A 144,179-nucleotide genomic window follows, 5' to 3' on the forward strand; every position below is an offset into this window, starting at 1 on the left:
AATATGGAATTTCAATCTTTATTCTAGTTTCTCAGCATAAAAATAATAATAAAAAGTTTTACTTCAAATTAGAATTCTTCTAAGATACATTGTTTGATTTTGCCGTATATTTTGGTTCAAAATACAGAGAAACTTGCGAAGGCAAATTGAGATTGATTAGTTTGAAAAGTCATGAAAGAGATAAGCTAAGTAAAATAATATACTTATACAATTGATGATATAGTCTTATAAATCAAGCAGGACATATTATCTATATCTTCTTTGTCTACAAGGTAAACGATTTAGCTGAAGAGTATATCGTGTTCACTACGACACTGGTTGATGGTGCATTGGTCTTACCGTAAGAAATTTGAAAACGATATATCTTGTGGCACGTAAGCTTTACCTTTATATTCTTTTTTGAAGATAGTTCGTATAACTTCAAAATAATCATTCTTTATTAACCAAGTATCATGAATAATTTTCATAAATAATCATTAAATTATCTTCTTTTTTTTCCCTCTCTAGTACTTAACTTTGTATTCGACTTTTCTAACACAAAAATCACAATTTTTTCGTCAATATAACAAAAAAGTCACAATAGCTAAAAATATAACCTTCTGATGCATTGATACATATTTTTTTTGGCTGATTTAAATTGCTATATCAACACTTTCCACATTTTAATTTATTTTTTAATCTAATGAATTTTGAAAAATAGAATATTCAACTATGATATTAAGATCCCAATTTTGGTCTTTGAGTCAGTGGGCGGCCCCTAGGAATTTTGGTACATGACAATAACCGAAATAAATAAGCTATCGAAAATAGAATAATCATCCAAGTTGTGAAATAAATAAATTGCAAATATCCCTTTCCATTGTAGAAACTGGAAAACATTCCAGTGGGTTCCCTTCTTCTAAGGTAAAGATGGACTGGAAAAACAAAACTAATAGAAGACCAATAATGACTTTTGACAAATTCACGTACAAGTTCTCCTTGAGAAGGCAAATGCAACTATCTCCCCCAATTAAATCCAATTATATTAGAGCGGATTCAAAATTAATTTTTATTTTATTAAAGACCTCCCTTGACATTTTGTTTTGTTTCATTGACCTTTCTCTCTCACATTTGCAATATTACAGCTACATCTGATCTTAATTTAACTATTTTGTAATAATTATTTTATTTTATTTATTACAAATGAAAAAAATAATATATCTGGATTTTTATATCCTCGCTAAAATCATGCTCTTTTAATTAATTATTATTTTATTAATATTACCTTCAAAAAGTTTTTTATTTTTTAGGAATATTAAAGTGGAATACCATGGGCGGTTAACCATTACTCGCGAACGTAGGTTGTTGTACCTTCCTGGCAGAGTGCATCAAACTCAATAAAACGGAGATATTCGTAATATTATAAAATGTAATAACCCTGAAGGTCATTTTTTTGGAATTTTGTAAAATGATTATTTTACCCTCCCTTTAGATGGCTCGAGTCGTTTCTAATTGTTACCGGGTGTTGATTTTTAGAAAATCCCATAAAAAGTTAAGTCCTTGGAAATTTTGAGTTTCATAAGCTTTAAGTATTAAAAAGTGGTATTTGGGGTCAATTGGAGCTACGGGTCTCGGAATGGAATTCCGTCGATTCCAGCAGCTCCAAAATGTCGAAATAGGCTTAGGAGACTTTACGAAATCAGTTTTGGAGTTGTAACGAAGATTTGAGGCCTTGAGTTGAGAATTTGAGGAACTTTAAGCCAAGGTTTGACTTTGTTCAACTTTTGGAGTTCCGATGCTCGGAATGGAATTCCGACGACTCCGTTGAATTCGGAAGATGGTTTTTGGTCTAGAAGAAGTGTTGGTTGAATTTTTAGAGGTTCCGAGTCCGTTTTGGTATTTTGAAGGCTTAAGTTGGTTTAGTTGCGACTTTTCGAGTTTTGGGTCAACGAAATCTCGAATTTAAATTCTGATAGTTTCATCAGCTTCGGAATGACCAAATTAGGCTAGTAGCACTGTTGGAATGACTATCGAGGCAATCGATACGAGTTTGGGGCCATTTGGCGCTTTTGACTTTGAAACTTAGTCTATGGTTGACTTTGGTCAACATTCTTGGAAGATGCGCTGAATAAAAATTCTGACAGCGCGGTTAGTTTCGGAATGTTGATTTTGGTCTGGAATGACCCTTCATTCGCTTTTCAAGGCTTCCAGACTAATATCGAAGCCCGTTGTAGAATATGGCTTAAAATGGCTCTTGGTTGTGGGATCCACTTTTTATTAAAAAAATCTCGTATGGAAATTCTGAATGCACCATTGAGTTCGGAACGTCGATTTTAGTGGGGTAGCATATCTGGTTTATTTTTATCGAATTTCGAACGAATCTCGAGTACCTTGTCGGAGATTTTGGAAAAACCCAAAATCAACAGCAGCATAGCAGCAGCAGTAGCAAGACATTTTTGGGTTTGGTCTCAACTTTCAAACTCCATAACTTGAGTTCTAGAGCTCCATTTTGGGTGATTCGAAGCCCAGTGTATTCGGGAAGTTCATGGCTACGCATTGGAGTTCTTGGGGACTGTTGGGTACTCTTCGTTTGAGGTAAATTCGCGATATAACAGCTGCCCTTTCTATTTTCGGAATTAATTTTTAAAAAAATTTGAGAATTTATTTCTTGATCTATATAAACCCGATTTTGACGATTCAAGGGTTTAAATTCAAGAGTTTTTCGTGGGGAATCTGTTGGGGAGATTGGAATCGCGAGGGGAGGCTTTGTTTGAGATAAAACTTCAAATTTAGCCTCTGGTTGTTACATTTCTGAGTTAGAATATTGTTAATCTTTGAGGGGTTGGTTCTTATTTGTTTGGACTCTAATTTGGGTGATTTCAGAGGGTATCTTGTGTGTAATTTTAAGGAGAACATCGTGGAGGTGTAGGAACCTTCTTTTGGCACATCGTTCGAGGTAATAAATCGATATTTAGCTGCTGATTTAGTATTTTTCAGAATCAAATTTTGTTGAATTTTGGAAGAGTGTATCTTGATCAATATAACTCCGTTTTGAGTGATTCTTGAGGCTAGATTGTGGGGGTTTTCGCAAGGAATATCATGGTATAATTTGTTTTGATTGGAAGAGTTTCGTTTTTGAGAAATTGATGCGTAAAAAGGCTGCCTTGTTTGTTTTCTTAGTTTGAAAATGTGGGAATTGATTGTTTGACCGTCTTGCGTTATTTTTTCACCCCGAATTGTGTTATAAATCTGATTTTTGAACTTGGGGTAACATTTAGAACCTGTTTTGGGGGTCAAATCCGAAATTCTGGATGCGGGTCCTACATTTCCCTTTTTAGACTCCAAAATTGGTCTGTCTCCAAAAATTATGAAATTAGTGTCTAAACGACCATATTGACGTCGTGGTTCTATTTTTGATAGCTTGAAAACATTCTGATGTAGTTCGGAAGGAAAAAGCTCCGGCAAAGTAATTTGGAGCCCGCGTGTTTAGCCTACAGGTAGACTACGCTTTTACCTTTCTTTAGATTGAGCTGGAATGTGTGAAACCATGTTGAAATTGTTGGAATTTGGGTTGGGTAGTTTGATTGTATATCTTAGGTGTTAGAAACCATGCTTTAGGCTTATTATCGGGTTTTCGGATATTTAGAAGCATGTGTATCTTGTCGTTATTTGTTAGTATTATAAGGAGAGTTGAATGGGCATGTTGTTGATACTGTGGGGTATGTTGGTCTTAGTATATGATGTAAACTTGCTTTAAATGTTCCGGCGTTGCTCCGGTGGACTTAGATCCTTGTAGAATAGTGTAGCGGGCTAGTGCCTGGTAGTTTGGCCTTAGTTAGGCGTTACCCTTGCTCTTAAAAATATCTTCATCCATAAATCGATACAATCGTGACTTTCGTGATGCGTCGGCAATATTAGATTTCATGATCGTTGACTTTGGTTCCGATTCCAGCTTTGGCGGCATATCGATTGACTCATTTGGGAAAAGATTTTTTTTGATACTGTTGTATTCTAGTTGGGGAGTAGAATGTTTGGCATCATGGGATAAATTATCTGTGAGCATCCGGGTATCAAGTTCCGGCCTCCATTCTGAATTATCGGGGAGCATCCGGGTACTCAGCCCCGGCCTCTACCGACTTACTAGTATGACGAGCATTCGGGTACTCAGTCTCGGTCTCTATCATAATAATGTATTACAGCGAGCATTCGAGTACCCAGTCCCGGCCTCGACCGCACTTATGTATTATGGCAAGCATCCGGGTACCCAGTCCCAGCCTTGGCCACTTTGAACATTCGGGTGAGCATCTAGGTCCCAGTCTCGGCCTCTACCCCTAAGTCACCACTAGATCGATTGACTCTTAGAGATTCTGGGTTTGGAAATGATATAGTACTTCGGCTCCTAACATCGCAGATTCTTGGTTCCTAGCCTTGGTAGTTGTAGCTATTCTGTGTACTCGGCGGGCTTATGGGGGTCATCCGGGTTTTTATTTAACTTGCGCACGAGTGTCCCGGCTGGTCTTATGGGGGCCCAGTTGGGTATAGTTAGTTGTAGTTCTCATAGGTAGTACTCTTTCCCCTTTTGATGCTTATGTTGACTCCTATTTAGGCTATTCTCCTATTTTATATTGTTTTTACCTTTTCTGCTCAATCGGCCTATGATGTCTATTGGGTACCTGTTGTCTTGGTACTCATACTACACTTTGCATCTACTTTCGTGATGCAGGATCGAGCACCAGCTATCGCCATGGATAAATCGAGCCTGTTGCAGTCAACTTCGGAGACTAGGGTGAGTACTTGGCGTTTTTGGATCATTCCTGTCTCCTTCAGCATGGATGGCCCGTCTTTTGCCTTCTGAGACTAGCCAGTTGTTATATATATTTTCGGTCCACTTTCGGAACTTGTACTCGTATTTTATTTTGTAGCAGCTCTGTACTTGTGACTTTCAGGTTTTGGGAGGGATTTTTAGTTGTTTAAAACATGTTTTGGTTTACTTTCGCTTATTCATTCTGTTTACTTTTATAATTCGATACTCTTATTTAGTTTCTGCCCTCAAACCCATTACTTGAAGTTTTGGGTTGACGGGTTGACTTACCTACTAGAGGGTTATAGTAGGTGCCATCATGACCTAAGGAATTGAATCGTGACATAAAAGCATAATGTATAGATATACTCTTTAACTTGGATTTGGCTGATATTTATGTCTTTCAACTTTGAATTTGTACAAATAGACATTTAAACTTGTATAAAATTGAGCAAGTAGACACACGTGTCTTATGCGACATAATACACGTAGGACACCACGTAGGACACAAAACTACCATGTACGTAGGATGAATGTCTCTATTTGATCAAGTTTTAAATAGTAAAGTGTCTACTTGTGCATTAGTACTGAAGATAAAGATTATAGTTGTCAAATGAATCCAAGTTAATAATCATACTTATGTATACCTATTATAAATATGAATTTCATATCTATTCGTACATATTATTATAATTTTAATATTTTTTTAATAAATTTATATTCCGTATTAAACGTAAATGAACCCATACTGAAATATTGGATCCGCCCCTGATTATACTCCTCTCCATGTGTGTCATGCGTGATGCTGTCACTAATTCTTTTTGCTTTCCATTTTTTTAATTTATAAAGATGGTGTTTCATATATCTGTTATCCCTCCCCAATATAGATTAAATGAGAACAAATTATTTTTATTCTTTTTTGTTATGTTTGAAATTTGAATTATGATCTCTAAAACTTACGTCCACCCTTTATAGACACCACTAAATCAACAGTTGATTCTTGCTTCCATGGAATTACCAACCCTATAATAATGATTAACATCTTTCTCAGCCGCCTCAATGTCAAACAAACATGCGCATTTATATATTCCGTATATTTTTATTTGTTCAGTATTGATTTGACATATTTCTTAGCATCTGTTTGGATGGTTGTTAAGTATTGTTTCATAATGTATTGTATTATATTATGTTGTATTGTATCGTATTGTATTGTTCTAATGAATACAACATTTGGATAGATTGTATCGTTTTCCATCATTACATAATGTCACACATCAACAATTTGAATGATAAACGTATAAGAAAATTAGGTTACGAGTTAGAGCTACATTGAAATTATAGGATAAATGATAAAATATAATTAATAAATAATAAGTAAAGATAAAATGAGAAGAAAATATTAAAGGTAACGACGCGATCACACCAAATCGGTTGTTACATAAAATGAGTTCTTTTCGCCGTTACCTAAAAATGGATTTAAAAGATACGATACAATAAAATTTAAGTAACATTCAAAACAAATATTGTATCTAAACTAACATTACAATACAATACGACGGGTAACAACCATCCAAACAAGATGTGAGAAATATTCTCTCCATTTCAAAATAAGTGAAATGTTGAGACAATGCACATTCAAGAAAAATGTTTGGAACATAAATTGAATACTACTTTTCACTTTTGTTCTTTTAGTTATTCTCAAACTATTCTTGAAAATATAAATAATTCAAAGTAAAATTATAAATATGAACAAGTAACTCTCTTAAAATTATCACATAGAAAATGTAAATAAGGGACAAAAATGGAATAAATTTTTAATAACTTTTTGGAAATTTGAACAATTTACTTATTTTGAACATAAAAAAAAGGCCCAATAATTTACTTATTTTGAAATAGAGGGAGTAACAAATAAAATGATTGAAAAAAATACATTGAGATATGATTATAAATAATAATAAGGAATTAGGAACCAAGTGAGTATAACAAACAAATAAAATTGAACGAAATAAGTACCTATTAAAAAAAGAAAAAGAAGTAGAAAAAGACACGTCCACAAATCATTGTCATTCTTAAATTCCCACTTGCTAAATTATAGTATTCATACTTTATTATCTTTGTCCATTTAGTTTGAACCAACTAGGATGTTTTTTTTAATTTAATTCTTGAATCAATTTAGATGTTTGACTTATGTTTCTGAATCTGAAATAAAAAATGAAACTGTACATTATAAAGCAGCCCCATTACTTCTTTTCCTTCATCTACTTTCAACATTTATAATATACCAAATTCTTGAAACCATGAAAAGTTTGAAATTTTATTATATTTTTCCCTTTTTCATTTTCTCATTTCTTGTATTGTCTTTCCCTTTGATAACAGCATCAAGAATTCTGTTTAGAGGTGATTCTTTTTCAGTTAAAGATGATTCACATTTCATTACTTCTCCACAAAAAACATTCACTTGTGGTTTTTATCCCATAGGAAGTACTACTAATGCTTACTATTTTGGCATTTGGTTCACAAACTCAAGAGACAAAACTGTTGTTTGGAATGCTAAACAAGATAGGCCTGTTAATCTCAAAGGATCAAAGTTGACATTAAGAAAGAATGGAGCTTTGGTTATAACAGATGTTGATGACACAATTGTTTGGCAAACAAACACAACCTCATTTGATATTGAGAAGGCAGAGGTTCTTGAAACAGGTAACTTAGTATTGAAGAATCCAAAAGGTGATGTTTTGTGGCAGAGTTTTGATTTACCTACTGATACTTTATTGCCTTATCAATTTTTTACAAAGAATCATAGATTGGTTCCTCCTTTGAGGAAAGGGAGTTTATCACCTGGATACTTTAGTTTGTACTTTGATAGTGATAATGTTTTGAGGATGATCTATGATGGTCCTCTAGTTTCGAGTATATACTGGCCTAATCCCGATAGACTCGTGTATGGGAATGGTAGAACTAGTCAAAATAGTAGTAGATTTGCTTATTTTGATGGAATGGGTAGATTTTTCTCAAGTGATATGCTGCAATTCAATGTTTCTGATATGGGGTTTGGGATATTAAGAAGGTTGACTATAGACACTGATGGGAATTTGAGAATGTATAGTTTGGATAGCTCGACGGGGTTGTGGACGATTTCGTGGCAAGCTATTGCACAAGCTTGTATTGTGCATGGAATATGTGGAAGATTTTCGATATGTACTTATGTGACAGAGCCTAAATGTACATGTCCTCCTGGATATAAGATGGTTAATGGAAGTGATTGGAGTAGAGGTTGTAGGCCAATGTTTAGCTCAAGGATTTTGGAGTCTAAACAACATGTCAAGTTTGTTGAGATTCCTAATGTTGATTATTGGGGTTTTGATCTCAATGCCACTACACCTTTGTCATTTGAATCTTGTAGGACATTATGTTTGGATGATCCACGTTGTCGTGCATTTGTTTATAGGCTAACTGGTGAGGGATCATGCTATACTAAAGGCATCCTTTTTAATGGATACAGGTCTCCTGGTTTTCCTGGAAGTGTATTCATGAAACTCCCTAAGAATCTGAGTGCATCAGAATCAGGTGTTTTGATGCTTGAAGGTACTGATGCAAAATGTGGATCGAGTCCGGAAAACGTTCTTTTTGGTTCTCCATCTATGTATGTATTGGATTTTAAGAAGGTGAAGTGGATTTATCTTTACTTGTTTTGTTCCACCCTTGGTGGAATAGAGATTCTATTCTTCGTGTTAGGCTGGTGGGCGTTGTTTAGCAAACATGGGATTCCTGCTTCCATTGAGGACGGATATAGAATGGTGTCATCGACTCAGTTCAGGAGGTTTACGTATACTGAACTTAAGAATGCAACAAAAAACTTCAATGTTGAGCTAGGAAGAGGAGGTTCAGGAGCTGTTTACAAAGGAGTTTTAGCAGATGGAAGGGCGGTAGCAGTCAAGAAACTTGCAAATGAGTTTCAAGAAGAATTTTGGGCAGAGATGACTACCATAGGAAGAATCAACCATATGCATTTGGTCAGGATGTGGGGATTTTGTTCTGAAGGTAGACGTCAGCTTTTGGTTTATGAATACGTCGAGAACTCATCACTTGATAGACATCTTTCCAGGGCTGATATTCTCAGATGGAAACAAAGGTTTGCAGTGGCATTAGGGACAGCAAAAGGCCTTGCATATCTTCATCATGAATGCCTTGAATGGGTGATTCATTGTGATGTGAAGCCTGAAAATATACTTCTCGATGGTGAACTCGAGCCCAAGATTGCAGATTTTGGACTTGCAAAGCTCTCCCAAAGAGGCGGCCCTGGTTCAGATTTCACAAAGATTCGCGGTACTAAAGGCTATATGGCTCCAGAATGGGCTTTGAACCAACCTATAACAGCAAAAGTTGATGTTTATGCCTTTGGGATTGTAATACTAGAGATGGTCAAGGGAAGTAGGCTGTCAAGTTGGGTGGTGGATGATAGTGAATGTGATCACGAACAAGATTCACAGCTCGTAAAGTTTGTCAGTATGGTGAAGAGGAAGATTCAAAGTGACGAAGACTCTTGGGTGGAGAAAATTGTTGATCCAAGATTAGAAGGCAAATTTATCAAGAACCAGGCAGTCACACTGATTGAAATAGGCCTTTCTTGTGTTGAGCAAGACAGAAATAAAAGGCCTACAATGGCCTCAGTGGTCCAAACATTGCTGGATTGTGAAGATGAAACAACACAACCAACATAGGAAGTTCCCTTTCTAAATGTAAAGAGAGATTGGAATATGTGAAAGGAAATTGAATAAACCATTTTGTTTTTTCATCTTTGACTAATATTAGTATTTTTCTTCTACTGAAAAATCACTAGCAAACTCTATAATTCTCTTAATGTCCGCGCATTAACTTCTGCAATCTTGATCATATACTAGCTAATTCTGTGATGGAAATCTGTCATCTTTTACAAATATTGAACTCATGATAACATGGAGATTGTAAAATTATTAACTAAAAGACTCAGAATATACATATAGAAGTAGTAAAAACAAGTACTACTATAACACTAAGTGCAGCTGTGGTGGTTTTGATTCTTAGTACTCTATTTACTGAAATCTCAACTAAACAACAACAAGTGGGGTCTGGGGAGGGTAAGACGATGTACGCAGCCTTACCTCTGCTTTGGGGTAGAGAGGTTGTTTCCGACTGACACTCGGCAACCCTCCTCCTTTATTCGGCCTTGGGACCAACAATGTGAAATCTCAACTAAACATTCTAAATTATTGATGTCCCATGTTTTCCTCTTCTGTAACATTGGAGTATTAATAATTAGCCATAATCACAAACCAAATAATATATACTCTTTCATACCCTTTCCTTTCATTCTGCATCTTTTCTTTCTTTTATCCATGTAGCCGGAAAAATAATGGGAATCTTGGAGTAATGGTAAAGAGTATCTATAGATCACGAGTTCAAGTTGTGGAAACAAACATTAACCCTTACATTGAGGTTCTGCCCTTCCCCAGACTTTGCTAGCACGAGATGCTTTGTGCACAGCTACATCAGATAACTCATCAATTGGCAAAGCACATTTAGTCTCATGTGGTTTTATTCTATTTTCTTACATAGGAAATTTGCCTTCTTGTCACATTAAATTCAGGCATAATTTAGTTGATTTAATATCATAAAAAGTAATTTTGTATCATAATAGCACTGTCAATAATCTATGTATGAAATAAAATATAGTAATTAAATAAAAAAATTGGACTTACTCAGAATGTAGCAGAAAAGGTAGATGATAAAATTAAGCATCTGCTGAATGAATAATGATATGCATATTTATATAGTAGTCTTCAAAGTTTATTGATAAAATCTTCTCATATTCTGTAACTATGTGATTGTCTTCTTTCAAATTCTTATTAATTGGAACAAATATGTTTCAACTTCTACATTAAGTTCACGGAAGGATAAAAAACGATTGTGGATGAGAAGGAACTAAGAGGTGTAATTAAAAAAAAAATTAAAAAAAAAATAAATATATATATATATATATACATAACACTTAATTTTTTTAATGCACAGCATATTAATTACATAGAATTGCTTCATCTTAAATATTAATCAAAATCAATAATTGACTAAAAACAATAATCAGAACTTTTTAAAAAATGAGTTGAAATTTTTTAATTAACTTGAAAAAAAGAAGCAAAGAAGGAACCTACCATTAGAAACATCAAACCATAAGATGAAGCATGATATGTTTTTACTTTGTAGTTTGTATATTGATAAATTTTTATTTCTAAAAGGTGAAAACGAAGAGAAAGCATAAAAAATAGGGCTAAAATTAAAAAATATTTTGAGTTTGAGTTCTTTAACTTTTTAAAATTTAAAAGTTGAATTTTGTATTTTTTAGTATTAGTTTAAAGACTTGTTTAGCAATTTTAATTTTAATTAGGAGCGATTTATCGGGCTTACGCCTCAAAATAAAAATTCGCCCAACACTAAGCATACACCCAAACTAATGGAGCTTATACCTCATAATATCTTTTTATCGTTTTGGTGTGTTTTTACTACGGCTCGCCTAAGGTACTAATAAATTGATGATATGTAATCACATGTAAGACAATTTTACTATTTGCAACTAAATAAAACAATTATAATACTTTCTTAAACGATTTCTTTGTGGAAAATATAATAGTAAATGTTCCCAGACCATCCTAGATTGAGTCTTTTTCTGTTGTTTTATTTCCGCCAGAAAGAAAAAATGCACAAAAGGCGTATTTTCAACGCACGAAGATGTCTTTCTCTAATATATCATGTTCTTTTTAAACCTCTTGCATTTTTATATTTCGTATGATAATTATGACACAAACTTTAAAAATATTCCGTTGGAGAATATTTATATTTTCATCTTAATTTTGATTCCGAGAGAGAGTTCAACATTCGTTGAAACACAACAATTTTAGAAGTCTTGTATTGACAAGTGTACTAAGTTATTATTTTAGGAAATTATGTAAATGTACTCTTCAATCAATTAGTTTATATATATATATATATATAATTGAAAAGAGTGAAAGTCGCAGATTAGAGTAGAAGGTTAGTAGGAGTAGAAGACTAATAGTGATAGAATGATGTCTTGCCCTATGATGATTTAAGTTTGGTCGTAAGTCTGGGAGTGCCATCATAGTTGTGTGGTTACGCCTCTCGATTATCACATTACTTTGTTATTGTTACTGTTCTTGTTTTGTACAATTTGCATCGCTTCTCGTTTTTGCCATTATAATATTTTAACTGATTTTTCTGTCTTATTTGGGGTTGATACTTTTGAGCCGGAGGTCTTCCAGAAATAACTTCTCTGTCTCCATGAAATGGTGGTAAGGTCTGTGTATATTCTACCTCCCTAGACTCCACCTGTGGAATTTTACTGATTATGTTGTTGTTGTTGTATATATAATTGAAGTGTTAATTTGGCTACATATATATGTGTATGATATTATATGTATATTTAGTATAAAATATATACTATTTATAGAATATATATACATATATTATGAAGTAGATAATCGAATGATAACCCCTAAAGGGTCGTTTGGTGTGATGGATAAGAGAAAATAGTCATGGGATAAAATTTTAGTGTCTCTTAATCCTTTGTTTGGTTACATAGGATGGACTAACTTATTCTAGGATTAATAAATAGTGTTGGGATGAGTTATCCCTCCCCCAGGGTGGAATAACAATACCAGGATAACTTATCGGATAATATAATTGAAATGACAAAAATACCCCTTAAATTCTTTTTATTATCACTTTTCACATCAGATTTTTGTCCAGTTTTTTCTTATTTAGTGCGGTTCTTGTTCAGTTTTCGCTGTTTTAGTGCAATTTTTGTCCAGATTTTGCTATTTAAGTGTAGTTTTTACTGTTTTGTTAAGTTAGGCTGTTTTGATGCATTTTTTGTCAATTTTTTACTATTGTTTTGATGCAGTGTCCGATGAGTTTTGATCCAATTTTTTATGATAGTTTTGATCCAATTTTTTCCTTGCACATAGTCAACACACAATCTTGAGAACACAAAAATAATTAAGCTAAATAAGATGGAGATTTTGTTTAAAAGAGTGAAGAACAAAAGCTCTATAAAATAATGTGTAGAAATTAAATAAGATAAAAGGCTATTTTTGTAAACAAATAATTTTTCTTAAAAAGGAGGCAATGCTTATTATTTTTAATACAATAATCCACACAATCAATAAGAAATAATATCAGGATAACTAATCTTAAAATAAATAATCTCAACATAACTAATTTCATCATAACTTGTGTTTGAACCAAACACCCTTAAGTGTCAAAGTTGTTGATGAGCCTAATCTAGAAAAAAGAATATCAAAAAATATAGGGCATGTCCTTCTAAAATTCTAACACATTGATGAAAATATTATTAATTTGCTTATTCATTACGTAATCTTTTTGTTTATTCATTACGTGATATAGTGATATGTATATGAGGCAAAAAATATTCAAAATCTGACTGATTAATTTAACAAAACTAAAGCTTGAGTTTTTTGTTATAATTCTCTTACTTTTTGTTTGTTTCGTAATATTTATGAAACTTTATAAGAGGGTTCTTAACAAATTGATTTTTTTCTTTGAGAATAGTTTAGGAATAATCAAAAGGATAAAAGTGAAAGTAGCACAAATTTTGTATTATCGAATAAGCACAGATAAGATTATTAATTTTATAAACAAAATCTGAAATTGCAAGCAAAATTTTAGAGTTCTTGAGAAGCAAACAATAATACCAAAAATATTTTGAATATACAAATTAATAAATCAAATACTTATAATTTTTTTTTGTAATCTTACTTGTTCAAGAGAAAAAAAATTCAACATCCCTTTGAAAGAGAAGAGGCAGACACTGATAATTGAGAGGGAGAGAGTGAGAAGGCAAGCATATATAGAGAGAAAAAGATAACGATGTTTGAACTTTACGGGAAAATAGATTAACACTTTAAAAATAGTCTGAATATAAATAATACTCTCTCATAGATCTGACCGAATCAGATGTTTTCAAACTCATTAAGTGATTTTTTTTTAAAAAATAAATACATTTAATGATCTAATATTTGAACCATTCAAATTCAAACATCGATTAAATAGAAACAAATGAGACTTGGGCATGATATTGTATCTTATTTTGAATATATCTTTCCTAAAATTCTATTATTTATAAGTGAACAAGGGGAGGAAGAATTCTCACACTAATTGCTTGTATAAACAATAATATGAGTTGTACCATATATAGTATATGTTTGCATGTACATGTTTTCTATGTTCAATAAAAAATAAGAAGGAGTTTTTTTTGATCCACCTTAAAGTCACTCAAATAAAAATCTCATTTTTTATTCTATGCTTTAAATAAAGGCAATTTAAGGGGACACTCTTTTTGTCAATCATTCAATGGAAAAATCTAATTTTTATATGTTTCTCTGATTCTCTCATGCCCACCTACTCCCACGCCACCTGGCCACCCCACTCCACCCCCTACACACTCTTGGCAAATTCCTACTAGGTAAACTGTGGCGAAAATAAGTAGAGCTTACCCTAGCTTACTCTCACAATCATCATCAAATCTTGAAGTAACCTACTTCTCTTTTTTGCTGCATTTTTGTTCTTTAGATTCCATTCTTTCATTTCTAGGCTTTATTTGGGAAATCCCAGATTATTTGTCGACTTTTCTTGAATTAATTTGAGCAAAAACTTTGTGGGGTTGGTAGAAATGGCTGGTTGTTCATCAGGTATCAGGTTATGTCAGTTTACATCTCTGAAAAATGAAATCTTTATCATGGAGTCCATTAAAGACACCAACTTTACGTTTGTTAAGAGCCAAGATTTTGTGGGTATGGGGAAAATCGGTTATTTGGTTTGTCAGAACAACCACAAGTCAAGAATTTTGGTTAAGAGTTCATTGAATCCTGAGGGTAAATCAACATCTAGTGTTAGAGTAGAAACAGTACTCAAAGAGAATGATGCTTATTCTGTAGGGAAAGATGTTAGTCTTCTTGATGCTGACAATGTTGGTGATGGGGAAGGAGTTTTAGCTGATGGGAATGGTGGAAATGGGAAATACCCTGGTGGTGGTGGCGGAGGAGGAGGAGGAGGAGGCGGTGGAGGGGACAATGGAGAAGGTGATGAGGAAGAAGAGGAATTTGGGCCATTACTGAAGTTTGAGGATGTGATGAGAGAGGCAGAGGCTCGTGGGGCTACACTCCCTGCTGATATGATAGAGGCTGCAAAGAGTGTTGGGATCAGAAAGCTACTTCTGCTTAGATATTTGGACTTGCAGGTAAAATTTGATTAGGTGAAAATGATTAACCTGTTTACAAAATGGTTTATTGAACATGTGCATTTTGATTGGCAATTCATGTTTTCGTGAATGTAGGGGTCAGCTTGGCTCGGCGCTGCAATGAGGTCATGTGCTATGCTGCGTAACAGAATGTTGGCTGATCCATCATTTCTTTTCAAAGTTGGAACTGAGGTTTGTGTTGAGCTTGATTTTGATAATTCTGTTCCGTATATAACTCATTGAGCTGTAGAACAGTAGAAATAGTTGCTCTGTGAGCTACTTCTATGAGTGTGCGTCTTGTTGCGTCTGTGATTCTGTTTGCATAACTTACGGCTTGGAGCAATTAGTAATTCTAGTTGTATAACCATGCTAAACTTGCATTACACATGGTGAATTGCTGTGGACGTTGAAATCACTTGTAAGGTTGTGCACCTTACCTACTGTTCGTGGTAATTTTTGTTTCGTCTTGATATTTATACTTGATATGCTTTTCAACTTCGAATTCATGGGTTCCGTTGGTTCTGTGATGTAGATAGTCATTGACACTACTTGTGCAACAGTAGCGGAAGTTCAAAAGAGGGGCAAAGATTTTTGGGCGGAATTTGAATTGTATGCTGCAGATATGTTGGTTGGCGTTGCTGTCAATGTAGCTCTAGTTGGGTTGCTAGCACCATATGCTCGAATTGGGCAACCGTCTGCATCTCAAGGGTTTGTTGGTCGGTTTCAGAGAGCATATGGAGCACTTCCAAGCAGGTTTTGACTTATGCAAGCCCTGTGATATTATTGCATTTAATTTGAGCACTATTTAGAAGATTTTCACTTCAATTACTCATCTGCTGCAGCGTTTTTGAAGCTGAAAGGCCAGGGTGTAGATTTACATTGAATCAGAGAATTGCTGCTTATTTTTACAAGGTAAAACTTTCATAATTGAATTATATGCTATAAATGGATTGCAGTATCTCTGTTTACATATGCCATTCTCTCTCCTGTTCGTAATAGTTCTTTTCATAAATGCATTCTATTGTGTAACTTACAGTTCTTCATATTTCTTTAGGGCATTCTATATGGATTTGTCGGGTTTGGATGTGGTATCATTGGCCAAGGAATTGCAAATATGATAATGACTGCCAAGCGGTATGTTTCTCTCTGATTTCACTAATACTACTATCATGGCTTTTATTTTTATTGTAGTGGTTGGTTTTGCTGGTTTAGTTTACATAGATGCTGCTTGAAGATGTTATAAATTTCTGACTTACTCCTTCCCAGATTTGAACTTGGGATTCATTCGGAACCAATGATCATACTTATGGAGATCGATAAACCAGAATTCTTCATTTCGAGACCCGAACCCCATTATGTTGCCCTGTTTTAAATTAGTATTCTACTTCTCCAGTTAGATATGTATATTTGAGTGTCACGATACATGGGCGGACTCACGTGGAACCCTATGGGTGCTCAGCACCCATTGCTTTTGACGCTGAACTTTTATTTTATTTGAACAACTAATACGACACAACAATTATTATTAAGTCAGCACCCATCAACAGAATAGTCTGGTGGGTGCTTTGGTTTGGAAGTGCAACAGGGAGCTCCTTAGTTCTAGTGGTTGCAGCATTGAATCCTTTCTCTTGACCATTTCGACACTAATCCCCTCAAGGTTTTGATTCCTCTCCTTTAACTTTATTCACTTCATTTTAACTTTTCTACTTTCCATTTTATTCTTTCTCAAATTTCGTGACCCATTCTTCTCCAAAAATGAATTGGTCTTTTTCCTTTTCTTCTTTTCTTTTAATGCTTTTTTCTTTAATTTCTTTCCCTCCAAACCCCATCAAACCAAAACAAACAAAAGTCCATCTTCTCCAATTGTAGAAATTCATGCATGGTTTAAACCTTTTTGTAATTAAACATAAACATTCAATCTAAAGCTAATAATTTTGCGCTGAAGTTATGTTCAATCATGCATTCATTGACTTGGTGTAAACACCCGATGCATGTAAGTTTTTCCTTATACTATTTATTGTGTATTCAGAATATGAAAATTGCGAATGATAATTGTGAATAAATTGTCCTTTTTAAACTATAATATAAATCATAGTATATTTGTTAAATATTTTAACATTAAGTTTTAATTAGTTGTGCACTTATACTTTGTGGCAGTAGCAAGTGTAGCTAAAGAGAGTGGAGCACTCATTACTTCAAAATCCTAGATCTGCCACTGTCAAGATGTTAAATTTTTTGTTTCCTTCCCATAGATATTAGATTTTTCATTGTTCTTTTTAATAAACTAGTTCTAATGCTTAATATCAGTGTTGTGAAGGGCGACCGCCTTGTCGCCAATGGCAAGAGGCGAGGTGAGGCGACCCTTCATCACCTATTAGCTATGTGACGATCTTCAAAAGGCGACGCCATGGCGACAATGACGACAAAGGCGTCGCCTTTTATATTTTCTTATAAAAAAGGCAACCAATTTAGGGTTTTAAAAGTTAAAAGGTAATTTTAGGATTTTCTTTCCAAATTTGCACAGTTGCACTATTAGAGTGCGACTGCGACTCCAATCAATTAACTCGACTAGACTTCTTCGGCGACCAGCTAGACTTTTCCGGCGACTCCAAAGTCCAACCAATACGTATTTCTTCTTTTCTTCTTCTAATTTCTTCTTCTTGTGTTTCTTTTTCCTTCTTCTTCTTTAGACTTCTAGTTATTTCTACCTCTGTTTTTTCCTCATTGGTTTGACTTCTGTTTTTTTTACTCATTCAAGTTTTAGACTTTTAGTATATACGATCTATTTTCAGTTTTTTGAATGAAATAGTTGCTAATATGTTATTGCTATTGAGATTTTGATTATTTATATATGCAATTAAATATTTTAATTTTTTGGCATTAATTGGCGCCGCACTTTAAAAAGGCGAGCGCCTCGCTGATGTCCTCGCTTTGTAGCGAGGCAGACTCTTGTTGACTTTCGCCGTCCAAAACACTGCTTGATATATTAGGATTAAGGAACTAACTTTAGGAATCAAACCATTGCGTTTCTTTTCTCACTTGTTCTTTGCTAATCCGGCTGAATGGCTATCTTGCCATTCTCTGGTTTTATTTGTTAAAATAAGAGTTGTAGATGTGTAAGAGACAGTGGTTATACAATTTGGTGGAGGTCAATGAAAAATGCCTCGATGATGTTTATAGGGGAGGGGACAGGAGCAAGGTGATGGTGCGTAGATTCAAAATGGAATAGAGGTGCTCGTTTATATTTTGTCACAGAGAAGGATAGGACACCTGGTTCCTAAGCAAAGGGAGGCTGGGTGAAGATGCATAAAAGGGTAACATTACAACTTCTAATTTCAGTTGAATATAAAAACTAAAGAGCAGCATCACAAAGCTATTTTGTTTGTACATTTCCAACCTTTAAATTTTTGAAAGAGTAGAGATCCGTAGCTCTTTGGCAGTTATCAATTATGTTAACATCCATCAAATTTAGAAGCTCAGGTTTGTCAAACCTTAGTCGTGATAGGGCCCAGCTCCAGTGGTAGGAAGTTTTGAAATTTAGAGGTTTTAAGGTTGCATTAAGATCGGATAAGGGAGGTAGTAGTGCTGGAGCACTTTGAAAGTGATAGAGGCCCCAGGGAGGAAAATCAAGAACATAAGGTTTTCCTACTTTCTACTTAGCAAAAAGAAAAAGAAATGTCTAATTTCAAATTTAAGAACATCGAGTAGGGATACATTCACAAGGCATAATCAAACTGTTACAAGAAGGAGATGTTGGGACAAGAGTTTTATTAAAGTATTAAGAGGTTTTATTTGATTAAACTTTTGCTTCATAGCTAAGCTTGTGTCTGAATAAAGAGAAGTTGCATTTGACTTGGGAAAGATGAAAGATCTGTAAACAGGGAGGTATGGGGAAGCGCTGACAACTGCTAAGAGGACAAAGGAAAGAACAAGGCTTTCCTCAGATAAGATAGGCAAGTAGCTGGATATGGCTTTAGAGCCATTGAAGCAAGCTCATGTTTCTTTGATATGGCAGAAGGAATTTAATCAACTGTAAATCTGGTTGGGCCTGAAAAATGCTGGAGTTCAAACTGAAGGATTTGAGAGCAATTCTTTTGCACTTATAGACAGGTACATGTGTAAATATGAGTCTCGATGGTCATGAGGCCCATGCATGACCGAAGGAAACCTACTGTCAATGATGATATACATAATTCAAACATGGATATAAGGGAATCTAACTGATGACTATGGTTTCATGGAAGAGACAAAAGCCTACATCTGCCTCCACGTGCCCTTGCAAATTTAGGATGTTTCTAAGAAGGTTAGTGAAATTATCCCAGTAAGAATATTTGCAAAGGAGAGAGTTTTAAGGTTTGATGGCAAGGAGGAGGAAGGAAGAAGATTGTCGGGGTACCAATACCGTGTGACTATCAAAAGAAGACTGGGTGTGAAAACAAAACCTTTCAACCATTATGTGAAAGATGATTGCTTAAAGAGGTAGTAAGGCTATACAATTGAATAGATAGGAGTTCAAAAGAGGGGCATGAAGCATCATCTCCTTGGGCTTTCCTTTAAAGAAGGTGGAATTTAATAGTGGAGAGTGGTGAGTTTGTGTACCCTCAATTTGCAACTTTGCTAAACTACCATTTGGATGATGGTGCAAATGTCAACTTTAATTGATTAAAAAAGTAAACTATTGCACCCAAGGTGTAGCCTAGTGGTCATCGAAGTGTGGGTGGAGAACCATGAGGTCTCAAGTTCGACACCCAGCAGAGGCAAAAATACAACATACATGATTTTTTCCATCAGACCATCGGTGGAGGAATAGTGAAGGTCTGTGCAATCATTTCAAAATTTATTGGATGTAAATTCATAAAATGATTCGAATTATATTAAATTCAAGATATATTAGTCCAAGAACCTGGTACAGGAAGCCTACTCTCTCGGGTAGATAGGGTCCATCACATGCCTCAAATTTAAATATTGTTGTGTCCTAGTGGGTATGCCATAATTTATAGATAATAAAATTCACGTCGAGAAAATAATAATCAAGATCGGAAAATATCGCAACAATCATCCTCATAATGTCGAAAAACCACTTGAATTTTAACAAGAAGCCAGAGAAAGCTTGTGGATCAAACACCGCAAATTTCTCTGCAAGTTCTAGAGCAAGCTCAAAGGCCCTTGAATTCAAGATAAAAAACCCATGAATTTATATTCGAAAAGAAGAATCAGAGGATTCATAGAGATTGTTATGATATTTTTCGGTCTTGATTATTATTTTCTTGACGCGAATTTTATTGTCTACAACGTGCAAGCTGGCCAAGACACTGCTATCATTTTAAAAAAAGGTAAACCAGAAAGAATTGGCTATAATAACATTCAGTATCCTCTTGATCAAAAAGAAAAACAACATTCAGTATCTTAAACTAGGTCTTCAGTTTCAACTGTTGTCTCACTTCTAATGGTTTTAAAGCAATTCTTGATATATATTAATGATAAAATTATATTTCATCTAGTCTTCGTATGGTGTCTTGTTTACTGATTCCGATGGAAAAATGCATTCCGACAAGACAAAGAATAAGGGCAAGTCAGGTTTGCGGATATTAACTGAATTATGAGCCTTGTGCATATTATGGGTTAATCATAGCACCTAAATAGGTATATCTATTATACTTCTTTTATCTGATACGTCTCTCGTCAGCTATTTCTTAACTGGTACATATTAAGCTAAGTACCTTGCCCTGATAATTTTTGATGGTTTTCTCAGAAACCATATCCTTGTCTAACCCTCTCCTGATTCATCAGAAGCGTTGTACCTCTCCCAGTATCAAAATCTTTATGTTACATTACTTAATTCGTGATGTCCAAAGTCTGCCTGATCAGTTGCTTATCCAGAAAACAAGGAAAACATCCCGAAACAAGACAAATATGTTAGATTGGTCAGTTAGTACTAGCCTAGTGTGGTTTGATGTTCTCCTGAGTTATATCATAACTATAAAAGGATCAGCAGATTAGACTGACTGACGATATTACATGGAAAATACATGAATATTGAAAGTAGAACCTTGAAAGCTATGATCTTAAGGAACATTTGTTCAGCACAACTTTCTTCTATCAATCTACTATGTTCCCCTTTTCATGTTTGTACCCCAGAGGTTGAGGGAAGTCCAATGCAGATTTTCTTTCCTGCTGCTAATAGTTTGTGTAGCATGACAATTTGATGCATGAGTCTGTTTATGCTCTTGTTGTTGATCAAAGTGGATATTATACTTCATTTAATGTGTTTGTGTTGTCCCTTTCTTACTAACATGTTTGTTCATCAGGAGCGTCAAGAAATCAGAGGACGATGTTCCTGTTCCACCTCTTGTAAAGAGTGCATTACTTTGGGGTACGCCATTTCTTCATTCCTATATGTTCCTGCTTTTAATAATAAAGTTCGTCAAGCAAATGATTTCCAAACCCTTATCTACCAGCTACATTATGTATGCTGCATGCTTTATATTTTCTCATACCTGTTTATCTCTTTCCAGCTCTTCCTGTATATGATCATTGAATTGTCTTGTTGAAAATTCTCAACTGTTATCGTACTTGTTACATTGAAATGCTGAACTATTTCCACCGAGACCATCTTCTGGTTATTTAACGATTCCCTGCATCATATAACATTTTTTCCACAAAATGATATCATAGTATAGAATGTGCAATATTTGTTTGTGGGATCTTTCGTTATTTGCTCTATGGTCTTGTCCCCATTATAGAGCATTCGTAAATGAAAGCTCAATTATGTCACCGAGCATTCAAAGGTGAGAGTGATGAAGCAATCAAGAAATTGATATCACATGTTTCTTTTCAAAATTGACCAAATTAACTTTCCCTTGTATCTGGTAAAGGGTGAAGAAACTTTTGGACTTGAACTTTTAGATTGTACATGTATCTTCTCAATCAAGTAAAATGCATATTCTACTCTAGTGTTTCTTGAATCATGCTGTGTTTTAGCTTTCTTTGATGCATCGTCACTGCAAGCTGCGCTTTTTTCTACGACCTCCATCTTGCCTGCCTGCCAGCTTTGATTTGGTTTCCGGATATGTTATGTGTAGGTGTTTTCCTTGGAGTTTCTTCAAACACCAGGTTACAGATCGTGACCGGATTAGAACGTCTGGTGGAATCTTCTCCAATGGGAAAGCAGTTTCCACCTGTTGCAATGGCATTCACAGTTGGTGTACGATTTGCCAACAATGTATATGCTGGAATGCAGTTTGTGGACTGGGCGAGGTGGAGCGGTGTGCAGTAACTTCTCGGGGGGGGGGGGGGGGGGGGAGGCATCAGTGGTTCTTCACTCGAAATCAAGACCTTAGAGTTAGAGATGGAGGTGACTTATCACTAAGCCAACTAGTTTTGTCACTTGTTTTGTGTTCTAGTTCAATAATTCCATCTTTGTTGTATTCCAGTTGATGATTTGAGTTTTGGTTACACCAATAACAAAAGAAACACGTTTGCCCCTATAGATATGTGATGGGTAAGCTAGAGACATGTCATGAGTTTGAACCGTGCAATGGATTAAAAAGCGGGCATCTAAGTGGGAAAGGATAGAAAGACGGGCCTATTATTGTTGAGTTTCGAATCATAAAGGATTCAGATTGCATTAGAATTTGGATCGTTTTTTCTCCTCTTCTTTTTCATGGGATTTTATGAAATTGAAATAAAGCAGAAAATAGCCCTATTTAAAAAGACCTTTCAAACTAGTCATTCAACCTTTTCATGGGAATTAGTAATACTCATGTCTCATTACCTAGTAGTGGAAAAATATTTTGGAATGTACAATAATAATATATTCAGTGTAATTTTTATAAGTGGGGTTTGAAGATGATGCGTATGTGGCTAGGGGTGGACATGGTACAGTAGATACTAAATACTATATCGAAATTGAAATTTTTGATATCGTGATTTCGATATTATGGTATTTGCTATGTATTTTTTAATTATGGTATTTGCTATGCATTTTTAAAAAGTTTGGTTTTCGGTACTAGTTAAAAATTTAGTTCCATATAAAATTCATGTATATTATTATAATGCTACAAATATATAAAATAGTATTAGTATAAATTAATCATTGTTGTAACTTTGATTATACCTTGATTGAAATAATCTCTTTAGATGAGTGATTATGAAGGAAGTTGTTTGCACTTTTTTTTTAATTGAATATTTCTACAGGTAAGGTGTAAGTATGATATAATATGAAAAATCGATGTTATAATTATGTTTATATGAGTATATGTAAACTGAAGTCGGTCAAATTATGATTATCGATTTATCGTACCATATAATATCAAAATCAAACTTTAAAATATCAAATTAATCTATATATAATTAAAAGGAAGAAAATTCAGTCTAGAATTATGCCAAGTGACAACATAGGATAAAGATATGTTTTGTTTAAAATTATTTGAATCATGTGTCAGCACCACAAAAATAATTAGATTAGTTATTTGCCAAAAAGTAAAAAAATACTTACCGTGAAATTTTCAGGACAAATTCAACACCCAAAAAGATAGGCACTACAAAAAATATACTACTTCGACAACATATTCACAAATACCACAAAAATAGGAACCACCAACACACATTTAGATAGAAATACTCTTATGGCATATCACTAATTCAAATTCAAATTCTTTTGAAAAATAATTTATGTACATATTATTAAAAATAGAAAGCAAAAACTGACTCATTAAGCCACTTCACATTTTTAGGATCAAGCATCAAAAAATTATGAACATAATGTTTTTGGACTTCTTTTTTCAATTTAGAATTTTTATTTGAATTTATCCTAATAAATTTAGCTAATCCAAACAGGCATTTATGGAATCTATCTTTTTTTTTTCTCCTCAAGCATCTAAACGAAAACAAATAGGCCTGAAGATACGAAAATATGCTTTTTCACCTTAATTTACAAGTAAGTGATTATTGCATTGTTGTATGTGTATTACGTATATTTATTTATTGAACTGAACTGAAAATTTTAAAATTGGGTGTAATTTTGTGGATAGTTCCTTTGTTAGTGCTTCAGTGTCTAAGTAGAATCAAGATGAAGACAAGTTGCAGTCTATTAGAATTTGGAATATATGAACTTTATTTTCACAGTCTACAGTTTTAGCATTTTTATTTTATGACATATGTATCAATGAACTTAATTTTTTACAGATGATATATTATCAAAAACAGAAAAACACTTTTGTACTTGAAGAAAATTATAATTTTCCTTCTTATCTTACTATATAAGATCATTTACCAAGAACTTTTAGCAACATAAAGATTATATTTTCTTTTCTCACCTTTATTAACTATTAAATCATAAAATTCTCTTGATAAACACATGAAAATCAATTTTGCATGATACTCTATGTTGTGCTCTTGATGAAGAGGATGGAACAAGGGTGTTAATATTGTTTGTATTATTGTAGGTATACCTGAAAAGCAATTATATAATATCAAAATCAAAACATTATATTAGAAGCAAAAAATAAGCACACAAGGTACCTGCATTGAATGTTATTTTGACATAAAAATGTTTTAAGCAAAATTTGAATAGTTTTTTTTTCTTTTTCACTGTAAATTAAGTCATTTAATATTCTCCATGATGTGTGGTTGGAATATATTAAATCTTTGGTTTGAGTTTCTCCTTTGATTTTTTTTTTTTTACAATTTTTGCTAAAGTTATAAATATGAATTACGGTTAGTTAACATTTGTGTACAAACTGAAATTGTTATAAAAGAATAGTTAGATGCATCAATCAGTCCATAAATAACATCCATATTACTATTTTCTAAATTTGTTTGTGCGAGTTTGCATTACAAGAAAAAAAATTGTGTATAAAAATAAGTAACTTGACATTTTTAGGATGTTGAAATGGAACATTAATTTCAATTTATTTTGAAAGAGAAAAATATTTAAATAAAGATTAAAAAAGAAAAAGAAACTAACCTTACTCACACAACCTGTACGACCCCATTCCCTATTCCCCTACTTCCTCGCCAAGCGCTCACCTTATACGTCGAAAAGAAAAATGCTTATATCATTTGAATTTGTTTGTTTCTAATTCAAATTGAAACGGTGGTTAGTGGTATTTTAATTATTCTTCATAATCAACTATTTACTATATTATTCCACTCCTTTCCCCTTCTTTTTTTATTGCTTATTTTTGAACTAAGATTATTGTTTTCTGGAAGTAAAGAAAGAATTTATATTAATAAAACTAAGTCGCAGGGGGTAAACACTTATTTCTTATAAAATTATTGGTCATTTTGTTGTTGACGTGATGGATAATTTTTGACTGGCTCATTAGAAGTTTTCATCCCAACATTTGGAAATTCATCCACTAATCAATTAAAGGAATATTTTATTTTCTTTGAATTCATGTGATATATTCATAACATGGTAAAAACCACATAATTGTAAATATCTTTAATTTGATAATAATAATTGGATATATCAATGAGAGGTATTTGATTTTTCATCTTTGGTAAATATGGGAATAGATTACTTCAATTATAAAACTAGACAATAAAAATAAAATAAACTACTTTTAGCAAAATATATATCATTTTAGCATAACTTTTTTTAAAATTTAAATATCATATTCGTAATTTGGTATTTAATTGGTTCAAATATTTATGATGTGCAGATAGTTGTATTAGGTTGATATCCATATCTCTAAAATTGTTGATTAATTTCTATTGTCAAATTTCATTAACTGAGTGCAATGCTAAGACTTTAGTTATTATTTTTAAATTCAATATTTACAGATTTGTATTAAAAACAAGAATAAATATTTTTAAGTACTTTCGTAAAGCCAATTTCTTTTTTAAAAAGTCATTAAATTTTGATATATATATATATATATATAACTCAAATTATAATCTACTGATTTCAAATAAAATCATTCAATATTTTAGAGAAAATATGAAAATTATTCAAGGATAAGTGCTCAAGATAATTGTGCCAAAATTTAGTTATTAATAATAATTTATATAAATTAAAAACACACGTTCACAAATTAGTTTCAAGACCTATTTTTGTGAAGCTATATTTTCACAAAATACTCTTAGAAGTTAGTTGTGTGTATAAATAATACTGTTAAAATTTAGGAATTATGAAGTTATGTACCTGTAAAACACATGTGTTTAAATACAAATTAGTTACAAAGACTATTTTTGTGAAATCATATTTTCTACAAAATACTCCTAAGAGATAACTGCACAAAATTCAAATTTCAAAACTAATAAACTTTTAGGAGGTAAGTTATATATATATATATATATATATATATATATATATATATATATATATATATATATATATATATATATATATATATATATATATTAAAGAAGCACCATAGTAAACAAATCATAATTAGTTATGATGAGCACATTTTTAATTTTATGAAGAAAAACAAAAAGGAAAGGGATAAAATAAGAAAAATAAAATGGGAGAAAAAGATATCACGAATAATTAATTTCGTAACGATAGGAGTTTCCATAATATTTTTTTATCTATGTTTTTTTCATTTTTTCGGAGTTGTAGAGGTTTTTAAATTTAAAGATACATTTCTAAAAAGATTTATTATTTTAACCAAACATCTAAATAAAAATTTTAAATTTTAATTCAGTACTTAGAATTGTGAAGATGGTTATAACTTCTCCACTTTATCTTAATTATACATTTTAAAAAATACCCCCCAAAAGATGGTCATTTGATGATTTTATTTATAATATTTTTTATTCAATTTTTATTATTATTAGGTATATTATATTACAAAATAAAATAATAGTTAGGTATTTGTTGATTTAATATGATCTAACATGTTTAAATAAATAAAATCACAATTATAATTTAAAATTAATTTGATAATGTCCGCACATCGCACGAAGTACAATACTAATTTAATATAATAATAATATAGTATTTTTAAAAATTAAAATTATGAAACCAAACTTTTGAATGTGAGTTAGTGTCAAAATTCTAAAGCGTGATGAATACTGATGAAAACGCTTTTTCTTGTGATAATTCACCTTTGGATGTAATTTTGTGGCTAATATTCATACATTTGATTAGTAAAAATAGTTATATATACATAAAGGAGGAAATTTTCAAAACAACAATATTTTAGTATATATGTAACGATCTGAACCGTCGTTAATTATGATTAAACAGAAATCGCAAGAAATTTACTTGATTGGGTCCTACCATTCCATCAGAGCGGGATGGTCCCGCCTCAGCGGCGCCGTCAGAGCGGAAATATGACCGTCAGAGTGGGAGGTCGTGGGATAGAACTTAAAATGCGAATTTCTTATTTCCCCCCAGTTCTTCTAAGTGGAAGTTAGAGGCGAGAGTTTCTGCAAAACCCTCCAAAAAAGCTGCTCCTAACTTGTGGAGAAGAGGGGAGGGAATCTTAGCATTCGGAAGGCTTCAACGGTGATTCAATCCGGTCTTGCCCGTAGGACAACTGAAACCAACGAATTCAACAACATTATCTCCCCACAATTGCTTGGCGCCCAGGTAGGTTAGGCTTCCCTTTTATGAGTAGTAAATCTATACCTATTGTGTAGTATAGAAGAAAACTTAATGAGAAATCGTATAATTAAACTATGGTCATGGATCACGAGCAGAGATTCGATTGTGTTAGGGTCTAATTTAAATGTGACCTGGTAAAAATGAGTTGTAATGATTTGGGAAGTGTATTGGGTGTGGTATTTTTGCATAGAAACAATTATTTTATAATGGGCATAGTATTGTGTACAGGAATAAAAAAAATTAAGTAGAGATTGATGATAAAACCTAAGGGTTTGGTAGTGTGGGTGTTGGTTTGGTTCCCGAAGTTGTCTTAATGCGTGTAATTGTATTTTTATGACATGCCTAAATGTGTACCGATAGGATAAACAAGTTAGTATTTATATAAATAATTATTTGTTGGCTTGTTTGTGATGAACCTGTTCTGTTGATATAATGTGATCTATTGTTGAAATTTTGTGGTTGGTTTGTATAACTAGATTGGGTGTCACATTCCGACACATATATAGATCAGGTGTCATGTTCCGACACATATTTGGATCGAGTTTCACATTCCGATATGATTCTTGAATCAGGTGTCACATTTCGACACAAATATAATTGCATTGGGTCCCCTGAGAGAGCCAAGTATGTGTATGTGTGAATGGTCCAATGAGAGAACCTAATGATATCTATGATTCCATGTAATATAAGGTTAATGGCAAGTGCACCATGAATTAAGGACCTATAAACGAAGTCTTGAGTTGAGGTGTTGGTTATAAAGAAGTGTGAGCTTGAACAACTTATTGGTGGGTAAGAGTATGGGTTGTACTGGGTCTTGATGTGATATATGTGTTATAAACACATTCTGTACTTATAGGCTTAGAGGTTGAGGTTCTTGTTGACCGGGAGTCTTATCATTGAAACTTCAACAAGTAGTTAAGGTAGTAGTAGTGGTTATCTAAAATCGAATTGAGTAGAAAGTGTGGATGTGGGAGGATTAGGACCTATGTCGTGAGACAGTTGGTCTAAGACCATTAGTTAGGTGGAATCATTGAGTGACTAAGGTTGCTAGGTGAAGACTGTTAGTTGATTGAGTAATTGTAAGGTAGGGATCATAACCCACAGGTCTTAAGTTGTAATTACGGTGGTAGTGGAGCTCTGAAGTTTGGAGTGGTAAACACCTTAGGTGGGAGTAAGGAGTGTACTTATTTGGCTGGGGTAGATAAAGTGACAAAGTTAATTATTATGATATCTCTTATTTTTCTGTTCATATATTATGCGGTGGGTATCAAATTGAACGATGATGCCTACTAGTTGTCACGACCCAAATTCGGGTGTGATGGCACTCATCTCAACCCACCGAGATAAGTCAGCCTAATAACCAACGGAAAGTAAATGCGGAAGTAATTGAGATAAAACAAGGTTTAACTTAGTCAAAAATAAATAAATAATCTCAAAATCCCCCAAGACTGGTTGTCACGTGTACAAGCCACTAATACATTATCGAAGTGCGAAAGAGAATACAGTCACAATGTCTTTGTCTCTAGAATAGGACTAAAACATAATAAAAGAGTAAGAGGTGTCCGCTAGATGGATGTAACAGCTACCTCAACACTCAGAATTGATAACCTCGACTGTAGTGGAAAACAGTAGAAGATCAAGCAGATCCGGGCTCATAACCTACACAAGTGTGGAAGCAAGGGGTGAGTACCAAACAACACGGTACTCAGCAAGTGGATAGCTAAAACTAAGCAAAGCTTAATAGATACAAGTACTCCTGTCCTCCCAAACGAACCTCCTTAACTACAACCTGCATAAAATCAGTCCAACTCTACACTTGTACAATAACAACAGTAATACAGTCCACAAATACTCATCAATAGTCTCGTCAATAAATCATACCAAGTCAAGTTCAGCATACAGAGCAATATGGGGGTAAACACAAAGTCACAAATATCAGAAAGGTGCAATGCAGTGCAATGAAATGATGCATGTCTGTCCTATCGGTACACATCCGCTGAATCACAGTCCGGAACCCATGGGGGACATTTCTGTCCATGTAACCTGCCACGGAGCGTGTGGCCCATCCCCTTAATATATATATCTTGCCACAGAGCTTGTGGCCCGACCCCTTTATTTCATAATATCTGCCACGGAGCGTGTGGCCCGACCCCTTTTATTTCGTATCATTTTCAGTCTCACATAATATGTCAGAACCAATGCAATCAATTCATGTTCATATAATTCACGATAATAATATGACAACAATAATAATATTGCATATCTCACATCAACATAGTCATTTCACATATCCAAAATAAACCCATAATCACAACATATCAATTCCACCAATACATATCATTAGATCACCATTTTATACCCCTCATCTCCATTTTTAAGGTTAATCATACAGTCAATAACCCAGTCCAGTTCTCATTACTCTCTAGTATATATGACACGGAAATACAAGCATCTATAAGCTTAAACTGAGGTTTAGAAATTCACTTGCCTTAATTAATCAAGCAATTACACCGGTACTTGAGCCTTCCTTTTTCGTTGGGTCTCCAAATCAATGTAATCTAGTCAAATAAATAACCACAATAAGATTTCGAATATAACAACACCCATATTATTATATGTCTAGCCTAGATCCAAAACCTACCCAAATCTATAATCAAATTCTTAATGTTGACGTCAAATAACATGTCAACTCTCATATTTCCAAATTTTAAGCCTAGGGTTAGGTTCTAATTTCCCTAATATCATAAATTTAATATAATTCATAAAATATAATATACCTAATATTTAATTATCTATTTTAATATATCAAAATTCAGGAACTAACTCATTCTATGTCATTGAAATTAAATCTGAAATTTTCTTTCCGATTATGTTCACTCATGATAAAATAAACTCACATGTCAAATTTCAGCTAAAACGGATCGTTATTCGACCCCCAAATCAAGATTTTATATGAAGAACCCTAGGGTCATATTTTCTTATTTCAACATTGTTTCTCCACCAATATACCCTAAAAATATATTCATAATCACATGAAAATTTAATGGAAAGGATGAGAATAATTACCTTGACGTTTTGGAATGAAAATCCCTATTTTTCTCTTCTCCTTTATTTTTCTTTTCCCCTTTCTTTTCTTTCTTCCTCCATATTTTTTTTTCTTGTTTCTGCGGGTTTTTTTTTTCTTGTTTGCCGCCGCACATCTGATGGCTTAATGCCATCAGATTGTGTGTATATATATATATATATATATATATTTTTTTTTATTATTATTATTATTATTTATTCCCTTCTTTTTCTTTTCTAAATTAATTATGTACTAAAATGACAAATCCTACTAACCTAATTTATTAAATATAAGAAAAGTGGTATAAGTATTAAATAAATTAATACTTTAGCCCATCAATTAAATTAATTATTTAAAATCACCCATCAATTAATTAAATGAAGTTATCGAATAGTCTAAAATTTACAATTTAAATGTACGGAATGAGTCTTTTATGAAGGAAAGAAGACTCGTTCTCAAAATGACCTAACGGGTCATTACACTAGTACGTATTGTTTATACTGATACTACTCTTGTTATGTCACTTGGCATAGTTTGGTTGTCTCTTAGGTGAAGATGATCCTCCAACAGCTTTTATTTTTCCTTCCTCTTGGTGGAAGTTGGGTCATTAATCTTTTAGTTTATTTCTACTCTTAGCAGCTCTTGTACCTGTTTTAGACTAGTATCCATGGGGGATTTTATATGTTATTCTTATACAAGTGTATTACTTCAGATTTTTATAAACTTTTGGCTTAATTACTCAGGTTGTTGGTTTAAATTTCACAATATTTTTATATAAGGGGTTAAGGATTCTCCTACTTAGGTCATATAGAGTGCTCGCACGGCCCGGTGGGTTGGGTCGTGGCAATATAATAGGACTCTCTAACTACATTTTAATATTTATTAAAAATGACAATAATTTGACTTGTTATTTCAACACTTTTTGTATTTTTTTATTTTTTACTTAATAGAATACAAATAATTAAAAACAGATTGGAGAAAATTATTGAAGAGTATCTTTCAAATATGGTAAATGCTAATTATGTTACTTATTATGAGGTCCAAATAGGCGAATTCAATTATCAATTTTTTCTCTTCCTCCATTGAGGAGCTTCGATCTTCTTCCCCATCCTCCATTAACGATCTTCAATTCTTGTGTAAATGCAATTCGTTTGTTAAAATTTGTGGCTACAAAAAGGAGATCGATCCGGAAAACACAACAAGCATACTTATAGAAAATGAATATAACTTGAGAGATGGTCTGATGATAAAAAATTGAACCATAGTTCAGAAAAGATGAAAAAAATGAAATGAAATACAAAGCAGGTTGAATGGAATACAGATCTACTAGCCTATAAATATTCAGGAAGGATACAAAAATGCAATGAAATATAAATCAGGTAGAATGAAATACAGATCTACTTGTCTATAAATATTCATAAAGGATACAAAAATATAATGAAATACAAATCATGTATAATGAAATACAGATCTACTTGTCTATAAATATTCAGAAATGATACAAAAATGCAATAAAATGCAATTTGCATGAAAAATATACAATACTAAATGATAAATACAAAATAAATAATAAATAAAGAATTTCATTTTCGGTTAAACTATAAATGTAATTAAAGGATACAATTACTATTAACAAAAATACATATTTAAAAGACATCAAATTACTACAACTAATTAGATGACATACATTGAGATTGAATACATTCTAATATTGTAGATAAAATTTTAAATATAAATGGCATACATCTGGATATAATACACATTAATATGAATACAACTATAATAAGCCTATATATTGGAATGAATACTGTTTGTTAAAGGATACAATAATCCTAAAATCTACAGATATAATAATAATAGTAATGAATACAAATATTAGTAAGAAAATACTAAATATAAAAAGAGATTTAGCAGGATGCAAATAATGAGAAATGGTAGATAATACAAGTCAATAAAAATCTACCATGATATATGATGAATATTTTGTTATCTAAATCAGTGAAATTCTATTGGGGAGAGATTTGGAGAATTTTTTTAAAAATAATATAGAAGAAGGAAGAGAGATAAGTAGAAAATGAAAAAAAATTAGAGAGAGAATAGGAAATGGGGGAAAGAAACGTGACCATTAAGAGAGTGGGTCACTTTACAATTAATTTTATTTTTTTAATTAAAAACGTGTGTATAACAAGTTGAGAAAAATTAGGAACTAAATTGGGATACTATTAATTTGCTATAGAACTATAATATAGTTATTATTGATAATTTTTTCAAACTGTAGTCCTTTTTCGAAATAAGTTGAGAATTTTGACTAGTTCACTAATTTTTCCTACATAAAATGACCATTAAGTAGTTATACTCCCTTCATTTCATTTTGTGTTTTAATTTGATTGAACACATACTTTAAAAAGAAAATAAGGAGAAATTTGGATTTTGTGATATTAAACTGAAGTGTGTATAATATATTCAAAATATCTTTTGAATCTTTTGATTTTAAACATGTCAAGTGGACACTAAAAATTGAAGAGGGAAACTTGTTTGAAAACGAAATGAACACTTTCGAAACTTGAGGTCTTAACTATGCCATAACATTTTTGTAATTATTAAATTTTTTGTATTTGTGGTCTTAACCATTCCAAAATGTTTGTATGACTATAAAAACTTTTCATTAAGAATAAAAAAAAAGTTTAAAATACACTATTTTTAATTATAAAAATGTTTCATACTTTTTAAAATCTACTAATAATGAACTCACATAAATTGAAATAAAATCATATTTGAGCCTTGACTAATTTAAATTAATGTTGCATAAAAAATATAAAAAGTGAATCATTCCCTGCTATATTTTTTTCTTTTATATATAGAACTCTAATCCCAAACTTATAATAAAAAACAAAATGATCTTTTTCATCCTATCAAACTTTTACAAATATAGAAATCACCAATACTTGTCCATTCTTTAAATTTTAAAAAGGAAATTCAAAGTTCAAATTCTTATTTTGGAAGTGTTTGGAATATAATGATTTCCCATACAAAATAGCAATTCTTTTTTCAAAACAAAATTCTATGTCCAAATAATATACTAGTAAGTTTTTCTACTTCAACCAAATAACGTCCATATATATACTAACTACTAATAAATATACTAAAGACATAATCTCCGTTTTAATTTGTTTGTTCTATTTTTATTTTTAATCTATTTTTTAAATAATATTTTTTTTAATTTTAACTTTTCACACAACATATTTAAGATCATAACATAAAAAATAATTTGATACATTCTATATTCTTTTTAGTTTACGATCACAAAATTAATTACGAGCCACTTCCCAAGAAATTCCATTATAATATTCCATTCCTCCCAACCCCTACCAATGAAAACATCTTTCATCTTTATGCTCTGCTGCACTGGCCAAATGGCCTAAGTTCAAGACAAAAGAAATTCCAATTACCAATTCTTCAAAAATCTATTCGTATTGAATATTTATATTAAAAAATTAAGATATATTACTATAGTCAAATGATAGGATGAAGTAAATACATATTAGTTAATTATAATTAAGTATAAAAATATACATTCAAACACACAATATACATATATTGATTTAATAGAAATATTCAATGATACGAATAAATTTTCACCAAAACTTTATTAATTTCCCTCCACTGTTTGGTCTTTGTGACCTGCTAAGACTCGACAAACTCTATTTTAATTTTTAATTTTTTTAATTGAAGTAGAATAAACATTTGCTAATAAAAGAAATATTATTAGAAAAAAAATGTGTTCAAAAAGAGAATAAATAGTATATTTATTTGAAAAAGGATATTTAAAATATTTCTTATTTTATTATAATTATTTTTTATCGTTATTTGAATAAAAATTAATGATGGATTTATTATGATCTTATATATATGGCATATAGTATATGTTAAAACTTAGAGTACATGAAATTATTCTATTTTAATTGATAAAATGAGATTACGAAGAATAAAATAATTTTCTACATTTTATTACTTAAAGTGGTTTAAAAAGAAATAAAATAAGAATAGAGTTCCTTAAAAGTAATATTTTTATAAGGAACAAGATTTGTTTTTTTTAAAAAAAAAATTTATTCGGAAAAGGGCATTTTGACTCATTTTATAATAATATGGGCATTTTTGACCCATTAAATAACAATAAGGACATTTTTGAACCAAACTATAAACGAAATGCATTTTTATTCATTTCAAATAGTTTAAAGACATTTTTGACCCTTTTCTCTAATATAGATATTCAATGATACGAATAAATTTTTACCAAAACTTTATTAATTTCCCTCAATTATTTGGTCTTTGTGACCTGCTAAGACTCGACAAACTGCATCTACTCTCATCTAAGATCCTTATGACATCATACTAATCAGAGGTGAGCCTATGATTTAAAGATTACGAGGACATTATTAAAAGGAGATCCTATTAGTCGAAGCGATGTCAAGTGACACACTACTTCATCAAAAAAATCTTTGATAAACACATATAATATCCCTTTGATAATGGATAAATATAAATTAAACGAACTTAATTAACACAATTTAATATATCGTTTCATGGTCCTGGAACTCATTTCACAATTGTGGTTCCTAGTTCAAAACTTGGTGCATACATTTATTTACCCTTCTTTTTTTTTAGGTTCCATCGATTCGATCGATTTTTCATACTCTTTTACACCTTTAATATATCCTATCTTGCGAACGTAGAAAAATTATTTTAAAAACCTAGCATTTTCCTTGATAACATAATTTGTGATGTGTGGACATATGAGTTCATTGGTTTGTACACGACCTTGAATTCTTGTCCAATAGACTAATCCATTATCCAAAAATGAGAAACTTGATGACATCCCTTTTTGTACCACCTCAGCATTTCACCTCTTAACTTTTATTAAAGGGAGTGTAAAAGATTCCTCCTTTCATCTGAAAAAGAATAGAAATGCAGCAGCAGCATAGAGTCTGCCTTAAAAGGGAAACAATTTCTAGTAGAATTCAATCAGAATCCAGCTGTATTTCCCCTTTTCTTTGAACCATCCTTGACCAGACCAAAATATAATTATTCTTATCGGAATCAGAATTTTTATTTTAAAAATTCAAAATATGAATAAATAAATATACAAGAAGAAGTTAAAAGGATTCGATATTTATTGTTTATATATATAAAACCCTTTTGATGCCCTCTCTCGTTCTACTAAAACTTCCAGGGTCGTTTGATAAAGCTGGATAAAATGAGATATTTCATGAATAATTCTGAGATAAGATTTACATTATGTTTAGTTGATGGTATAAATTATTTATATGAGATAATATATTGTCAATCAAACGCAATATAATTTTTTTTTCATATTTTTAATCATAAAATATCTCATCTTATTCTATCCAACTTGAGATTATTTTATTTCATTTCTCAGGTGATGTTCTAGAAATTATAATCCTATAATAATAATCCCATAATAATTTAGTCGGCATATCAAAAGCCCTTGAAATTATTATTCCCTTCGTGTCAATCTGTTTGTCTTACCCTTTTTATCCCTTTTTAAGAAAAAAACATAATTTTTTATAATTCTTTAATTTTAATTTTACATATGATATATCAAAGATCATAAAGTAAAAGATATTTTAATACGTTCTACTTGTCGAAATGATGGAGTACTTTGGTCAAAGGTCAAAACCTGCATTTTTCTTAACAATCTGGAATCCTTTCAGTTCTATCTCTGTCCACATAAAAATATGGTCTTTTGCATTCTCTGCTCTTTATTCCTATTAAAATAGTAGTAAAAACAGAGCACGCATTTTCACTATCAACAAAACTTAATTCATGCTTTTCCGCAACAAAACACATTCATTTAAATCTACTTTTATTACTTAATTGTGATTAATTTCATATAAAATATCATCAAAAACAATAATTTAATAACTTCATTTAAGTAAAAACACTTAATATTCTATTACTTACAATACCGTAGGATGAATGAAATTTCCCACTTGATTTGGAGCGCAAGTTTATCTTTATCCGAGATATCTATTTTTATTATAATATTTTAATTGTATCGTATGTTGTTGTTGTAAGATCTGCGTATATTCTATCATTTTCAGACTATCTACTTGTGGAATTTCACTGGATATGTTGTTATTGGTGTTGTTGTTGTAACTTTATTGATAGTAATAGCGTGCAATAACAAAAAATTTATATTCATTTATCTTTCAAAAGTATATTTATGCACTTGTTCAGGATCATGATTTAAATAAAAATAGATCGATTTTGTTGGAAAATTTATGTTATAATGATAAATTTAATTTCTTTATTGTGAAATGTTTAATTACACGAATATGTCAATATAATCATTTTCTTATTTCTACTAGTGATTCTAACAAAAATCCACTCTATGTGACATACATATCAAGATAAAGAATAGAAAAGGCCCTTAAATTTATTTGTGACCTTTAAGGAGCCATATAAGATGAAAATCTAACGTACGGTTCTGTAATAACGAGGGGTACAGTAATGCTATCATCGATTATGATTATATTAAGTTTTAAATTACATAATTAAAAATAATGAATCATTAGCAACTATAACAATGCAGGTTCAATTCCCGCTACCCGCTCTATTTGTTCCTTTTATTGATTCAACGCAATCCTCACCAATAGCGAAAATTTAAAACATCCATCTGCCCTTTTAAAGCAATACAAGTTTAAATTAATCAAGCTAATTAGTTTCGAAAATAACGGCTACATCTGTTCCCGGTCTTTCCATTTTCCCTCTCTCTGTTTTTTTTGTCATAACTATTTCTTAATACAGTATAAATATACTGCTCTACACTGCAATACCCATTCAAAAAAAAATAAAAAAATCCAATTTCTTCTTCATCTTCTCCTTCTCTGCAATTCTTGAAAACCCCTTTCTGCAATTCTCAATCCAAAAAAAATAAAAAAAATGCCGAAAATCGACGCCCTCCGTCGATTTCTCCTCCCCTGTTTCAACTCAACACCCACATCCCCAGCACCGCCAGTGCCGCTCACAATCTCCACCAAAAAACGCCTGAGCACCTCCCTACGCGACGATCTCGACGACCCAAAACAAGATAAGAAAACAGAAGAAGATCAAGAAGATTCATACCCAACAACCCCAATCAGCACTACAAACAGCACCACCACCGCCGCCTCCGCCTCCGCCGCCGCCGCTTTACTCTCTGCTCCGCCGCGTTCTTCCAAAACAATGGTAATCGGAACAATCTTCGGCCAACGCCGCGGTGGACATGTATGGTTCTGCGTACAACACGATCGTCTCAACACGAAACCTTCACTTCTTCTAGAACTTTCCATTCCTACAACAACCCTTATTCAAGAAATGCGATGTGGATTAGTCCGAATTGCCCTTGAATCATCGGATTCGGAGCTTAATCGTTGCCCGCTCCATTCAATTCCAATGTGGACTCTGTTCTGTAATGGGCGTAAAATCGGGTTTGCGGTTCGGAGACGGGCGACCCAGCAGACCCGAATTATGTTGAAGACGATGCAGTCAATGACAGTCGGGGCGGGTGTAATCCCGTCGGGTTTGGTTTCAGGTACCGAATCTGAAGAAGTGTTGTATATGAGAGCTAACTATGAGTGTATTATTGGTGGTGCGGATTCGGAGTCTTTTCATTTGATTAACCCGGATGAGGGTCCGGGTCAAGAATTCAGTATCTTTTTACTTCGATCCAACTGAGGGCGTAGCGTAAATTGCATACGACTGACTTTGCGGAATCAAATGAAATTTCCAAGAAATTAGAAAATTTTTGAGTTTTCTGAATTTCTTGATATTATTTTTTGTTTTTGGTCAAAAGAGGTTCAAGTTCCAATCTTTGATGATTTTTTTTCAACAGCTTTTTGTAAAGAAAGCTAATTTTTTAATTATTCCTCTTTAGCTTCTTTTTTTTCAAGATTAGCTTAATCTTAGTTTAGGCCATTTTTTTAGCACTTTTTGGTGCATGAGAATCTTTAGCACAAGAAATGTATGAAAAAAGAAGTATTTTTCCTTCTTTTTTGTTGGAAGTTTTGGCATATAGGATATTATATTCTTCTGTATTATGTTTAATTACAATATGATAGAAGAAATGAGTTCCTTCTTTTGCTACTTCTTGTTCTTTTTTATTATGTTATTTGTTGAATATTATTGCAAGATAATTTATAAGTATTAATCAATATAGTATGGATTCCTCAATTTTTGTTGTGAAAGATTATTTAATATACTTCAGTGATGATTGATATCTTAAATTATTTTTAGATTTGGGATGTTGGGAATAATTTAAATAATAGCATATTTATGGTATCTTTAAAGTAGAAAGGTGAGGTTAGAATTTGAAAGAGGCTATGCTAGGACAAATCTGCAAGGATCCCCTCCACCATGGTCTACATATATAGGGTATCGACCTTCGATCGAGTTAAAATTTTCACTAAAAGTAAAAGTTTAAGTTCCGAGCCAAATCAAAAAAATTTAGTAAAGAGATTGTGAGATATTTATTTTCTTAAACTTCACACCACAAATAAAAAGTGTAGATGATTCTTTTGACTAGATTCCCATCTAGGACAAAAATGAATTTGCTCAAAAGAATCAGTCTAGATTGCTTGTAGACTAGAGTACCTTTAAACATGAGAATGCACATAGTTATAGAGAAGACTATTATGAAAGTATGCTTCTCCAAGTAGAGTTCGTTTTGAAATAAGAACGCTATTGGAATTTTTTACTACTCTCTTCATTATTATTTTTATGAATTTTTTTTGCACTTCTATCAGAATGACCTACTTTCGTATTAACTCATTATTTGTTGATTTTTTTTTCAACTCCAAGTATATGAAATAAAGGAATTTAGCTTGACAAAGTGACTTATCCGAATGGAACAATAACGTCTTAAAGCTAAGCGTATCAGGATTAATAGTGAAGATCAGAGTGTAGACATCGAAATTTTGTAAGATTTCATAAGACAAGTTTAATTTAAGTTAGGATTTTTAGAGGCTGCTTTACCTAAATCTTAGTTCATGCCTACATCACTAAATCAAAAATGATCTTTAGTGACAATTAATTAACTGCAATAGCTTAATTGCCGTTAAATATGTACTTTTAAAGGTAATTAACACTTTTTGTAAATGTTCCTAAAGTTTATCGCGACATTGAATCCAATGACAATTAACTAGTTCCAGTAAAGGATTTAACATTCTTTGTTAATGTGCATATTTATTGCCGCTAAAATTATTTTTGTTGTAGTGTATAAGGGTAATGTTGTCCCTTAAAGAGCCATTTTGAATATTTCATAAACTCATGGAATATTCATAAAGACATCAAGATATGATCACTCTTCTTGACAATCAAATACTTCAAGAAGATTCAAATTAAACTTCTTACAAGGAGATCAAATAAATATCAAGGAGGTCCAAATCAACATACCTTCGAGAATTACGCTACTAACACCCCTTGAATAATTGAGAAAGTCGGAAAAAAAATCAATGAAATAAAAATATCTGTATCCATATTATTTTACCAAAAATTAATTGCAAACTAGGAACATCTCAAAGCATGGAGGTTTTTCTTTAGACCTGAAGACGGGGGAATCTAAAAATGAGCTTTTCTTGCTATTAAGTGGCTGCCTTCCATATGTGTCACTTCCCTGTTTGATTAACTTGACATATGTACTGTACTGGTCCCTTCTTGTGGTGCCACTTTTTATCTTATAAAACCATTCCAAGTTTTGAGTGCTCTTTTTAACTATTCTACCTCATCTTCAAATATATAGTTGACCACTTCCATGTACAACTCACAATTACTCAATTATTAGCTTTAGAACATAGCTAACATACTTGCAACTTTCAACTCATTTCATAATATAAATCAAAGTACAGTTATGAATTATAGCTATATGTGAAGTTGTTTATAAAGAAGCACTTTTTCTTGCTTTTAAAGAGGTGAGAAGATTCTCTCTTTGTGTTGTCATCGTCATTTAGTTTTAGCTTCACCTTTGAATAATTTTTTGGATCAAATTTATATTATACTTCTGATATTCAACTTCAAAAAAATTTCGAGCAATATTTTAATTCCGAATAAATGCTGTTTTTTCATGAACATATACTTTCACACTTGTTGAGCGTCCAATAAATTTCAAGCTTTCACCTCAATTTTTCACCACCGGAAATTAAAAAAATACTAGCATTATCTTCAATCATCATCCTTAGCCACAATATTATCCCCACCAATCACCAAAGTTGTCATTGTCATCGCTAGTCATTATTTACAATCATTACCACAACAATCACTATCAGACATGCCTATATGTATCGTCAATCAATCTTATCAAATCAGTCATCATCAATCCATCATTATTAGCTATTACTATCATCCATCGCAATTATCAGTTGTTACTACTCATCACCATCATATCATTAGTCATCACGGCTACCCACCACTACATAATTATCTTAGAATATTTAGTTGATAGAGTACTAGATTAATTAACACTTTTTGAATTTTAGATTAAATTTTAAGTTAATACAATACGTTCCAATATTGAAAAAATAAAATGTCTTATTTCATATATATATATATATATATATATATATATAATATTTTAATATTTAAATATGTATTCAAATTTTAATGTCTCAATCTTAATACATATTTTAATTCTAATAAAAACAAATGGGCTTCCATAAGCACTTTTATAAACCTTAGCTTAGAGTTATAATAAATACAAGTTGTAAATAAATGGGATCTCATAATTTTTAAGCTTTAGAGGCATCTTGGGGGAATCGCATTTTTCAGAAAACAGAAATTTTTCCATTTTGATTTGATGAAGAATAGTACAAGGACTTAAAGTTTAAACAAATCTATAATTTTTTTTTTCGAATTAATTAAGCACTTGGGAAAAGTTTTATATATATATCTAAATAATCTAAGGATATATAAAGCAAAGCATCCAAATATGCATCACCGAAAGGATCGTAAGAATCAATAATATCTGGTTCTTAGTGTTAAAGTGGACAGAAAGAGTATGCCAAGTTAGAAGCTTTATATTACCGTTTAAAAGTCATTCAATTTTATTGTGTTAATTTTTTTCAGGGTCATTATTTTTAAAAATATTATTTTTAATATTTATTTAATGATCTGATAACTATAATTTTTTAGAAAAAATATTTTAAAATTAGTATTTAAGTATTGGGTTCTCAATCTAATTTTTTGTTCTTTAATTTATTTTTGTTTTTCTTGTTATTCTAATCGAATTTAACAAAGTGTTGTCTTGACTATGAATATATGTTATGGGATATACTCAAATTATTATGGGATATACTCAAATTGTTAAATTCATGTTTTCTACAACTGATTGACATCATCTTATTTTAGCACGCTCTCTCTCTAGTTATTTTCGTTGACTGAAGTAATAATGTATTGTTTTGAATATGATTATTTTAGATATGTTATCAGAATATTTTTAAATAGTCAAATTCGTGTTTTATTTAACTGATTGATATTATCTTATACTACTATTTTTCTTAAATTAGGTTTCATAATATTTGAAAGGTTTTAAAAGCGGTTTCACAAATCTTGAATTATTTTTTATAAACACTAATTATTCTTGATTAATCACATTAAAAATTTAAAATGAACGATTAAATTCTTCTAGTTAAATGATATTAAAATTTAAAGGCATCTTGTAAAGTCAACTCATTGAACATGACGGATCAAGAATTGAATCGTGTTTATGATAGATTGAATTTTAAATAAATTTAAATCTTGACTTACATTTTAGAATAATTTTTCTAGAAATTTAAAATTGCTACTAGGTAAAATAAGCATAAAGGCTAACTTAGAAAAAATAAGCAACTTTTGAAAAATAAATAAATTGACTATAATAATTAATTATCCAAAACTAAATAACCAACTAAGCTTTTAATTCTGACATTATTCAAAGAAACTTCATGGAGTCGCGTTCCATGAGCAACGTAATAAATAAACAAGAAGATAAATTAAATGTGGAGAGTAGAGAAAAAGAAGTCTGATTAATATGGCTCTCTTTGCAAATTATCATCTTAATTAGGACAACAACAAATAAGTTCAGATCATAGCCCCAAAATTTTGAAAAATATAAAATGTCTTAGAGTCCATTTGGAAGTTGTTTATAAGTTGTTTTCAGTTTTTCTTAGTGTTTGACTGATCAATTTAAAGTCATTTTGGGCTTAAAATAAGCTTCCAAAAATAATTGAATTTGTTTAACTTAACTTATCTAAAACAACTTATAACTTAAAAAAATAAGTTGACTTATCCCAACTTATTTACTTTTTAGCTTATAAGCTGCTTAAAATAAGTTGTGTCAAATACCGACAGCAGCTCTCGATGAAGCAATTGTAGCAGCTCTCGCGACCCCTACTCTAATCAAAAGACTAAAGGCCCCTACTGAAGATAGGTCGCCAAACTACGTGATTCGAAACACTTCTTTTTACACTATTTCGGAAACCCAAGGCTATTTGCAATGCCGCATCAAAGATCCCCTTCCATCGGACTTCTCATTAAAAAAAATGAAACTCTATCCCATCCTGCCTGATGCTGTCATTACGCTACCAGATCTTCGATCTCTATGCAAGATTAGAGCTCACAACTAAACTCCTTTCGTAGCCACGTAAACAAAAAGAAGGCAAGCTATCTCATGAATTTGCTGGAAATGTCAATGCCGCATCACCATCTTTCTGAACACCTGACCTCTTGACTCAAAGTCTTGAGCCACGTAAATCAACCCGAAAGATGAATTGAGTTGGAGGGACTTTAGCAGGCACTTATTCTCAAAGTTTTAAAACACTCGCCTATTAACATCAAAGTCTTGAAAAATCCAAAAATGGCTCTCCAGCAACGGAACACTTCTATAGTTCAATCATTGTTATCCCTAGTTATCAACCAATGTTATCCAATTCAATCATTATTATCTCCAATTAATTTCTCTATTCTTATAAAAGTTCAATCACTTAACCAACTATCATAGACATCTTGTATATACGTTGATGATGGATTATGGACAAATATATTATAAATTGATTTCTGTCAATTGTCAACAGATATGTTTTCTCCTTACTAAATTATTTGTCAACAATCGACCACTTAATATATATAGGCTAGACTACTATTTGACTAAAAAAACAATTAATTATAATAAGGGACTTAACACTATTTAAACATATAACCCTTTATTATATCATATGAGAGCCCCCTAATCAATTTGACACATGATCTTATGAGTTTGAGAACAAAGTAATGGTCCTCAAAGCTTAAACTTAAATATTTTCATCATATTATCATGTTGTTTTACCCCCCCCCCCCCAAAAAAAAAACATGGTCCTCAAAGCACTATTATTTGGCTAAAAAATAATTAATAAAATTATAATAAGGGACTTAACATTAGCTACACATGAAATTAATTCTTTATTATATCATTTACAGGAGTTCCCATCAATTAGACACATGATCTAATGAGTTTAAGAACAAGTAATGGTCCTCAAAGAACTACTCTTTGTTCTAAATTAAACACAATAAATTAATTAATTAAAATATAATAAGGGACTAAGCACTATTTAAATATGAAAACAATACTTTATTATATTATACGAGAGCCCACATCAAGTAGTCACATGATTCAACGAGTTTGAGAACAAGTAATGATTGTACAAAGCACTTGGACAAGTTATGCGTTGATAACCATTACTAGTACATAACTAAGTAGATTTTTTTTTTAATCAATTAATCAATCTTCAGGTAATAATGTCTCAAAAATTAGTATTCCTTAATGTAATAACATGTAACCAATTACTTGTGATTACCATATAAGGAGTGATCCTTATAGTACTATTATTGAAGTCTTGGTAAGTCGAGTAACCAGACCTTAGATAATACTTTCTCTATTCCATTTTAACTGAATTTCTAAGATAATGCACGCATATTAAGAATAACATTTAAGGATAAAATTTGAAGCATATTTTCCTCTATTACCTATGATTAAATGTGAAATCATAAATACAAATAGTCTCTTATTGGAGTATAACTTTGTAAGTAGTGTAGTTTAACTCCTAGAAAATTATAAAACTTCATTAATACAAAGGATAAGCATGGAAAAACATTCAAACATTTCTCTTGAATTTTGAACAATTCAACTATTTTGAACAATGAAAAAAGCTCTAGAAATTCAGTTAATATGGAATAGAGGGAGCAATAACTAGTAGATAATCAAGTGAATAGTTAAACGATGTAGAAGATGATCCGTACACCATCAATACAAAAAAAAAGTCAAATAAAAATATGCAATATCGTTTGAAAAAAATGATTTTCTTGAGACTAGGGGTCTATCAGAAACAATATTGTTACCTTACAAAGCTAGAGCTATTAAGATCTGCTTATACTCATCTTTTCCATACCCCACTAATTATGAGACTATATTGAATACGTTGTTGTGTTGTCGAAAGTTTTTAATACATGAGTTGTAGCAATATAATCCCACATGCAACACAACATTTTAGTGATGAAAATTAAGATTTGTGAACTGTTAGTGAGGTAAAAGATAATCTGCATCCCAAGGACTAGAACCAGTAAACTAGAAACTCATGTTCTAAACCTCAGGATGCAGATTACCATTAGCCTAACACAGTATTAATAATAATCATGATACTCAAAATAAAGAGGAATTTAAGAAAGAAAGTAAAGAGAGAAAATAGCTAAGCTAGTTTCTTGTGAGAAGTGTTGATGAACAAATTAATGCTGAGAAGCAATAATTTATAGTGCCTCAATAAAGTTGACATATAATAAAATTATATCAAATATGGGGTTGGTATAATAATACAAAAATATACTCTTATATGATAAGGTGCTGTCACCAAGAAGGCTGGAATATATATATCATTTTGTGTTGTTGATTCTCTTTCATTTAAAGCCAATGATAAGATGGGAACCTTTCTTTCCTCAGACAATCATGTCTCTTCCTCATTGACTAGCTTTAGAGACGGAAAAATTAATAGTGTTATGAAATAATAATAAAATATCAAAGACAATAAGCCATATAATCAAAGAAGTTTCACTTCAAAGTGATGTATAAATAAATTGAATTAACTTTGTATTTATTAAAATTGACAAGCTAGATAAACTAATGTAGCAACTTAGTAGGTAAAAATTTGGTAAATTTTGACTTAATATAACAACTTGGTAGGTGAAAGTTTGGTAAACTTTGATATCTTGACAAGAAGTGATGTCATGAATGACATCAAGAGCAAGAATTTATTCATATAAATAGCTAGCTCTTGATTCATTTGAAACATACATCTCATCACATCTCTCACTTGTCTTCTCATATTCTAAGGCATTTGCAAAATACATTAGAAGAGTAGAGAATTGCTAGAACAATTCTTTTAGATGTATTTAGGATCTCTCCCCTTTCTTTGTTAATATAAAGATAGTTTTTCTCTGGTGGACGTAGGATCATTCTGATCCGAATCACGTTAAATATTGTTGTTCTTCGTTGTTCTTTATATTTTCACATTTCTGCTAACAATTAGTATCAGAGCCAAGGTTCTATCTGAGTACGCTTTGTGGTTGCAGTACAGTCTAAACTTTCACATCAGAAAAAAATTACTTTGGTTTTCTGTATTTCCAAATACTTTGTAGTAGAAGAGGAAGAACAAGTAAAAATGAGTTTCATGAAGTTTGAAATTGATAGATTTAGTGGGCGCAACAACTTCAATATCTAGAAAATCCAGCTGATGGCCTTACTGCAGAGGGAAGGTTCAATTTATGTTATTGATGGAAAGTACCTCGATACCACACCGACTTTTGACAAGGCAAAGATTGAAGAAGATGCATTGAGTGTAATCCAACTGTCTCTTGCACCTAATGTGCTTTGTGAAGTGAGTAGAAGTACCGAGGAGACGGCCAAACAATTATGGGATAGGCTGAAAGGCCTTTACTAGAATCGTTAGTTCGGTTACAACAAGGATGTTGTTACAACGGTTCTTCACACATTTAAGATAGTGTCAGGTACTTTGTTACAAGATCATCTAGATGCATTCAACAAACTTGTGATAGACTTATAGATTGACGGAATTAAGAAGGATGAGGAGACGATTGCATATGCTTTGCTATTTTCATTGACTTCAAAATATCATGATATTGAAAATTCAATGATGTATAGCAAGACGCCTATCACTCTTGAGTAAGTGCGGCAAACACTTAACTCTTGTGATATGCGGAGGTATTTTGAAGGAGACAAAAATGATGAAGCTAGTGGGCTCTTTGTGAGAGGGCGTACTAACCAACAGAGAAGGAGAAAATCAAAGCACAGATCAAAGTCTCGTATGAACAAGAAGAATGCAGAGTGTTGGGGCTGTCACACGAAGGGACACTTTGAACGAGATTGTCCTATGTCAAAGTCCAAAGAAAAAGCGAGTGCATCCATTGTTGAGCAGGTACATGATTTTGATGATGAATATATACTAACAACATCATGCAATAGTGGAGTCTATAATAAAAAATGGGTGTTAGACTCTGATTGTACTCTGCATATGGCATTCCGAAAAGATTGATTCAGTATCTATGAGACAAGTGGAGGAACTGTAGTAATATGAAATAATGCAACTAGTAAAATAGTTGGCATTGGTTCAATTCGAGTTCACTGTCATGATGGAATCATGAGGACTATTACAAAAGTCTGTCATGTTTCTGATCTAAAGAAGAATTTGATTTTCCTAAGTACTCTAGATAAACAAGGTTACAAGTACATGAGTGAAGGAGGTACAATGAAGGTGGCTAAAGGTTCTTTAGTCATGTTAAAGGCCAAGCTGGAGGATGGCCTCTACACACTAGTAGAAAGCACCATTATTGGCTCTATTAATGCATCTGCAGTGCAGTTATCTGATGATGACAAGGTAAGATTATGACACATGAGACTGGGCTATATGAGCGCACGAGGACTAGAGATGTTGAGAAAACACAACCTTTTGAATAGTGAGAAGATCATCATACTTGAATTTTGTGAGCATTGTGTCTCACGGTAGCAGAAGAAGGTAAGTTTCAGTACTGGCTATCATAAGACGAGAGGGGTGCTAGACTAAATCCATTCAGATTTATGGAGTCCCTCTCAGCTTCCATCGAAGGAAGAAAAGAGGTATTTTCTCACATTCATTGATGATTTTTCACGAAAGATTTGGATGCGTTTCTTGAAGGCAATGGAAGATTTTGGTTGAAAATTAAATAGAGAGAAAAATCAAGTACCTTCGCACATACAATGGCTTGGAGTTTTGCAGTAAAAAGTTCAATAATTTCTGCAAGGTTCATGAAATCGCAAGATATAAGACGGTCAGACACACACCATATCAGAATGAAATTGGCGAGAGAATGAACAGAACTCTCCTTGAGAAGGCTTGTTGTATGCTCTTACAAGCCAAAATGTCCAAAGTATTTTGGGCTGAATCAGTTCACACTATTTCTCATATTGTCAATCGATCTCCAGCGTCAGTGATTGAATTTAAGACTCTAAATGAAGTATGATCAGGTGAACCTTCTAAATATTCATACCTATGAATATTTGAGTGTCCAGCTTATTATCATGTTAATGAAGAAAATCTTGAACCAAGGCTAAAAATGCCATATTTATAGGGTAGGATATGTAGATGGAGTAAAAGGGTACAAACTTTGGTGTTTGTCTTTACTCAAATTTGTAGTTAATAGAGATGCTACCTTTGATGAATCCTCTATACTTGATCCTCGTAAAATTTCTGTGGAGTTATCAAGAAACAAGAACAACGAGCTAGAGCAGGTGGAGCTTACCAAGGAAAAGGACCAAGAGACTCAAGTTGATGAGTCAAAAGATGCAGATCTTGAAGAACATATTGTCAATGAACCATACACAATTGCAAAAGAAAGAGACGAAAGGTAGATATAGAAATCGGAACGTCTTATAGAGAAAGCAAATTTGATTGCATACGCGTTCGTAGCTGCAGAAAAAGACATTAAAGACCTCGAGCCCTCTTCGTATGTTAAAATAACTTCTTGAAAAGATGTTGCACAATGACAGTTAGCCATGATGGAAGAGATGGAGTCTCTTCACAAAAATGAGACATAGATCTTAGTTGAAAGGCTAAAGGGGAAGAAGATAGTTGGATGCAAATAGATCTACACAAAGAAAGAAGGTATTCCAGAAGTGGAAGATGCTAGGTTCAAGGTGAGATTGGATACAAAGGGTTTTAGTCAGAAGGAGGAAATTGACTATAATGAGATCTTCTCTCCAGTCGTGAAACATAGCTCATTTCGCGTGCTACTAGCGTTGGTTGCACAATTTTATTTGGAGCTTTAACAGCTTGATGTCAAAACTACTTTCTTACACGGTGATTTTGAAGAGACAATCTATATGGATCATCCAGAATATTTCCTAGCTGAGGGAAAAGAAGATCATGTATGCCAACTGAAGAAGTCTTTGTATGGTTTGAAGCAATCCCCTAGACAATGATACAAAAGGTTTGATGCATTCATACCTACATATGGATTCTTGAAGAATGCATTTGATAGCTGTGTGTATCATAAGAAAATATCTAGTAACTCTATGATTTATTCACTGTTGTATGTTGATGATATATTTATTGTTGCTAACAACATCACAGAGATAAATATTTTGAAGAAACTGCTGAGCAAAAAATTTGACATGAAGGATTTGGGAGCTGTAAAGAAAATTCTTGGAATGGAGATTTCAAAAGATGATGGTGTTGTACATCTTTCTCAGAAGAGGTACATCGAAAAGGTTCTTGAGAGGTTCAACATGCAGATGAGGATGAGGTGGAGCATATGTCAAAAGTTCCTCATTTAAAGCTTTTAAAGTTACAAGTGCCACAGTCTGAGGATGAGGTGGAGCATATGTCAAAAGTTCATTTGGCTAGCTGTTGACACCCAATTTTGACCCTCCACAGCGCAAATTAGCTATTCAGTTTCTTTAAATTTTGAACATTTTTTGAAATAATTAGCTTTTATAAAAATTAAATATTTTCATGTTATTCCTAACTATTTTTGTCTTTTTATATAATTTTAGGATAATATACATACTTTTTATATAACTATATCTTTAATTACTACTTATGTGATTATTCAAAAATCATCTAAAAAAACTATATTTTTAACTAAATATTATGTTAATTAGGTTAATTTAATTATAGTTTTATATTTTCAGATTAATTGGTTTATGACTAAAAAAATTGAAAAATGCACTTCTCCCACATCAAAAATCCATGAAGAATTTGAGGTTTTTGGAGCCTATATAAAGGCTCGTATTCTCATTAAGAAGAGAGAAAGAGGAGGGAGGTTTTTTTACCACCACAAAGTTAGAAATTTTCTTTACTTGGCTAGAAATTTGGACTCTTGTCCCTAGCCTAAAAGTTATGAAAATTTCTAGCTTTAAATCTATATTTTTCTCTAACGAGGAGAATAGGAGATTGAAATCGAAATTTAGGCTAAGAACAGAGTTCTTATAACGTCGAATTCACGAAGGTTTCAGTCTAAATTTTTAATTTTTTCTTTTGTGTATTGGAGCTTCGTCAAGCTCTTGGGTAGTGGTGAAGTCGTCTTCAGCTCATCGTCTTCAGTTTCGATGCCCGATAAAAGGTAAAATGTTTTCTTGACTTTATTTTATTTAATGTATAATTATTTCATGTCTTTATTTAGTTGATTCCTAAATCTTGGTTTTAGTTAGCATGTGTTAGAACTAATTAGGATTAATAGTTGATTCGTAATCTTGTTTTTAGTTATCATATTACTTAGATTTTGTATTCATTATAAATGCATACTATGTCTTTCTTTAGTTTTAAAAATAATAATAATAATATAAAAAAAAATAAAAAAATTTAAGTAGTAATTTGTTTTATAAGTGATAATGCTTAAGTGTTTTTTATCTTATTTTAGAATCATGTCTTCACTTCACTTGTCCTCTTTTGCTCACTGCTAACGGAACATGTCATTTGATTATGATGCCTAATTTGTTTGATGTTCTCTATTCCGAATGGAGTAGTAATTGTTTAAGATTAGTAATGATTAAACCCTAATGTGATTACTTTGAATGGTCTTAGTTGGTATGTTTAAAAATTAGTATTAGATTCTTAGGTTTTGGTTGATATTAATACTGGTTGTTTGGTTGCCTACTGTTGATATTAAGTTTTGATATGTGTTCATTTCTATTTTAATAATTTTCTATGTTGAGTTAATGAGTTGTTACTTGTGTATTTCATTTGATTGTGTTGCATGTGAACACTGTTGGAGTCCATTGGATTAAACTCTTCTTTGGATATTTTGGATTGTTTGAAACCCAAATCCTTTATCGAGTCATCCTTGATCTCATTCGGGTGGAAAGAAAAGCTGATATAGGTGTAAGGGAAGTTGATTTATAAATTGCTGGAGTTGAAAATAGTATTGTATACACTGATATATAGTGTATATACAGTTTGATATACTAATATATAGTATATATACAGAGATATACAATCATGATATACCTAAATAAAATGGATCAAAAGCCCAAAATACAGGTGGCCCAACATCTTAGTCCAAGTGTACAGAAACTAAGTGTTGAGCCCGATTTTCAGATTTGTTTATATTGTTATTCTATTTATTTGGGTTGTAATAATTTAATTTATTTACGTTTATCTATACTTGCCTAGATGTTAATTTTAGTTTGGTTTAACTTAATTGAACTACCCCAAGAGAAATCATTTTTTTGTTAATTTACTCTTAAAAAATAATTTTGTTCAAGTGTTTTTCTTTTACTTAGGCATTTTAACAAATAAAATTCTTTCAAATTATTTTAAAGGTTTCAAGATGATTTCTTGTTCAAATGATTTTAGTTGACTTTATTATTTATAAAAGTTAGTCAAATAATTTTCAAATCATCGGATAATCGCGCGTTAGCAGCCACTTTGAGTGCTAACACCTTCTCAAAGTAGAAATAAGAACCTCTTATCCATTTTCTCTAATTTTAAGACTTAAATCTGTTAGGATTTTTAAAATTAAGGTTTCTTGATTTTTCTTAAAAATTAAGTGGCGACTCTTTTCTAAACTTGATTTTTTCTCTTAAAAAGTTGAAATTAATTTTAAACTGTGTATTTTCGACATAAAACTAGTGCAGTTGGTAACATTATGTATGCTATGGTGTGCACACATCCAAATATTGCTCAATCTATAAGTGTGGCAAGCAGGTACATGATCAATTTAGGAAAAAGACATTGGAAAGTTGTCAAGTGGATACTGGCATAACTCAAAGGAGCTTCTGATGTTGGCCTAACCTTTCAGAAAAGTGAAGGTATTTCAATTCTCGGTTATGTGGATTTTCACTCTACAAGGGATTTTGATAGAAGAAGGTCCACAACTAGATACATCTTTACTCTCATTGGCAGTGCCGTTAGTTGGAAATCGACTTTACAGTCGATTGTCGTTTTGGCAATGAAAGAAGCTATCTGGTTGAAAGCTTTGGTGGCAAAATTCAGTTTGGTTCAAGTGGAATCAACTCTAAGATGTGATAGTCAAAGTGCTATTCATTTGATTAAAAATCAAAGATTTCATGAGCGCACCAAACATATTGATGTCAGATTTCATTTCATTCGAGATGCCGTTGAAGATGAAGCTATCAAAGTCGAGAAGGTTATCACATACGATCACGTTGCAGACATATTGACAAAGATAGTCCCACTTGCCAAGTTTGCACATTGCAAGAACTTGGCGAGAGTATGCATCAACTAATGCAACTCTGGGAGAACAACTGCTTGGTGGAGCTAGTGTGTTCAACATAGTTTTGATTCTTCTTGTTTCTTACAACGGGATTGCCAAGTAAACTTAGAAGTTTTGGCCGGAATTGTTCATACGCATGCTCAAAACACAAATCATGGTGGAGATTGAAAGAGTTGAGGTTGAAGACAAAATCAAAAGTTGTTAAGAGAAAGTTGAAAATGGAGAATCTTGCCAAGGTGGAGATTTGTTAAAATTGACAAGATTCTAGATAAATTAATGTAGCAACTTGGTAGGTAAAAGTTTGGTAAACTTTGACTTAATATAACAACTTGGTAGGTGAAAGTTAAATGAAAGTTTGGTAAACTTTGACAAATCTTGACAAGAATGTGATGTCATGGATGACATCAAGAGCAAGAATTTATTCCTATAAATAGGTAGCTCTTGATTCATTTGAAACACACCTCTTATCACATCTCTCACTTGTCTTCTCATATTCTAAGGTATTTGCAAAATATATTAGAAGAGTAGAGAATTGATAAAACAATTCTTTTAGATGTATTTGAGATCTCTCCCATTTTGTTTGTTAATATAAAGGCAGTTGTTCTCTCGTGGACATAGGATCATTCTGATCCAAACCACGTTAAATATTATTCTTCTTCCTTGTTCTTTATATTTTCACATTTCTGTTAACACTATTTATAACAAAATAAAAATAAAACGCATTGTTGAAAGCATTTTCAAGAAGAAGCTGCTTACTTGAACTACTTGCTTGAGTTACTTGTAAGTTTCCTACTTCATCGCAAGCATGAAGAAATTATTGCAAAGCTTTTCAGAAAGTTATTTGTTTGATTGCAAGCCTATTCAGAGAATTGTGTATGAATATCTACGATACGATATATTTATTAACATAAAAGATCATATTACAAAATTGTCACCTTAAAATACTTATAACTAATCAATAATACAATTACTTCTAGCTTACTATTTTTAAAAAAAATATAAAAAAACACTAGTCAATTAAATTTTGAGAACATGTGACCATCTTGAATTCATCTCCACCTGGACTGCTCACACTAATCTCAAACTCGAATAAAGAAAGATAGTTGTCAGGGGCAGAGTGAGGATACTAATTCTAAGTTCGGCAGAATTTAATAATCTTGACGTAAATTTTATATTTGTGTAAAAATTTATTTAATATGTATCAATACTCTATTCAAAACTTGATAAGCAAAAGAATATTATGGCTTTAGAATTTATAAACTAAATTTTTTGACTCCGCCTCTAATTATTGAGACGTGCTCACCTAGACACGCATGACAGACTAGGATCTAATTGGAGTGACATGAACCATACTGATTATACTTCAACTTGATTGAATTGTTTTTGTAGCATCTTGAATTCAAGAGGGATGTACATGTGGAGTCTTTTTGGATGAATATTACTGTGAAAGAGAATATAATGAGATGCATTTTATCTGATGAATTTTATCATATTCTTATTTGCTGGTGTATAAGTCACACATATTACACTGTCCTTAATTAGCTTATTATAAGTAGGAAAATGTCACGACGATAATAATATATTTAGTGTTATGTGGGATTTGAGGAGAGCAAAATGTATGCAAATTTTATCATTATCTTGTGAAGGTAAAAATGTTGCTTTCGAAAGACCCTCAGCCAACAAATTCAGGTACAAAGAAGAAGGAGACATTGAAGAAAATATAGCAGGTAACAAGGAAACAATGCAAAGCTTACCAGAAAAGAGCAAAAACAACAACAAAATAGTGTGATCATCGAAACACGTACGATAAGCAACATACTAAGATAAATTATTGAAAACAATACTAAACAATGATAAATAAAAAAAACAAGAGCTATAATAATATAAGTAGTACAATGGCAAACACCAACCACCCTAAGCAAGCCAACACTACCTTGACTACTAACTTTCTATCCTAATACGTGTCCTTTCACATCTTCCTATCTAAGGTCATGCCTCTATAATTGAAGTTGCGTCATATCCTGTCCTCAATACTTTTTTGGTCTACCTCTGCCTCTCCTCGTACCCTCTAAACCAACTTCTTGCACCTCTTCATTACTACATCAACACATCTCTTTTTCACATATCTAGATTAAATTATCTCAATTTCACTTTCCTCAACTTATCTACCACAGAAGTCACTCCTACTTAGGGTCTATTTAAGTTGCATCATCTTTAATTTTCCATTTCTTTTTTGCAAGTTATATTCTGTTTAAGGATATGAAGTGCAAGTGTCGACATGTGTCGTTACATTTGATATTAATGGTTAGAAATTTGACTCTTTTTATAAAGAAAAAGAAGAATATACAACAACGGAATAAAGCTCTTCTGAGGTCCTTTCAGTCCATTTTAACAGGCAGCCCGGTGCACTTAAACTTTCGCTATGCGTAAGGTCCGGATTAATAAGATATCAACTAAATGGATAAGTATATTATTATTATTTATTTATTCAATCTTAATTTAATATTTTTTTCCATTCATATTACATAAAGTTTTTAATTTGGACGCATTTTTTAAAGAAATTTACTTACCCTTATATTTTCACTAAATTACTCTTTTAATTAAATGGAAGGAGTGCCTAATGCCTTATTTAATATGATTTCTAGGTACTTAAAATTAAAACCCATGTTCCAAATATGGATGGAAAAAAAACACCTCATCGAGAAATGAAAAGACATTACCACAAATTAAGTAAATGCCTCAGTTATACATCACATAAAAAATTAACGAATATTTATTTTTTATCAACCTTTTCAATTTATTTTTTGTGTTCTTTTCTTATTGAAGAGAGTTGTATCAATCATGAGCTTAGTTGAACTCTGCTTCTTCACTGATCAGCCGTGAAGAAGCTAGAGATGAAGATGATGAAAAAGATGAAGAAGAGAGGCGTTAGAGAGAAGGAGAAGATTTTATTTTTAGGGCTAATCTGTGAAAATGCCCATTGTGTTAACAGTACATAGTTGCTATGTATATATAGCTAATTACATTGACTTAACTGACTAACAAATTAGTTAGTTCTAACTATGTAACTAACTAAAATGACCATACTGCCCTTATTTCTAACTGATTTTTCTAACTCCTTTAACAACTTCCTTTACATCTCAACACTCCCCTTCAAGCTAGGAGGTGCAAAAATATTCAAAGCTCCTAGCTTGGATAGAAGGTGCTCATGTTGACCTCTAGACAATCCCTTTGTCAATATATCAGCTGGTTGTTCTTGGGTTGGTAAGTAGTCAACTTTGATCATGCCTTGTTGTAGTCTTTCTCTAATGAAATGACAATCTATCTCTATATGTTTTGTTCTTTCGTGATAAACTGGATTGGCTGCAATTTGAATTGCAGCTTTGCTATCACTATAGACCTTCACTGGTACCTTCATATCAGCCTCAACCTCCTTCAACATTCCCAGCAGCCACACAAGTTCTGAAACAGTAGATGCCATGCTTCTATATTAAGCTTCAACTGAACTTCTAGACACTGTAGTTTGTTTCTTGGCTTTCCAAGATATTAGTGATTTTCCCATCTTGATCAAGTATCCTGTGACTAATTTCCTGGTGAGTGCGCATGCTGCCCAGTCTGCATCACAGAAAGCTATAATTTGGTTGTCTGATTGACTGGATAGTAGTATACCTTATCCAGGTTATCTCTTCAAATATTTGACTACTCTTAGGGCTGCCTCCATATGGGACTTCTTTGGCTGGTTTAGAAACTGACTTAATATCTGAGTACTGAAGGCTATATCTGGCCTTGTCATGTTGAGATACAGAAGTTTACCTATGAGTTTTTGATAGGCTGCCTGATCTATTAGAGGATCATGTAGCTCTTCTTGCTTTGAGTTCACATGGTCATCATAGAGCTTTGATGTGAGCTTAATGTTGGCATCCATTGGTGTTGCTGCTGGCTTAACTGTAGTTATTCCTACTTCTGCTATCATATCAAGAGTGTACTTCCTCTGATGCATGAGTATTCCTGTTGTGGATCTTGCAAATTCAATTCCCCGAAAGTATTTGAGCTCCCCTAAGTCTTTCATCTTGAATGCACTTTATAGAGCTTTATTTGTCTCTTCTATCAGCTTTAGGCTGCTGCCAATGACTAACATGTCATCTACATATACAAGTACAATGACAATACCTTCTGCTGACTTGTTAATGAATAGGGAATAATCATATTGGCTTTATTTGAACTTGAGAGAAATAAGAGCCTCAGTAAGTTTGTGATTCCACTGCCTTGGAGCTTGTTTGAGTCCATAAAGGGACTTTGTTAGTCTACATATATTCTCCCCTTGATTGACAAATCCTTGAGGCAGCTGCATATATATTTCATCCTCTAGGTCTCCATGTAGAAAAGCATTGAAGACATCCATCTGATGGATGTGCCAGTTCTTGGAAGCTGCCATGGCAAGAACAACCATGACAGTCACCATCTTCATAACAGGAGAAAATATTTCTTTGTAATCAATCCCTTCTTGTTGGCTGTATCCTTTTGCTACTAGCCTGGCTTTGAACCTCTCTATTTCACATGTGGATTTGTATTTAACCTTGTAGATCCATCTGCAACCAATAGGTTTCTTCCCTGCAGGTAAAGAAGTAACTTCCCACGTATTGTTGTTTTCTAAGGCCTGGATCTCTGTCTGCATAGCTTCAACCCATCTTGGGTCTTTGACTGCTTCAGCATAGCTGGTAGGTTCTATCACAGAGGATGTAGCTGCAATAAAGCACTGATGAGAAGGTGACAGATGAGAGTAGCTTACATAGTTGGATAGAGGATATTGAACATCCTGTTTAACATTCAGAGAGACAAAATCCTTCAGCCATATGAGAGGATGTTTGGACCTAGCAGATCTTCTAGTAAGAGGTGGCCCAGACACATCAGTATCACTTGTAATAGGGTGTGGTTGTGTAGACACACACTCTTGTTCACCAGCATCTGGATGCCCATATGTAGCCTCTTCAGAAAGTACAGATGGAGCAGTACCTGGTATTATGAATGGGGATAGTTGAACTTGTGGAACTATCTCACCTAGACCTTGTAGGTTATCTACAAACAGTTGCTGGGTGGCTGGACCATCAGCCTTGGCAAATGGAAATATGGCTTCTCTAAACTGAACATCCCCGCTGACAAAGAATGAGTTATTGTGCAAGTCAAACAGGATATAGCCTTTTTGCACTTCAGAGTACCCCATGTGCACAGCTGACTTTGATCTGGGCATGAGTTTGTCATGTTCAGTGAGATTCTTGGCTAGAGCTAGGCAACCAATGGTTCTTAAATGAGATAAACCTTGTTTTTTGCCATACAATCTTTCATAGGGAGATTGGAACTGAAGCACACTGTTAGGAAGTCTATTGATCAGGTAAGCAGCTGCTAGGACACAATGACCCCAAAATCTGATAGGTATTTTTGCTTGAAACCCGAGGGCTCTGGTTACTTCTAGTAGATGTCTGTGTTTCCTCTCAGCCACTCCATTTTGTTGAGGAGTGTATGGACAAGACCTTTGATGGATAATACCTAGTGTTTTGAACATATTATCACATACTGAATTCACAAATTCAGTACCATTATCAGACCTTAAGACCTTGACCACCTTGTCAAACTGATTCTTAGTATACTGCAAGAACATGTTAAGAGACACACACACATCTGATTTGTGTTTAAGTAAGAATAGCCAAGTCATTCTTGAAAATTCATCAACTATTGTAAGAAAGTACTTGTTGCCATAAAATATTGTTGTATTATAAGGTCCCCAAAGATCAACATGTATCAAATCAAAGTAGCTATTGCTTTTGATGATACTAGAAGGGAATACAGGTCTAGTTTGTTTTGCAAATGAACACACTTAGCATTCAGACACCTTACACACACTAACTTTATTGATATTGAACATCTTGGCCAGTACAGCTGAAGACACATGTCTTAGCCTTTTATGCCATAGCTCTATATCTGATTCCTTGTCTGTGGAAGAACCAACATCAACAGAGTATGCAGATTCCTTAGCCTTACTTGCATCACTTTGAGTGAATGGGTTCCATAGCAGATACAGACCCCCCTCTTCTCTACCAACTTCCTTCACCTTCCCAGTGTAGAGTTCTTGAAAAACACAGAAATCAGGGAAGAAGGAGACAGAGCAGCCCAATTCCTTGGTTATTTTACTGACAGACATCAAGTTATACTTGAATTCTGGAATATGGAACATATTAGTAATCAAACTTTTAGATGGTAGACTACAAGAATCAATATGAGTTACTTTAGTGATACCACCATTTGGTAAGCACACATCCTTAGGAGTGTTAAGTTGAAGGACAGATTCCGTTAGTAGCATCTGTAGTTTAGACACCATATGGTTTATTGCCCCTGTATCCACTATCCACACATCACTAGTTTCAGTTACACATAGAGCCTTACCTGCATTGTTTGCCTTATTGCAATCAGGTGCATTGGCTCTTGAACCAGACTGTTGATTCATCATCATAAGAATTTGTTCATACTGATCTTTTGTAAATGTACAACCCTGAAGTAGTTGTTTGATCTCTCTCTCAGCTGCCTTGTTAGAATTAGTGGTTGGTGATTTGTCTGCAGTATGCTGTACTGTGCTATTCCTACTCCACAAAGCTTCATCAGTCACATTTGTGTTCAAGCCATAAGAGAAGTTAGTCTGACCTGACTGCTGAGATTGATTTGTAAGGCTATTGGTGTCTGCATAGACCATGTTTGCACTCTGAGCCTTTCTTTTTGACTTGAAATCTGGAGGATACCCCACTACCTTGTAGCAGGATTCTTTGGTGTGGCCCCTACACTTACAAAAATCACAGATTAAAGATGTATTTTTCTTGAACCTATTGCTCATACCTGAACTGTTTCCAATTCTCGAGTACATAGCCACTGACTCAGAAGTTGATGCATATAGTCCCAAATTGTTGATTCTTGTAACCACAACCTTTTGACTCTCATCTCCTACTATCATAGCATACGCTTGATTGATAGTAGGTAAGGGATCTATCATGAGGATTTGACTTCTAGCTTGATGATATGTGTCATTTAGTCCCATTAGAAATTGATACAACTTTTGTCTATTCATGTGGACTACAAAACCTCTGGACTTCTCACAATTGCAGCAAGGTGAGGGCACTAACACTTCAAACTCATCCCACAACGCTTTCAGCCTTATTTAATATGCTGATACAAAGGTTGTTCCTTGTTGTAAGGTAGCTATTTCTTTGTGTAGGCTATAAGTTCTTGATCCATCAACTCTATCGAACCTTTCTTGCAGGTCAGTCCACACACTCGAAGCATTCGATGCAAACGCAATTCTACTCAACAAACTCTTCGAGACTGAATTCAGAAGCCATGACAACACAATTGCATTTGCTCTTTCCCATTGGCACCACAGTTCTTCACCATACATTTCTTTCCTGCACATTCTATCCACAAGCCCTAATTTGTTTCTACCTAACAATGCTAATTTGATTGACCGATTCCACAAGGTGTAGTTTTCAATACCTTGCAACTGGAACGAGATGATGCTTATACCACTCACATCTGTGGGGCTAAGAAATAGGGGATGATTATAGTCAATACCTTGTCCATTGTTACCTACCGAGCTTGCTGAACTTGGTATACCCACTCGTTGAGTTGAATCTGTGGCTTCACCTGTCATTTCTTCAACCTTTTTTGAGCTCTTTGTTTTGGAAGTTAGTGTTGGTTGCAGTTTTAGCTTTGACGAAGCTCAGATTTGCAAACTACAAGCTAACAACTTTAACTGATTCTTTGACTCTGATCTTCGAGTCTTTGACTCAGCTGTGTTAACTCTTTCAGTGACCAACGCTCTGATACCATGAGCTTAGTTGAGCTCTGCTTCTTCACTGATCAGCCATGAAGAAGCTAGAGATGAAGATGATGAAGAAGATGAAGAAGAGAGGCGTTAGAGAGAAGGAGAAGATTTTATTTTTAGGGCTAATCTGTGAAAATGCCCATTGTGTTAACAGTACATAGTTGCTATGTATATATAGCTAATTACATTGACTTAACTAACTAACAAATTAGTTAGTTCTAACTATGTAACTAACTAAAATGACCATACTGCCCTTATTTCTAACTGATTTTTTTAACTCCTTTAACAACTTCCTTTACATCTCAACAAATCATGTCAATGAAAATGGGATTTGATACCCCTTTTGGAAACATAAGATGTTTTACAAATATTGAATAACAAAATAGTAACGTCGATGATAAAAGGAATAAAAATTAAAGGGACGAAGGAGTTCTTATTTTACTCGAATATTTATATTAAATTATATTAAGTTATCATGATTAAATAACATGTCGTTACATATACATGTCTTCTATTTTTCTAAATCATCCACTAATAGATGGCTGAATTTATTAATCAGGCTTATTTATTTTAGACATAAATATTTTGCCTCACGCCACCACCTTTTAAAACATTAAACCTAATGGGTCAAAATTAATTCCCACTTTCCATAAGCAATGTTCTTGAAATTAAACTAATTCAGAATAAAAGAGAAATATGAGAATGTAAAACCAGAGAGCTTGTTTAAATTTTTTATTTTTGATTAGTTAAAATGGTTTTTCAAAATATCTTTTAAGAAAATGAATTTATAAATATAAATAAGGAAAACAAGTTTTAACATTTCAAGTTCATTATTTTCTCTCCACTCATCTACTTATGCCCCCAACCTTCACTTCTTCACCATCCCACTCTCGGTGACTGAACCCTCGCCAACTCAGAACCCTCGCCATCCCCATTCCACCCTATGGTGTTTTGCTAAATTATATACTCCATAAATGTTCTTGAGAATTTTACTTTGTTTTATTTAATTGGTAAGTGGATGTCTGACTATGAAAATAAAAGAGTATTCACTTTATATGAAATTTTTTATGTTGGAATTGAAGTTGTGTTTGGTCATATTATTTCACTACTAAAAATCTATCAAAAAGCGACGCAAAAAAGAGACGGACTGCGTCGCTTTTTTTGTCAAAGTTGACGGAAAAGCGACGCACTCACTATCGTCGCTTTTTTTCTCGAAGCTTTTGAAGGAGCGACAGACAGGGTCGTAAAAAGTGACGGACTGTGTCACTCCTAAATTTTTTAATTAAAAAATATATATAAAAAGAAATGATGGACTCTGTCATTTTATTTTTTTAAAAAAAGAAATTATTTAATTCAAAGCGACGGACAGGTTCCTTTAGTCCGTCGCTTTTCTGGTTTTTTAAAGATATTTTCCAGAAAAGCGACGGACAGGGTCCTTTTGTCCGTCGCTTTTCTGGAAAAATAAAAAAACAAAAAACCAGAAAAGCGACGGACTAAAGGACCCTGTCCGTCGCTTTTCTGGAAAATATTTTTAAAAAACCAGAAAAGCGACGGACTAAAGGAACCTGTCCGTCGCTTTTTCTGCAACACTTTTGATAGCAGAAACCTGTAGTTTCTACAGCCCAACTGTAATCAAAATTCAATTCAATTGTATTCAATTCAGCACATTCAAATACAATTAACAACAAACAAAATTCGCAAAATACATAATAACAAACATAATTAAACACTTAAAATGAATAAAATCATAATTTAGAACGATTTAAAGTGTTTCAAAGTTAACAAAAAATATTCAAAATGTTCATAAACAAACATAGGGAACCCTAAGGACTATTTGCTATATATTCATCACTATCGTCGGAATCATCCGGAGTGGACGCTCTTGAATAACGGAGTGGAGGCTGACGGGCGAGGTTGAGCACTTGTTCTTTAATTTTCTCAACTTGTTCATTCATACTTTTTTGATCATCGATCTTTCTTTTCTCTGATTCTGCCAATGCGTGTGTAAGTTCTGCAATTTTCTGAGACATTGCAGCTATCTGAACCCCGTCAATGGTCTCGGCTCGATGCGATGATCCAATACCTTCTAAAACTAATTGGAGTCGTCGTACATTATTCCTAGAGCCCATTCCATCTATTCGGCCCTTGTGGCTGCCTCCAACAACTTTTTTTGTCCAAATTTGAGTGAACTGTCCAGGCGTTAGCTGAACCGAATCTCCCATCTCACGTACGTGCCGCTCATAATCTTGTTGCATATTAGAAAATAAAAGTTATAATCAAACTATATATATATATATATATATATATATATATATATATATATATATATATATATATATATATATATTAAAAATAAAACTTAGAAACAAAACACATTATACTATATCTTAAATAACTTACATAGGCTCATTCGGCTTTTTCCTCCACCCACTCATCCGGATCCAACTCATTAGTCTTTTTCTTCACATTAGTCTTTTTAAAGACTTCATAGCGATAGAGAGCGCGTCCCAATTCTTTTTTCTATAAAGAAAAAATACAATTAATGAAATAATATTTTGTGAAATAATTTATTTCAGAAAATGAATTTAAACTTAATTCATATATTAGTTAAATTCAAGTTATGATTAATTCAAGTTATAATTAATTAATTCATATAATAATTAAGATCAACTTATAATTAATTCAACTTATAATTATTAAGTTCAAATTCTATTTAATTCAAGTTCTAATTAATTAATTTATATAATAATTAAGTTCAACTTATAATTAAGTTCAAATTATAAATAATTCAAGTTCTAATTAATTCATGTCAGATGTTCTAAGTTAAATAAGAACAAAATTACATGTTTCAAGTATATACAAATTAATGTTCTAAAATAGGAGTATTCAAGTATCTAATTAAAGTTCAAGTTCATAACAACATAAAGTTCTAATTAATTAGTTTTAAAGTCTAAGTTCTAGTTACTTCTAAAGCTTAAAGAATTCAAACATATACAAACCTAAAAATTTCAAAGTTCCACTTCCAAAATTCCTAAAGTTTAAGTTCATGACTATGAATATGGTCTAACTCTAATTAGCTTAATTTGTTCATAAGTACTACAATTCAACAAGATTTCAAAAGTCAACAAAATTTCAAGTTCAAAGTTTTAAGTTCAAGTTTCAAAATTCAAGTTCTAAGGTCAAGTTCCATATTATATTCAAGTATCCTAAAATTCAAGCATCTAAATCCTAATTAGTTCCAAAGTCTAAAGTTCACAATTTATAAAAACCAAAAAAATATTCTAAGTTCAAAAATCCTAAAGTCCAAGTTCATAACTTGAATATCTTTCAAACATCAAAAATCATTCAACTCAATGTTTTTCTAACTTGAATATCTTCCAAACATAAAAAATCCTAAATTCTAATTTCTAATTAGTTCATGTTCTAACCGTAATTTTATCTTCAAAAACACTTCAAGTCCAACTAACACAATACCCAATTCACAATCTAATTAAAAAAAAACCACAATTCAAACTAAGGCCCTAAAATTTTCATTCACATTCTCACTTCAAGAACTAAGCAACTTAACATAACATTTGAATATCAACAACACTTTAATTCCAACTCCAAAAAATATATGTAATTCACAATTTAATTCAAAAAATAAATCCCAACTCAAACAAAAGACCTAAAATCTAATTTTTAACATTCACCAATTCAAAATCACATATACAAATTAACTATGTTAATAACATACATTAAACAAATTAAATTAAATAAATTAACTAACAAATCAACAAATTAATATTTGTTTTCAAAATTAAAACCCTAAAACTAACTAACCTTATTAACAATACAGAGAGAGAGAGAGAGAGGTTAACAGTGGGGAGGGGCGGCGGCAACAACGGCGATGGGGGAGGGCGTGGCGGCGGCAGCAGCGACCGGCGGCGAAGGGGTGGGGGTGAAATTTTTAGAGAGAAGGGGGAGGGTTTAGAGAGAGAGAGAGAGAGAGAGACAAAAATGAGAAAAAAATCGGGTCTCTATTTTGAAATATTTCAGATGGAGCGACGAACAATATCGCTCTGTCCGTCGCTTTTTTAAAATATTTGACCGCCTTTGACCAAATAAGCGATGGACTTAGAGACGTTGTTCGTCGCTTATTTAAAAAAAATGATAAATAAAATACGACGGAAGGAGACGCAATATTTAAATTATATTTAATTATTTTCAATTAAAAGCGACGGACTCCGTCGTTATGTTTATTTTATAATTAATTTTTAAATATATTTAAAAAAATCCACCAAAAATAGCGACGGACATATAGTCTCTGTCCGTCGCTATTTATAAAAAAAATTAAATTATTTTTACAACAAAAAAAATGGACTGCGTCTCAAATGTCGTCGCCTTTTTGAGCGACGCAGTCCGTCACTATTAATTTCGTCGTTTTTTATCAGTTTTTTAGTAGTGTTTGCAAAGAATATTATAAGTTGGAAGTACTTTTTCTAAGCATGGTTTATACCCATACTTTTTCAAAACTAACTAAAGACACTCAACTTGACTAATTTATTTGAAACATACAATAAAATCTGCTCTAAAAAAGCAATATCTCAAAATAAATAGTCACACAATATTATAATTAGATCTCATACATGAGCTACTACATATTATTATAAATATTTTCTGATTTTATTTGAATTTTTTGAAGATTGAATTGTGTTTGATTATAGTTTTAGCAATACCCTTTTGGAAAAAAAATGGGGTGGGAGAGGGGAGTTGAATGTGTGGAACTATAATAACATATAAGAAAATAAATAATATAAATACTTTTCATTTTAATAAATAAAAATGATGATCGATAATTTTTTCTTCTTTCAATTTTTTTACATTAGGTATGAGTTTTTATTTCTAAACATGATATCGCGTACCTTTTCTTACATAACTATTTAAAATTTCCTTTACATTAGTAATAATGAATTTATTTTGCTAACTCTAAAAATATATAATAAAAGAAATCTAAATCAATTATATCTTGATACATTATATCACTTATTATAACTTTAAGACATCCCAAGTTTTTGTAATTTCAATTGAGGGTCAATATAATAGATTTGTAAGGAACCAGTGGAAGACATATTTAATCAAAAATTAATGCTCGTATTTAAACTTTATATAAAACATAAAATCAATATTACATAAAAGTTATCATTTAAAATAGTCAAATTAATTTCATAATCACTAATATAAGTTTTTACTCAAATTTTTATAATTAATTAAGAACATTTGTCCTGAACTTTAAATGGAGGGCAAAATTATCCAATTTTGAGTAGTTCTGTGCCAAAAATTGCCATTGTTCCTTGTTTTGAGACAACCACTAGTAAGATTAATATTTTTGAGCTATTTTGATAGTCGACGGGACATTTCAAAGCCAAAAATGTAATAGTAAATATATTTTTTAGCGAGAACGTAAATGGAAGATAAAATTGACTCATTTTGAATAGATCAAAGGTATATTTGATTTTTTTTATCTATTTATTTTTTTAACTTAATTACCAAATACTTAAAAATAAATAAGAAAATCACTTATTTTTTTTAAAAAAAATATATCATGACTTTCTCACTTTTGTTATTTTTTGTTTTCATCTTGTTTTCGATATGGTTGTCCCTATCTGACCTTTTATCTTGTTTTCATCTCTTGAGCCGAGGGTCTTTCGGAAACAGTCGCCCTACCTTTCAAGGTATGGGTTAGGTCTGCGGACACTCTACCCTCCCCAAACCCCATATGGTGGGACTATACTGGGTTTGTTGTTGTTGTTGTTTTAAAAAATATATATATATTCTAAGAAAATATTTTTCACGACACCCTGAATTTATTCTTGTTAAACCAGGTGCCGTATGATCATTGTTTCCACCCAACTTGTAAAAAAAATATATTTTCTAAGAAAATATTTTTCACGACACTGTGAATCTATTTTTGTAAAACCAGGTGCCATATGATAATTGTTTCCACTTCAACAAGGCCTTCTTCTTATTGAACACTTTAACCTTAAGAAATTTATACATATTTGACATAAAATGACAATCAGTTCAAAAATAAAAATGCATGTAACTCAAACACAAATACATAATAGATGTACAAATAGAAATGATGACACGGGATGATATCCATTTTTTAAAAATTCTATTAAATAATTCAAAAAAAATAAAATAATAACTTATTTTTTTAATTAACCCCCCCCCCCCTCTTCTTCTGCTTCTTCTTTGTCAGTTCTATTTCTCCTTCCATCGGCGTCGTCAGCAGCGCCAGCACCGGCGCCACCAATAAACCATCGCACCTACCCCTGTCTTCTTGTCCATCTAATTTTACCCCTTTCACTGGCGTCGGAATACACCATTGCCGCTCACTTAACCTACATACTCATTTTGTCACGCTCTGAGAGGGTATCTTAGGTGTGGCCGGTACTCAGAAGCCATTGCTGGCTCCCAAGCGAACCACTTGGCTTGATCACACATTCATTGATTCAGTGGAAGACTTAGTTTAAGAGAAAAATAAAATTTAGTGGGCTAACTCAATCATCAATCTCCATCATTCAAATCAAAAACATAGTTTGAAAGAAAACTAATCAAGAGTTAGAGATATCAAAATAAATTCATCACTATCTAGTCTATGAAGCCTCTATCTCGACTACCTAAATGGTGCCAATGACAAGTTCATGGCTACCTAAAAAAACTACTCATAAGCAATGGAAAGAATGAATATGATTACTTCGAAGGCAATGAGTTCTTACCACTATCAGGAAAGAAATAGATCTTCAACGAAGCACCTGTTGATGATATCTAACACCCGTCCCTACATCATAAAATGATGCAGGCCCAAATGGACGTCAGTGCATGTATGTACGAGTATGTAATATGGCAGAATGAAATAACAATACATCAAAGGAACTCAAGATAGAATGAAACTCACCCAACTCAGTATGATATGCAAGTATAAAATATAACAATATTTTAAGAAGGACTCAGTAATATGCAACTTGTTCAAAACATGACATATACTTTCATGCACAATCTGGGAGTCTCTCTTAACCGACAAAAATCCCACCACTTATAAGTAGGTGATGCACAACGAACTGACGTCATTGCCACATCCGTCCAATACTTTATAAGTAGGTGATGCACAACGAACCGACGTCGTTTCCACATCCGTCCAATACTTTCCAAGGTAAAGGACAAATCTACCAATCTAGATCCACCAATCAATCAAGTCCTATCTTTTCAGGACAATCAAATAGGGAAACATTAGACTTTAATGATCCAATCCTCTCCTACCTGACTACGTAGTTATTAAGTTTTACCCTCGCTCAATTCGATGCTCGATACTACTCCCAAACCTCAAAATGCTCATGCAACTTCAAAAAAATTAGTTCAATCAAAACTTTTGACTAGTCTCATTGGACTCCTATCGAAACTCAATCCCATCTCAATTATTATGCTCTTTCAAATCAACTCAATCAAATCCACTCATTGAGATTAAAAACTCAACTCTTTTAAATCACTTTAAAACATGTAATTTCAACTCAAAATAATGTATAGCAAAATCACAATCAAAACGGTTAAAATTCTTAAAGATTCTTTCAATTCAACTCAGGCTCGACTCATACTCAAATCATCAAGTTCTTTCAGAAATATATTTTTTAAAATCAATCACAAGTCATTAAAACTTTATCTCAAAACCATTATTTATGCTCAAGATATCCATGCTCAAAATAATGAAAAAATTAACTTATGTGAAAACTCAAACTCTTGTACAATCAATGCTCAAAATCAAATATAATCTTCAATTAGGGTTCATGTGAATGAATACATGAACATGCATCCAAAACAATTACTCAATCCATAAACAACATCAATGCGTATTTTAAATATGTACAAGGAACCCAAAAGACAATAGATAACTCAAGAATTCAATTCAAGGAACTCAAACACTCCAACTCAACTCAACTCGAATCAATAAAGATGAAGGGGCACGTGGACGAACTCGGTCCAACGTTGTGTTAGCCTTACATACCTGAATCTTAGGAGTTATTGGATAAAAGTATTGGGTTTGGAACCTTGTAGCTTGAAGTTGAGAAACCAATCTATGGATTTGTGAATGAGATCTTGAACTTGGACTCTTTAGATTTCCCAATATTGGAGAAATTCCTTTCTTGAAGTTCTTGATCTTTGGGAGAAGGAGAATTTGGGATTTTGAGAGTATCTCTACGTATAAGAATATTATTAGGTTGAAAGATTGAGAAAAATCACCTTTTAATAAATTCCGCCGGCAAATTCGACGAGCTGGAGGTCTCTCCGCCGACCTATTTGATGAGTTGCTAAATGGTGTTTTAGCTCTCCCAATCCAACAGTTTTTGAAGGATTTTGGGCACTATTCGGTGAGCTAGGTCGTGGTTCTCCGAACTATTCGGCGAGTCACCAAATTGGCTGGTGAGCTAGCCAAATTGTCCTGTCCGGACATGCTTCAGTAAAACGATCATAACGTTTTACTCCAAACTCCAAAAAATGCAATCTTGATATATTTGAAAAGAAGACTCAAAGACATGTAATTTGATAGGTCATAGGCCACCCAATTCATTATATTCTAAGAGATGTGGTCGTTTGACGTTGACCCTTATACGAACTCATGCAAAAACTTAACCGATAGAAATTCTTTGGACTTGGTTGGTGTTAGGGATCCCTTATGACCCTAAATCACATCTAATACCCTTCAAATACTTAGGAATTTATACTAACTCATAAATAAAATTATAAGTCATTCAGAGAGGTGTCACAATTTTGAGTGAAGAAGGGGACAGAGAGATTGTGTTGGGAGATTTGGAACATATAGGGAGGCGTCATGATTTTTGGTGTTACAGGAGTATTACGGTCGAAGAGGTTAAGGGTGTTGTGTGTAGGATGCGCTGGGGAAGAGCGATCAGACCTGGCGAGATTCCTGGAGAATCTTGGAAGAGCATGAGCTTGGTAGGTTTGGAGTGGCTGACTAGGTTATTTAATATCATCTTTAAGATGGCAATGATGCCTGAAGAATGGAGGTCGAGCGTAATGATCACTCTATACAAAAACAAGGGGGATATCCTGAGCTGCAACAACTATAGAGGTATCAAGTTTCTAAGCCATAATATGAAAGTGTGGGAAAGAGTGGTGGAGATGAGGGTGAGGAGAGGCGTGTCTATTTCAGAGAACTAGTTTGGATTTATACCGGGACGCTCAACTACAGAAGCCATCCATCTTATGAGGAGACTGGTGGAGCAGTATAGGGAGAGGAAGAGGGACTTGCATATGGTATTCATTGACCTAAAAAAGGCTTATGATAAAGTTCCACAAGAGATACTATGAAGATGTTTGAAGGCTAAAGGTGTACCTATGGCGTACATTAGGGTGATCAACGACATGTATGAGGGTGACAAAACTTGGGTAAGGACAGTAGGAAGGGACTAAGAGCACTTCCCAATTGTGATGAAGTTGCATCAAGGATCAGCTCTGAGTCCGTTTTTATTTGCCTTGGTGATGAATGTATTGACACGACAAATTCAAGGTGAGTTGCCATGATGTATGCTTTTCGCGGATGACATAGTCCCAATCGATGAGACTCGTAGCGGAGTTAACGCTAAGCTGGAGGATTGGAGACATACCTTGGAGTCTAAAGGGTTTAAGCTGAGTAGGACCAAGACAGAGTACTTAGAGTGCGAGTTCAGTGAGACACCTTAGAAGGTTGGCGCGGAAATTAGGCTTGGTGACCAGGACATCCAAAAGAAAAGTAGTTTCAAATACCTTGGGTCTATCATGTAAGGTAATGGGGAGATTGATGATGAAATTGAAGCTCGCTTCCGGTGTGCTATGTGACAAGAAGATGCCACCACAACTTAAGGGTACGCTCTACAAAGTGGTGGTTAGACCGGCTATGTTATATGGGGTGGAGTGTTGGCTAGTGAAAGTCTCTCACATTCAAAAAATGAAAGTTGCTGAGATGAGAATGTTGAGATGGATGTGTGGGCATACTAGGAGATACAGGATTAGAAATGAGGCTATTCGGGACAAGGTAGGAGTGACCTCGGTGGAAGACAAGATGCAGAAAATGCGATTGAGATGGTTTGGGCATGTGAAGAGGAGAGATACAGATGCCCAGTGAAGAGGTGTGAGAGGTTGGCCATGGATGGTTTCAAAAGAGGTAGGGGTAGGCCGAAGAAATATTGGGGAGAGGTGATTAGATAGGACATGACGCAGTTACATCTTACCAAGGACATGACCTTAGATAGGAGGGTGTGGAGGACCCATATTAGGATAGAAGGCTAGTACATAGTCTCGTTATTCTTCCGTATTAGTAGGCGCATTAGTGCACTGTAATTTCTTGTGCTTTGATTTCTATTATTATCTATTACTTTCTGTACTTCGATTACTTTATTTTATCTGTGTCGCTTTTTTTATTTTCTTTTCTATATCGTTTTGAACTTTTTAGACTTATCTGACCTCTTTTTATGCTTCTATTGAGCCCAGGATCTTTCGAAAACAGCCGTCTTACCTTGGTAGGAGTAAGGTATGTGTACATTTTACCCTCTCAGACCCCACGTTGTGGGATTTCACTGGGTTGTTATTGTTGTTGTATTCAGTTCGAGTCTACACACATATGAAGAATGGTTCGTGTGTTGGCGAAAAAATTTGAGGTGTTACACATTTCCCTTTTCATTCTAATTGCATCAAAACTTTTACCTATTGCCTTCATCTTCTGCCCAATAGTAATAATTTATCATAATTACAAGAAATAATAACATTTTTTTATCAAAAGAATACCAGTTTATATTTTTCATCTGAATAAATGGAGCTTTGACGAAATATTTGAGATTTAGTAAAAAAAAGAAAATATGAGAAGCAAAATTGGAAAGGCTAAGAGAAAGAGAGAAAGGTGGAGGGAGTGGGTGTGTGTGTCTAGAGATGATGGGAAAGGAAGATGTTAATAGTTGCAGGGAAGTGAACACCGGTGAAGAAGAAGACTAGCTTTTTATTTTTATTTTTTTATTTTGTTAATTAATTTTTTTAATTTTTTAAATTAATTTAGGTATATAAGTTAGAAAAAATATATATAATATTTTTGATTGATTTACGCGCTTAAAGAGGGTGAAACACACATATTTTGTCATGTCAGTCAGGTGTGTTTGATAGATACACTTTTTTAGAGGTTTAGGCGTTCAATAGGAAGACAGTCTTGTTGAGGTGTCTAAACAGAAAAAACGTCCAAGTTCAAGGGGCCGCTTATGACTTCTACCTAATAAGAAATGAACGTTAAATCTAAAACTCCAAATGTTAGTTCATATGGTGATAGTTAGAGCCCATTTGGATTAGCTTATAAACTGTTTTCAGCTTTTTTGAGTGTTTGACTGATCAATTTAAAGTCATTTTGTGCTTAAAATAAGCCCCAAAAAATAATTGAATTTGTTTGACTTAACTTATCTAAAACAGCTTATAAGCCAAAAAAATATGTTGAATTACCCCAGCTTTTTTTTAACTTATAATAAACAATTTTCAGCTTATAAACAGCTTAAAAAAAAACTTACCCAAACAGGCTCTTATACAACCATATAAAAGTGTCAAATCCTCAATTCACCACTAATGTGGGGCAAACTAAACACACTGTTTCTACTCAAAGGACAGATGTAATTAGAAAACTTTACAAAATGATCATTTGGCACAGATGAAAAATAAAAAAAACTTAACATAACTAATAAAGTTATTGTCATATAACCAAAAAGTCAAAAGTAAGAGCTATGGAAACAACCTCTTGCTTTTCAAAAATCAAAAGTAAGACCTATGGAAACAACCTCTAGCAAAAAAGCAAGATAAGTATGTACAATAAACTTTTGTAGTCCATCCCTTCACCAAAACCCACGCATAGCAGAAGCTTAAAACACCAAGCAAAAGAATTAGTGGATGCAAGATGAACTTGTAATCTCATTCAAATACCTTCCATAAGACTTTTGACCTCTTTGAAATACTCAGCCAGATACAATACAGGTACTCTTGACTGTCAAAAAGAATTCAAGAATCAAATGGTCTGTATAAACAAATTGCTTTTTGCAACCAAATGAACAATAAGAACCAACTTATAGTCCTCTTTTATTACAATTGCCAAGCAGTAGTGTGATATACTCCACTGGTCCTTACAACAATATCATGAAGGGATTAGCCTAAGCTTAGCCAAAAGGAAGCAATGGATAAAATGGGAAAAGACAAAGAAAAATTAGAAGAAAAAGGTTCCCACAAACAAAACAGCATGGGTGATACAATCATCTAAGATGGTAAAAGGAAGGTAAAATCCTAAGACATATCAAGCCTAAATAATATCTAGAAATACAATTGATGTGGGACACTAATGATTTTCAATGGCTATACAGCAAAAAAAACAAGTTAAAACAGCAGCAACCACAAAATTTGCCGCGGTGTGAACAAACTCTTGTTTAATACTAATTGCCATATCAATACTTAAAACTTTCTTCCTAACCGGCTTAAACAAAACTGAACCATGTAGCTTTTTTTAATCAGAAAAACTGGAAGAGTGAAGAACTGAAATCGTCAAGAATCAAAAGGCCCTTGAGATAGAAGCTTTTTCAGTGTCTCGTATGTCATGAACACAATTCCCACACTGGGAACTACTTTGTAGTACTCAGGCATTATCCCTCTGTACAAGCCACGGAAGCCTTCAGTTCGGATTATGTGCTTAAAAATCCCCATTATGCCAGTGTTGTACACATGTGCACGTCCTCCTGCTCCTTCCAACTGCTTTCTTCGTCTCACAAGATCCAAAGGGAAAGTTGCTGCACATTATCAAGAATACAACAGAAGAGTGAACTGCAATTTCATTCAACTATGCTATGTAGATTCACTTATAACCAAGTTGTTCCCCACGTTCCTCCAATGATTCATTTTTTAAGCATTGGCCTCGAACCTCATAATCCAGGCAGAAATAAGTTGGACAGCTATACTATAGAGGTCATCACTCTAAATAGTATATTCAGCCAAGAAAAAGACCATGGCAGAGTAGTAGTATTACTCTTGAAGTTCTTGTCCTTCGATTTCTGTTATTTCTTCTAATTCGACTAGCTTGCTATTTTGTTACAGTTACTGTCAACTTTTATTTTTACATCATACTTTTGTTATTTTGTTTTTGTTTTTGTTTTTTGGCCATCTTTTCCTTTAGCCGAGGGTCTGTGTACACTCTACCCTCCCCATCCCCAGACCCCAATTGTGGTATTACACTAGGTACATTGTTGCACTAAAAAATAAGCTAAAGTTATTGATACAAAATACTCACCAGTGGAAGACGCGATTCCTGACAGACTTCCACAAGCAAGACTAACTGCAATAGTAGGATCATTGGGCCTAAGAGAAACAGAAAATGAAACACAAGATGATGTTAGACAAGAATGATAGAATGTCTACCATAGGGTACACTCTCAAGACGTGGTGGTACTTACCTCTGAGTCTGCCAGTAAGATCTCAAAGCCTCATAGACAGAAAAGCTTATTGCTATACTAGGTCCAACACCCTGCGACAAGCAAATACCTAATTAGCATTGTAAATTACTTTTTCCTTTTTCAGACAAAGCCAGGGACTGATCAACATATCTATGAAAGGTAGAGCAGAAAGGCAGACCAGTAATGTAGCACCAAGCCCTTTGTACAACCCAAAAAAGCCTTCATCTCTGCAAATGGTACGAAGAGAATGGCAGATGCCCTGATAGTATATGGCATTCCTCTGCAAAGTTTAAAAGAACCAGCTAAATGAAATGCTGAATACGTATTTGTGGAACAAACAAATAGCCACAATCTACAAAACTTGAAGAACCAGTTCAATGAAATGCTTAAGTCATACTTGTGGATTAAAGAAAAGGCCACAATCTAGTCAATTAGAGTGGTAGCTACCTGTTTTTTATGTGGTTCATGTGCATAGAGACAAGTATAACAGATGAGAAGTATGACATCTGACAAGTATATGGACCATCTATAATCTAAGGAGAACATCAGCTTGATGCTCCAATAACCAAACAAGACCAGAAACCAACATAATTTAGAGGGATAAAACTAATATACCCTTCTCTACTGTTCAATTGATCAATGAGACCTAGAAACCACTGCAACATTTTTATACCTGTGCAGCTAATCTTGTTCTGACAAGATCCAACGGGTAGGTGGCAGCAGCTGCTGTTACTCCAGCCAATCCGCCACCAACAAAGTGCACGAAAATATCCGCACCTGCTTTTCGCCCTTCACCATCCAGACCAGGAATTGATTTCAATAGCTGCCAACATGATAATTTTCAGAAAAGATTGCAACATGCAAGCTGAAAGAAACATTTTGTGTCAAACTTTATATAGAAAAAGTTATGTCATAAAGTACTCACACTCTTGTAGCGTTCATAAGCATAGAAATTGACTGAGGAATAAGGAAGCCTGTGAGCAATAGTGACCAGGTTTCCCTTCCAAAAAGCTCTGAATCCCCTAGACAGTGATACAAAAGGTTTGATGCATTCATACCTACATATGGATTCTTGAAGAATGCATTTGATAGCTATGTGTATCATAAGAAAATATCTAGTAAATCTATGATTTATTCACTGTTGTATGTTGATGATATGTTTATTGCTGCTAACAATATCACAGAGATAAATATTTTGAAGAAACTGTTGTGCAAAAAATTTGACATGAAGGATTTGGGAGCTGTAAAGAAAATTCTTGGAATGGAGATTTCAAAAGATGATGGTGTTGTACATCTTTCTCAGAAGACGTACATCGAAAAGGTTCTTGAGAGGTTCAACATGCAGATGAGGATGAGGTGGAGCATATGTCAAAAGTTCCTCATTTAAAGCTTTTAAAGTTACAAGTGCCACGGTCTGAGGATGAGGCGGAGCATATGTCAAAAGTTTATTTGGCTAGCTGTTCACACCCAATTTTGACCCTCAGCGCAAATTAGCTATTCAGTTTTTTAAAATTTTGAACATTTTTTGAAATAATTAACTTTTATAAAAATTAAATATTTTCATGTTATTCCTAACTATTTTTGTCTTTTTATATAATTTTAGGATAATATACATACTTTTTATATAACTATATCTTTAATTACTACTTATGTGATTATTCAAAAATCATCTCAAAAAAAATTATATTTTTAACTAAATATTATGTTAATTAGGTTAATTTAATTATAGTTTTATATTTTCAAATTAATTGGTTTATGACTAAAAAAATTGAAAAACGCACTTCTCCCACATCAAAAATCCATGAAGGATTTGGGGTTTTGGGGGCCTATATAAAGGCTCGTATTCTCATTAAGAAGAGAGGAAGAGGAGGGAGGTTTTTTTACCACCACAAAGTTAGAAATTTTCTTTACTTGGCTAGAAATTTGGACTCTTGTCCCCAGCCTAAAAGTTATGAAAATTTCTAGCTTTAAATCTATATTTTTCTCTAACGAGGAGAATAGGAGATTGAAATCGAAATTTAGGCTAAGAACAGAGTTCTTATAACGTCGAATTCATGAAGGTTTCAGTCTAAATTTTTAATTTTTTCTTTTGTGTATTGGAGCTTCGTCAAGCTCTTGGGTAGTGGTGAAGTCGTCTTCAGCTCATCGTCTTTAGTTTCGATGCCCGATAAAAGGTAAAATGTTTTCTTGACTTTATTTTATTTAATGTATAATTATTTCATGTCTTTATTTAGTTGATTCCTAAATCTTGTTTTTAGTTAGCATGTGTTAGAACTAATTAGGATTAATAGTTGATTCGTAATCTTGTTTTTAGTTATCATATTACTTAGATTTTGTATTCATTATAAATGCATACTGTGTCTTTCTTTAGTTTTAAAAATAATAATAATAATAATAAATAAATAAAAATTAAGTAGTAATTTGTTTTATAAGTGATAATGCTTAAGTGTTTTTTATCTTATTTTAGAATCATGTCTTCACTTCATTTGCCCTCTTTTGCTCACTGCTAACGGAACATGTCATTTGATTATGATGCCTAATTTGTTTGATGTTCTCTATTCCGAATGGAGTAGTAATTGTTTAAGATTAGTAATGATTAATTAACCCTAATGTGATTACTTTGAGTGGTCTTAGTTGGTATGTTTAAAAATTAGTATTAGATTCTTAGGTTTTGGTTGATATTAATACTAGTTGTTTGGTTGCCTACTGTTGATATTAAGTTTTGATATGTGTTCATTTCTATTTTAATAATTTCTATGTTGAGTTAATGAGTTGTTACTTATGTATTTCATTTGATTGTGTTGCATGTGAACACTGTTGGAGTCCATTGGATTAAACTCTTCTTTGGATATTTTGGATTGTTTGAAACCCAAATCCTTTATCGAGTCATCCTTTATCGAGTCATCCTTGATCTCATTCGGGTGGAAAGAAAAGCTGATATAGGTGTAAGGGAAGTTGATTTATAAATTGCTGGAGTTGAAAATAGTGTTGTATACACTGATATATAGTGTATATACAGTTTGATATACTGATATATAGTATATATACAGAGATATACAATCATGACATACCTAAATAAAATGGATCAAAAGCCCAAAATACAGGTGTCCCAACATCTTAGTCCAAGTGTACAGAAACTAAGTGTTGAGCCTAATTTTCAGATTTGTTTATATTGTTATTCTATTTATTTGGGTTGTAATAATTTAATTTATTTACGTTTATCTATACTTGCCTAGATGTTAATTTTAGTTTGGTTTAACTTAATTGAACTACCCCAAGAGAAATCATTTTTTTGTTAATTTACTCTTAAAAAATAATTTTGTTCAAGTGTTTTTCTTTTACTTAGGCATTTTAACAAATAAAATTCTTTCAAATTATTTTAAAGGTTTCAAGATGATTTCTTGTTCAAATGATTTTAGTTGACTTTATTATTCATAAAAGTTAGTCAAATAATTTTCAAATCGTCGGATAATCGCGCGTTAGCAGCCACTTTGAGTGCTAACACCTTCTCAAAGTAGAAATAAGAACCTCTTATCCATTTTCTCTAATTTTAAGACTTAAATCTGTTAGGATTTTTAAAATTAAGGTTTCTTGATTTTTCTTAAAAATTAAGTGGCGACTCTTTTCTAAACTTGATTTTTTCTCTTAAAAAGTTGAAATTAATTTTAAACTGTGTATTTTCGACATAAAACTAGTGCAGTTGGTAACATTATGTATGCTATGGCGTGCACACATCCAAATATTGCTCAATCTATAAGTGTGGCAAGCAGGTACATGATCAATTCAGGAAAAAGACATTGGGAAGTTGTCAAGTGGATATTGGCATAACTCAAAGGAGCTTCTGATGTTGGCCTAACCTTTCAGAAAAGTAAAGGTATTTCAATTCTCGGTTATGTGGATTTTCACTATGCAGGGGATTTTGATAGAAGAAGGTCCACAACTAGATACATCTTTACTCTCATTGGCAGTGCCGTTAGTTGGAAATCGACTTTACAGTCGATTGTCGTTTTGACAGTGAAAGAAGCTATCTGGTTGAAAGCTTTGGTGGCAGAATTGAGTTTGGTTCAAGTGGAATCAACTCTAAGATGTGATAGTCGAAGTGCTATTCATTTGATTAAAAATCAAATAATTTCATGAGCGCACCAAACATATTGATGTCAGATTCCATTTCATTCGAGATGTCGTTGAAGATGAAGCTATCAAAGTCGAGAAGGTTATCACATACGATCACGTTGCAGACATATTGACAAAGATAGTCCCACTTGCCAAGTTTGCACATTGCAAGAACTTGGCGGGAGTATGCATCAACTAATGCAACTCTGGGAGAACAACTGCTTGGTGGAGCTAGTGTGTTCAACATAGTTTTGATTCTTCTTGTTTCTTACAACGGGATTGCCAAGTAAACTTAGAAGTTTTGGCCGAAATTGTTCATACGCATGCTCAAAACACAAATCATGGTGGAGATTGAAAGAGTTGAGGTTGAAGACAAAATCAAAAGTTGTTAAGAGAAAGTTGAAAATGGAGAATCTTGCCAAGGTGGAGATTTGTTAAAATTGACAAGATTCTAGATAAATTAATGTAGCAACTTGGTAGGTAAAAGTTTGATAAACTTTGACTTAATATAACAACTTGGTAGGTGAAAGTTAAATGAAAGTTTGGTAAACTTTGACAAATCTTGACAAGAATGTGATGTCATGGATGACATCAAGAGCAAGAATTTATTCCTATAAATAGGTAGCTCTTGATTCATTTGAAACACACCTCTCATCACATCTCTCACTTGTCTTCTCATATTCTAAGGCATTTGCAAAATATATTAGAAGAGTAGAGAATTGATAAAACAATTCTTTTAGATGTATTTGGGATCTCTCCCATTTTGTTTGTTAATATAAAGGCAGTTGTTCTCTCGTGGACGTAGGATCATTTTGATCCAAACCACGTTAAATATTATTATTCTTCCTTGTTCTTTATATTTTCACATTTTTGCTAACACTATTTATAACAAAATAAAAATAAAACGCATTGTTGAAAGCATTTTCAAGAAGAAGCTGCTTACTTGACCTACTTGCTTGAGTTACTTGTAAGTTTCCTACTTCATCGCAAGCATGAAGAAACTATTGCAAAGCTTTTCAGAAAGTTATTTGTTTGATTGCAAGCCTATTCAGAGAATTGTGTATGAATATCTACGACACGATATATTTATTAACATAAAAGATCATATTACAAAATTGTCACCTTAAAATACTTATAACTAATCAATAATACAATTACTTCTAGCTTACTATTTTTAAAAAAATATAAAAAAACACTAGTCAATTAAATTTTGAGAACATGTGACCATCTTGAATTCATCTCCACCTGGACTGCTCACACTAATCTCAAACTCGAATAAAGAAAGATAGTTGTCAGGGGCAGAGTGAGGATAGTAATTCTAAGTTCGGCAGAATTTAATAATCTTGACGTAAATTTTATATTTGTGTAAAAATTTATTTAATATGTATCAATACTCTATTCAAAACTTGATAAACAAAAGAATATTATGGCTTTAGAATTTATAAACTAAATTTTTTGACTCCGCCTCTAATTATTAAGACGTGCTCACCTAGACACGCATGACAGACTAGGATCTAATTGGAGTGACATGAACCATACTGATTATACTTCAACTTGATTGAATTGTTTTTGTAGCATCTTGAATTCAAGAGGGATGTACATGTGGAGTCTTTTTGGATGAATATTACTGTGAAAGAGAATATAATGAGATGCATTTTATCTGATGAATTTTATCATATTCTTATTTGCTGGTGTATAAGTCACACATATTACACTGTCCTTAATTAGCTTATTATAAGTAGGAAAATGTCACGACGATAATAATATATTTAGTGTTATGTGGGATTTGAGGAGAGCAAAATGTATGCAAATTTTATCATTATCTTGTGAAGGTAAAGATGTTGCTTTCGAAAGACCCTCAGCCAACAAATTCAGGTACAAAGAAGAAGGAGACATTGAAGAAAATATAGCAGGTAACAAGGAAACAATGCAAAGCTTACCAAAAAAGAGCAAAAACAACAACAAAATAGTGTGATCATCGAAACACGTACGATAAGCAACATACTAAGATAAATTATTGAAAACAATACTAAACAATGATAAATAAAAAAAACAAGAGCTATAATAATATAAGTAGTACAATGGCAAACACCAACCACCCTAAGCAAGCCAACACTACCTTGACTACTAACTTTCTATCCTAATACGTGTCCTTTCACATCTTCCTATCTAAGGTCATGCCTCTATAATCTGAAGTTGAGTCATATCCTGTCCTCAATACTTTTTTGGTCTACTTTTGCCTCTCCTCGTACCCTCTAAACCAACTTCTTGCACCTCTTCATTACTACATCAACACATCTCTTTTTCACATATCTAGATTAAATTATCTCAATCTCACTTTTCTCAACTTATCTACCACAGAAGTCACTCCTACTTAGGGTCTATTTAAGTTGCATCGTCTTTAATTTTCCATTTCTTTTTTGCAAGTTATATTCTGTTTAAGGATATGAAGTGCAAGTGTCGACATGTGTCGTTACATTTGATATTAATGGTTAGAAATTTGACTCTTTTTATAAAGAAAAAGAAGAATATACAACAACGGAATAAAGCTCTTCTGAGGTCCTTTCAGTCCATTTTAACAGGCAGCCCGGTGCACTTAAACTTTCGCTATGCGTAAGGTCCGGATTAATAAGATATCAACTAAATGGATAAGTATATTATTATTATTTATTTATTCAATCTTAATTTAATATTTTTTTCCATTCATATTACATAAAGTTTTTAATTTGGACGCATTTTTTAAAGAAATTTACTTACCCTTATATTTTCACTAAATTACTCTTTTAATTAAATGGAAGGAGTGCCTAATGCCTTATTTAATATGATTTCTAGGTACTTAAAATTAAAACCCATGTTCCAAATATGGATGAAAAAAAATAACACCTCATCGAGAAATGAAAAGACATTACCACAAATTAAGTAAATGCCTCAGTTATACATCACATAAAAAATTAACGAATATTTAATTTTTATCAACCTTTTCAATTTATTTTTTGTGTTCTTTTCTTATTGAAGAGAGTTGTATCAATCATGTCAATGAAAATGGGATTTGATACCCCTTTTGGAAACATAAGATGTTTTACAAATATTGAATAACAAAATAGTAACGTCGATGATAAAAGGAATAAAAACTAAAGGGACGAAGGAGTTCTTATTTTACTCGGATATTTATATTAAATTATATTAAGTTATCATGATTAAATAACATGTCGTTACATATACATATCTTCTATTTTTCTAAATCATCCACTAATAGATGGCTGAATTTATTAACTACGCTTATTTATTTTAGATCATGCCACCACCTTTTAAAACATTAAACCTAATGGGTCAAATTAATTCCCACTTTCCAATAAGCAATGTTCTTGAAATTAAACTAAATCAGAATAAATGAGAAATATGAGAATGTAAAACCAGAGAGCTTGTTTAAATTTTTTATTTTTGATTGGTTAAAATGGTTTTTCAAAATATCTTTTAAGAAAATGAATTTATAAATATAAATAAGGAAAACAAGTTTCAACATTTCAAGTTCATTATCTTCTCTCCACCCATCTACTTATGCCCCCAATCTTCACTTCTTCACCATCCCACTCTCGGTGACTGAACCCTCGCCACCCTCATTCCACCCTATGGTGTTTTGCGAAATTATATACTCCATAAATGTTCTTGAGAATTTTACTTTTTTTTTATTTAGTTGCTAACCACTAAGTGGATGTTTGACTATGAAAATAAAAGAGTATTCACTGTATATGAAATTTTTTATGTTGGAATTGAAGTTGTGTTTGGTCATATTATTTCACTACTAAAAAATTGTTAAAAAGCGATGCAAAAAAACGACGGACTGCGTCGCTTGTTTTGTCAAAGTCGACGGAAAAGCGATGAACTCACTGCCGTCGCTTTTTTGCTCGACGCTTTTGAAAGAGCGACGGACAGGGTCGTAAAAAGTGACGGACTGCGTCGCTCCTAATTTTTTTAATTAAAAAATATATATATAAAGAGAAATGATGGACTCCGTCATTATATTTTTTTAAAAAAAGAAATTATTTAATTCAAAGCGACGGACATTTAGTCTCCGTCCGTCGCTTTGTTTATCTGAAATTTTTCCAGAAAAGTGACGGACAGGGTCCTTTTGTCCGTCGCTTTTCTAGAAAAATAGAAAAACAAAAAACCAGAAAAGTGACGGACTAAAGAAGCCTGTCCATCGCTTTTCTGGAAAAATATTTTTAAAAAATCAGAAAAGCGACGGACTAAAGGAACTTGTCCGTCGCTTTTTCTGCAATACTTTTGATAGCATAAACCTGCAGTTTCTGCTGCCGACCTGTAATCAAAATTCAATTCAATTGTATTCAATTCAGCCCATTCAAACACAAATAACAACAAACAAAATTCGCAAAATACATAATAACAAACATAATTAAACACTTAAAATGAATAAAATCATAATTTAGAATGATTTAAAGTGTTTCAAAGTTAACAAAAAATATTCAAAATGTTCATAAACAAACATAGGGAACCCTAAGGACTATTTGCTATATATTCATCACTATCGTCGGAATCATCCGAAGTGGACGCTCTTGAATAACGGGGCGGAGGCTGACGGGCGAGGTTGAGCACTTGTTCTTTAATTTTCTCAACTTGTTCATTCATACTTTTTTGATCATCGATCCTTCTTTTCTCTGATTCTGCCAATGCGCGTGTAAGTTCTGCAATTTGCTGAGACATTGCAGCTATCTGAACCCCGTCAATGGTCTCGGCTTGACGCGATGATCCAATACCTTCTAAAATTGATTGGAGTCGTCGTACATTATTCCTAGAGCCCATTTCATCTATTCGGCCCTTGTGGCTGCCTCCAACCATTTTTTCTGTCCAAATTTGAGTGGACTATTCAGGCGTTAGCTGAACCGAATCTCCTATCTCATGTACGTGCCGCTCATAATCTTGCTGCATATTAGAAAATAAAAGTTATAATCAAACTATATATATATATATATATATATATATATATTAAAAAAACTTAGAAACAAAATACATTATAATATATCTTAAATAACTTACATAGGCTCGTTCGGCTCTTTCCTCCACCCACTCATCCGGATCTGACTCATTAGTCTTTTTCTTCACATGAGTCTTTTTAAAGACTTCATGGCGATAGGGAGTGCGTCCCAATTCTATTTCCTATAAATAAAAATATAATTAATGAAATAATATTTTGTGAAATAATTTATTTCAGAAAATGAATGTAAACTTAATTCATATATTAGTTAAATTCAAGTTATGATTAATTCAAGTTATAATTAATTAATTCATATAATAATTAATATCAACTTATAATTATTAAGTTCAAATTCTATTTAATTCAAGTTCTAATTAATTAATTCATATAATAATTAAATTCACGTTATAATTAATTAATTCATATAATAATTAAGTTCAACTTATAATTAATTCAACTTATAATTAAGTTCAAATAATAAATAATTCAAGTTCTAATTAATTCAAGTCAGATGTTCTAAGTTAAATAAGAACAAAATTACATATTTCAAGTATCTAATTAAAGTTCAAGTTCATGACAATATAAAGTTCTAATTAATTAGTTTTAAAGTCTAAGTTCTAGTTACTTCTAAAGCTTAAAGAATTCAAACATATACAAACCTAAAAATTTCAAAGTTCCACTTCCAAAATTCCTAAAGTTAAAGTTCATGACTATGAATATGGTCTAGCTCTAATTAGCTTAATTTGTTCATAAGTACTACAATTCAACAAGATTTCAAAAGTCAACAAAATTTCAAGTTCAAAGTTTTAAGTTCAAGTTTCAAAATTCAAGTTCTAAGTCAAGTTCCATATTATATTCAAGTATCCTAAAATTCAAGCATCTAAATCCTAATTAGTTCCAAAGTCTAAAGTTCACTATTTATACAAACCAAAAAAATATTCTAAGTTCAAAAATCCTAAAGTCCAAGTTCATAACTTGAATATCTTCCAAACATCAAAAATCATTCAACTCAATGTTTTTCTAACTTGAATATCTTCCAAACATAAAAAATCCTAAATTCTAATTTCTAATTAGTTCATGTTCTAACCGTAATTTTATCTTCAAAAACACTTCAAGTCCAACTAACACAATACCCAATTCACAATCTAATTAAAAAAAAAATCACAATTCAAACTAAGGCCCTAAAATTTTCATTCACATTCTCACTTCAAGAACTAAGCAACTTAACATAACATTTGAATATCAACAACACTTTAATTCCAACTCCAAAAAATATATGTAATTCACAATTTAATTCAAAAAATAAATCCCAACTCAAACAAAAGACCTAAAATCTAATTTTTAACATTCACCAATTCAAAATCACATATACAAATTAACTATGTTAATAACATACATTAAACAAATTAAATTAAATAAATTAACTAACAAATCAACAAATTAATATTTGTTTTCAAAATTAAAACCCTAAAACTAACTAACCTTATTAACAATACAGAGAGAGAGAGAGAGAGGTTAACAGTGGGGAGGGGCGGCGGCAACAACGGCGATGGGGGAGGGCGTGGCGGCGGCAGCAGCGACCAGCGGCGAAGGGGTGGGGGTGAAATTTTTAGAGAGAAGGGGGAGGGTTTAGAGAGAGAGAGAGAGAGAGAGATACAAAAATGAGAAAAAAATCGGGTCTCTATTTTGAAATATTTCAGATGGAGCGACGAACAATATCGCTCTGTCCGTCGCTTTTTTAAAATATTTGACCGCCTTTGACCAAATAAGCGATGGACTTAGAGACGTTGTTCGTCGCTTATTTAAAAAAAATGATAAATAAAATACGACGGAAGGAGACGCAATATTTAAATTATATTTAATTATTTTCAATTAAAAGCGACGGACTCCGTCGTTATGTTTATTTTATAATTAATTTTTAAATATATTTAAAAAATCCACCAAAAATAGCGACGGACATATAGTCTCTGTCCGTCGCTATTTATAAAAAAAATTAAATTATTTTTACAACAAAAAAAATGGACTGCGTCTCAAATGTCGTCGCCTTTTTGAGCGACGCAGTCCGTCACTATTAATTTCGTCGTTTTTTATCAGTTTTTTAGTAGTGTTTGCAAAGAATATTATAAGTTGGAAGTACTTTTTCTAAGCATGGTTTATACCCATACTTTTTCAAAACTAACTAAAGACACTCAACTTGACTAATTTATTTGAAACATACAATAAAATCTGCTCTAAAAAAGCAATATCTCAAAATAAATAGTCACACAATATTATAATTAGATCTCATACATGAGCTACTACATATTATTATAAATATTTTCTGATTTTATTTGAATTTTTTGAAGATTGAATTGTGTTTGATTATAGTTTTAGCAATACCCTTTTGGAAAAAAAATGGGGTGGGAGAGGGGAGTTGAATGTGTGGAACTATAATAACATATAAGAAAATAAATAATATAAATACTTTTCATTTTAATAAATAAAAATGATGATCGATAATTTTTTCTTCTTTCAATTTTTTTACATTAGGTATGAGTTTTTATTTCTAAACATGATATCGCGTACCTTTTCTTACATAACTATTTAAAATTTCCTTTACATTAGTAATAATGAATTTATTTTGCTAACTCTAAAAATATATAATAAAAGAAATCTAAATCAATTATATCTTGATACATTATATCACTTATTATAACTTTAAGACATCCCAAGTTTTTGTAATTTCAATTGAGGGTCAATATAATAGATTTGTAAGGAACCAGTGGAAGACATATTTAATCAAAAATTAATGCTCGTATTTAAACTTTATATAAAACATAAAATCAATATTACATAAAAGTTATCATTTAAAATAGTCAAATTAATTTCATAATCACTAATATAAGTTTTTACTCAAATTTTTATAATTAATTAAGAACATTTGTCCTGAACTTTAAATGGAGGGCAAAATTATCCAATTTTGAGTAGTTCTGTGCCAAAAATTGCCATTGTTCCTTGTTTTGAGACAACCACTAGTAAGATTAATATTTTTGAGCTATTTTGATAGTCGACGGGACATTTCAAAGCCAAAAATGTAATAGTAAATATATTTTTTAGCGAGAACGTAAATGGAAGATAAAATTGACTCATTTTGAATAGATCAAAGGTATATTTGATTTTTTTTATCTATTTATTTTTTTAACTTAATTACCAAATACTTAAAAATAAATAAGAAAATCACTTATTTTTTTAAAAAAAAATATATCATGACTTTCTCACTTTTGTTATTTTTTGTTTTCATCTTGTTTTCGATATGGTTGTCCCTATCTGACCTTTTATCTTGTTTTCATCTCTTGAGCCGAGGGTCTTTCGGAAACAGTCGCCCTACCTTTCAAGGTATGGGTTAGGTCTGCGGACACTCTACCCTCCCCAAACCCCATATGGTGGGACTATACTGGGTTTGTTGTTGTTGTTGTTTTAAAAAATATATATATTTTCTAAGAAAATATTTTTCACGACACCCTAAATTTATTCTTGTAAAACCAGGTGCCGTATGATCATTGTTTCCACCCAACTTGTAAAAAATATATATTTTCTAAGAAAATATTTTTCACGACACTGTGAATCTATTTTTGTAAAACCAGGTGCCATATGATAATTGTTTCCACTTCAACAAGGCCTTCTTCCTATTGAACACTTTAACCTTAAGAAATTTATACATATTTGACATAAAATGACAATCAGTTCAAAAATAAAAATGCATGTAACTCAAACACAAATACATAATAGATGTACAAATAGAAATGATGACACGGGGTGATATCCATTTTTTAAAAATTCTATTAAATAATTCAAAAAAAATAAAATAATAACTTATTTTTTTAATTAACCCCCCCCCCCCCCTCTTCTTCTGCTTCTTCTTTGTCAGTTCTATTTCTCCTTCCATCGGCGTCGTCAGCAGCGCCAGCACCGGCGCCACCAATAAACCATCGCACCTACCCCTGTCTTCTTGTCCATCTAATTTTACCCCTTTCACTGGCGTCGGAATACACCATTGCCGCTCACTTAACCTACATACTCATTTTGTCACGCTCTGAGAGGGTATCTTAGGTGTGGCCGGTACTCAGAAGCCATTGCTGGCTCCCAAGCGAACCACTTGGCTTGATCACACATTCATTGATTCAGTGGAAGACTTAGTTTAAGAGAAAAACAAAATTTAGTGGGCTAACTCAATCATCAATCTCCATCATTCAAATCAAAAACATAGTTTGAAAGAAAACTAATCAAGAGTTAGAGATATCAAAATAAATTCATCACTATCTAGTCTATGAAGCCTCTATCTCGACTACCTAAATGGTGCCAATGACAAGTTCATGGCTACCTAAAAAAACTACTCATAAGCAATGGAAAGAATGAATATGATTACTTCGAAGGCAATGAGTTCTTACCACTATCAGGAAAGAAATAGATCTTCAACGAAGCACCTGTTGATGATATCTAACACCCGTCCCTACATCATAAAATGATGCAGGCCCAAATGGACGTCAGTGCATGTATGTACGAGTATGTAATATGGCAGAATGAAATAACAATACATCAAAGGAACTCAAGATAGAATGAAACTCACCCAACTCAGTATGATATGCAAGTATAAAATATAACAATATTTTAAGAAGGACTCAGTAATATGCAACTTGTTCAAAACATGACATATACTTTCATGCACAATCTGGGAGTCTCTCTTAACCGACAAAAATCCCACCACTTATAAGTAGGTGATGCACAACGAACTGACGTCATTGCCACATTCGTCCAATACTTTATAAGTAGGTGATGCACAACGAACCGACGTCGTTGCCACATCCGTCCAATACTTTCCAAGGTAAAGGACAAATCTACCAATCTAGATCCACCAATCAATCAAGTCCTATCTTTTCAGGACAATGAAATAGGGAAACATTAGACTTTAATGATCCAATCCTCTCCTACCTCACTACGTAGTTATTAAGTTTTACCCTCGCTCAATTCGATGCTCGATACTACTCCCAAACCTCAAAATGCTCATGCAACTTCAAAAAAATCAGTTCAATCAAAACTTTTGACTAGTCTCATTGGACTCCTATCGAAACTCAATCCCATCTCAATCATTATGCTCTTTCAAATCAACTCAATCAAATCCACTCATTGAGATTAAAAACTCAACTCTTTTAAATCACTTTAAAACATGTAATTTCAACTCAAAATAATGTATAGCAAAATCACAATCAAAACGATTAAAATTCTTAAAGATTCTTTCAATTCAACTCAGGCTCGACTCATACTCAAATCATCAAGTTCTTTCAGAAATATATTTTTTAAAATCAATCACAAGTCATTAAAACTTTATCTCAAAACCATTATTTATGCTCAAGATATCCATGCTCAAAATAATGAAAAAATTAACTTATGTGAAAACTCAAACTCTTGTACAATCAATGCTCAAAATCAAATATAATCTTCAATTAGGGTTCATGTGAATGAATACATGAACATGCATCCAAAACAATTACTCAATCCATAAACAACATCAATGCGTATTTTAAATATGTACAAGGAACCCAAAAGACAATAGATAACTCAAGAATTCAATTCAAGGAACTCAAACACTCCAACTCAACTCAACTCGAATCAATAAAGATGAAGGGGCACGTGGACGAACTCGGTCCAACGTTGTGTTAGCCTTACATACCTGAATCTTAGGAGTTATTGGATAAAAGTATTGGGTTTGGAACCTTGTAGCTTGAAGTTGAGAAACCAATCTATGGATTTGTGAATGAGATCTTGAACTTGGACTCTTTAGATTTCCCAATATTGGAGAAATTCCTTTCTTGAAGTTCTTGATCTTTGGGAGAAGGAGAATTTGGGATTTTGAGAGTATCTCTACGTATAAGAATATTATTAGGTTGAAAGATTGAGAAAAATCACCTTTTAATAAATTCCGCCGGCAAATTCGACGAGCTGGAGGTCTCTCCGCCGACCTATTTGATGAGTTGCTAAATGGTGTTTTAGCTCTCCCAATCCAACAGTTTTTGAAGGATTTTGGGCATTATTCGGTGAGCTAGGTCGTGATTCTCCGAACTATTCGGCGAGTCACCAAATTGGCTGGTGAGCTAGCCAAATTGTCCTGTCCGGACATGCTTCAGTAAAACGATCATAACGTTTTACTCCAAACTCCAAAAAATGCAATCTTGATATATTTGAAAAGAAGACTCAAAGACATGTAATTTGATAGGTCATAGGCCACCCAATTCATTATATTCTAAGAGATGTGGTCGTTTGACGTTGACCCTTATACGAACTCATGCAAAAACTTAGCCGATAGAAATTCTTTGGACTTGGTTGGTGTTAGGGATCCCTTATGACCCTAAATCACATCTAATACCCTTCAAATACTTAGGAATTTATACTAACTCATAAATAAAATTATAAGTCATTCAGAGAGGTGTCACAATTTTGAGTGAAGAAGGGGACAGAGAGATTGTGTTGGGAGATTTGGAACATATAGGGAGGCGTCACAATTTTTGGTGTTACAGGAGTATTACGGTCGAAGAGGTTAAGGGTGTTGTGCGTAGGATGCGCTGGGGAAGAGCGATCAGACCTGGCGAGATTCCTGGAGAATCTTGGAAGAGCATGAGCTTGGTAGGTTTGGAGTGGCTGACTAGGTTATTTAATATCATCTTTAAGATGGCAATGATGCCTGAAGAATGGAGGTCGAGCGTAATGATCACTCTATACAAAAACAAGGGGGATATCCTGAGCTACAACAACTATAGAGGTATCAAGTTTCTAAGCCATAATATGAAAGTGTGGGAAAGAGTGGTGGAGATGAGGGTGAGGAGAGGCGTGTCTATTTCAGAGAACCAGTTTGGATTTATACCGGGACGCTCAACTACAGAAGCCATCCATCTTATGAGGAGACTGGTGGAGCAGTATAGGGAGAGGAAGAGGGACTTGCATATGGTATTCATTGACCTAAAAAAGGCTTATGATAAAGTTCCACAAGAGATACTATGAAGATGTTTGAAGGCTAAAGGTGTACCTATGGCGTACATTAGGGTGATCAACGACATGTATGAAGGTGCCAAAACTTGGGTAAGGACAGTAGGAGGGAACTAAGAGCACTTCCCAATTGTGATGAAGTTGCATCAATGATCAGCTCTTAGTCCGTTTTTATTTGCCTTGGTGATGAATGTATTGACGCGACAAATTCAAGGTGAGTTGCCATGGTGTATGCTTTTCGCGGATGACATAGTCCTGATCGATGAGACTCGTAGCGGAGTTAACGCTAAGCTGGAGGATTGGAGACATACCTTGGAGTCTAAAGGGTTTAAGCTGAGTAGGACCAAGACAGAGTACTTAGAGTGTGAGTTCAGTGAGACACCTTAGGAGGTTGGCGCGGAAATTAGGCTTGGTGACCAGGACATCCAAAAGAAAAGTAGTTTCAAATACCTTGGGTCTATCATGTAAGGTAATGGGGAGATTGATGATGAAATTGAAGCTCGCTTCCGGTGTGCTATGTGACAAGAAGATGCCACCACAACTTAAGGGTACGCTCTACAAAGTGGTGGTTAGACCGGCTATGTTATATGGGGTGGAGTGTTGGCTAGTGAAAGTCTCTCACATTCAAAAAATGAAAGTTGCTGAGATGAGAATGTTGAGATGGATGTGTGGGCATACTAGGAGATACAGGATTAGAAATGAGGCTATTCGGGACAAGGTAGGAGTGACCTCGGTGGAAGACAAGATGCAGAAAATGCGATTGAGATGGTTTGGGCATGTGAAGAGGAGAGATACAGATGCCCAGTGAAGAGGTGTGAGAGGTTGGCCATGGATGGTTTCAAAAGAGGTAGGGGTAGGCCGAAGAAATATTGGGGAGAGGTGATTAGATAGGACATGACGCAGTTACATCTTACCAAGGACATGACCTTAGATAGGAGGGTGTGGAGGACCCATATTAGGATAGAAGGCTAGTACATAGTCTCGTTATTCTTCCGTATTAGTAGGCGCATTAGTGCACTGTAATTTCTTGTGCTTTGATTTCTATTATTATCTATTACTTTCTGTACTTCGATTACTTTATTTTATCTGTGTCGCTTTTTTTATTTTCTTTTCTATATCGTTTTGAACTTTTTAGACTTATCTGACCTCTTTTTATGCTTCTATTGAGCCCAGGATCTTTCGAAAACAGCCGTCTTACCTTGGTAGGAGTAAGGTATGCGTACATTTTACCCTCTCAGACCCCACGTTGTGGGATTTCACTGGGTTGTTATTGTTGTTGTATTCAGTTCGAGTCTACACACATATGAAGAATGGTTCGTGTGTTGGCGAAAAAATTTGAGGTGTTACACATTTCCCTTTTCATTCTAATTGCATCAAAACTTTTACCTATTGCCTTCATCTTCTGCCCAATAGTAATAATTTATCATAATTACAAGAAATAATAACATTTTTTTATCAAAAGAATACCAGTTTATATTTTTTCATCTGAATAAATGGAGCTTTGATGAAATATTTGAGATTTAGTAAAAAAAAGAAAATATCAGAAGCAAAATTGGAAAGGCTAAGAGAAAGAGAGAAAGGTGGAGGGAGTGGGTGTGTGTGTCTAGAGATGATGGGAAAGGAAGATGTTAATAGTTGCAGGGAAGTGAACACCGGTGAAGAAGAAGACTAGCTTTTTATTTTTATTTTTTTATTTTGTTAATTAATTTTTTTAATTTTTTAAATTAATTTAGGTATATAAGTTAGAAAAAATATATATAATATTTTTGATTGATTTACGCGCTTAAAGAGGGTGAAACACACATATTTTGTCATGTCAGTCAGGTGTGTTTGATAGATACACTTTTTTAGAGGTTTAGGCGTTCAATAGGAAGACAGTCTTGTTGAGGTGTCTAAACAGAAAAAACGTCCAAGTTCAAGGGGCCGCTTATGACTTCTACCTAATAAGAAATGAACGTTAAATCTAAAACTCCAAATGTTAGTTCATATGGTGATAGTTAGAGCCCATTTGGATTAGCTTATAAACTGTTTTCAGCTTTTTTGAGTGTTTGACTGATCAATTTAAAGTCATTTTGTGCTTAAAATAAGCCCCAAAAAATAATTGAATTTGTTTGACTTAACTTATCTAAAACAGCTTATAAGCCAAAAAAATATGTTGAATTACCCCAGCTTTTTTTTAACTTATAATAAACAATTTTCAGCTTATAAACAGCTTAAAAAAAAACTTACCCAAACAGGCTCTTATACAACCATATAAAAGTGTCAAATCCTCAATTCACCACTAATGTGGGGCAAACTAAACACACTGTTTCTACTCAAAGGACAGATGTAATTAGAAAACTTTACAAAATGATCATTTGGCACAGATGAAAAATAAAAAAAACTTAACATAACTAATAAAGTTATTGTCATATAACCAAAAAGTCAAAAGTAAGAGCTATGGAAACAACCTCTTGCTTTTCAAAAATCAAAAGTAAGACCTATGGAAACAACCTCTAGCAAAAAAGCAAGATAAGTATGTACAATAAACTTTTGTAGTCCATCCCTTCACCAAAACCCACGCATAGCAGAAGCTTAAAACACCAAGCAAAAGAATTAGTGGATGCAAGATGAACTTGTAATCTCATTCAAATACCTTCCATAAGACTTTTGACCTCTTTGAAATACTCAGCCAGATACAATACAGGTACTCTTGACTGTCAAAAAGAATTCAAGAATCAAATGGTCTGTATAAACAAATTGCTTTTTGCAACCAAATGAACAATAAGAACCAACTTATAGTCCTCTTTTATTACAATTGCCAAGCAGTAGTGTGATATACTCCACTGGTCCTTACAACAATATCATGAAGGGATTAGCCTAAGCTTAGCCAAAAGGAAGCAATGGATAAAATGGGAAAAGACAAAGAAAAATTAGAAGAAAAAGGTTCCCACAAACAAAACAGCATGGGTGATACAATCATCTAAGATGGTAAAAGGAAGGTAAAATCCTAAGACATATCAAGCCTAAATAATATCTAGAAATACAATTGATGTGGGACACTAATGATTTTCAATGGCTATACAGCAAAAAAAACAAGTTAAAACAGCAGCAACCACAAAATTTGCCGCGGTGTGAACAAACTCTTGTTTAATACTAATTGCCATATCAATACTTAAAACTTTCTTCCTAACCGGCTTAAACAAAACTGAACCATGTAGCTTTTTTTAATCAGAAAAACTGGAAGAGTGAAGAACTGAAATCGTCAAGAATCAAAAGGCCCTTGAGATAGAAGCTTTTTCAGTGTCTCGTATGTCATGAACACAATTCCCACACTGGGAACTACTTTGTAGTACTCAGGCATTATCCCTCTGTACAAGCCACGGAAGCCTTCAGTTCGGATTATGTGCTTAAAAATCCCCATTATGCCAGTGTTGTACACATGTGCACGTCCTCCTGCTCCTTCCAACTGCTTTCTTCGTCTCACAAGATCCAAAGGGAAAGTTGCTGCACATTATCAAGAATACAACAGAAGAGTGAACTGCAATTTCATTCAACTATGCTATGTAGATTCACTTATAACCAAGTTGTTCCCCACGTTCCTCCAATGATTCATTTTTTAAGCATTGGCCTCGAACCTCATAATCCAGGCAGAAATAAGTTGGACAGCTATACTATAGAGGTCATCACTCTAAATAGTATATTCAGCCAAGAAAAAGACCATGGCAGAGTAGTAGTATTACTCTTGAAGTTCTTGTCCTTCGATTTCTGTTATTTCTTCTAATTCGACTAGCTTGCTATTTTGTTACAGTTACTGTCAACTTTTATTTTCACATCATACTTTTGTTATTTTGTTTTTGTTTTTGTTTTTTGGCCATCTTTTCCTTTAGCCGAGGGTCTGTGTACACTCTACCCTCCCCATCCCCAGACCCCAATTGTGGTATTACACTAGGTACATTGTTGCACTAAAAAATAAGCTAAAGTTATTGATACAAAATACTCACCAGTGGAAGACGCGATTCCTGACAGACTTCCACAAGCAAGACTAACTGCAATAGTAGGATCATTGGGCCTAAGAGAAACAGAAAATGAAACACAAGATGATGTTAGACAAGAATGATAGAATGTCTACCATAGGGTACACTCTCAAGACGTGGTGGTACTTACCTCTGAGTCTGCCAGTAAGATCTCAAAGCCTCATAGACAGAAAAGCTTATTGCTATACTAGGTCCAACACCCTGCGACAAGCAAATACCTAATTAGCATTGTAAATTACTTTTTCCTTTTTCAGACAAAGCCAGGGACTGATCAACATATCTATGAAAGGTAGAGCAGAAAGGCAGACCAGTAATGTAGCACCAAGCCCTTTGTACAACCCAAAAAAGCCTTCATCTCTGCAAATGGTACGAAGAGAATGGCAGATGCCCTGATAGTATATGGCATTCCTCTGCAAAGTTTAAAAGAACCAGCTAAATGAAATGCTGAATACGTATTTGTGGAACAAACAAATAGCCACAATCTACAAAACTTGAAGAACCAGTTCAATGAAATGCTTAAGTCATACTTGTGGATTAAAGAAAAGGCCACAATCTAGTCAATTAGAGTGGTAGCTACCTGTTTTTTATGTGGTTCATGCGCATAGAGACAAGTATAACAGATGAGAAGTATGACATCTGACAAGTATATGGACCATCTATAATCTAAGGAGAACATCAGCTTGATGCTCCAATAACCAAACAAGACCAGAAACCAACATAATTTAGAGGGATAAAACTAATATACCCTTCTCTACTGTTCAATTGATCAATGAGACCTAGAAATCACTGCAACATTTTTATACCTGTGCAGCTAATCTTGTTCTGACAAGATCCAACGGGTAAGTGGCAGCAGCTGCTGTTACTCCAGCCAATCCGCCACCAACAAAGTGCACGAAAATATCCGCACCTGCTTTTCGCCCTTCACCATCCAGACCAGGAATTGATTTCAATAGCTGCCAACATGATAATTTTCAGAAAAGATTGCAACATGCAAGCTGAAAGAAACATTTTGTGTCAAACTTTATATAGAAAAAGTTATGTCATAAAGTACTCACACTCTTGTAGCGTTCATAAGCATAGAAATTGACTGAGGAATAAGGAAGCCTGTGAGCAATAGTGACCAGGTTTCCCTTCCAAAAAGCTCTGAATCCCTCTTCATTGACAATACGCAATGCCTCACGACATATACTGGGCTTGGTCAATACTGCAATATCTGAATGCATACCTTGAACCTACGAATTGAAAACTTTCATGAATTGAACGGGATATAAAGGAAAATAATTGTCGGCACATTAATATAATTTTATTTTTGACAAGTCAAAGCTCTTAGGTTTTATTACATATGGACTTATGAAGTTCACTTAGTCAAATCCCGGAGGCGGCAAAAACACACTAGGTTATTTCTTCCTCTTTGTCCAATCCTTGATGGACAAAATTACTCGGTATGGTGGGTGGTAGAAGGTACCTAGTAGAATTCGTTAGAATGTGCGCAACGTACCTCCTAGAATTAGTTGAGTTCACACCTAAAAACAAGCATTTTAAACTTCATATAGCACGTATTTAAGAAATTAAACAAACAGAGAAGCATTCAAAATAAATAAACAGTTAAAACACATATGTAAAATTTCTTATCCTTCACTACGTTATTGCTACTCGTACATTTTTCTCCGACTATCACTATCAAACCATTTGAGGAATTCAAAATCTTCATAATTCCAGTATTTATTTTCTAAGAAATCGACATAAGTCCAACCCATAAAGAGAACAAATTTAGAAAAGACTCGACCTTTTCAACCCCATATCTCACCAATTACTTAACATTTCAATTGAATCAGCTAACAGTAAAGTCCTTCCAGAGCTCAAGATCTTAACTTTAGTTAACCCCCTTAATTATGTTAACAGACAGAAAATCAAGTATTCCTCTTTTGAATCATTCTTGTCCTCTAGAAACTCCACTCCCTGTCTATCCTAATTTCTGTTTCTGTCTAAATCTTAACTAAGAATGTAATGGACCTGAATAAAACAAATATGACATAGAGTACTCATACAGTACAACAACATACACAGTGTAATCTCATAAGTGTGGGGTCTCGTAGTGTAGAGTACCTTACCACTAACTCGTGGGGAGAGGTTGTTTCCAAAAGACTCTCAGTTCAAATAGTAGTCCATCATATAAAAATATAAAATCACATAAGAAAACACCTCTCATATGTTCTATCATGGGTGGACAGGTAACCCATAGAATTATTCGTTTGGACACAGGAAAAGCAAAATAAACTGGGAGGGGGGGGGAGAAAAGAAGGAATACCTGAAAAAGAATGGTGAGGCGGGCGAGGGGAGCAGTACATGTTTTGCTGAAAGCACCAGCAATGCCACCAGCAAGAAGCTGTGGGACAGTACCAATCTGAGGTTGAGGCTGTGGCTGTTGCTGTTGTGTGTGATAATGATGTTGTTGTTGTGGCTTCTGGGGTTGTTGTAAAAACTTTCTTGCACCACCTTCCACTACACCACCACCATGACCAGGTACACCTACTCTTGCTTCCATTTCTTGATCCAATAAGAAAGATTCTTTAGGCTTACAAATTTTACAATTGGGAAATTGTAAAAAGTTGAATCATCTGATTTTGGTAAAGGGTTTGAATTTTTTTTGGTAAGCAGAGAAAATTGTTATGGAGGATTTGCTAAACCCTAGGGAAAACCCTAAGGAAGAAAGCTAAGTTGAAAGGGGTGTTTCTTGTTTTAAGAGAAAACTCTCTTGGTGTAATGACTTTTTTTTTTTTTTTTTTTTTGTAAAGGAGAATATTCTTTTCTTTGATCTCTCTATGCTTTGTTGAATTTACTTGGTTTTGGGCTTTTCTTTTTTTGTTGGACTTCGAATGGGGCCACTTAAACTAGGCCCGTTATAATTTGGGCTACAAAAGCCCATTGATAAAAATGGTAAATTTTACCAAAATCCTATATTGATTCTTCTAAATTACACTTTATTCCTACTCTTTTAAAAATTACCCAAAATCATTTCTTTTTAGTGGAATCCGAATACATCAAATACGTCCTGATATATCACATAAAGTGAATCCGAATACATCAAGTACGTTCTGACACATCACATAAAGTGATGTATCCGACTGATTCATCACGTAAAGTGATGTATTTGACAAACTGACGTGATGTATTCGACCGATATATCGCGTAAAGTGATGTATCTGATGTTCTAATACATCACGTAAAATGATATATCAGACCGATACATCGCATACAGTGATGTACCAGAGAATAAAAATGAATAGGGATTTTTATAATTTTTTCAAATGATAAAGAATTTTAAAAAATATAATAAAATAAGTTGTGTATTTAGATAATTTACTATAAAGAAGAAAAAAGGGGATTAAGGTAGCAAAGTAACCACTTTTATATAAGTATCAAAATGAATATTCTAGGAAATTGACTAAAATAAATATGAAGGAAAAAGACAACGATACAACTGAAAAAATGTAGCGAAAGTTGGCACTTAATAAGCTTACGAAAGTAGAAAATAATTATCATCCAATTTTTCAATTACTTGTTAAGGAAATTTTGGTTGGAAATTAGAAAAGAGATAGTACTATATATATATATATATATATATATATATATATATATATATATATATATATATATATATATATATACTATTTTTAAAGGGAATGGTTATGAGTTATGTAATGCTAAATTTTTTTGACTGAATGGCCAACTTATGCTAATTTATTTTTAAAATGCAAACATATCTTCAGAGAAGCAAACCATCCTGCAGATACCTTATCAAAATGCAGCCACAGGTTCAATGATACACAACACTTCTACAATCTCCAGCAGCTACCACAGGAAACAAAGGGCTACATCAAGATGGACAAGCTAGGAATGGCAAGTTTCAGAAGGAAAACTCTAAAAAAAGATCAAACTATCTTCTTGACTGAACTATTTCTCAAATGTGTAATAGACTATCTATTTGTAATTTGTTTTACTCTTTATTCCACCTAGTTATCACCTATTGTAAGGGGAGAGTCTCCCTTGTTTATTACTTCAGTAGAAATAATAACACAATGCTAGAAGTAAAAGATAGAGTAGGAGTGCCCTCTTGTGTGGAAGCCTTGTGCAGGTACTCTACACATCTGCACCCTCCAAGAACAAGAACTTCCACCTATCACAACACTCAAGAGCATACAGCAACAACAACCCAGACCAGCAACACAACATCACACACATGGATCCACACTCAACAGCCATCAAAAAGGAAGCTTAAGTTCCAATTCTGTTTACTGTTGGGTGTCTCATTGTTCAGGTATCATGCAACTTTGAGCCATGTGGTGGTGTTGCAGCAGCTGAGCCTGGAATTCATGCAACACCTACCATCTACATACATACAACAACTCCACAACAGCACATGGAGCAATTACAGTACATCAACAGCGGGTGGAGGCTCATTCAACTCTAGGAGTTCCCTTCTTGTTGGTTTTAATTTTGCAGGAACAATGTTTAAGGACCAACAACCCACCATAGACCTGCATCAACTCAACAACATCAATTGCAAAAGCTCCATTAAATCAGCAGAAGTGAATGCCACTAATCATCATCAGCAGCAACCTAACAACAACAGCAGAAGCCAGAGGCAACCACTAACACTCAATAAATACATCATGCAACACCAAAAGAACTCCAAATTGGGCAAGATTACAGCAAATACACCTCCTGTAGATCCCAAGAAGTTTCAACTCAAATGGATAAGTAGAGACGTTAGTCAAGCGACCTTGAAAAAGTTGGCCGACTTAAGTCTCATGATGGAGCAAGTCTCAATTTGGAACTTCCAACTTGTGGAAAAGTCCTCCAAAAGTTGTAGGACAACAGAAAATACAGTAATTGCAAAGCCCAAGAAGTTTCAACTCCAACGAACAATCGAAGACGTTAGTCGAGCGACCTTGAAAAAGTTAGCCAATTTAAGGTTTGTGCATGTTTGTTTTTGGTCTTGCTGGCTTGGTTCTATGCATTTGCAGATAGATGGAGGTACACTAAAGCATGTAACACTTGGAGACATGTTCACAAGCCACAACACATAACAACTCCAACAACATGCAGCATACAAGGAGAAACTACATGCCCACAATGGACATTCAGAACTACAGCACAGTTTTTGCTGTGCAGAAGTCTTGGAGGTACTTTTCCTCTGGTTCTTTTACTTGTGCAGGTACAATACACAATTGAAATCTCCAAGAACAAGGTCTCCAGCATACAACAACTCACTAGAACATAAAGCAACATCAACACATACCTGCAACAGATGGGCTACAGCAGCAGCAACAGCAGTACTATATTTTTGTTCCCTGTTGTGTGTCTCTTTGTGCATGTACAACTGCTTCAACACCAGTAAGAACATGAGGAGCTACAGTCTCAACAATTGGTCCATCCACAGCAATTATACCTTAACCACAGCAACTTGGGGATTTCCATTTCTGTTTGTGCCTATTGGTTTTTTGTTTGGTTGGCTTGGTTTTATGCATTTGCAGGTAGCTGGAGATACATTAAATCAAGTAACATTTGTGGATACAAGACACAATACACAACACCTCCAACAACATGCAGCACCCAAGGAGATTGCAGACTTGCAGGAATCAGCAGAATTACAACTCTTAATGGGGCTCTCTATTGCAGGATACCTCCTACAATGCATGCAAGTAATAAAGAAACCAACTAGAGCTCCATTACAAACTGTCTTCTGCTGGCTACTACAATCACAGCAACACTGGAGTACAACAACCTGGAAGCCCTCAAGATCATGCACACTGCTACTGCAAGATGCTACTTACTTGCTGAGATGCAATCTAGGGACACAAAATGCAGCCAAGCACTTGGACATCCCAGCTGCATCTCCAACATTGTGGATGCACTGCTTCAGCATTTGTGCCTCATTAGTTTTTGATTGCAGTTGGATCTCCAAGCAGCAGTTCAGCCACAGCTGCACCACTTACATCCGCTACATACAGCAACTCAGGACCATATCATCCTCAACAACAACTCCAAAGATGCTGACTGATACAGCTCCAAAGCTGCTGACTGTTACACTTCTTTCCATTTTTCATCCTCCATAGCTGCTATAATCATGATCTTGAAGTTGATGCATCCTTCCATCTGGACTCACTTGGTACGACAAGACGAGAAAAGGCAAAGATGAAAAGAGCTTCTTCACCCCATGCGAGATAGAAGGTTCATATACTTGTTCTTCTTCAATTTAGCTATGTATGGTACGTAGCATAGTTGAATAGGACTAGTGTAGGTTACTTTCTTGTCTTCTCATGGAAGGGGAGAGTCTCCCTCATTTATGCTTTCTTAGTCGACTTGTATCGGGAGGAGTCCTCTCATAGGTTTACTGCTTTCTAGTTATAGATAGCTCCTTTTGCTACGGGGATGAGTTAGCCGACCTTAATAGGTTAGCCGACTTATGAACCAACATAGGATCGGAGGTAAGGTTTATGTCCCCCTCCTTGTATTTTTCTGTTTTATTTTTATGTTAAGGCTTGGGGGTGATGCTCAACCCCTGACTGTGCACGAGAGGTGGGAGCCTCGTGTAGGGTCTGTTCCCATAAAAAAAAAATTTAAATGGTGAATGTTTGCCAATTTTGTGTCTTGGTTGATACAGTACACCATTTTTCACTTTTAACACCCCTATAGAGAAAGCCTTGAAAAGAAAGGAATAAAGCGTATGAAGAAAAAAGGGAAAATTACGTGAATAAGCAAATATATACTAGTTTGTCTTGTTCAAAAATTGATCTCAAAAAACAACATACATTTTATAATTAAGATCGCAATAATTAATTTAATAACTGAAATATGAATAATTAAAATTAATATCTTCATTAAAAGCAAGCCCCTTAATGTAATTCTATTAATTAGCATGAAATACACGCCTATTCATACAACTAATCTTTTTATTTTTTATTATTGTATTTATTATTTATTTTTATTTTTATTTTTGCACTATAGAGCCGTGATGGTCGATCTAAGGGCAATTGTGACATTTGATAGTTTTTTGGTATGTAGGTGTTTTAAAGAGAAACTTACATAAATATACAATATTTTATCATTTATAGCAATAAAAAAAAATTTCACTGAACACTTATAATACATTTATAATACAGTTTTAATACATTTATAATACAGTTTTAATACATATTGCAGAAAACTATTTATAAAACATATATAATACAAGTTTTATAGATAGATAATACATTTATCACATACTTTAATAGATTTATAATACATTATGTCAATTTCTTACTACACAAACATAATATATATTTTAAAACACTTATAATACATTTATATTGTATGCATAATTCACTTTTAATACAAGTGTAGATTTATCATAATATTGCTATGTATTACTATAAATTATAATAAATAAAAAATATCGCTAAAATCAATAATTAATATTTAAAAAACGCTCCATTAACTAATTTTTCCGTCTTGAAACCCCAACTGAATTGCCAGATTTGCTCCTCTCTCTAATCTTTCTTCTTCTTCATGCTCTCTTTTGGTCTACCTTCCGGTGAGTTCAGTTTGTTTCTTTTCTTCCGGATTCAATTATTATTATTGAATGAACACTTTTTATTTATTTATTTATTGCGGGTTATAACTAGAAATTGTCGATGCAATCTACAGATTATTCATGCCTGTTACCTTTTAATCATATTCTTCTCTTTTAGAGACATGTTGTTCTTTTTTCCATTTTTTGGGATTAAGATTTTATTTTGATTTCTAATGAACTTTTGGGTGTTTTTGTTATTGAGGAAAACACTGTGTTTTCTAATTTGTCTGTTTGTTGAGTGTGAGGGTGTGAGATAATCACGCGAAGAATCAGCATCATTTTCTAATTGTAAATGGATAAAGAGAACTAACTATAAATGCAATTTGATATTAGTGTTGAACAGTTTGCGATTTTTTTTTTTTGGTCAGGCGGACAAAGAATGTGCTTTCAGGATGAAGCTTCCTTACTTTATGCCTGTAGGTTATTTGTACATTACAGGCTGTGTCTACTATAGTTCTATTACAGAAGAGTGTCACTTGTTCATTTGTCACCAATTACTCCTGATGGTTGAAATCATCAGAGGTCATTAAGCCAATGTTCTTATTCATCTTAAATTGTCTGGATTTTGCTCTTTAATTGTGATGCTAAATTGTGTCATTACTCTCCTAAAGAAGGATGGAAACTAAGAAATTTAAATGATTTCTTTTGCTCGTGCAGGGTCATTGAGGTAACACAGATGAAAGAGATAAGTAGGGTGGATTCCTAGCAGTAAAGGTGAATTATCTGTGAGCTTGTAAAAAGACGATTCGTCTGGGAGGTGAAAATGTTGGAGAATGACTAGAAAAAATAAATCTGAGACACTAAGGTGGCCTGTTTCACATGGTTAGCAGCCCATCAATCTTGTTTAACACATAAGGATTCGATTAATGGTATTTTTTAGTTCATTTCCATCTAATCAATCTGAAGTTCCCTCCATTTTATGTCTTCATTAGTTTCTGAAATTTCTATGTAGAAGTTTGAATATTTGGTTGATGCTTGATTGTATTCCCTGATGCTATGGAAACAGCAACAGTAAGGACAGAGACATTTTTCTTTCTTTTAAGTTGTTAAGGTAAGCTGTTGAAATTTGAGTGTTATGTTCTGAAACTAGTCGGCTGATGCCTTTGTTTTCCCTGTAACAAAAAGGGGTTCTCTGAATGACAGAGACTTAAAAACATTTTTCTCTCCTTTTTTGTTGGTGCAATCCAGATCCGCCTATTTATGATGTTAATTGGTTTAATTTCAACAGCGTTCTTGGTTTCACCCCCCACCCCCAGCACCTTAATCTCTTTCATTTGATTTTGTAGGTTAATTTTTTGTAACCTTTTGTTAAAACTAGTTTTATGCATTTCAGGTTGTTAATGTATTACTAGATTGATGATAGGGAAGTTTGATCCAGATGGATGATTTACCAGCTGAATTACTTCTGGATATTTTGGGAAGGATTAAAAGAACTGTTGATAGAAACTCTGTATCCTTAACTTGCAAACACTTTTACAAATTGGATAATGGGCTGAGAATATCTATGCGCGTGGGGTGTGGTTTACATCCTGTCTGTGATGCATTAACTGCTCTATGCAACAGATTCCGTAACTTGGAGAAAGTGGAAATTATTTACTCTGGTTGGATGTCTAAGTTAGGGAAGCAGTTGGATGATAACGGTCTTCTCATCCTTTCAAGTTGTTGCCCTCTCCTCAAGGACCTCACATTAAGTTATTGTACTTTCATAACGGATGCTGGTCTTAGTTACTTGGCTTCTTGTTCAAAACTTACATCCTTGAAGTTAAACTTTGCTCCCAGAATTACTGGTTGTGGAATCTTGTCTCTTGTTGTGGGCTGCAAAGCCCTTTGTGTGCTTCACCTGATTAGATGTCTTAGTGTCAGTAGTATGGAGTGGCTAGAATATCTTGGAAAACATGAAATGCTTGAAGATCTCTGCATTAAGAATTGTAGGGTGATCGGAGAAGGTGATTTGATTAAACTTGGACCTACATGGAGAAAATTGAGAAGACTGCAATTTGAGGTTGATGCCAACTATAGATACATGAAACTTTATGACCGTTTGTCAGTTGACCGGTGGCAAAACCAATGGATCCCATGTGAGAACATGGTTGAACTTAGCTTAGTGAACTGTGTTATCAGCCCTGGGAGAGGGCTTGCGTGTGTAATTGGGAAGTGCAAGAATTTGGAAAAGATTCACTTAGACATGTGTGTTGGGGTAAGGGACTGTGACATAGTATGTTTGGCCCAGAAATCAAGCAACCTTCGATCAATCTCTCTCCGGGTTCCATCAGACTTCTCCCTTCCTCTGCTACAAAACAATCCATTGTGGTTAACAGATGAAAGTCTAAAGGCACTGGTTCAGAACTGCTCTTTGCTTGAAACGGTTAGGTTGTCTTTCTCTGATGGGGAGTTCCCTTCGTTTTCTTCCTTTACATTGAATGGGATACTTATGTTAATACAAATGTGTCCAATAAGAGAACTTGCTCTTGACCATGTGTATTCTTTTAATGATGTTGGAATGCAAGCTCTTTGTTCAGCTCAATATCTCCAAATCTTGGAACTTGTAAGGTGCCAAGAAATTACAGACGACGGAATGCAGCTTGCTGGCCAAATTCCTCAATTATGTACATTACGGCTGAGGAAGTGTTTGGGAGTGACCGATGATGGGTTAAAGCCTCTCGTCGGGTCTTACAAGTTAGACTTGTTGGTTGTCGAGGATTGTCCACAGATATCGGAAAGGGGTGTTCAAGGAGCTGCAAAGTCGGTCACCTTCAAGCAAGATTTGTCATGGATGTACTAAGCTTTCTCATTTTATAAGCATTTTTCCAGATGTTGTACAGGTTAGGTTGTTCCGTCTATTCGACTTTTTTGTACAGTCATTTTGTTTCATAAACAATTCTGTAATCTGCAACACAGAGTCTGCTTAATAAAGGTTAATTCGAGTGTTTGTTTCCTGTGCTTGGGTTACCCTATTATTTGCTGCTGTTTTTTCATCATTATTTTCTACTCGACTTCTTTCACTACTGTATTTCCTTTTCATACCGTTTTTGACATGCTTTATTTGAGCCGAGGGTCTATTAGAAACAACCTTACCTCTAACTTCATAAGGTAGGAATAAGGTTGTGTACACACCATCCTCCCCAGACTCTCTATTTGGTGGTCATTCACAAATTCCAGTGAAATCATTGTTTCCGATATTTACCTAAAGATTTGTGAAATCATTGTTTCCGATATTTACCTAAAGATTTGTGGGAGGGAAAATCATCCAGGAGGTGAAGGTATTCATCCGATATTCGCATGTGAAGTTCAGCTTGCCAAGGCGAAACTTTCGAAACATTATGCGTCTGAAGTTTGGCTTTGGACTAATTGTTAAGGTATTGTCCGATTTGGGTCTACCAACAATATATCCAGTGAAATTCCACAAGTGAGGTTTGGGGAGGGTAAAATATACGCAGATCTTATCATTACCTCATGGAGATAGAGAAAATGTTTTCGAAAGACCATCGGTTCAAAAGTATCAGCCCTAAGTAGGAGAGAAAAACAATATATATAGCATAACGGCTAAAACGAAAAGCGATGCAAATTCTACAAGACAAGAACAATAACAATAGCAAAATAATGTAATAATCAAAAGGCTTGCACAAATTTATCGCTTGAATTTTAATTCAAAAAGTGTCTCAACAATTGATTCTGAACTCATTTTTATAAGATTCGTAACTTTCTTCTTCCATTTCAACGAGAAATTTACTCAATCAAGTGTAGTGTACACTCCTTCATGAGCTTGCCCTTAGCCCTAAGTGTCACAATTATTTCCAACAAATCTAAAACTCCAATTTTTTTATAAAGTTTAAACTCGAAATTCAAATCGACTTCTTTAAAACTTAATCAATAATGATTACCTTTCCAATTTAATTTTCACTATCCAAATCATACAAAACTAATATCTCAAACACGATTTGAGCTCCAAATACAATAATAAATCAAGTTTGTCGACTAATAATCAATAGAAGTTACAACTTCATCGATTATGTGATGATGTACCCAAATCTTACTAATTAACTAGTATCCTTGATGAGGTTACTGTCTACACTGTATTGTAAGATGGTGCTGGAAGTTACAAAATGACAAATATTGCAAGGTAAATTAAAGGAAAAACTATATAATTAGACATATTTCACTAACATATATACTATTATTAAATATATTTTCAAAATATTACGTATCTTATCACTAATTAAAAGTTTTCTACCATATATTGAGGAAGATACACTTAGATCTATATATTTTGCTACTAGATACACTAACACAGGAAGAGCGATGAGCGAGATGGGGAAGGAGGCGAGCGAGATTCATTATGTATCCAAGATACATGTGAAACACATTAGATACATATATATAATGTATGTATTTGGTGTGATTCACAAGTATTTGAGATATCAGATACGTAGGAGAGTGGCAAGTAAGATGGGAGAGAGGCGAGGAAGGCGAGCGAGATTTGTTATGTATTCTAGATACATGTGAATCTACTTGGATACGATGCATCTAGACAAATTACACCTAATTTTGAATTCATGTATACCAAGATACATGTATGTAAACGTATTTGAATGTATCTAGACGCACCAAAATCTGGATTTATATCTAAGTAATTAACTCCTAAAGTAATGGGTTTATATAAGTACCTCTAAATTAAAGTGATACTACGAACTCAAGAACATTACACACCACAAAAATGTGCTCATATTTTGATTATATTACTGTTAAAAGTACATCACCCAATATTTACCTTACCAAATGAAAACCATACGATAATCAGAACAGAACATTTCCAAGTGTTTTCTTTAAAATTCTGGCTGTTCTAACGCTCTAAAGCTACTATTTACTTTTACAACTCTGAATAAAGGAAAAAAAGAAAAAGACAATAATTATTAAGATACTGCACCATGTACAGAAACAAATGATTACAAAGCATCTCAATTATATTCTCATCCCTAAAATGAATCCTGCGTGTGAAGGTGTTTAACCAGAAGTTAAAATGACAAAAGGTCTTTGAATTTATAATCTAAACAAATTATAAATATTTACATGACTATAAATTATTTTAATAAATATAAAATAAAAAGTTTAAAGTCAAATTATTATTAAAAAAAATACAATGATATCCATTTTCTAAAATTGACTAACAAATGCAACATAAATCAAGACGAAAGGATAATACACTCGTAACTATCTATTGCAAAGAGGTTTAATTAGATAAACAACAATAAGAACATATTCAGTGTAATATCACATTTCACAAGTGGAATATGAAGAAAATGGTGCGACTCAATTTTATTCCTATTGTGAAGGCGAAAAGACTGTTTTCATTAATACATTGTCAGCTCAAGTAAATTATATCAAAATTCAGTATAGAAAAAAATATAGTAATAAAAAAAGTCATCTAAAATAAATTATACGAAACCAATAAAAACAATAAATAATACATAAATCGAAGCAAAGAAAATAACTGATAATAATAAAATTGAAGAATAAGAAACATGTTTAATTGTATAAATAATTAAAAGAGAACTAGATGTGTCAACTTTTGGAAATAACATATGTTACTCCCTCCATTTCAATTTGTTTGTCATGCTTTGACTTGCCATGAAGTTTAATTAAAAAGTTAAAATGATTTTTGAACCTTGTAATATTGAATTAAAGATACGTAAAATGTATCAAAATGTCATTTAATTATGTAATTTTAACACGTCACGGGGAGAAATGAATTATAAAGTTGCCAAAAATGAAAAAGAAAAGAAAAGAAGAGTATTCTCTTTTTAAATGGACTAAAAAAAGATAAATAAATTTAAATAAAGGTTACCTGAATTCACATTTTATTTTATCATAATCTCTTATATTCCTTATCATTTTAAAAAAATTCAAAAATTCCCTCTCGGATACATCACTTTCCTTTCGCTAATATATCCATACCCCCCTCTGAGATACATCTCTTACCTATCTATTCGGATGTTCTATTCCTCTCTGATGCATCTCTATTTTCTCTCTAATACATTTTTTCCCTATGTATCAGGATGTTTGTTGATGTATCAAAAAGTCTAGTAATGTATTCAAAATTTATAAATTTTAAATAATTTTAAAAAATAGAGAAATACTATAATTAACTCTTAACTCTTAGCATTATAAAATTTATGTAAATTACGCATATTTTAATGAGAAAATTAAAGGCCCACCCCCACGCACACCCACTAGGAAAAAGTTAATTGGGGAATTAAAAAGCTTTTAAGTACTGCACCCTTTATAAAAGATTCCCAAATTTCTTTAGGAAGAAGACATTTTATTAGTCTCTGAAATAGTGACACACAGAACTTATTAGTTAAAAAAAAAAAATACTAACAGACAGATTGAAATGATTGTTCAATGAAAAGCTGCCCAAAAAAGAAAAACATGCAACGATAACAAACAAAGATAGCTCATGCACAAAGCAACCTCCATCATTGAACTAAGAAGCAAAAGACTAAAAAATATATATTATACTATCTGAAAAAGAATTTAAACAAAAAGGGAGAACTAAAATGAAAGATAAATAGCATAATTTGTTCCATAAATCACTTTTTTATTGAAAACAACCAGAAAATATTTTATACCAAGGGTGTGTTCGGTTCGGAGAAAATATTTTTTCAAAAAATAAATTAATTTTTTAATGTTCGATAAGTAGTTAGAAAGAAAATATAGGGGTGGAGAGTGGGATTCAAGGGTGGCGAGGGGCGAGATGGTCAAAGAGTGAGGGTTGCAAACATTGGATGGATAGGAAAGAGACATTGAATTTTAGAATATCATTTATGAAACTTTTTTTTCGTAATTTCGTTAGAAAGGTAGAGAATACCCTAGAGGCGTGAGACAATTCTCTCTAAGGAACTCGGCATAATAGGTCGTTTTCCTCATTTTTAAGGGATTTATTTTACAAAAGAAAATATTTTTGACAACATTTTAATGAACATGAAAAAATTGAAAAATATTTCAAATCAAACAATCTCGTATAAGTCTTTTCCCCCTCCCCCCCTAAATAATAGTGACGTTTGTTTGAATCACAAACTTGTAAATTCCTTCGATCGAACGGCCAACCACTTGCTATTTTTGTAGGAACTATTTTACTAGGTACCTAAGAACTTCTCTGGGGGACAAAAATCAATTAATTTACAACCGCCAAAACTCGTACAAACGAAAAAACAAATGCACTTTTAGTTTGTTCAATGATTTGAATAATTACATCAGGTGATTTTTACCTCTATATTATTTTGCCTTATTAGGCTATGTTGGTAGACTCTCAAATGCCAATGCATATGCAGGTTTGTATGTATGCACTAAACATGATAATTTTTAATCATTCAGTTCGAGCAAAAATAAAATAAATCATATAGTATCCATATAAAATAATAAACATATTTTATCTAATACTTTTTCAGTCATGTATCTTCCTTATGATTATCCTTGAAAGAATATATATATATATAGAGAGAGGGGCATAAATCTTCCGTCGCACTCGTAAAAAAATATATGAAGGCAAATAATGGAAACAATATTTACTAGCAAAATCAGAGACACAATGAAATTGAAATATACCTTAGCGTATTTTTTTTAATCTAGGCCCCGTAACTCTTCCTCAACTAGGCTTGGACGGAAACAACAGAGAGCAAGTATTAGTAGCATACAACAAAATAGCTTTCGGAGTAGAATATGTTATAATATGTCCATAAGAACAATGTCACACCAGATGTCCTGCTTTTAACTTCCGTTCCGCTCCATGTAATGCAAAAAGCACAAAATCTTCTTCAACCGGCAAAATCATGCAAAAATTGGCCACCAACCATAGTATTATTTCTTCCAAACTGTCCACTTTGTTCATCAAATCCACCAACCATAAACCTTCCATTATTCGTATTATTCTCTATACCAAAACGTCGAGCTGCATTAATCGGAAATGGCTCTGATAAACCAATATTACCCGAGTTCTGATGAAGCCCTAACGTTAATGACACGCCACCACCAGCTCCGGTTGATAAATTTCCATATGATAAATTTATTGAGTCCGCGACTCTTCCAATATTATTGTGAATATTTGCTAAGTCATTTCTCGTTCGTTTTGATGGAAGGTCTTGTAATCTTGGTGTAGATGTAGATGGAGTACTACTCTCACATGCATGTGAATTACTCATAGGAAAATGTTCAATCGGATTATTATTGTCGTTGTTGTTGTTTGGTCCTTCCCTTTGTAAAGATTTATTATGACCTTCCCTAGTTTCAAGCATGTGGATTTCCTCCACCATAGGTTTCCAAAGTCTTACTCTCGCGTTGATGAACCAATTAGAAACCTAAGCATATATAACGTACGTATTATTAATCTGATAAAAATGATAACTAACATGTCGTGGTAACAAATTAAAACTATATTGATTGTGTAAAATATGTTGAAGATGTACAAACCTGATTCCTTGAAAGGCCAGTCTGTTTGGCTAACATTACTTTATCAGTGTCCGTGGGGTAACTGCAACAACAACAATAATTTCAGTGAGTCAAAAAACAAAAGGAGACACAAAACTCTATATCATTGCTGAATTTTTCCTAAAACAAGAGTTTAACTTCTCTATATTAACAGGTAGGATATTTTTTATACTATCAAATCATCTAAATGATATTATTACACGTGTCCTTTATAATAAATAAAATTAGCTAGTAAGTTGTTATTACGGTCAATGAGAGTAGTCACTACTTTCTCCGTTTCAACGTATGTGTTTTAGCTTTGACCAAACGAAGTGTTTAAAAAGACGATGTAAAGAGAATTCTTGAATTGTGTGATTTTAAATTAAAGAGGTGTATAATGTACTCTCTTCATCTCAAATTAGTTGTCATATTTCATCTTTCGAGAGTCAAACTATTAAAACTTTGACCAATTTTCTAAAATGTATTTTTTTCATTAAATTGATATAAGAAAAGTTGCAACTTGTCATATTTTTCATATAGTTTTTAAATATCTACATTTTAATTGTGATAGATTAGGTTGATTTAATCCAATTTAGCTTCCAAGATTAGTTAAATTAACTCTCGCGAAACGAAAAATGACAACTAATCTATGACATACTGAGTACCAAAATGCTCTTTAAATCTTATAGTCTTAACATGTCATGTAGGACGCCGAATTTAAAAAGTAAGCACATGTAGAAAAAGATATTCGTTTTCAAATATACTAAAAAAGTAAAGTAAGACACGTAAATTGATACTTACGGATGAAGAAAATGGTCAAACAACCAAGCCCTAAGTACAGTGACAGCACGCTCAGGAAGGCCTCTTTGTGGTCTCCAAACAGGTTGAGTTTCTTGTCTTTGGCAATAGATTCCTTTGCCAGAAATTCCAACAGCTCTTTCACAATTAATTTGACCATGCATATGATGAGAAGATTTGCTTGTTGTAAAGTGAAGTTGGTCAACGATGGCATCTTTTAGGCACTTGAAATGTTTTGACATTGTTTTTATAGCTATGTTTGCAAAAGGTGCTGCATTTCCAAGTCCAGCAACTGATTCAAATGATGCCACAACCATTTGTAGTTGCTCATGATACTGTTTGTACTTATGGTATACCTGAAAATAACCAACACTCGATAAAAATGTCGCTAAAGGTTTTAAGGACTTGCAATAACTCAATTACCGCTAAACGTTTTTGCAACAATAAATATTACCGCTAGAAGGAAAATATATAGTCACTATGTTGTAATGATCACAATTAAGTATATGTTTGTTGAATGCAAGTTATCTATATGAGATAACGAGTTGATTTATCAAATCGTCGTTCAACTACTAGTCATTATCTTAGAAAGTTATACTTCTTGATTTCAATTTTCTTCAATAAAAAAAGTATTTTTTTGAAATAATAACTATTATTAGTTCAGTGATCGTCTGTAAACTCAACTCATGAGCTACAAATTATAAGAATAAGGAACCAGCAATAATAACTTCAAAAATATGACAAATTATAGGCTACAAGAAAAAAAAAAGGCACTAAAAGTTATTAGAAAAAAACACAAGGCCATAATAAGTTAATCAATAACTTTTAAACTAATACCTGATAAGTTCAAGGGATATAATTATTAATAAGCTAAGGGATCGTTTGGTAGAATGTATTAGGGAATCTAATATATGTATTAGTTATGGTATTATTTAATTCTTTATTGTATTAGTTATATATCCTATTCCGTATTATAGGGTGTATAACTAATACATATTAAAAGTTGCAAAATGATGATATTAGCAATACATGGACTACTAACACATAAATAAGCATGAATTACGATATAATTGTCTTTAATACGTCAAATCAAACAATAGATACGAAATAGTTTTGGCATAACTAAAACCAACATTACGTACTAATATAACTTATTCAGTACTGTTCTTATACATTCCTACCGAACTGAACCCTAAATGCCAAAGAACACAGTTTTTCTCATGCAACAATATTTGATTTCCTTCTTTTCATCCTGAAGATAAACCTCCACTATATTGGTTAAAGAATTAAGAGTAATAAAGTTCATCTTGGCAATTTCTTAACCAAAAACTAGTAAATGAGAGCTTTCAGAATCAGTCATAATACCAATTATCAGAGTCTTCCTTTTTCCTTTTTTGGTGGAAGGGGTATAAATGAGGTTTTTCACTCACAGGGACGGAGGCAGAGATCAAGGTACGGATTTGACGAACCAAATAACTCTGGTCCATATTTTGCATTACTTGTTCAAGAAAATTCATTTAACATATATAAAATAATTAGGAGATTCTATTTATAGTAACACGAATTTAAACTTATGACATGTTTAAAATTTGCAAATTCAAAAAGAATTTAATGTACTTTGTTACACCAATAGGCACAAAAAGAGGCGCGGTTCCAATTTTTTTTTTTTTATCACTATACAACATATCATTATTTAGATCATAAATTTTAACTTTTTTAGAATTCTTATCTATAATTGAGTAGGACACTTTAATTAAGGCACCAATTTTTGTGCATATATTCTCTAAATCACCTTTTCCAAAAAGATAACTTAGTGATTCATAACAGAACCTGTACGCCTATATCACATAGGCATCTAGCCTAGGTAGCCTTTAATATAATTAAACAAGACATAAATTACATTAAAATATTACATCTAATTGTACATCAATAATAGTCATTTTAATTTAATAAAATTGATTCAAAATAATATACTTTAGGAATTCAAACTAAATACTCCCATGGTATTTAAGAGAAAACAATTGATCTATTTTTATTAAATAGAATTAACTTATTAAATTGTACTTTACATTTACTCCCTCCGATATATTTTACATGGCAATGTTTGACTTGACATGATGTTTAAGAAAAAAAAAAGACTTGAAACTTGAGGTCTAATACATTCATTAGATATTTATGTGATTGTAAATCATTTTATTAAAGGTAAAAAGAAAATTTTAAAAATAAAATATTTCTAACTATAGTAAAATAATATTTTTTTTAGAATAGATTAAAAAGAAAAGCATATCATATAAAATAAAGACACATGGAGTATATTTTTCTAATGAATACAAAAAAAAATCTATTAAAGCGATGGTTAAAATAAAACAAAATTCTCAATACCCAAAAATTTCATAGTGCATACAATGTACGGACATTTAACGATAACTCATCACTTTAAAGAATCTCTTTTCTTTTAATTTCACATATAGTATATGCTAGAAAAAGAAAAGCATTGGAGTTTTCATAGAAAACAGCTGGATAGAATCATAAGATAAAAGTGCAAAGCAATATCTTGGAAGAAAGTTAGGCAATTGGATAGATAATATTTGGTAAAATTTAAAAATAATAATAAATGAAGTGATACTTGTAAAAAGAACATTTTAAAATTAAAATTCTGTAATTAAATAACTATTTTATTTGAAATATTCTTCAAAATATTAAGGTAACTTACAAAATTATGATGGCTATACTTTAACTTACCAAAAAGACTTGAGTAATTGCAAGAAAAGTCAAGGGGGGAAAATGTGGTCTACAATCTACATTAATGTAGAAACAAGCTAACTCTCCTCCCTACCAAATATTCAATAAAATTCACTTTTTCAACCAAGAAAAAAAATCAAGTTAGCAAGAAAATGTTAATATTAAGAAAAGGATAGTTTGGTGTAGGAATCGCTATCAAGTCGCACACAAGGTGCATAGTGTAGACAGTCTATCCTAATTCAATATTAATGGTTACTTTCACATAGCTAAAATCCGTTATTTACTATTACTCCAAGTCTTTCAAAGTCAGCATTACACTCCTAATTCAATTAGGTTTGACAAAAGCATCATCATCAATAATTATGGTGGATGATTAAAATCTCTTCGCACTTAATGAGAACTCTTAAATTCGAATTTTGAAAATGAAAAAAATCATAAGCCCTATTTTTCTTTTAATGGACATACAAATTAATCGAATTTCAAAACGAATATCAGATATCGAGCAAAGAAAAACATTGAATCTTGAAATGCCAAAATTAAGAAGCCACATGACAACTACATATACAAAATTAAAAAATATACTAAAAGGTACCTCATCAAGCATTGAAATTAACCTGGATTTCTTCTTCCCAAATTGCTCATCTCCATTACTATAAGCTTGTGGAGGATCCATCATCAAGTTAAAATCATCATCATCAACATAAATCCCCTTACTCACATCACACAATTCATCCAACAAAATTTGTGCAGGCTTCAAGAACCTTGATCTCTTCAAAATTAAAGAGTACCCCGTAAAAGGTCCAAGCGGTACACAAGTAGTCGTAGTAATACTCTTTGACGATAAGTCATTATTATTATTATTAGTATGATGAAGAGATGACAAAGACAAAGATAAATTACCTTGACCATTTGTGTTACTATTACTACTACAACTATTATTATGATCAAGAAATCTTGGAATTTGAGATGTATAGAGAAAAGGGTTACCATTAATTTCTTGAAATATTGACAAATCTGAAGGTAAAACAATGGATGGATCATAAAGAGGGATTTGACAATTACTATTATTATCAAGTAAAACTCTAAGCTTATCTCTTCTACTTTGTTGTGGGACATGGTAAGGTTCAAATCCTTCAGCCATTTAATTAAAAACAAAGCAAAAGAAAGATAACAAAACTCTGTTTTTATTTTTCTAAAAAAATAAATAAAGAAGGAAGGAAGGAAGATGAAAGGATAAAGAGGAAGTGAAAAAAATCAAGAACAGTAGTGATGAAGAGATGTGGGTGTGATTGGATGAAGTGAAAGGCTAGTAGTAGTGTTATTATTGGTATTAGGATTATGACAATATATATACTGATATCTATCAGTTCTGAGGTGAGGTGAGGTGAGGCAGAGAGAGAAAAAAAGACAATCAAATCAGCTAGGTTGATTAGAAAACACTGTTACACTCACTCATATACAGATTAGGGGTAGTTGTGGAATGTGAACTCAGAGCATACCTGCAAATAATGTAGTGCAAACTCGAGCTGTCAAAATGGATTTGATCCGTAAATTCGGATCAATTCAATTTTTAAATTAAGTGAGGTTGAGCTGAAATAATTTTAGCTTATTTAAGATTGAGGTTTTTTAACCCAGTCTTATTTGACCCGTCAGCCTCATGGGCTTGACCCACGAGCCTTAGAAGTCGATCCATAGGGTCATGAATTTTTAAAATATTTATTATATATAAATTTTAAGTGGTATTTTATTTTATCAATCTTCAGCAATTAAACAATTGAAATTGTTATAAATGTGAATCTTTGACCTCTTTTATTTTTGTGTTTATGCCTAATTTCTCATTTCTCCTTTCTTCTCTAGTTTATGAAAAAAATGATCATGTAATGTATGCTATTATGATGAATTTTATGATTGTTGACTGTTGTATCTTGCATGTTCTATTGTTTTATCGTATTCCACTAAAATGTGTGGAACTCATGGACATATGAATTTTTGACATATTGGTGTTGTGTTGATCAATATTCGACTTTCTTAGAGGCTAATATTCTTTTGATTGAAGGATCAGCCGTCCTAACCCATTTAACTCGCTAGCCTTTTAAAATTGAATTGAATTGAATTGGACCAACCCATTTTGACAGCTCTAAGTGTCACAGTCAATTGACAAAGGGACACATATGGTGTGAGTTGTGTAACTCAATAACTTATATTTAAAAATTCATATTTGTGTTAAAAAATTTAATATACATATATTAACTATCAATGTTATTTTATGTTGTCATCTAATTATACCAAAGAACCTCATTGAAGAACCAGGTTCTTCAGTCAACTAAACAAGAAAAGTGTGAAATATACTACCTATCCTTATAAGGTTTTGCCTCAAGAAGTAAAGTACTACCTATCCTTATAAGGTTTTGCCTCAAATCTCAACTAAAAACTCAAGCACTTTTGTGTTAAATCTCTATGATTGAAAGGATTGACTCATTAGTACTTACCTTAAGCTTATTAATAAGAACTCTCTTTTAAGATTGTATCCAAATCTTGAAACCCTTTACAATTTGAGGAAAAAACTCATAGCAAAACTTTTGGGCATTCAAGTGTAATCTTCTCCTTAAAAATCAACTTGGTCAACAATATAACTTGGTAAAATGTATGATCTTATCTAAGTCCATTTAAGAACTTAAACCCTCAACTTGTTACAACTCACCAAATGTCTAGGTTATAGGAACCTTAATACCTTTAACTGAATTTTTTTGGTCATATTCACAACACTTATCTTCATCACAAAATATTGGTACCCGTTTAATCATTACACTATTGTCTTTCGGCTGTTGTTTGATCCATAAAAATTGGGCACAACATAAGGCAACAACCATATATTAAGCTTTTACAATATATAATCACAAAACTAATGTTAATTCTTTGTTGCCCAAGAGATTAAGGGTCCGTTTGATCGTGTGAGATAAAATCATGATATGAAATCATATAAAATGAAGTTGAAATTTTGTTTGGACATGTAATTAGTTCTTATTAGAACTAATTTTGTGTTACTACCATCGATTGTCTTAACACTTCTTACAAAATCACTTGTGTTGTCTTATAACTTTCCCCCAACAAGTATACTCTAACCCAAAAGGATTTTTATATTGTATGTCGAGTAACACATTGCACTACCTTCTATAGTAGTGTTATGTGACATTCTACTCCCACTTAATTAAGGGTTTGTTTGGTCATGATTTCAAATCAACCTCAAATCATGTTGATTTGAAGTTAAAATTTTGTTTGGACATGAAATTTGTATCTCAAAAATTATATTTGTTCCCTTATAATTATGAAAACTCCATAATTTGCGAAAACGACCAAAACAGTCCAAATTCTTTATACAATCTTATTAAGTGAACAAATCATAGTTCACAAATAAGATATCAGAAAATCTTAAGGTGTCGCGTTAATAAATAATATATTGTTACGTCCATTTTATAAATAAATGCTTGGTATTACATTTTGTTACAACTTTTTAAATGTACATAATTTTCAAAGATCCATTCCAATAAATCAACATGAGTAGTAATTAACTATTCTTTAATTTAATCATCTCACATGTACAACCAATCTATCTTTACCTTGAGGGTGGATTTTTTTTCTTCAAAATTTAAGATTATGACAGGTTTTATAAAATATAAATTTATGGATCAAATTTTAAGTTTCTTAAAAATTGAAATTACAAACTTGGAATTGAAATCCTACATTTTAGTAGAATTTGAGAATTGAAATCCTAATGACAAAAAAAAGTAACTCACCACATTTAGCTTGCTTAAAGTTAACAAGTCTCACCCATCCTTGATGTTCCAACACATATAAATATAAATTCCTAAGGGACCATAGTACTCTTCCAAATTATATATAAACTTAGCATGTAATGTTGTTGTATGGTGAATTTGACCAGGTAAAACTTACCTTTTGTCATGTTTCCCCTAGAAGGCAAGTGCTACCTTATAAAGTTATCATTGGTAGGCATATCTTTCACTAACTAGCGGAGACAAATTATTTTTTTAGTAGTGGAAAGGTACTCTCTTTCTCTTATCTCATAAAAGAAACCCCCAACTTTGGACATAAATTTGAATTTTAAGTGTCGCAAACAGTGAATTCTATGTAGCACATAAAGAGAATGTGTCCTTTCATACTTGAGTATATATGCCTGTCCTTTATAACTTGGGACTTAGCTAGCCATCACTTACTATTTGAAAAAAGAAACAAATTAAGGGAAAATTTTGTGGTAATGAGAGTGAGATATAGGAGTAATTTGTTTTTATGCTTTTGGGAAGAATATTTTTTTAAAGATACAGCTATTGTATAAGTGTAATGACCCTGAAGGTCATTTTTTTGAAATTTTTGTAAAATGACCATTTTACCCCTCCCTTTAGATGCCCCGATTCGTTTCTAAATGTTATTGGGTGTTGATTTCTAGAAAATCCCATGAAAAGTTAAATACTTGAAAATTTTGAGTTTCATAAGCTAAGTATTAAAAAATGGTATTTGGGGTCAATTGGAGCTACGGGTCTCGGAATGAAATTTCGTTGATTCCAGCAGCTCCGAAATGTCGAAATATGCTTAGGAGACTTTACGGAATCAGTTTTGGAGTTGTAACGAAGATTTGAGGCCTTAAGTTGAGAATTTGAGGAACTTTAAGTCAAGATTTGACTTTGGTCAACTTTTGGAGTTTCGATGCTCGGAATGAAATTCTGACGACTCTGTTGGATTCGGGAGATGGTTTTTGGTCTAGAAGAAGTGTTGGTTGAATTTTTAGAGGTCCCGAGTCCGTTTTGGTATTTTGAAGGCGTAAGTTGATTTAGTTGAGACTTTTCGAGTTTTGGGTCAATGAAATCTCGAATTCAAATTCTGATGGTTCCATCAGCCCTGGAATGATCAAATTAGGCTAGTTGCACTGTTGGAATGACTATCGAGGCAATCGATACGAGTTTGGGACTATTTGACGCTTTTGACTTTGAAACTTAGTCTATGGTTGACTTTGGTCAACATTCTTGGAAAATGCGCTCGAATGAAAATTTTGACAGTGCGGTTAGTTCCGTAATATTAATTTTGGTCTAGAATGACCCTTTGTTCGCTTTTCAAGGCTTCCAGACTAATATCGAGGCACATTGTGGAATATGGCTTAAAATGGCTCTTGGGTGTGGGATCCACTTTTTATTAAAATGATCTCACATGGGAATTCTGAATGTGCCATTGAGTCCGGAACATCAAATTTAGTGGGGTAGCATATTTGGTTTATTCTTATCGGATTCCGAACGAATTCCGAACACCCCATCGGAGATTTTGGAAAATTCAAAGTCTAAAAATGACAGCAAGCAGCAGTCCCATTTTTGGGATTTTTCTCCAACTTTAAAACCCCATAACTTGAGCATTACGGCTCCAAATTGGGTGATTCAAAAGGAAAAATTGTGAGGTTTTTTGTGAAGAACGCATTGGAAGATTGAAAACTGATTTGGAGCATTCGATTCAGGTAAAAATCGCGATTTTAATTGCAGCTGTATCCATTTTCGGATTGAGTTTTTGAAGAACTTTGAGTAATTGTTTCTTGACCTATATAAACCTGATTTTGGTGATTCAAGGGTCTAAATTCAAGAGAAATTCGTGAGGAATCTCATGGTAATCTTAGAAATGCGAGAAGAATCATCATTTGAGGTAAAAATGTGTTTTTAGTTACTGATTTAGTCATTTTCGGAATGAAATTTTGTGGAATTTTGGAAGAGTATATCTTGGTCAATATAACTTCGTTTTGAGTGATTCTTGAGTCTAGATATGGGATTTTTTGCAAGGAACGTTATGGTATAATTTGTTTTGATTGAAAGATTTTTGTTTTTGATAAATTGACGTGTAAAGAGGCTGCCTTATATTGTTTCCTTAGTTTGAAAATGTGGGAATTGATTGTTTGATCGTCTTACATAATTTTCCACCCCGAATTGTGTTATAAATCTGATTTGTAAGCTTGAGATGAAGTTTAGAACCTATTTGGGGGGTCAAATTCGGAATTTCATATGTGGTCCCACAATTCCCATTTTCGACCCCAAAATCGGTCCATCTCCAAAAATTATGAAATTAATGTCTAAACGACCGTATCGATATTGTAGTTCTGTTTTTGACAGCTTGACAGCATTCCGAGGTCGTTCGATAGGAAAAAGCTCCAGCATAGTGAATTAAAGCTCGCGTGTTTAGCCTACAAGTAGGCTACGATTTTACCTTTCTTTAGATTGAGCTGGAATGTGTGAAAGCATGTTGAAATAGTTGGAACTTGGGTTGGGTAGTTTGATTGTATATCTTAGGTGTTAGAAATTATGCTTTAGGCTTATTATCGGGTTTTCGGATATTTAGAAGCATGTGTATCTTGTTGTTATTTGTTAATATTATAAGGAGGGTTGAATGAGCATGTTGTTGATACTGTGGGGTATGTTGGCCTTAGTATAGGATGTAAACTTGCTTTAGATGTCCTGGCGTCACTCCGGTTGACTTAGATCCTTGTAGAATGGTGTAGCGGGCTAGTGCCTGGTAGCATAGCCTTAGTTAGGAGTTATTCTTGCTCTTAAAAATATCCTCATTCGTAAATTGGTATAATTTTGACTTTCGTGATATGTCGGCAACATTAGATTTCGTGATCGTTGACTTTGGCTCCGGTTCTAGTTTTGGTGGCATATTGGTTGACTCATTTGGGAAAAGATTTTTGGTACTGTTGTATTCTAAGTTGGAAAGTAGAATATTTGGCATTATTGGATAAATTATTTGTGAGCATCCGGGTATCAAGTGTCGGCCTTCATTCTGAATTATCAAGGAGCATCTGAGTACTCAGCCCCGACCTCTACCGATTTGCTAGTATGACAAGCATCCGAGTACCTAATCTCGGCCTCGATCATACCGATGTATTACGGTGAGCATTCGGGTACCCAGTCCCGACCTCGACCGCACTTATGTATTATGGCAAGTATCCGGGTACCCAATCCCGATCTTGGCCACTTTGAACATTCGTGTGAGCATCTAGGTCTCATTCCCGGCCTCGACCCCTAAGTCACCACTAGATCGATTGACTCTTAGAGATTCTGGGTTTGGAAATGATATAGTACTTCGGCTCCTAACATCGCAGATTCTTGGTTCCTAGCCATGATAGTTGTAGTTATTTTGTGTACTTGGCGGGCTTATGGGGGTTCGTCCGGGTATTTATTTAACTTGCGCACGAGTGTACCGACTAGGCTTAAGAGGGCCCAGTTGGGTATAGTTAGCTGTAGTTATCATAGGTAGTACTCTTTCCCCTTTTGATGCTTATATTGACTCCTATTTAGGCTATTCTCCTGTTTCATATTTTTTTTTTTACCTTTTCTGCTCAGTCGGCATATGATGCCTACTAGGTATCTGTTGTCTTGGTACTCATACTACACTCTGCTCTACTTTCGTGATGCAGAACCGAGCACCAGTTATCGCCGTGGATAAATCGAGCCTTTGTAGTCAACTTCGGAGACTAGGTGAGTACTTGGCGTTTTTGGATCATTCCTGTCTCCTTTAGCATGGATGGCCCATCTTTTGCCTTTTGAGACTAGCCAGTTGTTATATATATTTTCGGTCCACTTTCGAGACTTATACTTGTATTTTATTTTGTAGCAGCTCTGTACTTGTGACTTTCAGGTTCTGAGAGGGATCTTTAGTTGTTTAAAATATGTTTTGGTTTACTTCCGCTTATTCATCATGTTTACTTTTATAATTCGATACTCTTATTTAGTTTCTGCCCTCAAACCCATTACTTGAAGTTCCGGGTTGACGGGTTGGCTTACCTACTAGAGGGTTATAGTAGGTGTCATCGTGACCTAAGGAATTGGATCGTGACAATAAGAGTGGAATGTGAAAAAGTCACCTAACCTTATGTTAGTAATGCATCATGATCACTTACATAATTGTTCATTTAAGTTCATCTCAAACTAACAATATGAAGAATGAAAATAAAAATAAACACCAAGTGTATTAAAGGTACTTTATATTAATTTCTACTATCATAAAAATCTCTTATAAGATAAAACACACATAAAAGTATAGAAACCAAGCAAACAAACAAATTTACCTGACTAAAACCTATGCCTAATTAATTTGTATGATTAATATAATATTTTTTCCTACCATTATGTCTTATCTTCAATTAGGTTTGCATCAATTTCTAGAGATTGTAGGTATTTGAAAGTAACTCCTTTTTTTATGTAATTATAGATCTACCTCGTTCTTATTTTAAGGCTTTCACTCATCATGGATTTGCACCAATGGACGGCTGCACATAGAGGTTGACGTACCACATGACCAAACATTCCAAATGATTTTCTTGTCATAAAATAAATTAACTTGGCAAAATAAGAAGGATAAAGTAAAAAAAAAAGAACAGAAGAGAGAAAGCTGTGTATTTACCTGTATATTCAACTTGCATTGCAGAAGAAGGCTATATTTATAGCCATAAAAGCAAGTGGAAAAAAAATCAAGCGGGCAACTTGCCCATTTTAAGGGGTCTACTTGAAAAAGACATCCATATCATAAAACTCCCCCGAGATGTCTATATAAATTTTTTTTTAGTGAAAGTACATAAATTTAGTTATTTTCAATATCCATAGATGTTGTGTCTTATTAAAATCTTACTAGAAAAAATCCAGTGGAAAAATGCCTAGTGAAGGAAAAAGAGTACACAAATCTGATAATACGTCTTGATTGCTGCCTTATTAAAAACCTTACTAGGAAAACCAGTGTGACAAAACTTTGGTTAAGGGAAAAAGAGTACAACGCGTATTCTACTCCCTTTGATGAAAAAACTTCATTTGATATTGTGGAGACGACGCATTTCAATCTTATATCTTAGCTTCTCAAAAATTGATGTTGGTAATGCCTTTGTGAATAAATCTGTAAAATTATCACTAGAACGAACTTGTTGTACATCAATATCACCATTCTTTTAGAGATCATGTGTGAAAAATAATTTTGGTGAAATATGTTTCGTTCGATCTCCTTTTATTAAGCCACCTTCAAATTGAGCTATCCATGCAGCATTGTCTTCGAATGTAATTGTGGGTACTTTGACATTATTTTTCAGGCCGCATCTTTCTTTAATAAACTGTATCATCAATCTCAACCACACAGATTCTCTACTTGCTTCATGAATTGCTATTATTTCAGCATGATTTGAAGAAATAAAAATAATAGACTGTTTTGTAGATTGTCATGATATAGCAGTTATTTCATGTGTAAATAAATAGCCTTTCTGAGATCAAGCTTTATGTAGGTCTGATAAATAACATGTATCTGCATAACCAATAAGGTCTGCACAATCTTTATTAGTATAAAACAAACTCATATCAATGGTACCTTTTAGATATCGTAAAATATATTTGATATTGTTTCAATGTCTTCGAGTTAGAAATGAACAATAACTTGCAAGCAAATTAACAGAAAATGTTATATCAGACTTGATTGCGTTAAAAAGGTACATAAATGCACCAATAGCACTGAGATATGGTACTTCAAGACCAAGAAGTTCCTCATCCTCTTCTTGAGGTCGAAATGGATCTTTTTCCACTTCAAGTGATCGAACAACCATTAGAGTACTTAATGGATGTGCTTTATCCATGTAAAATTATTTTAAAATTTTCTCAGGATAGGCAGATTGGTGGACAAAGACCCCGTCTGCTAAATGTTCAATTTGCATACCTAGATAAAGTTTTATCTTTCCAAGGTCTTTCATCTCAAATTCTTTCTTTAGCTATTCAATCGCCTTTTGGACCTCTTCAGGAGTTCCAATGAGATTTATGTCATCAATATAAACGGCGAGTATAACAAACTCTGATTCATTTTTCTTACTAAAAAAATACATGGACAAATGACATCATTTATAGAACCTTTATTTATCAAGTACTCACTAAGGCGATTATATCACATAGTCCTGATTGTTTCAGACCATATAATGATCTTTGCAGTTTCATTGAGTACATCTCCCGATATTAGTACATGCTTCAGGCAATATTAATCCTTCTAGGATTTTCATTTAAATTTCATTATTAAGTGAATCATAAAGGTAAGCTTTAACTACATCCATTAGATATATTTCAAGATTTTTATGTACAACTAAACTGATGAGATATCGAAAAATTATTCTATCCATAACAGGTGAATATGTTTCTTCATAGTTGACCCTGAGTCTTTGAGAGAATCCTTGTGCAACAAGGCATGCCTTATATCTTATAATTTAATTTATCTATTTCGTTTTTGCACAAAAACCCATTTATAGCCAGCTGGCTTTTACACCTTCAGGAGTTTGGACTACAGGTCTAAAAACCTCACGTTTAGTAAGTGAGTCTAATTCTAATTGAATTGCCTTTTGTTATTCTGGTCAATCATATCTACGTCGATATATTTCGACGGAATTAAGCTCAAGACTTTCACTATCTTGTATGAGGTTAATTGCAGCACTATATGCAAAAATATTATCCACCATAATTTTTGATCAATCTAAATTTATCTCATCACCGGTAGAAATTATTGAAAGTTCTTCATTCGCTTGAGTCTCGGGCTCACTGATTTCTTCAGAAATATCAGGATTACTCAAATCTTGACCATCTTCATGCGGTTGTTTTGTAGTATCATTTTTGTTATTCCTTACGGTTCTCTTTCTAGGATTCTTATCCTTTGAATTCAATGGTCTACCAAACTTCAAGCGTTTTTGAGATTCAAAAGCTATGATACTAGTAGATGGTCTTTTGGGGACATCAATCCAGATAGGCACATTCACAACAGTGATAATGAACTTAGTTATCCATTTCAAATCAGTAAATGCATCTGGTATTTGATTTGCTATGTTCTGTAAGTGGATGATCTTCTGGACCTCCTGCTCATATGTGCGGGTACGTGGATCAAAATGAAATAGTGATGAAATCTTCCACGCAATTTCTCTTATGGGGTCCTTTTTCTCTCCTTGATGGTGGAAAAATTATTTCATCAAACCGGCAATCTGAAATCGAGCAGTAAATAAACCTCCTATCAGTAGTTCAAGGTAGCGAATTATGAAGGGTGAGTCAAATCTAATGTATATGCTCAACCTTCGCTGAGGGCCCATCTTTGTACGTTGTGGTTGTGCTACAGGCACATATAACGCACAATCAAAAATATATAGATAGACTATATTTAGATCATGACCAAATACTAGTTGTGACGGAAAATATTTATTTTAATGTGTCAATCTAAGACGTGCAATTGTTGTTGTCTGTAAGATAACATGACCTCCAACACTAATTGACAATTTTGTTTTCATTAGTAGAGGTTTGACTATCAATTGTAGGCGCTTAATAAATAACTCTGCAAGGCCATATTCAGTATGAACATGAGCAACAGAATGTTCAATCTTTTTCAAAATTGATAAGCAATAATCATTAAAAGCTTGGGATATAAATTTTCCAGCATTATCAAGGTAAATAGTCTTAATTGGATAATCTAATAATTGCGTCATTAATCTTATTATTTGTGGTAACATCTTCGCAAATGCCAGGTTGCGATATAATAAGAGGCACACTTGAGACTATCTAGATGATGCATCTATTAGAACGATAAAATATTTAAAAAATCTACAAGGTGGACGAATAGGTCCACATATATCTCAATGTATATGCTCTAAAAAGTCAGGGGATTCGATGCCAACCTTCAGAGTCGATGGTCTGACAATTAATTTGCCTTGATAACAAGCAACGCATGAAAATTTATCATTCGTAAGAATCTTCTGGTTCTTTAACGGATGTCCAATTGAATTTTCAAGAATTCGTCTAATTATTATTGATCTACAATGACTTATTCAATCATTCCATAGGTCAGACGATCATATGTGCTTCAATTGCATGAATTTTTGCATAATATAGGTCAGACGATAAAATTGATATTTTTTCCAAAATATATTTCTGGTCTGAAACACTCTTGGTTATACCAAGATATTCAATATTCATTTCATTTAGTGTCTCAACATGATATCCATTTCTGCGGATATGTTTAAACCTTAACAAGTTTCTTGAGAATTTAGAAGAGAATAGTGTATCGTCTATAACAATTTTTGTCCCCTTAGGCAGAATTATAGTAGCTCTTCTGGAGCCTTCAATTATTTTTGAATTACCAAAAATTGTAGTAACTTTTGCTTTTCTTCTAAACAAGTTGGAAAAATATTTCTCATCTTTAAAAATGGAATGAGTTTTTCCACTATCAATTACACAAATATATTCGTGATTAATCATTGATCCAAACAAAATTTGAGGCATATCATATTTTTCTTCAAAAGAAATAAAGTTAATATTATAATTAAAAATGGTTTATTACATAAATTTTATTTATTTACATGGATTAAAAAAATATAAACATATTATTTAGTACATACAAAAAAAATTATTTAAATATTATTAGGGTTATCGATATTTATATTTCCTTTAGCAAAAATTAAGAAATCAGCTACATCCACATGCATAAGATCAATATTATCTTCAGAGATAAAGTTTGTCTTTGAATTATTTTCTGCCCTCTTCAAGGGTGTTTGATATAGTTGAATCAGACGTTTTGATGACCGGCAAGTCTGTGACCAGTGCCTCATACCTCCACATCTATGACATATGCTTTTTAAATTTTTCTTTGATAAAACTTTTGACTTTTCACTCTTCTTTTTATATTGCTGATTATTTCTCGCTGTCAGCCGAACATAATGATTATAATTTTTTCTTCGACCACGACTACGACTGGGCCATGACCTCTTTCTCGTTGGATATAGTTTGCCTGATTCACTTTAGAGAATTGCAAAGAACCAACAGACCAACTATCATAGGTTTTTATTAACAATTTATTGTGGCATTCAGCAATAAGAAGGTGAGAAAGTAATTCAGAATATTTTTTAAATCCATTTTCGCGATATTGCTGCTGCAAGAGCATATTCGCGGGTGAAAATGTGGAGTATGTTTTTTCAAGTTTTTCTTGTTCGGTGATTTCTTCTCAGCATAAATTTAACTGAGCTATAATTTTAAACAAGGCAAAATTATATTCAGTTATATTTTTAAAATCTATTAATCTCAAATTTAGTCAATCATGACGTGTCTGTGGAAGAATCACTAACTTCAGGTGTTCATATCTTTCTTTTAGATTCTTCCATATTTTAAGAGGATCCTTTAATGTAAGGTACTGTAATTTTAATTTATCGTCAAGATGGTGACGAAAAAATATCATGGTTTGAGATGATTTTAACTAGAGGTCGTATTGTCATCTTTGATGTGTCGTCAGACCCATCTATTCTAGATGTATTTCCTCATCTAGTGCCAATGATGAGTAGCATTTTCTAGATATGTCAAGAGCAACAAATTTAAGTTTAGAAATATTAGACATTTTAAGAAAATAAAATTCTTACCCATTTTATTACCTTCTTAAAAATATAGCTCAAAGCGATGGAGGCTCGTGTTGATAACGTGTTATAAAATAAATTAACTTGGCAAAATAAAAAGGAGAAAGTAAAAAAAAAAAGGAGAACAGAAGGGAGAAAGCTGTGTATATATCTGTGTATTCAACTTATATTGCAGAAGAAGGCTATATTTATAGCCATAAAGCAAGTGGAAGAAAAATTCAAGTGGGGAACTTGCCCACTTTAGGGTGGCCTACTTGAAAAAGACACCCATATCATAAAATTTCTCTTATTTTAATTGTGTCTAATTCTTAATGTGTGCTACTTGCATTCTCTAATGAATATAGTCATTTTTTATCTTGTCTAATTTTATATGATTGAAAAATCTTATAATTTGTATATCTGCAACTCCCATTAAATTTGTGGATATGTTACACTTTAACAACTCATCAACATTCATTATCATATATCATTTTTTGTCTAATAACTATCCTAAGAAATTTTTTTTTCATTCACTTTAATATGTATCTTTTTATCACATAACATCCCAATAGCACTTATCCATTTCATCATCCAATTTTTATTTTATGTGTTATGTTCATATCTATCATTTTTTGTCACGATTCTGATATGTCGTGAGTAGCACTACAGTAATCCTCTGGTGGGAGAGTCAATAACTAACCCAACTTAACCCATCAACTCATTCTTAAGAAGTCAAAATAGACAATTTTATGAAAGTAAACAGTTTAAAAATAATTTAAAAACTTGAGTTCTCATAAACCCAACCATTATCAAAAATCAATGCGAAAAATAAATCCCCTAAAACCTGAAGGTTATAGTACCAAAAACTCTAACAAAAGTCTAGAATATAGGGATGCAAGCCCAAAAGCAATAACATAAACTAAGGAGTAAGATTTTCCAAAACCAAAAAGAAAGGACTAAGAACCAAGAGTTATCTATAGCAGTCTGAAAGAACTGGCTCGCCCTTGAATTCGAACGATCAAGTATCTCTTAACTGAGGTTTCTCAATAGTTGTTTGAATATGCCCCGTACTCAACAAAGAAAGAGAAAGTCCAATATCACTATCACGCAGTCAGTCCAAAGTATGAATGTAAACAAGCTACTACCACATAGTAGAATATGCCAACACACAAATACATGCATATTTCAATTACAACATAACCCAGATTTTCAATCACAATATCCTGAACAACCAATGAATAAAACATCTCCCACATTATCACACAAAGCACATATGTGGTCCTCTCATGGAACCTTCACACAAATTGTTAGTGTACCGACGTGGTACCTGAGCCAATCATATAAATATTCTATATCGGCATGATACTTGAGCTAACCATTTAGATATCCTTATCAGGCGCGGTACCCAAGTCAACCATCAATCCCAAACAATATGCACAATCATACTGAACAAGACACTTGAAGCCACAAGTAAATAAAACATGTTCATTATATGAGATTATCAATCATGATGTCATTTCATATTTACCTTTTAGTTTTCCTCACATGCATTGTACAAGTATTATTACAAATCAATAGACATGCATACAAACACAATTTGAAAATACACAAAGCATCATCTACCTCGAATCAAGCCTTGAAAACTTTATGAAATCTGAGTTTTTCCTTTATTACGAATCCTAGCTTGTTCTTGATCTAAGACAATAATAAAATATAAATAATCAATGATAATGACCTAATAATACCCCTATTATAATCAAATCCTAATACCAGGCCAATTCATTATCATTCCACCCCAAACTAGGGCTTACCACCATTAATTTTAAGTTAAAACCCGTCCTCCAAGGTTATGTTCATGGATTCTAAAGCTTAACAATCAAATTCACACGTTGGCAAAGTAATTAACTTACCTTAATTGATGAACACGATGAAAAACTAGTGAAAATCACCCTAAGTCACTCTTGTAGTTCCTCAAAACAAGATGGCCAAATTATAACCGAGTTTTCTGTACTAAATCCTGACTTACCCCCGCTATAGCAGTTTTAACCCAATATAGTGACTCCGCTATAGCGGCCCAACCCTCATTATAACGCCTGAAGTGCCCTTCCATAGCATTCAAGCCCAGATATAGCACGTGCAACCCGCTATAGAGGCGTCCTTCTGCTATAGAGGATTGTACAATATTGCAACTTTGGAAATTCGAGAAAAGTGTCCATTTTACAATACACATTCAATTCTTGATGTTCCAAACCATCTCTTTCTGTAACACCTCACAACTTCTAAGCAAAGATTTAAACTATCCTCCATATGTATATAGGCTCGAACCTATTGATTTTTAAGTTGTACATATATGCTAAAAAAGTATTTTACTAAGTGTAGTGAGTGTATCAGATGTGTTTTAGGGTCGTAATGTACCTCAAACACCAAGCCAAGTTCATAACTTTTCTATCAGCTAAGTTTTTTGTGTAAGTTTGTTCAAGGGTCATCTTCAATAAATCACATAACCTAGCATATGAAGAGTTTTTTGGTTTAATAACAACCAAATGAAATTCCTTGAAGTCTTCTTTCAATCGTTTTTGACCGTTCGTCAATCCAAATTATGTGCTAAAAGTTATAGATATTTTTTTGAACTACGTAGTCTGCGCGAAGTGGACATCAGTCGCGTGGCCTCGCAGCAAGGTCCGTGTTACTAATAAGGTTGCGCGAAGTGCCACGCGAACTAGGCTTCAGTTGAGTGATAGCGTATGCTACTTCGGAATTCTTTTAATTTTTCTTCTTTTTACGTTTTAGGAGGGGTGTTTTTGTCTTTTTCTCATCCCATAACCCCAATCCATGACTATTATCTCCCCCAAAAGTCAAAGTCAATCAGTTTTGATTACTCCAACCCTCTCAGTCTCAAAATTTCTACGCTCAAGAACTTCAAGAAAACACCAAGGTAGGGTTTATCTCCCAAAATTCTCTATCAAGCTTCTTCTCTAAGGTATATAAGGCTTCAATAAAAGTATTCCTTTCACTCTTATGCCTAAAGTATTTTGGTTATATAATGAATTATGTTTAAATCTAGAGTTTTACCCAATCTTCTTCAAGCTATGATTTTTATGCAATGTAAGAGTTTTAATGAGAGATTTCTCATGTATCTCACAGAATTACTATGAACTATATGTTTTATTATATTATTATGATTTTCCAAGCATGTGTCAAGATTATTTATGAAGTTATGAAAGTTATTTTTGAGTATTTACAGGTTATGAGTGATTTCAAGCAAGTTGTCTCAAGTTTAAAGTCATATGTATTGAAGTAAAGATATGTTTATGAAAGGGATATCTGATGTTACGCTCCGGGAGGGTACCCTAAACATGACCGGCACTCAAAAGCTATTTCTGACCTTCAAGCGAATAACCTAGTCCAGTCACACTTTCATTTATTCACATTCTATCGGTGGAAGACTCTATTATAGGACTATTATCCATAATCCAGGGCCAAAGGCAAAACAACTATCAAATCAATAATTAGCTAAAATAAAACTAGTCAAAACGAACAAATCAATATTTCCACACTCTAGTCTATGAAGCCTCTATCAACAGTCTAGGAGGTGCCAATGACAAGTCCATGGCTACCAACAATCAAAATAAAAGAAACAAAATAAAGCTATAAAGATAATCTCGGTATTCTTCGGAAACTGGGAGGACTCACCAACTAGCTGGAAGTGAGAAGATCTTCAACGGTGCGTCGGTTGATGATCTTGAATACCTGTCTCTGCATAATGAAATAATACAAGTCAAATGGCATCAGTACATGGAATGTACGAGTATGTAAAATGGCCAAATGAAACAACATCAGAGAGAATCAAACCAACTTGGAATCTCAACTCAGAAAGAAGAATGACTCAATCAAGTGTCCTAAGCCTAAACATAAATATGGTTTAGATGGGACCAATCACATACCACTCAACCCAATCCAACTCAGAATACTATCATGACCTATATGGGAGTTTCTTTTATCCGACAACCATCACTTATAAGCTAGTGATAGTACAACAAGCCGACGTTATTGCCGCGTCCGTTCATACCTTGCCAGGGTATGAACGAATCAACCAATCATGGATCCAATCCAACCAAGTCTTATCATGTCAGGACAATAAAGCTTAGGGAAGCATCCGACTTTAACGGTTCAATCCCCTCCTATGTTTGGCGACGTAGTTATTGGATTCAAGTTATTACTTACTCTTACCCAATTCGGTGCTCGATAATCCTCCCAAAACTCAAAGCTCATAAAACTCTATCAAATCAACTCAATCAAATCATATCGACAAGTCTCATTTGGAACCTTATCAATTCATCAATTCTATCACAATCAAACCTCTTCCAATTATACTATTCGATCAATCTCAATCATATCTTTCAAGAGTAGTTAAATGCGCATTTGTAACAATATACAAACCTATCCAATCGTTCCTCTATTCATTTAACAATTGTTTTGGGACTCATCAAACTCCAAGGTTCTAAATCAACAATTCAAGATGAGCAACATATTTAAGAAAGTTAACATATGTAACAAAATAAACATAGTTAAGAAATCAATAAAGTATGTTTAACAATTCATATCCATCAACTCATACTAACATAAAGATTTTAGAAATTTCTTGACTCAACAACATCAATATAATAAGGATCAAATTAATAGATGAAAAGACTCATTTGGACATAAGCCTATCAGGAAACTCCATTCTTAGGAACATTTAACCTCAAAGAAGGTATAGGGCACATGGGTGGACTCAACCCATTCTTTGAGTAGCCTTACATACCTTGGTGAAGACTTTGAAGAAATCTTGATGTTAGGTCTTCAATGGAAGGCTTGAATTCTTGAAGTTTTTGAAGGCAATCCTTGTTGGAGATGGATTTGAAGGAGAAGAGGGGGGATTTTTAGGGCTTTTTAGAGAGAGGAATGGACTGAAAATAATGGTCCAAAATGTCCCAAGCTAATGTATATATATAATTTGGGAAATGCCCAATTTACCCTTTCTCCAAAAATCTGGAAAAATAGGCTAAAACACTCCTGGCTCTATAGTGGCGCGCCGCGCCACTGCAGCGCCAAGTCGAATATAGGCTTAAAACCTGCACATCTGATAGTGGCGCATCGCTCCAAGGACCAAACTACTGAGGTTGTTTTCTGGCGTTATAGTGGCGCGTCGCGCCCTTACATCGCCAAACCTAAATTTTCTAGGTTCTGGAAAATAGGCTTAAAAACCCTGTAGGCCTAATAGTGGCGCATCGCGCCAGGGGACAAACTACTGAGGCTTGTTCCTGACACTATAATGGCGCATTGCGCCACTGCGGCGCCAAGCCCAGGTTTCCTACAGTTATAGCCCAGTCCTGAGATCCCTGCAGTGCTAGTCCGTCTTAATATAGTCATAACGTTTGACTCTGAACTCCAAAGAATGCAATCTTGGTGGTGTTGGAAAGAAGACTCAAATACCTTTAATTTAATAGGTCATGGGCTACCCAGATTGTCACATTCAAAAAGATATGGTCATTGGAAGTTGACCCTTAAATGAACTCATTGAAAACTTAGCCAAGACGAATTCTTTTGGACTTAGCTTGGTTCTAGGGATCCCTTATGACCCTAAATCACCTCTAACACTCTTCAATTACTTAGGAACTTATCCTAACTCATGCATACACTTTACAATAGTCGATTCGATCCTACCCATACCCGAAGAACGGTCCGAATCTTAGTGAAAAATTTTGGGGGTGTTACATTATCTCCCCCTTGGGGTCATTTATCCTCGAATGATGAGTAAACTAAGGATGGACTCGAGGTACCATTCATAATCAGAATTTAGTCATTCAAATAATCAGATTCTCAAAATAATATACTATCCGAACTCACAATGCACATACCAATTCAAGTCAAGAAAATGGTCGTTACCTTCAACATTCTCATCGATAGGCATAAATAGATATGGATATTTAGCTTTCATATCTTCCTCTACTTCCCATGTGGATTCATCAACAAATTAATTTCTCCACACGACTTTGACCGAGGCAATCTTTTTGTTCCTCAATTTGCGAATCTAGTGATCAAGGATTTGGACCGAAACCTCTTCATATGACAAGCTATCCTTAATTCCAATACTATTAATGGGGACTACCACTGAGGGATCGCCCAATCACTTCTTCAACATCAAAACATGAAATATCGGATGAATAGGGGCTAGCTCCGAGGGTAACTCCAACTCATAAGCGACACTCCCAATCCTCATCACCACCTGATAAGGACCAATGTATCGAGGACCAAGCTTTCCCTTCCTTCCAAACCTCATGACGCCCTTCATGGGTGACACTTTCAAGTATACCCAATCATCCACCTCAAACTCTAAGTCTCTTCTCCTCACATCGGTGTAAAATTTTTGGCGGTTTTGGGTTGTCTTTAGCCTATCTTGAATAACTCTCACCTTCTCCATAGCTTGGTGAACAAAATCAGGCCCAATCAACTCAACTTCACCGACCTCAAGCCACCCAATTGGTGATCTGCACCTCTTACCATACAAAGCTTCGTAGGGAGCCATTTGAATGCTTGCATGATAACTATTATTATATGCAAACTCTATGAGAGGTAAGTGATCATCCTAATTTCCTTTGAAGTCAAGTACGCATGCCCTCAACATATCCTCCAATGTCTATATGGTGCGCTCCGCTTGGTCATCTATCTGGGATGAAAGGTCATACTAAGATTCACCTTTGAACCCAGTCCCTTCTAAAAAGACCTCCAAAATTAAGAAGTGAATTGATCTCTTCTATCTGAGATGATAGACAAGGGGACCCCATGCAACCTGACGATCTCCTGGATGTATAATTTTGCATAATCTTCTGCGGTATTGGAAGTCTTAACTGCCAAGAATTGGGCTGATTTATCCTATCCACAATCACCCAAATCGAATCATGTTATTTTTGGGACCTCGACAAACCTGTTATAAAGTCCATATTGATCACCTCCCACTTCTATTCCAGAATTTATATGTTTTGAGCTAACCCACATGGACTTTGATGCTCAACTTTAACCTGTTGGCAATTTGGACACTTTGAAACAAATTCTGTGATATCTCTCTTCATTTCACTCCACCAATAAACTTCTCTCAAGTTATGATACATTTTTGTAGAGCCAAGATGAATAGAGTATCTAGAACTATGTGGTTCAGCCAAAATCCTTTCTCGCACCTCATCAACATCTGGGACACACAATCTATTTTGGTACCTTAACACACCATCTCCCTCTTTGGTAAAAACCATCACATTTTGTTTGTGAACAACTCCCTTCAATTGGAGAAGGATGGGATCTTGGTCTTGCTTCTCTTTTATCTCTGCCATGAGTGAGGATGTAGACCCATCCCGAACATTAACTCCACCTTCGTTATTCTCTTCAAGACGAACTCCCAATCGAGCTAGTCTATGCACCTCTTTAGCCAATTCTTTCCTCCCCTTCTCTATATGGGCAGTGCTACCCATAGAAAACCTGCTAAGAGCATCAGCAACAATATTAGCTTTACCTGGATGGTAGAGGATGCTCATATCATAGTCCTTGAGTAGCTCGAGCCATCTTCTTTGCCTCAGGTTGAGTTCTTTCTCGCTGAAGATGTATTGTAAACTCTTATGATCGGTGAACATATCAACATGCACCCCATACAAATTGTGGCGCCAAATTTTATGAGCAAATACCACAGCTACCAGCTCAAGGTCATGAGTTGGGTAATTTCACTCATGAATCTTAAGCTGCCTTGAAGCATAGGCTATCACTTTTTCCCTCTGCATCAACACACAGCCCAAACCAACTCTAGACGCATCATAATAGATCACAAAATCCTCTGCTCCCTCGAGCAAAGTTAGAATAGGAGCAGTGGTCAGTTTGGTCTTCAATTTCTGGAAACTCTCCTCGCAAGCATCGGACCATTGGAACTTAGCCTTTTTTTGGGTCAGCTTGGTCAATGGTGACGATATGGATGAGAATGCCTCTACAAACCTTCGATAATAGCCAGCCAAACCCAAAAAGCTTCTTATATCTATTGGGGATGTGGGTCTGGGCCAATTTTTCACTGGCTCAATCTTCTGAGCATCAACCTGAATACTATCTCCAGATATAATGTGGCCGAGAAAAGCCACTGATGCAAGCCAAAATTTACATTTGGAGAACTTTGCATACAACACCTGGTCTCTCAAAGTTTGCAAGACGACTCTAAGATGATAGGCGTGCTCCTCCTCATTCTTAGAGTAAACTAAAATCTCATCAATGAATACAATCACAAACATATCAAGATATGGCTTAAATACTCGATTCATGAGATCCATAAAATCTGCAGGGGCATTGGTCAACCCAAAGGACATAACCAAGAACTCAAAATGGCCATAACGGATCCGAAAAGCTATCTTTGGGATGTCACACTCCCTCACCTTCAACTGATGGTAGCCCAATCTTAGGTCTATCTTTGGAAAACAGATGGCACTCTGAAGTTGATCAAATAAATCATCTATTTTAGGGAGAGGGTATTTATTCTTTATGGTGACCTTGTTTAGCTGTCTATAATTAATACATATTCTCATGTACCCATCTTTCTTTCACACGAATAGGAGGGGAGCACCCCATGGTGAGACACTCGGCCTAATGAATCCCTTATCTAACAAATCCTTCAACTGTTCCTTCAACTCTTTCAACTCAGCAGGAGCCATTCTATATGAAGGGATAAAAATAGGTTGGATACCAGGAAGGACATCGATCCCAAAGTTGATCTCCCTATCAGGAGGGATTTCGGGCAAATCTTCAGGAAAGACTTCAGGAAAGTTGTTGACAATCGGGACCGACTCAAGGGATGGAGACTCAATACTGTCATCTTTCACTCGAATGATATGATAAATACACCCTTTCGAGATTAGTTTTCTGGCCCTAAGGTAGGAAATAAACTTACCCTTAGGCACGACAAGACTACCCTTCCACTCTATGACAGCCTCATTCGGGAATTTGAACTTGACAATCTGAGTCCTACAATCAATAGAGACATAACAGAGATAAAGCCAGTCCATGCCAAGGATCACATCAAAATCGACCATGTCCAACTCAACTAAGTCAGCCAATGTATCCCTGTGATGGATTGATATAGTGCAATCTCTATAGACTCTCTCAACTAAGATAGAATCACCGACGGGAGTAGCTACACTGAAAGGATCAAGAAGACATTCAGGAATTTTATTGAATTTACTATCCACGTAAAGAGTCACAAAAGATAGTGTGGCACCCAAATCCATTAAAACATAACAGTCAAGAAAAGAGACTTGTATCATACCCGTCATGACGTTTGGGGAGTTCTCCTGATCTTGGCGACTACCCATGGCATATAAATAATTTGTACCTTCTCCCGTACCTGAAGCAGTGCCCCTCTGATTAATTCTAGTTGGTGGTGCGGTGGTAGAATACTGAGCTTTATTCCCCCATATTGGACACTTCTTCTGAAAATGGTCCACTTGGCCGCATTTATAATAACCAACCCTCCCCGCTCTGCACTCTCCCAAGTGGAGCTTACTGCACTTGCCGCATGGTGGTTTTCCCTTCGCACCTTGACCCACGCTAGCCTGGGATTGAGAACCCCGGGATCTAAAATTCTGGTGACTTTGTCCCTATCGATCATACCTGTTATGCGGCATAGGTGCATTTGCGGTATACGAGGCATAGTTAGAAGACCTCTTCTGGAAGAAGGACTTGTAGCTCTTGTTTTGCCTCTGTTCATTCTCATGCCCCGCTGACTTTGCCTTCTTGCTCAGATGCTCCTCCCTGTCTTTCCCCTTCTCATCCTCCACCTGTTGAGAATACACTATTAATCTTGAAATATCCATATGGAGATCAATAATGCCGCTTTGCACTCCTTCTTCACATGTCTTCCCAATCTAGAGACAAATTTTCTCATCTTCGACCTCATATCTAGGATCATCTCTGGAGCATATCTGGACAGCTGGATGAACTTTAGATTGTACTTTTTAACGGTCATACCCTTTTGTTTCAGATTCACAAACTCTTCCACTTTTTCTTCCCTCAATTCTCTAGGAAACAAGTGGTTAAGAAAGGCTCCCTGAAATTCATCCCAAATAGCAGGCTCAACATCTTCACCTCTATTTTGTTCCCACTGGTTATACCAGATGTTTTCCACATCCTTGAACTGATAAGACACCAACTCAACCCCCTCGATCTCCATAGCATACATAGCTTTCAAGATCTTCCACATCTCATCAATAAAATTTTGGGGGTCTTCATTAACCTTAGAACCCGTGAATACCAGCGGATTCATTCTCAGAAAGTCTCTAATTCTTGTGGCAGCAGACGACTCTTGGGAACTAGAGCTAACAGTTGGCAAACTCTGGTTACCATTGTCGGCAACCACTAATTAAGTGAGTATGGCAATTGCTTCTCAAAAATCTGCCTCCGAGGTTGGTGCAGGCAGAGTGGTAGACACTTGAGGTGCCTCAGCATACCTTGCAGGGCGGCCCCTATTCCTTGATGGGTGCATTTATGACTGTGGAATCTCTGTGTTATCGTCATTCCTCTAGTTGGCAGTACATTTAGGAGGCATTATCTGTAATTATAAACGCACGAATTAGAAAAGAAGTTTTATAGAGTTTAACTTTAGCGCACGAGTTCAGAGTATGAAAGAAGTGACACAATTCTTAATGTCTTATAGCCTCCTAATTATGAGTGTGGTGCACAACACACCCATAAGCAAGACTCTACTAGACACGGCTTCATAGACTCCCTAGGATTCTTGAACTCTGTACTCTGATACCATGTTTGTCACACCCCGAGAGGGTACCCTAGACGTGACTGATACTCAAAAGTCATTTCTGGCCTTCAAGCGAACCACATGATCCAGTCACACTTTCATTCATTCACATTCTATTGGCGGAAGACTCTATTATAGGACTACTATCCACAATCCAGGTCCAAAGGCCAAGCAACTATCAAATCAATAATCAGCTAGAATAAAACTAGTCAAAACGAACAAATCAACATTTCCATACTCTAGTCTATGAAGCCTCTATCAACAGTCTAGGAGGTGCCAATGACAAGTCCATGACTACCAAAAATCAAAATAAAGGAAATAAAATAAAGTTATAAAGATAATCTCGGTATCCTTCGGAAACTGGGAGGACTCACCAACTAGCTGGAAGTGAGAAGATCTTCAATGGTGCGCCTGTTGATGATCTTGAGTACCTGTCTCTGCATCATGAAATGATGCAGGCCAAATGGCGTTATTACATGGAATGTACGAGTATGTAAAATGGCCGAATGAAACAACATCAGAGAGAATCAAACCAACTCGGAATCTCAACTCAAAAAGAAGAACGACTCAATCAAGTATCCTAAGCTTAAATATGAATATGGTTTAGATGGGACCAATCACATACCACTCAACCCAATCCGACTCAGAATACTATCATGACCTATATGAGAGTTTCTTTTATCCGACAACCATCACTTATAAGCCAGTGATAGTACAACAAGCCAACGTTGTTGTCGCGTCCATTCGTACCTTGCCAAGGTATGAACGAATCAACAAATCATGGATCCAATCTAACCAAGTCCTATCATGTCAGGACAATAAAGTTTGGAGAAGCATCTGACTTTAACTGTTCAATCCCCTCCTACATTTGGCGACGTAGTTATTGAATTCAAGTTATTACTTATTTTTACCTAATTCGGTGCTCGATACTCCTCCCAAGACTCAAAGCTAATAAAACTCCCTCAAATCAAATCAATCAAATCATATCGACAAGTCTCATTTGGAACCTTGTCAATTCATCAATTCTATCACAATCAAACCTCTTCCAATCATACTATTCGATCAATCTCAATTGTATCTTTCAAGAGTAGTAAATGCGCATTTGTAACAATATACAAACCTATCCAATCGTTCCTCTATTCATTTAATAATTCTTTTGGGACTCATCAAACTCCAAGGTTCTAAATCAACAATTCAAGATGAGCAACATATTTAAGAAAGTTAACATATGTAACAAAATCAACATAGTTAAAAAAATTAATAAAGTATGTTTAACAACTCATATCCATCAACTCATACTAACATGAAGATTTTAGAAATTTCTTGACTCAACAACATCAACATAATAAGGATCAAATTAATAGATGAAAAGACTCATTTGGACATAAGCCTATCAGGAAACTTCATTCTTAGGAATATTTAACCTCAAAGAAGGTATAGGGCACATGGGTGGACTCAACCCATGCTTTGAGTAGCCTTACATACCTTGGTGAAGACTTTGAAGAAACCTTGATGTTAGGTCTTCAATGGAAGGCTTGAATTCTTGAAGTTCTTTAGGCAATCTTTGTTGGAGATGGATTTGAAGGAGAAGAGAGGGGATTTCTAGGGCTTTTTAGAGAGAGAAATTGACTGAATATAATGGTCCAAAATGTCCCAAGGCTAATGTATATATATAATTTGGGAAATGCCCAATTTGCTCTTTCTCCAAAAATCTGGAAAAATGGGCTAAAACACTCCTGGCGCTATAGTGGCGCCCCGCGCCAAGTCGAATATAAGCTTAAAACCTGCATATCTAATAGTGGCGCGTCGCGCCAAGGACCAAACTACTGAGGCTGTTTTCTGGTACTATAGTGGCGCGTCGCGTCCTTATAGCATCAAGCCTAAATTTTCTGAGTTCTGGAAAATAAGCTTAAAAACCCTACAGGCCTAAAAGTGGTGTGTCGCGCCAGGGGGCAAAATACTGAGGCTTGTTCCTAGCGCTATAATGGCGCGTAGCGCCACTGCGGCGCCAAGCCCAGGTTTCCTACAGTTATAGCCCAGGCCTGAGATCCCTACAGTGCTAGTCGATCTTAAGATAGTCATAACTTTTGACTCCGAACTCTAAAGAATACAATCTTGGTCATTGAAAGTCGACCATTATACGAACTCATTGGAAAACTTAGCCAAGACGAATTTTTTTGGACTTAGCTTGGTTCTAGGGATTCCTTATGACCCTAAATCACCTCTAACACTCTTCAATTACTTAGGAACTTATTCTAACTTATGCATACACTTCACAATAGTCGAGTTCGATCCTACCCATACCCGAAGAACGGTCCGAATCTTAGTGAAAAAATTTGGGGGTGTTACATCTGAGCACTGTCTCACAATATGATTTAAAATATGATTTTTGAGTTTAGTCTCACTTATGATTTAAGATATGACTTTTGAGCTTAGTCTCACATACGATTAAGATATATGAACATTTTTTATACTTATGAGCATTAAAATGTATTTATGTTATTTTGGGAGGATGAAGATATCTGTTAGCGTCCATGGACCTATAGTAGCAATCCCTAAGTCCATAACTACATGCCGTAGGACTTGATTATACCGCTTTGTCGAACAACTCCATATGGCCCTGAGAGGCACAAACTAGTGGATCTACATAGATATGTTATGGTCCTATACCCTGGCAAGGTATAGGACAGTCCGCCCAACTGGGTTAGTTGTTGGACATCATGAGCTCACATGGTGTATGTCGGTTATAATAAACTCTCTACTTTATGCATCTTTTTATGATATATTCTTCACTTTATATGATTAATTTAAGTGTGTTATTTTATGAATATGATTATGCAAGGCTACTGAATTATATTCATCCTTACATATGTTTTTAAACGAAGGCCTAATTGATACCTATGCATGAACTACAACTGTTTTCCTTTCAATTTTTTTATTATGTCTTATGCTATAAGAAATCCTTTTTCACTGTTCCTACATATGCTATTTAATATGATTATGTCAGTGTGCCCTTACACACTCAGTACATTCCACGTACTGACGCATACTTTTCTATGCGCTACATCTTATTATGATATAGATTCCAGTATCCCTTCTCAGACTCATAGCTAGTAAAGTTGCAGCATTTTCAGTCAGCAGTTGATGAGTCCTACTCATTTGAGGACACCATGGGTTTTATAGTTAGATTTCTTTTATGTAATTTTTAGATTTTTTTTAAAGGTTGCTGGGGGTCATGTCCCAACAATGTATTTCCTGTTCTAGGTAGTAGAGGCTACTTCAGACATTAGATTTTCAGTCTCATGGATTATTTAAACTCTTTGTTTAAATCTTATATATTGACATTTGTTATAGGTTCTGCTTCAGTTTTCTTATGATCTACTTAGATATGTTATGCTAAGGGTTAGCTTGGGATCACTTGTGGTTCCATCTACCGTGTCTCGATTGGAGTGTAGACTCGGATTGTGACACTTTCACACTAAGTTAATTTTCGAAAGTTCTACTCACCCAAATTCAATTCCATAAAGCCCTATGGACTCTTTAATGTCTTGCCTATTTGAAAGGGAAAAAAAATTGTACCTTGAAATCATCCTCAACCTATTCTCGAATTGCTCTATAACTCACCTGACTCAAATTCCATTCAAGTCTGACTTAACCTCAAATTTGTAAGTCACTATTCAAAAACAATTCTGGCCCAATTCTTTTACCCTTGACCTATCTATAAAGACCGAAATGGATGGTTACCTTTATTCTCACGGAACAACGAGCCTCAATATATAAATTGTCGTATTTAGGCACCATAATATAATCTTACATCAACTTCACTTTTGTCATGCTAACTATGTTTTCAGTCTATCCAAATATAAAAAATAAATCAGACTAACGCATACAACATACGACTGCCAAACAGGAGAAGAATCCATTTCTACTCCGATTTTGTACGTAGTTTCTCCTAAATGGACGTGAATCAATAAGTGAACGCTTGGACATAAAAAATATGAAATTTGAAGAAAAAATAGTATTTGAATTTTTATTTTTATTTTAAAAATTAGAGTTGTATTTGATCATGAAAATAAATTAAAATTATTTATTTAAGTAATTACAAGTGAAAATTGGAAAAACAACTTGTTGCGATTTTTAAAATTTCCAAAAAAAATTGAAATTTAACTTCAAATTAAATTTTATAATATTATAAAATTTTCATATCAAAACAATTTTTAGAATAATATTTAAAAAAAGTGAAAAATATTTATAGTCAAACGGATACTTAAGTAGTGTTGGCATAATGGCATTGGTTCGTCCTAACAAGGAGCCCACAAAGAAGGAAATAATCAAAGGATTATTTCCTTTGAATATATGTGGCTTCGTTACTAATGGCAGATGTAGCAGTTTCATCCAAATCTAATATTTTTAATACATCATCATAATAATAATAATTATAATAATAATAATATATTCCCACATAAAATGTATAGCTATACTATTAAAAGCATGAAGATCCTTAAAATATAAAGCAGTTTTCACTCGGTACAACTACTCTATGCTAGCATAGCATGCTTCTACTTCTGTTGTGTTGCAAATTCCGGATCATCCAAACCGGCCTCAAAAAGCGATCGGAAAGCGAAGCCCTTCCTTTGATTAAACTTTTTTCCCTTCATTAAAAGACTTCATTTTAGACAAAATCGTCTTTTCACAATTTTTCTTTCTTTTTAATAATATTAACTATTAACTATAATAACAATTCTAAAATATTAAAAGTCCTAAAATATATGGAAAGAAAAATTAAAAAAAGACTATAACTAAAACTTTGCCTATTAATTTTTTTCCCTTATTTAAATTATGTAGAGAATCTTAAATTTGAGACTCTAAAATAAATACTAACGTATTTGTTTTAGTATATATTCAAACACCAATTCTCATGTAGGGCACTTATAATGAATAATTTAAAAAAGAGAAAAGTTACTATATATTGTTACTTCATTAAAAGTGGAGACTAATTATATACGTGCACTATTAATTATTTGGTATACTATAATTGCTCCCTTTATATACTTCCTTTTAATCATTAAAAATTTTAAAAATTACATTGAAAGATTAGGATAAATATTAATAATTGATGGTAATGATGGTTGTGGTTATGCTAAGGATGGTGGTTATGGATGGTAGGTGGTGGAGATTGATGGCGATGGTATTTATCGGTGAACTGTTATATTTGTAAAAATTCTTGAATAAACATCTTAATAATATTAAGACTTTATTATAAATTTTAATCATCCAGACTTATTCAGACATATTAAGTGATTGTAAAATAAGAAAAACAAATAGACTTAATGATTAAGTAACAGACCTTGGAAAAAACATATTTAATGTCTGAGATCCTAATGATTAAGATTAAGGCATTCATTAAGTGCAAACAGATGATGCCTAAGACGTCTGAATCGGAATGTATATCTGAAAATTAAAATGCACATTAGGATCTAAAAGATCTGAATATGAATTCACATTTAATATTAAGATGTTGCATTAAGATTTGAATATAAATAGTTAAGAATGTTAGTTTTCTCAATATTTGAATGTATAAAATTGTCTTTGTTTAAAAAATAATAAATTTAAAATTTAAATAAGATAATAAATTGCTCTAATATTATATGAATAAAATATTTTAAAATACTTAGATGACAATTATTGGTGGTAATGAATAACGATGATGTTTGTGATTTGTGTGTGTCGATTTAGGATGGTGTTCACTGATGAAGGTGGTTGTGGGTAGCATCTTATGGTATGCGGTTGATAATAGTGATTAACTGTAGTTGTTGATAGTGGCGGCTGATAATTAGTAGTGTAATAATACTGATAACTAAGAACGATGGTGAATGATAATGATGGTTAGCGATATGATAATGTTGACTAACGATGCTAATTATCGATAGTGATTATTTGAATGTAATAATGATTGGTGGTAATGATTACAAATAATGCCTAGTGTTTATGATGATTGATTTTGGTGATTGGTGATGTTGTGATTGGTTTGAGAATAGTGATTGTGGATGGCGGGTGGTGGTGATTGACGGTGGTGAGTGAAAGTAGATGGAGTAGTAGTGAACCCTCATCTTTGTAGAAATTCTTAAATGACATTTTAATGATAGTAAGACTTTGTTATAGATCTTAATCATTTAGACCTATTCAGATCCATTAAGGGATTGTAAAATAAGAAAATAAATGTAATCAAAGATTAAGATCTGAATGATTAAGATTCAAACTTTGCAAATGAATAGACTTAATGACTGAGATTTGAATGATTAAGATTAAAACATTCATTAAGTGCAAACAAATG

General features: G+C 33.4%; 9 protein-coding genes across 15 annotated transcripts; 4 read left to right on the top strand and 5 right to left on the bottom strand.

The window, feature by feature from the left end:
- The first annotated feature begins 7,074 nt into the window (after nt 1-7,074).
- On the top strand, nt 7,075-9,640 carry LOC129882291 (putative receptor protein kinase ZmPK1). Its single transcript, XM_055956529.1, has one exon. It carries the CDS (start codon nt 7,078-7,080, stop codon nt 9,499-9,501), a length of 2,424 nt encoding a protein of 807 aa, XP_055812504.1. The 5' UTR covers nt 7,075-7,077; the 3' UTR covers nt 9,502-9,640.
- A 4,540-nt stretch (nt 9,641-14,180) lies between these two features.
- LOC129882292 (protein RETICULATA, chloroplastic) lies at nt 14,181-22,799 on the top strand. The gene is made up of 7 exons (XM_055956530.1): nt 14,181-15,086; nt 15,183-15,278; nt 15,619-15,839; nt 15,929-15,998; nt 16,141-16,220; nt 21,395-21,459; nt 22,169-22,799. Exons 1-7 carry the CDS (start codon nt 14,520-14,522, stop codon nt 22,360-22,362), a joined length of 1,293 nt encoding a protein of 430 aa, XP_055812505.1. The 5' UTR covers nt 14,181-14,519; the 3' UTR covers nt 22,363-22,799.
- A 14,630-nt stretch (nt 22,800-37,429) lies between these two features.
- LOC129881495 (protein MIZU-KUSSEI 1) lies at nt 37,430-38,652 on the top strand. The gene has a single exon (XM_055955690.1). The coding sequence runs from the start codon at nt 37,673-37,675 to the stop codon at nt 38,444-38,446; it is 774 nt and encodes a 257-aa protein (XP_055811665.1). The 5' UTR covers nt 37,430-37,672; the 3' UTR covers nt 38,447-38,652.
- Nucleotides 38,653-55,982: 17,330 nt separating this feature from the next.
- On the bottom strand, nt 55,983-56,561 carry LOC129881994 (uncharacterized mitochondrial protein AtMg00810-like). Its single transcript, XM_055956102.1, has 2 exons — nt 56,246-56,561; nt 55,983-56,107 (listed from the first exon to the last, which is right to left on the bottom strand). Exons 1-2 carry the CDS (start codon nt 56,559-56,561, stop codon nt 55,983-55,985), a joined length of 441 nt encoding a protein of 146 aa, XP_055812077.1.
- A 144-nt stretch (nt 56,562-56,705) lies between these two features.
- LOC129881995 (uncharacterized) lies at nt 56,706-60,182 on the bottom strand. Its single transcript, XM_055956104.1, has 3 exons — nt 59,785-60,182; nt 58,395-59,316; nt 56,706-58,136 (listed from the first exon to the last, which is right to left on the bottom strand). The coding sequence occupies exons 1-3, from the start codon at nt 60,180-60,182 to the stop codon at nt 56,706-56,708; spliced, it is 2,751 nt and encodes a 916-aa protein (XP_055812079.1).
- A 12,284-nt stretch (nt 60,183-72,466) lies between these two features.
- Nucleotides 72,467-74,975, bottom strand: LOC129881496 (uncharacterized). The gene is made up of 6 exons (XM_055955691.1): nt 74,781-74,975; nt 74,529-74,678; nt 74,034-74,135; nt 73,856-73,926; nt 73,693-73,760; nt 72,467-73,195 (listed from the first exon to the last, which is right to left on the bottom strand). The coding sequence occupies exons 1-6, from the start codon at nt 74,958-74,960 to the stop codon at nt 72,954-72,956; spliced, it is 813 nt and encodes a 270-aa protein (XP_055811666.1). The 5' UTR covers nt 74,961-74,975; the 3' UTR covers nt 72,467-72,953.
- Nucleotides 74,976-92,735: 17,760 nt separating this feature from the next.
- On the bottom strand, nt 92,736-96,769 carry LOC129882293 (uncharacterized). Its single transcript, XM_055956531.1, has 7 exons — nt 96,303-96,769; nt 95,050-95,226; nt 94,798-94,947; nt 94,303-94,404; nt 94,125-94,195; nt 93,962-94,029; nt 92,736-93,464 (listed from the first exon to the last, which is right to left on the bottom strand). The coding sequence occupies exons 1-7, from the start codon at nt 96,537-96,539 to the stop codon at nt 93,223-93,225; spliced, it is 1,047 nt and encodes a 348-aa protein (XP_055812506.1). The 5' UTR covers nt 96,540-96,769; the 3' UTR covers nt 92,736-93,222.
- Nucleotides 96,770-101,494: 4,725 nt separating this feature from the next.
- On the top strand, nt 101,495-104,549 carry LOC129882294 (F-box/LRR-repeat protein 14). 7 transcript variants are annotated; one of them, XM_055956537.1, is made up of 5 exons: nt 101,501-101,570; nt 101,978-102,025; nt 102,267-102,478; nt 102,562-102,660; nt 102,943-104,549. In XM_055956537.1, exon 5 carries the CDS (start codon nt 102,988-102,990, stop codon nt 104,389-104,391), a length of 1,404 nt encoding a protein of 467 aa, XP_055812512.1. In that variant the 5' UTR covers nt 101,501-101,570; nt 101,978-102,025; nt 102,267-102,478; nt 102,562-102,660; nt 102,943-102,987; the 3' UTR covers nt 104,392-104,549. The 7 variants fall into 7 exon arrangements, with proteins under 7 accessions (XP_055812509.1, XP_055812512.1, XP_055812510.1 ...); XM_055956535.1 differs by having other exon boundaries at nt 102,562-104,549; XM_055956533.1 differs by lacking the exon at nt 102,562-102,660.
- Nucleotides 104,550-109,109: 4,560 nt separating this feature from the next.
- Nucleotides 109,110-115,049, bottom strand: LOC129882295 (BEL1-like homeodomain protein 9). The gene is made up of 4 exons (XM_055956540.1): nt 114,202-115,049; nt 110,871-111,223; nt 110,073-110,133; nt 109,110-109,960 (listed from the first exon to the last, which is right to left on the bottom strand). Exons 1-4 carry the CDS (start codon nt 114,748-114,750, stop codon nt 109,421-109,423), a joined length of 1,503 nt encoding a protein of 500 aa, XP_055812515.1. The 5' UTR covers nt 114,751-115,049; the 3' UTR covers nt 109,110-109,420.
- Between the last annotated feature and the right edge of the window lie 29,130 nt (nt 115,050-144,179).

Source organism: Solanum dulcamara, chromosome 3 (genome assembly GCF_947179165.1).
Source record: "Solanum dulcamara chromosome 3, daSolDulc1.2, whole genome shotgun sequence".
Lineage (NCBI taxonomy): Eukaryota > Viridiplantae > Streptophyta > Magnoliopsida > Solanales > Solanaceae > Solanum > Solanum dulcamara.

Bases quoted from the DNA above. Each gene is read 5' to 3' on its own strand.
- LOC129882291 (XM_055956529.1), top strand. From the start codon at position 7,078: ATGAAAAGTTTGAAATTTTATTATATTTTTCCCTTTTTCATTTTCTCA.
- LOC129882292 (XM_055956530.1), top strand. From the start codon at position 14,520: ATGGCTGGTTGTTCATCAGGTATCAGGTTATGTCAGTTTACATCTCTG. The intron at 15,279-15,618 runs GTTTGTGTTGAG...TCTGTGATGTAG, and splicing joins TTTTCAAAGTTGGAACTGAG to ATAGTCATTGACACTACTTG. The intron at 21,460-22,168 runs GTACGCCATTTC...TGTTATGTGTAG, and splicing joins AAAGAGTGCATTACTTTGGG to GTGTTTTCCTTGGAGTTTCT.
- LOC129881495 (XM_055955690.1), top strand. From the start codon at position 37,673: ATGCCGAAAATCGACGCCCTCCGTCGATTTCTCCTCCCCTGTTTCAAC.
- LOC129881994 (XM_055956102.1), bottom strand. From the start codon at position 56,561: ATGAAAGACTTAGGGGAGCTCAAATACTTTCGGGGAATTGAATTTGCA. The intron at 56,108-56,245 runs GTCAGTTTCTAA...TCTGTGATGCAG, and splicing joins CTTCAGTACTCAGATATTAA to ACTGGGCAGCATGCGCACTC.
- LOC129881995 (XM_055956104.1), bottom strand. From the start codon at position 60,182: ATGACAGGTGAAGCCACAGATTCAACTCAACGAGTGGGTATACCAAGT. The intron at 59,317-59,784 runs GTTCGATAGAGT...TTGTAAGTGTAG, and splicing joins TGGACTGACCTGCAAGAAAG to GGGCCACACCAAAGAATCCT. The intron at 58,137-58,394 runs GTTAGTGTGTGT...ATGTTCTTGCAG, and splicing joins AGATGTTCAATATCAATAAA to TATACTAAGAATCAGTTTGA.
- LOC129881496 (XM_055955691.1), bottom strand. From the start codon at position 74,960: ATGATACACATAGCTATCAAATGCATTCTTCAAGAATCCATATGTAGG. The intron at 74,679-74,780 runs GTGAGTACTTTA...TCATGTTGGCAG, and splicing joins CTTATGAACGCTACAAGAGT to CTATTGAAATCAATTCCTGG. The intron at 73,927-74,033 runs GTCTGCCTTTCT...TGCTTGTCGCAG, and splicing joins GGCTTGGTGCTACATTACTG to GGTGTTGGACCTAGTATAGC.
- LOC129882293 (XM_055956531.1), bottom strand. From the start codon at position 96,539: ATGGAAGCAAGAGTAGGTGTACCTGGTCATGGTGGTGGTGTAGTGGAA. The intron at 94,030-94,124 runs GTAAGTACCACC...TGTTTCTCTTAG, and splicing joins TCTTACTGGCAGACTCAGAG to GCCCAATGATCCTACTATTG. The intron at 93,465-93,961 runs GTGAGTATTTTG...GATAATGTGCAG, and splicing joins AGGAATCGCGTCTTCCACTG to CAACTTTCCCTTTGGATCTT.
- LOC129882294 (XM_055956534.1), top strand. From the start codon at position 102,988: ATGGATGATTTACCAGCTGAATTACTTCTGGATATTTTGGGAAGGATT.
- LOC129882295 (XM_055956540.1), bottom strand. From the start codon at position 114,750: ATGGCTGAAGGATTTGAACCTTACCATGTCCCACAACAAAGTAGAAGA. The intron at 111,224-114,201 runs GTACCTTTTAGT...GGTTATTTTCAG, and splicing joins TAATTTCAATGCTTGATGAG to GTATACCATAAGTACAAACA. The intron at 109,961-110,072 runs GTTTGTACATCT...ATATATGCTTAG, and splicing joins CTGGCCTTTCAAGGAATCAG to GTTTCTAATTGGTTCATCAA.